The sequence below is a fragment of the Bubalus kerabau genome, chromosome 14 (genome assembly GCF_029407905.1).
Source record: "Bubalus kerabau isolate K-KA32 ecotype Philippines breed swamp buffalo chromosome 14, PCC_UOA_SB_1v2, whole genome shotgun sequence".
Lineage (NCBI taxonomy): Eukaryota > Metazoa > Chordata > Mammalia > Artiodactyla > Bovidae > Bubalus > Bubalus kerabau.
The window spans coordinates 79575173-79691164 of NC_073637.1; the positions used below are offsets into that span (position 1 = coordinate 79575173).

General features: G+C 42.8%; 3 protein-coding genes and 3 long non-coding RNA genes across 13 annotated transcripts; 3 read left to right on the plus strand and 3 right to left on the minus strand.

Annotated features, from left to right (window-relative positions):
- Positions 1-5634: 5634 nt before the first annotated feature.
- LOC129627115 (uncharacterized) lies at positions 5635-20368 on the plus strand. Its single transcript, XR_008702424.1, has 3 exons — positions 5635-5859; positions 8109-8178; positions 20110-20368. It is a non-coding gene; the product is annotated as an uncharacterized LOC129627115 (long non-coding RNA).
- On the minus strand, positions 18084-39651 carry LOC129627113 (carbonic anhydrase 13-like). The gene is made up of 5 exons (XM_055546739.1): positions 39481-39651; positions 35590-35685; positions 34237-34299; positions 33565-33720; positions 18084-20261 (listed from the first exon to the last, which is right to left on the minus strand). Exons 1-5 carry the CDS (start codon positions 39490-39492, stop codon positions 20142-20144), a joined length of 447 nt encoding a protein of 148 aa, XP_055402714.1. The 5' UTR covers positions 39493-39651; the 3' UTR covers positions 18084-20141.
- Positions 39652-45951: 6300 nt separating this feature from the next.
- On the plus strand, positions 45952-55220 carry LOC129627114 (uncharacterized). Of its 2 annotated transcripts, none has more exons than XR_008702422.1 (3): positions 45952-46450; positions 53690-53886; positions 54358-55220. It is a non-coding gene; the product is annotated as an uncharacterized LOC129627114 (long non-coding RNA). The 2 variants fall into 2 exon arrangements; XR_008702423.1 differs by lacking the exon at positions 45952-46450 and adding an exon at positions 50845-50917.
- A 19152-nt stretch (positions 55221-74372) lies between these two features.
- On the minus strand, positions 74373-76997 carry LOC129627118 (uncharacterized). Of its 2 annotated transcripts, XR_008702426.1 has the most exons (4): positions 76926-76997; positions 75994-76153; positions 75137-75306; positions 74373-74767 (listed from the first exon to the last, which is right to left on the minus strand). It is a non-coding gene; the product is annotated as an uncharacterized LOC129627118 (long non-coding RNA). The 2 variants fall into 2 exon arrangements; XR_008702425.1 differs by lacking the exon at positions 76926-76997 and having other exon boundaries at positions 75994-76601.
- RBIS (ribosomal biogenesis factor) lies at positions 76981-82699 on the plus strand. Of its 5 annotated transcripts, none has more exons than XM_055546743.1 (5): positions 76982-77118; positions 77672-77746; positions 79429-79545; positions 81664-81780; positions 82046-82699. In XM_055546743.1, the coding sequence occupies exons 3-5, from the start codon at positions 79432-79434 to the stop codon at positions 82115-82117; spliced, it is 303 nt and encodes a 100-aa protein (XP_055402718.1). In that variant the 5' UTR covers positions 76982-77118; positions 77672-77746; positions 79429-79431; the 3' UTR covers positions 82118-82699. The 5 variants fall into 5 exon arrangements, with proteins under 5 accessions (XP_055402716.1, XP_055402718.1, XP_055402719.1 ...); XM_055546744.1 differs by having other exon boundaries at positions 76982-77111; XM_055546741.1 differs by lacking the exon at positions 77672-77746 and having other exon boundaries at positions 76981-77118.
- E2F5 (E2F transcription factor 5) lies at positions 82662-110325 on the minus strand. Of its 2 annotated transcripts, none has more exons than XM_055546747.1 (8): positions 110056-110325; positions 90859-90968; positions 89843-90004; positions 88546-88589; positions 86268-86332; positions 84723-84990; positions 84163-84207; positions 82662-82929 (listed from the first exon to the last, which is right to left on the minus strand). In XM_055546747.1, the coding sequence occupies exons 1-8, from the start codon at positions 110191-110193 to the stop codon at positions 82820-82822; spliced, it is 942 nt and encodes a 313-aa protein (XP_055402722.1). In that variant the 5' UTR covers positions 110194-110325; the 3' UTR covers positions 82662-82819. The 2 variants fall into 2 exon arrangements, with proteins under 2 accessions (XP_055402722.1, XP_055402721.1); XM_055546746.1 differs by having other exon boundaries at positions 84163-84210.
- Positions 110326-115992: the final 5667 nt, after the last annotated feature.

Consider the following 115992-nt stretch of genomic DNA (forward strand, 5'->3'; position numbering starts at 1 on the left):
GCTTACGTTCTTAAGAAAGCAATCCCCGCCCCCATCCCTCTTCCTTTAGACCTTTTTTTTTTTTTTAACCTCCACTTGGAAAGTAGCAAACATCAGCAGTGACATCTAGTGTCTGAGTCTAAAAGGAATCTGGAACTCCTAGATTGCTGTTGCATCTCCTTCGCTGACAGACTGGGTTCATTCTTGAATCTCTCTGTGATGACTCCTTTAAGTGCCTCTTCTTGTCTACATTGCATAACCAACTCATTGGGTCAAATCCCTTTTTCTTCCTTTTTTGTGGGTTAACAAAATGAGACCTGAAGAAGTTGAGACACTTGCTGGTGCTCACAAGCCATTAAACTTCCCCCTCCCTTCTGATGAGAAGCCATGCCCCTGGGCAGCCACAGTCTTAACCTCAGATCTAAAAATGCACTTAAGCTCAGATTAACCCCAGGTGATACAGTGTGGGAAGGTAGGGCCAGAAACCCTGAAGGCTTTTCAAAAGCATTTATCTTTTTGGTAAAAAATTTTTTTAAAAAAATCACTTTTCTCTTATATGAGAAAGTAGTGATCTGATATCTCTAGAATTTTATGACTAGAAAAATCCTATTTATGCTCCCTTTTTATAGACATTTTTTGTGAATTTTTTTTGTTGTTGTTTTTTAATTCCCCTGATTGTAAGAATTGGTGCTTTTGAACTGTAGTGTTGGAGAAGATTCTTGAGGAAAGTTAGGACCAACCTAGACAGCATATTGAAAAGCAGAGACATTACTTTGTCAACAAAGGTCCATCTAGTCAAGGCTATGGTTTTTCCAGTGGTCATGTATGGATGTGAGAGTTGGACCATAAAGAAAGCTGAGCGCAGAAGAATTGATGCTTTTGAAGTGTGGTGTTGGAGAAGACTCTTGAGAGTCCCTTGGACTGCAAAGAGATCCAACCAGTCCATCCTAAAGGAAATCAGTCCCGAATATTCATTGGAAGGACTGATGCTGAAGCTGAAACTCTAATACTTTGGCCATCTGATGGGAAGAGCTGACTCATTTGAAAAGACCCTGATACTTCGAGGGATTGGGGGCAGGAGGAGAAGGGGACGACAGAGGATGAGATGGTTGGATGGCATCACCGACTTAATGGACATGGGTTTGGGTGAACTCCGGGAGTTGGTGATGGACAGGGAGGCCTGGTGTGCTGCGGTTCATGGAGTCGCAAAGAGTTGGACATGACTGAGCCACTGAACTGAACTGATTCATTAGAAGCACTGATTCTGAAGCTGAAAATCCAATACTTTGGCCACCTAATGCGAAGAGTTGACTCATTGGGAAAGACCCTGATGCTGGGAAAGATTGAAGGCAGGAGGAGAAGGGGATGACAGAGGAGGAGATGGTTGGATGGCATCACTGACTCAATGGACATGAGTTTGAGTAAACTCTGGGAGTTGGTGATGGACAGGGAGGCCTGGCATGCTGCAGTCCATGGGGTCGCAAAGAGTCGGACACGACTGAGTGACTGAACTGAATTGAACTGAATTATAAGAATGGCTGGGAGGAGAGGAGGTGTGTGTGCTGTGGATGGATATATGGGTATCTGCGGGAGGAAAGCCAGGCTGAGCAAGGCGGTAGACTACCTTGAAAGATCTCTGAGCCTTGAAGGCAGGGATGATGCTTTGATACAGAAGAGAATGTGGACTGAAGAAAGAATACCAGCTGGTCTCCTAACTCCTAACTCGCCTAACTCCAAGAATCTCAACAAGACTGTGAAGTGAAAGTGAAAGTCGCTCAGTGGTGTCTGACTCTTTGCGACCCCTTGGACTATACAGTCCTTGGAGTTCTCCAGGCCAGAATCCTGGAGTGGGGAGCCGTTTCCTTTTCCAGGGGATCTTCCCGACCCAGGAATACAATGGGTGTCTCCTGCATTGCAGGTGGATTCTCTACTGACTGAGCTATCTGAGGTGGTACCACAGAGAAGGACAACATGGTAAAAATGAGACAAATGCCTTCATAAGTGGGCGTCTGATAAAAACACTTTTAATAAGTAAATTTCTGATATCTGCTGATGCGTCGTGAACACTGCTTACAGATCCCTGACCTAGTCCATCCCTTTTGCACAGGAAGAGAACAGCACTCACAGTGCTGTTCTTATGCCATTCATTAAAAAAAAAAAAAAAAAAAACAGGAATAAAGGATGACATATTTACAGAAGTGAAGAGCTGCAGCTCAGCATTAAAGCAGGCCTGACTCCAGGAAAATGTCATGCACACTGAGGCCGCTTCCCTGGTTTTGGGCTCCTACAGGTAGACTGCAGAGGGCAAGGACATCCAGTGTTTACTGTTAACCGGTGCTTCCTCAGCTTTCTCTCCCTTGGCAGGGGCAGAGAGGCAGTGCAGTGGAATCTGTACGGTGCTCAGAGGATTAAGAGATACCCAGAGCAGCTGGCAGGGCTGCACCCAGAGGGTACGGTAGCCTGGAAATGTACCTGTGGGAGAAGGGAGAAGAGGAGGTAAGAACAAAAGAGAGGGAATTAAGGACACCAAGTATGAGCTGACTTAAACATGAGTACAAAAGGAGACACTCAGTCTCATACTAAAAACTAAAGGAGGGGCGCCTGTGGCAGGGACAGGAATCCTGCACCAGGAGTTGGAAGGAGGCCCAGGATGGGCGGTCTCCCTGCAGCCTCTCCACTCCCAGGGGATCCGATCGCTCTCCTTCTCCAACAGCACCATCTGGGGGCTAAAAAAGGAACAGGTCTGGTGCCTTCCTCCTTTTTCACCATTTAGGGAGATTATCCTCACACAAATTTTTCTCTAAAAGATTTTTTTTTTTTAATTCCTGATAAAATACTCTTTTTCTTTCACCAAATGTTCTCCCTTTCAGATATGGACGGTTTACTGCAAGAACATGTTTCCCTGCTCTGCATCCTCTCCCGTGTCCTTTCTTTCAGTGTGCCTCTCACTCAAGCAGTGTTATTCCGGAAGGTCATCTCTCAGTGTGTCTCTCACACTAGCCACATTGTTCTGGAAGGTCTGGTGTCCAGGGCAAAGTGACCACCTGAGTTGGAAATACATCATCCATTCAACTATAATGGAGGATCTTGGAGGGAATCAGCGACTTGACAGTAAGATTTATACACTCATACATTGCATGAAAACTTGCAAAAGCCATTCAAAGTACTAAAAGCACTATTGTAAATAGTGTGTGCACATATATGTATATGCATTACTGTATTAACTCACACCTTCAGATCAGATCAGTCGCTCAGTCATGTCCGACTCTTTGCGACCCCATGAATCACAGCACGCCAGGCCTCCCTGTCCATCACCAACTCCCGGAGTTCACTCAGACTCACGTCCATCGAGTCAGTGATGCCATCCAGCCATCTCATCCTCTGTCGTCCCCTTCTCCTCCTGCCCCCAATCCCTCCCAGCATCAGAGTCTTTTCCAATGAGTCAACACTTCACATGAGGTGGCCAAAGTACTGGAGTTTCAGCTTTAGCATCATTCCTTCCAAAGAAATCCCAGGGCTGATCTCCTTCAGAATGGACTGGTTGGATCTCCTTGCAGTCCAAGGGACTCTCAAGAGTCTTCTCCAACACCACAGTTCAAAAGCATCAATTCTTCGGCACTCAGCCTTCTTCACAGTCCAACTCTCACATCCATACATGACCACAGGAAAAAACATAGCCTTGACTAGACAGACCTTTGTTGGCAAAGTAATGTCTCTGCTTTTGAACATGCTATCTAGGTTGGTCATAACTTTCCTTCCAAGGAGTAAGCGTCTTTTAATTTCATGGCTGCAGTCACCATCTGTAGTGATTTTGGAGCCCAGAAAAATAAAGTCTGACACTGTTTCCACTGTTTCCCCATCTATTTCCCATGAAGTGATGGGACCAGATGCCATGATCTTCGTTTTCTGAATGTTGAGCTTTAAGCCAACTTTTTTACTCTCCACTTTCACTTTCATCAAGAGGCTTTTGAGTTCCTCTTCACTTTCTGCCATAAGGGTGGTGTCATCTGCATATCTAAGGTTATTGATATTTCTCCCGGCAATCTTGATTCCAGTTTGTTTCTTCCAGTCCAGCATTTCCATGATGTAAGACTGCTAAATCTTGAGAAATGTTTTTTAAGGAATACTGCACTCTGTATATGAATCCAAAGCTGACATATAGTTGTAAGTCTACACTCAGTCTTCTACAGAAGCACAAAACTGCTCCAGAAAATTAAAGATTATATTGTGAATCATGGTGTTATTTTACTTGTTTTTATTGAGATATAGTTAACATACAACACTATATAATTTTAAGATGTACAATGTGTTGATTTGATATACTCATATATTGCATTAGCTAACACCTCTCTCATGCCACGTAATTATCACTTCTTTTATATGGTGAGAGCATTTAAGGTCTAGTCTCTCAGCAACTTTGAAATGTATAATATGTAGCACAGTGCTGTGCATCAGATCGTCAGAATTTTCTTTTTCGAGTTGCAAGTTGGTACCCTTGGACTATGTTTATTTTAAATCTGGGTGAAAAAATATTCATTTTGTCATCAAATAAATATTTATTATATCTATCATGTACCAATGACTATTTCAGGGCTCAAAACACTAGTTAACAAAGTAAAACCCCTGTTCCTAAGGTTAACCTTCTTGTAGGAGAAGATGACATTAGAATTGAACAATATTTTGTTATATTAAGTGCTATGAGAAAATAGTCAGGCAGGGTAAGGCGAAAGAAACTGATGGGTGCTACCTCAGTGTGGTCAGGGATAGCCTCTCTGAGGGGGTGACCTGTGGATGAATGCCGGGAGCCGGCATATTGCATATTGAGTGCATATTGCATATTGAGTGCAGCACTTTCCACAGCATCATTTTTCAGGATCTGGAATAGCTCAACAGGAATTCTATCACTGCCGGGAGCCAGCGTGAGGAACTCCGCCCATGACAAAGGTCATGAGGAAGAAGGCTTGGCATACGCAAAGGCGGGATCGAGCCTCAGGAGTCCCCCTGGAAATTCTCGAGCATCTACCCCCAAAACCAGAGTCTGCCTACTTTCTGCTTTGTGCTTTCACCTACACCTCTGACTTTATGGGGGCTGTCCCCCACTACCTCTCTCTGAAAAAAGAGTTAGCTTACAGCTCCAGTTAATAATTCCTGGGTGTGACAGTGTTTCAACCTACAAACTCCTTTGGAAATCCTCTAGCCTGCCTGAATAGGTTTTCCGGCCACATGTGATTGTTCAGAGCCTCCCAACTGTGAGAGGCAGGAAATGTTCTAAACTGTCTAAACACAGATTCTTTTGAGTAGTTAAAAGATTGATTAGAAATTGTATTGGTGAAGGGTTTTTCACTTATTGAGCCAATGTTTGCTGCTAAGTCTCCATACTCCTTACCTACTGTGTCCTTGGCAGTGTATTGATTGATATAATGGGTGTATAGAAATGTAAAATGCAGCTTTGTCCAATGCTTTTTTGGAGGCTGGTGACTGACTTTGGAATAATCACCTTTAGAGAAAAATAAGTTTCTTAAAATGTTAACAGGCCTCCGGGCCAGAAGATGATGTCAATCACCTGAACTTTTGCATATGATAAGTTTGAAAGCCTGGCTCCGATTAGAACCAGGAAGTGCTGTCCTTGCATGACTCCACCCCTTCGCCCATTATCCTCTATGCATAACTTAAGGTATAAAAACTACTTTGGAAAATAAACTGCGGGCCTTGTTCACTGAAACTTGGTTTCCCCATTTCTCTTTCAAATTCTGGCTGAGTCTCCATCTGGAGCACGGAACCCACCATGCTTGCTAATTATGCCTGGGCTTCTAAGATCCGACCGGGGAGGCCTCAGTGTCTCCTCTCCTTCGGGAGAACGGAAGGACGCCTGCGGCCTACGTAAGTGGTGCAAACTTCTTGTCTTGAAGTTTTATTGGTCTCCCGCGTAAACCAAGCTACTCAGCCTCTTTTCTCCACTGAATTTTCCTACTGAGCTATCCTCATTCTATTACTCTTTGTATCCTTAATTAAAGTGTAATTAATCAGTTGTTTCCTGACCCTCGCCTATGCCATCTCTCCTTCGAATACCCTGGATCAGCCGGGGCTGGACCCCGGCAGATGAATGAAGGGGTGATCCGTGAGAAGATCCAGAGGAGGGCCTTAAAGGTGAAGAGACCGTGAGATGTAAGGACTTGAAAGGCCTGTTGGAGGAAGCACAGGGGCGTGTGGGCAGCGGGGACCGTAGGTAGCAGGTAGGGACAGTGGAGAGAGAGGCAGCCAGCACCCCGTGCCGCGGGGCCCCCAGCCCTGCGAGGACTCGGGCTTTTGTTCTGAGTGACAGGGAGTCCCTGAAGCATGGAGCTCGATGGAACGAAGCACTTTGACCTATTGGTTTCTGTTTTAAGGTTTCCTCTGGCTGCTTTGTGGAGAAGGGAGTCGAGGGCAACAATGGAGCAGGGAAACCAGTTAGGAGCTGTTAATTTAAGAGTCCACAGGGCTTGCTGAGAGACTGACATGGTTTGAAAGAGAGGTTGAGAGATGACTGTGAGTTTGCAGCAGCTGGTGGTGCTCCTCCCTGGGACAAAGCTCCTGGGAGAGCACAGGGTGCAGGGAAATGCAGGGGTCTGTCTGGACGTGTCAGTTGTGGGTGTCCAGCAGAAACCCCATGAAGCTGCCCTACAGGCAGTTGATATATGAATTAGAAGTGCAGAGGAAAGATTGGGGCTGGAATATACATATGTGTATCATCCAGTTCAGTTCAGTTCAGTCGCTCAGTCGTGTCTGACTCTTCGCGACCCCATGAATCGCAGCACACCAGGCCTGTGTATCATTAGTATATTTAAATGTTGCTTAAAGTCATGGAACAAGAAAACAACTCACCCACAGAGGGAGTGAAGTAGAGAGAAGACCAGATGAGAAAGATACAGCTGGAAAGGACAGAGGAAACCAGGAGGTGTGTCTCAAAAAAGTGAAGAGATGCCTACACACGTATGTGTGTGTGTGCATGTGTATAGGGGTCTGTGGCTCAGGTGGCTCAGGAAGTAAAGAATCTGCCTGCAATTCAGGACACCCAGTTCAATCCCTGGGTAGGGAAGATCCCCTGGAGCATGGAATGGCAAACTACTCCAGTATTCTTGCCTGGAGAATTCCAAGGACAGAGGAGCCCAGCAGTCAACAGTCCATGGGGTCACATGGAGTCTGACATAACTGAGCAACCAACGCTTTCACTTTCAGGACTGTGTGTGTGTGTGTGTGGGGGGGGGGGATGTATGTGTGTATATAGATGTATATGTGTGTGCCTGTGTGTATATATACATGTATGTGTGTATGTATATCCATGTCTAGTTTTTAATTAGTTATTAATTAGTAAATAATTAATTTCATAATTAGGCACATAGTGTTTCTCTGATTCTGTCCCAACACTACAGGAGATTAAAGGAAGGTTGGGAGAAGGAGCACAGACAATTTGGGGCTTTGATTTATGACTTCATTGCAGAACATTCACATCTAAGCCCACATACAGAAATTATTACACAACAATAGAAGGTGACTAAGTTTTACCAAGTCATTCGTAGCATACTGTCTGACCTGGTGATTAATTGACACATCTACACATAATCAGTTATGGGGACTAATTCAAGAATGAGCTGTTATTGAACATTAGCAGTTTGGAGATGTATATGAAATAATTCTTTTATTAAAAATATTTTTAAAAGAATATGTCTCATAATCTTGTCAATCTTCCTAATTTTTTAAAAGGAATCATCTTCATTAAATGTGACAGAGATTTTTTTGCTTGGATAGAAATGAAGTGTATCCTCATAATGAAGACAGTAAGTAGAGCTCCCTGCTTCCTCCTTTCTTTAGTATTGGTTGCAAAGCCAGATTTGGATTTTCTTTTTCTATAATGTGAAAGAATACTTGGGGCTCAAATCTCAAACTCTAGTGATAAGTGAGTATACTCAGCCAAAAAGCATGCTTCTGGGTAGCTCCAAAGCACAACAGAACCTTCCATTGTTTGAGGAAGGAGCACTTCAAGCTTGCGTTTGTCCAGGCTCCCATTTTTAAAAGAAAAACACAGAAAGTATATTGACCACACAGCAAATAAAAGGAGCTTTAGGAATTATTGTTTCTGTGCTCTATTTCAGGATGATGGCGGCTGGAAAACCCCACACCCCATAGCAGAGTTCCTATGACAACAGGAAAAGGCACGGTGAGGTAAATGTTATTCGAGAGACCCCTTGGGATCAGGGCTGCAGGAGTCTCCTGGATCCCAAAGATGTTTATTGTATCAGTTCAGTTCAGTTCATTTCAGTCGCTCAGTCACATCCAACTTTTTGCGATCCCATGAATCACAGCACGCCAGGCCTCCCTATCCATCACCAACTCCCGGAGCTTACTCAAACTCTCATCCGTCGAGTCGGTGATGCCTTCCAGTTATCACATCCTCTGTCGTCCCCTTCTCCTCTTGCCCCAATCCCTCCCAGCATAAGGGTCTTTTCCAATGAGTCAACTCTTCCCATGAGGTGGCCAAAGTATTGGAGTTTCATTCAGCTTTAGCATCAGTCCTTCCAAAGAATACTCAGGACTGATCTCCTTCAGAATGGACTGGTTGGATCTCCTTGCAGTCCAAGGGACTCTCAAGAGTCTTCTCCAACACCACAGTTCAAAAGCATCAATTCTTTGGCACTCAGCTTTCCTGATAGTCCAACTCTCACATCCATACTTGACCACTGGAAAAACCATAGCCTTGACTAGACGGATCTTTGTTGGCAAAGTAATGTCTCTGCTTTTTAATATGCTATCTAGGTTGGTCATAACTTTCCTTCCAAGGAGTAAATGTTTTTAATTTTATGGCTGCAGTCACCATCGGCAGTGATTTTGGAGCCCAAGAAAATAAAGTCTGACACTGTTTCCCCATCTATTTCCCATGAAGTGATGGGACCAGATGCGATGATCTTTGTTTTCTGAATGTTGAGCTGTAAGCCACCTGTTTCACTCTCCTCTCTCATTTTCATCAAGAGGCTTTTTAGTTCCTCTTCACTTTCTGCCATAAGGGTGGTGTCATCTGCATATCTGAGGTTATTGATATTTCTCCTGGCAATCTTAATTCCAGCCTGTACTTCTTCTAGCCCAGCATTTCTCATGATGTACTCTGCATATAAGTTAAATAAACAGGGTGACAATATATAGCCTTGAGGTACTCCTTTTTGTATTTGGAACCAGTCTGTTGTTCCATGTCCAGTTCTAACTGTTGCTTCCTGACTTGCATATAGGTTTCTCAAGAGGCAGGTTAGGTGATCTGGTATTCCCATCTCTTGAAGAATTTGCCACAGTTTATTGTGATCCACACAGTCAAAGGCTTTGGCATAGTCAATAAAGCAGAAATAGATGTTTTTCTGAAACTCTCTTCCTTTTTCCATGATCCAACGGATGTTGGCAATTTGATCTCTGGTTCCTCTGCCTTTTTAAAACCAGCTTGAACATCTGGAAGTTCACAGTTCGCGTATTGCTGAAGCCTGGCTTGGAGAATTTTGAGCATTACTTTACTAGCATGTGAGATGAGTGCAATTGTGCAGTAGTTTGAGCGTTCTTTGGCATTGGCTTTCTTTGGGATTGGAATGAAAACTGATCTTTTCCAGTCCTGTGGACACTGCTGAGTTTTCCAAATTTGCTGGCATATTGAGTGCAGCACTTTCACAGCATCATCTTTCAGGATTTGGAATAGCTCAGCTGGAATTCCATCACCTCCACTAACTTTGTTCACAGCGATGCTTTCTAAGACCCACTTGACTTCACATTCCAGGATGTCTAGGTCTAGGTGAGTGATCACACCATCGTGATTATCTCAGTCACGAAGATCTTTTTTGTACAGTTCTTCTGTGTATTCTTGCCATCTCTTCTTAATATCTTCTGCTTCTGTTAGGTCCATACCGTTTCTGTCCTTTATCGAGCCCATCTTTGCATGAAATGTTCTCTTGGTATCTCTAATTTTCTTGAAGAGGTCTCTAGTCTTTCCCATTCTGTTTTTTCCTCTATTTCTTTGCATTGATCACTGAGGAAGGCTTTCTTATCTCTTCTTGCTATTCTTTGGAAATCTGCATTCAGATGCTTATATCTTTCCTTTTCTCCTTTGCTTTTCACTTCTCTTCTTTTCACAGCTATTTGTAAGGCCTCCCCAGACAGCCATTTTGCTTTTTGCATTTCTTTTCCATGGGGATGGTCTTGATCCCTGTCTCCTGTACCATGTCACGAACCTCATTCCATAGTTCGTCAGGCACTCTTATCTATCACATCTAGGCCCTTAAATCTATTTCTCACTTCCACTGTATAATCATAAGGGATTTGATTTAGGTCATACCTGAATGGTCTAGTGGTTTTCCCTACTTTCTTCAATTTAGGTCTGAATTTGGCAATAAGAAGTTCATGATCTGAGCCACAGTCAGCTCCTGGTCTTGTTTTTGCTGACTGTATAGAGCTTCTCCATCTTTGGCTGCAAAGAATATAATCAATCTGATTTCAGTGTTGGCCATCTAGTGATGTCCATGTGTAGAGTCTTCTCTTGTGTTGTTGGAAGAGGGTGTTTTCTATGACCAGTGTGTTCTCTTTGCAAAACTCTATTAGTCTTTGCCCTGCTTCATTCCGTATTCCAAGGCCAAATTTGCCTGTTACCCCAGGTGTTTCTTGACTTTCTATACTTTATTGTATAGCATACCTGAAAATTGTCTTTAAAAGTCTTTATACATGTGAAATCTTTAGTCACAGAATTGTGAATAGTCTGATTTGTATTTACCACAGTCGATTCCTCCCATCTATATCCCTGATTTCATCCTTTGGTTTCTCATCTTGGCCGACTGAGTAAACAGTGCATGTGTCTGTATCACATATTAAGTTTGCCCAACTTAAATGTCCATCCATAGGTGAATGCCAAAAGAAGATGTGGTACATATATACACAATGAAATTCTACTCAGCCCTTAAAAATAATGGAACAATGCCACTTGCAGCAACATGGGTGGAACTAGAGATCAGCGTGCTAAGTGACTTACGTCAGAAAGACAAATACCATATGATATCGCTTTTATGTGAGATCTAAAATATGACACAAATTAATTTATCTACAAAACAGACACAGACTCCCAGACACAGAGAACAGAACTGCCTTTGCCAAGGTGGGGAGGGAGGGGTGGATTGAGAATTTGGGATTAGGAGATGAAAGCAATGGTATACAGAATGAATAACAGCAAAGCCCTGTGATAAACCATCATGAAAAAGAATATGAAAAAGAATATACACATATCATTTCAATGTACAGTAGAAATTAACACAACATTGCAAATTAACTACACTTCAATAAAATAATTTGCCAACAAAGGTCCATCTAGTTAAAGCTATGGTTTTTCCAGTAGTCATGTATGGGTGTGAGAGCTGGACCATCAAGAAAGCTGAGCACCGAAGAATTGATGCTTTTGAACTGTGTTGTTGGAGAAGACTCTTGAGAGTCCCTTGGACTGCAAGGAGATCCAACCAGTCCATTCTAAAGGAGATCAGCCCTGGGTGTTCTTTGGAAGGAATGATGCTGAGGCTGAAACTCCAATACTTTGGTCATCTGATGTGAAGAACTGACTCATTAGAAAAGACCCTGATGCTGGGAAAGATTGAAGGCAGGAGGAGAAGGGGACAACAGATGATGAGATGGCTGGACGGCATCACCGATTCAATGGACATGAGTTTGAGTAAACTCTAGGAGTTGGCGATGGACAGGGAGGCCTGGCATGCTGCAGTCCATGGGGTCACAAACAGTCAGACACAGCTGAGCGACTGAACTGAACTGAACTGAAAAAAAATGTTGTTTCCCTAGAAGAAAATCACCATAAAAATAAAACAGAATAAAATGAAGAAACAGGATATATTGACTTCTTTTTAGTATGCTATCTCACTTTTTGTTTTCTTTTTTATCTATTCAATAAATAGATTTAAACAATACCATTGTTAGTCTTGAAAGATTTACTGAGACTTTCCAAGGGAAAAGAAAAAGCCTTGAGAATAAGAAAAATAAGTTTAAAAGTGTACGTATCAGCTAAATAGCTCTACAAGTTTGGTTTTATAATCTATATATTATGAGTAAGAGCAGACATTTGAAAACTCTCCTTAAAGGGCAGAATGGCCTTCAGATTTTAAACTCTAACTTGAGTGAAAGTGACTTGTCCAGAAAAAAACGTGCCAACTGGGGAAAAGGTTGATTAGTCAGAAAAGAACAGAAAAAAGGAAAACTGCAGAGGCGCATATTAATAAAGTTTATCCAAGCATGACCCAATGCTGAGAAAATATTAGCCAACAGACCAAAGTCCTTCTGCCAAAATTATCCGTATTTTACAGGCAGTGCTGTGTAGATACAACCAACAAAATTCTACCATTATGGTCTCATTTTTAAAAGCACCGTTTAGGGACTTGGATGTTTCATGCTCTTCCAGGCCTAGTCATATGAAACACTTACTGCTTCTACTTATCCTCTTTGTTCTGAGTTCCATACTCACCAAGCAAACGTTTCATTCAGTTTTCTGTGTATGGTAGCCTTCCTAGTGGAACTCAGTAAATGTCCCTTGAATGAATGACCCAGCTAAGGACCATACTCAAGGTCCAGCTTGATTGAATATCCCAAGCTAAGGTAAGACTTGTATCACTCTTTCTAAATTAATAACTTGAGTTTTGTTTTATATAACAGCCTCACAAACTCACTTATTGTGGGTTTGCACTTGAAAAAGGCATTCATTGTTGTGAAGAACTGGGTTTCAGACCTTGCAGAGCTGAGCCCTGTGTCTAGACCTGGAGAGTTCCATCAAGGCAGATCAGCTTGTGAGACATCTTAGGAAAATATTGTGATGGCCAATGCCTGGTCACACATTGCCCTCTTGTATTGCTGCTGCTGCTGCCACTGCCGCTGTTAAGTCACTTCAGTCGTGTCCGACTCTGTGCGACCCCATAGACGGCAGCCCACCAGGCTCCTCTGTCCCTGGGATTCTCCAGGCAAGAATACTGGAGTGGGTTGCCATTTCCTTCTCCAATGCATGAAAGTGAAAAGTGAAAGTGAAGTCGCTCAGTCGTGCCGGACCTTCAGCGACCCCATGGACTGCAGCCTACCAGGCTCATCCGTCCATGGGATTTTCCAGCCAAGAGTGCTGGAGTGGGTTGCCATTGCCTTCTCCCTTGTATTGTTATGACCCAGCAAGAAAGCAGAATCATAACTAACCTGCCAAGACAGCTACTCTTTTCCAAGAGGAGAAGCAAGAACTGGAAGATAGAAGCCGTGGAGAGATAATTCCCTAAGGGTGGAAGTGAAGGAGATATGGAAAGGGGATCATTAAATGTAAAAGATGGGGTTAGGAAAGGATGTGGCAAGGAAACTTTGAAGATCATGGTCAAAAGCATTCAGAAACACCCAACTAGAAAAAGAGAAAGGGCTGGAAAGAATTTTTCTAAACTGAGTACTTAGAAGAGAAGGAAGAAAAGTTTGCTAGGAGGAAAAATCAGTGGAAAATTTGTTAGCAGAACCCAGGGAACTACTATATAACTCGAGTGACTACAATAGGTAGTGTGGGCTTGAATTCAAGGAGTTAATCAAAATTTAGGAAAAAATTATGTTGTTCCTTCAGCACCTAAACAGGAATTGATGCAAATTTCTTGACCTTGCACTTGATGTTAGGAAGAATAAATCTAGAAGTACCTGAAATTAAGTGATTAATCCTATGTCAAACAATGTGAGACTATGTGACTACCATTTACCTTTTCTATGTGAGTAATGCATATATATGTGTGTACATGGGCTTCCCAGGCGGTGCTAGTGGTAAAGAACCCACCCGCCAATGCAGGAGACAAGAGCCGTGGGTTCAATCCCCGGGTCAAGAAGATCCTCTGGAGGAGGGCATGGCACCCCACTCCAGAATTTTTGCCTAGAGAATCCCATGGACAGAGGAGCCTGGTGGGCCACACACAGTCCATCGGACATAACTGAAGCAACTTAGCACCCACGCATGCACGTGTATGACTACTAACACTATTTACATACCATTTACAGTCACAACCCTGATGCTAAGAAACCAGCAGTTTTAAATATCATTGCTTTTGCATTAGCATTGCAAGTGTCCAGAAGTGAAAAAAGCAGATAGCTTCCTGGGACAATTAGGCAGTAGTTTTCTTTTTCTTTGGGTTTTTTTGTTGTTGTTGTTGTGGTTGTTGTTCATTTGTTTGTTTGTTGTTTATTGAATTTGTTACAATATTGCTTCCTTTTTTTCTTTAATGCTTTGGTTTTTTGGCTGTGAAGCATGTGGGATCTTAGTTCCCTGCCCAGGGATCAAACCCTCTGCCTTGGAAGGTGACGTCTTAGCCACTGGTCTCCAGGGAAGTCCTTGTTTTTTTTGGTTTATTCGGCTGTGCTAGGATCTTCCATATTTTCAGTGGTACTTGGGATCTTCCGTTGTGGCATGTGGGATTTAGTTCCCTGACCAAGGACTGAAGCCAGGATCCTGGTGTGGGGAGCCTAGAGTCCTAGTCACTGGACCACCAGGGAAATCCAGGAAATAGTTTTGACTTCACTGACCCCTTGAAACTGTCTCAGAACCCTCAAGGGTATTCAGACCAGACAGTGCCGCTGGTCTGTAGCATGTGCTGTGGAAGGCAATTCTCTAGTTGTCCAGATGAGGGCGGTAGAAGGTTTTACTCGGAGGAGAGGTATGAGAACCTTGGCTTTGGCAAGAACCTGTCTGGAGACCGTCCTGGGGACCCTGGTGGCTCAGATGGTAAAGAATCCGCCTGCAGTGTGGGAGACCTGGATACAAAGAGTCGGACATGACTGAGCGACAAGGCACAGCACATCCTGGGGAGAGGGTGTCCCGTTTAGTTACAACACAACGATGCAGCCTATAGCCCCTACACATTTATCTTGGCTTAATTTCACAACTGGTAAAGTAAAATTCCTTTTACAGAACAAATTGCTTGGATTTTTAGCTTCCCTGGTGGTTCAGACAGTAAAGAATCTTCCTGCAACAGGAGAGACCCGGGTTCGATCCCTGGGTCAGGAAGATCCCCCTGGAGGAGAGCATGGCAACCCCCTCCAGTATTCTTGCTTGGAGGATTCCATGGACAGAGGAGCCTGGCGGGCTACAGTCCATGAGGTCCCAAAGGGTTGGACACGACTGAGTGACTCAAACACAGAGTACAGATAAGTAACTTATGGGCACTTGCCCATTTATTGAGGAAGGACACATTTCAGGATGTGCAAAGTTTACACAGAATCAGAGCAGTTATCCATTCGTGTGTTGACTGGTTAATTCTTCCAACAAATGCTTCTTGAGCCATCCATAAATACACAGCCCTGTGACTAGTAGGCATCACCACTCCACACTAGTTGATGGACAAATCCGAAGGAGGCTGAAAGAGGTGAGGACAAGATCTAACTGAGACATCTTGCTTCCCGGGAACCTGAGAGCTCCCCGGGAGACAGAGCACAGTGGTCAGAAGCCGGTGTCTACACATGGAAGACCCGCTGATCTGGTGGACAAGCGTCTCTGTCCTGCACAGGCCAGATTTCCCGGCTCCACTTTGAGCACCACATCTGCCGACCTCTGTTCTTCCTTCTCCCTGGGAGAAAGGACCCATTTATCACTTCATGAGAGTTGGACTATAAAGAAAGCTGACTGCAGAAGAATTGATGTTTTTGAACTGTGGTGTTGGAGAAGACTCTTGAGAGTCGTTTGGACTGCAAGGAGATCCAACCAGTCCATCCTAAAGGAAATCAGTCTTGGGTGTTCATTGGAAGGACTGATGTTGAAGCTGAAACTGCAATCCTTTGGCCACCCGATTCGAAGAGCTGACTCATTGGAAAAGACTCTGATAGTAGGAAAGATTGAAGGCAGGAGGAGAAGGGGACAACAGAGGATGAGATGGTTGGATGGTTGGATGGCATTACCAATTCAATGGACATGAGTTTGAGCAAGCTCCAGGAGTTAGCAATGGACAGGGAAGCCTGGTATGATACAGTCCATGAGGTTGCAAAGAGCCGGACACAACTGAGCAACTGAACTGAACTGAATCTCATAGCTGTTTTAGCCATAGTATGGTTCACGACCCAGATAATCACGATGGTGTGATCACTGACCTAGAGCCAGACATCCTGGAATGTGAAGTCAAGTGGGCCTTAGAAAGCATCACTACGAACAAAGCTAGTGGAGGTGATGGAATTCCAGTTGAGCTATTTCAAATCCTGAAAGATGATGCTGTGAAAGTGCTGCACTCAATATGCCAGCAAATTTGGAAAATTCAGCAGTGGCCACAGGACTGGAAAAGATCAGTTTTCATTCCACTCCCAAAGAAAGGCAATGCCAAAGAATGCTTAAACTACCGCACAATTGCACTCATCTCACACACTAATCAAGTAATGCTCAAAATTCTCCAAGCCAGTCTTCAGCAGTATGTGAACCGTGAACTTCCTGATGTTCAAGCTGGTTTTAGAAAAGGCAGAGGAACCAGAGATCAAATTGCCAACATCCACTGGATCATGGAAAAAGCAAGAGAGTTCCAGAAAAACATCTATTTCTGCTCTATTGACTATGCCAAAGCCTTTGACTGTGTGGATCACAATAAACTGTGGAAAATTCTGAAAGAGATGGGAATACCAGAACACCTGATCTGCCTCTTGAGAAACCTGTATGCAGGTCAGGAAGCAACAGTTAGAACTGGACATGGTACAACAGGCTGGTTCCAAATAGGAAAAGGAGTTCATCAAGGCTGTATATTGTCACCCTGTTTATTTAACTTATAAGCAGAGTACATCATGAGAAACGCTGAGCTGGAAGAAACACAAGCTGGAATCAAGATTGCCGGGAGAAATATCAATAACCTCAGATATGCAGATGACACCACCCTTATGGCAGAAAGTGAAGAGGAACTCAAAAGCCTCTTGATGAAAGTGAAAGTGGAGAGTGAAAAAGTTGGCTTAAAGCTCAACATTCGGAAAACGAAGATCATGGCATCCGGTCCCATCACTTCATGGGAAATAGATGGGGAAACAGTGGAAACAGTGTCAGACTTTATTTTTTTGGGCTCCAGAATCACTGCAGATGGTGACTGCAGCCATGAAATTAAAAGATGCTTACTCCTTGGAAGGAAAGTTATGATCAACCTAGGTAGCATGTTCAAAAGCAGAGATATTACTTTGCCAACAAAGGTTCGTCTAGTCAAGGCTATGGTTTTTCCAGTGGTCATGCATGGATGTGAGAGTTGGACTGTGAAGAAGTCTGAGCGCCGAAGAATTGATGCTTTTGAAGTGTGGTGTTGGAGAAGACTTTTGCGAGTCCCTTGGACTGCAAGGAGATCCAACCAGTCCATTCTGAAGGAAATCAGCCCTGGGATTTCTTTGGAAGGAATGATGCTAAAGCTGAAACTCCAGTACTTTGGCCACCTCATGTGAAGAATTGACTCATTGGAAAAGACTCTGATGCTGGGAGGGATTGGGGGCAGGAGGAGAAGGAGACGACAGAGGATGAGATGGCTGGATGGCATCACTGACTCGGTGGACGTGAGTCTGGGTGAACTCCGGGAGTTGGTGATAGACAGGGAGGCCTGGCGTGCTGCGATTCATGGGGTCAAGTTGGACACGACTGAGTGACTGAACTGAACTGATGGTTGTGTAGGGTTTCCCAGGTGGCGCAATGGTACGATTCTGCCTGCCAATACAGGAGACATAAGACACACAGGGTTTATCCCTGGGTTGGGAAGATCCCCTGGAGGAGGGCATGGCAACCCACTCCAGTATTCTTGCCTGGATAATCCCATGGACAGAGGAACCTGCCAGGCTATATTCCATAGGATTGCAAAGAGCTGGGCATGACTGAGTGACTGAGCACACACACACACACACACACACAGTTCTCTAGGATAATGTTCTAACTTGTGAAAATATACACTAAAGTTTCTGCGATGGTGCAGTAACCTGTTGGTAACTTTCCTCTCAAATTCAGAAGGAAAAACAAAGGTGTTTACAATTTTTCTGTGGATTTGAAATTGTCTTCTAAATACAGAGTGTTAAAGTGTAATTTCATTCTGTATCTTGAATAAACAAGTTCAAAGTTTATCTCATTATCTTTATTGCGATTGAATCCAATTTAAGTTAAAATACAAAATGCTTAACAAATATAAATCCAATCTAGGTGGGAAACAAAAGATTAGTATTTACAACTCTTTAATCTTTTCAAAAGATAACAATTTTGGATAACACTTAGACCTTTTGCCTCTGAGAGATAAATAAATTAGCAGACAATCTTCAAGGAAATCAGTGCTGTGCGGACTTTTTCAGTCTACTAAAGTCCAATTTGTAGCATAGAACTGGTGGAATACTGTGGCAGGAACTGTGACTTACAAAGTGGTAACGCTCATACACAGTAATTAGAATCCCTGTCTTGCATGCTAGTTACTTTCTCTGAGAAAACAGACTTCTTTGACTCACTAGGGTACTAGTGAGAGAGACAACATGTCTTTCCAAACTAAAGAAATTCATTCAACACCGGTCTTTCTAAAGCCATTAGAACTTCTGGTTACGCAGGTAGATTTAATAAGTATTCCTTTAAGAAGAAAATAATTTTCCAGAGATAAATTGCACTTTACTTGTTACACGAGCTTAACAGTCATTTGGTTGCAAGCAGCAAGATAATTACCAAAGATACAAAATAAAGTTTTCTAAATATTCAATTAATTACATATTTATTATATGTCAATCTCCTACAAGGCCTCAAGGTAGATAATGTAAAGTGAAAAAGAAAATCAAAGGAGCTTTCGTCTTAGGAACTCATCTTAATGCAGATATATATGTCTTTATTACACAATTTACTGGATACTTTCAATTATGAAAATCTACATCCAGAGGAAGACAGGTGTCTGAAACAAATCATCACAATTAAGGAAACTCAATTAACTCCTTTCAGAAGGTGGCAGAGTGGAGTATGTGTTCGTCTTAAATTTGATTATTAAGTTAATGCTGAGAGTCACTCTGTTTGTACCAGAAAGAGCAGAAGGACTTCTCTGTTTCTTCTTCACCAAAACCAGGCAAAAATATGTGAGATAACAGGTTAAAGTGAATGTCAAGAGCCAACTTACAAAACTGCTTAAGAGATGGTGGGACACGTGTGTCAGGGGAGATAGGTGTTGCTATGGAAATGGGTTGATGGGACTGTGGACTGAGCAAATATTTGAGACTCAAGTAATTTTCCCCATTAGTTGATAAAACAATGATCTTCACAGGACTGCTCTCTGCTCTGCTGCCAAAACATAGGTCAAAATTACGCAGTCTGTCCCTCGAGCCCATGGGCAGCTCTGCCTGCCTGGCACCTCATCAGTTTCAAACCACGCCATAAACACCGCTTATGCCATATACTGACAATCACTGTGTCTGATCAATTATTAGCCAGTTTATTATTAGCATCACCAAGTGAATGAGATAGGTGGTGTAAGTCATTAAAGTTTAAATAGCTATTTATATCCCGGGGAAGTCCTCTCCAAAATTGGATGGGCTCTTCTTGAGCTATGGAATAGATGCTTTAATTCACTATATCCCATCTCTCCATAGCTCTCATTCTGTTTGTTTTATTAGAAGTACTCTGCAATGAAAACCAGCAACATAATCCAAATGAAAATTCACTTGAAAAGGAAATAGTATCTACTTTTATGAATTGGAATGATATCAAGATATCCAGCAGAATCACTTGTTTAGAAAAAGGTACCACAATCCTATCATTCTGGGAATGAATTTAGGTATATCACCAACACCACTGAGAGATGTGACTGATCAGCCTCTAGGGCAAGGGACGATTCCTAACACATTCTGAGGTTTACAATGCCCGCCATGAGGTCACACAGGTGGAAACAGATGTATTCCACGGGCTTTAATACACATCAAACAATGCCTGCTGCTTATAAACCTAAGAGTGCATATCTGAGACAGGCGACTTAAGTCAGTTTGATTCAAAAGATCTGATTTTCTTTGGGCACAAGCTGATAGCAAAACGGCTATGTCACCCCATAAACGTCACCCCATAAATTACAATTCTAGGAAAGAACGGTTAGTCGGGAGTTTTGTGTTTGTTTTCTTTTCTCTCCACAGGCATGTCTGGGGTGGTCTCTTGGCGACGACTTTTAACGGAAAGAGGCTCTCACTTTTCGGCCCTTCAAAGGCTGTGGTGGACGGTGATTGCTCAACAGAAAAGCCGCCGTTTCACCCTCCCTGCTGCACAGGAGGGTGCGGAACGCGGCCAGCTGTTGAAGAAAAGAGGAGAATTATTAGCAGAGAAAGTCACACCCCTGTTAATGAACCACCCTGCCTGGAAAGTTAAGAAGCTTATAAGCTTTCTTCTACTAGGAATTAAATGTATTTCAATGAAAATTTTCTAAGTTATGGCTCATATATCATAAAGCAACTCTGCTAGAGTCTTCAGTTCAGTCGCTCAGTCATGTCTGACTCTTTGTGACCCCATGAATTGCAGCACGCCAGGCCTCCCTGTCCATCACCAACTCCAGGAGTTCACCCAAACATGTCCATCATACGAATTCCTATGGCTTCAAAAATAAGTATAGAAGCATTCTTCATTTGAAGATCAAATAAGGGAGAAAAAACAGTCAGGATGTGGTTTAAAGACAACATATGTAGAAATCAGAAAATGTGACCTCCAGTGGCAGAATGAGAGCGGGAAGAGTTTTCCAGGAGAGGTCCCACTCCTAGTTCTGCCACTAGCGCGAGCTGTGTGACCTCGGAAATTCACTTATTGTCTTTAGTCTTCAGTTTCCTCATCTATAAAGTGAAGCATTGGATTAGATTACCTCAACAGGAGCCATCAGTTCTTAGAATTTACACTCAACATTTAAAACACTCCAATATAATGGGAACCACGTGCTATTCATCCTGTAGAATGTTCATCTTTTATGGACTTCTTTCCTTAAACACTGATTTATCCCTCACCATAACTGTGCCTTATAGCAACTAGGGGGAAAGCCTAGTCCTTCAACTGCTGACAATATTTCAATACAATTTAAGTGATATAAGCATATTTCTCAACACAAAGGTTTACTTTTTCTTATCACACACGCAACAAAATGCTTACTTACCTAATAAACTTCATATAGTACACAAGTGTCAAGAAGAAAATAGAAATTACTAGTAATCATGTCACAAAATTTAACCACTGTTCACATTATGGAGTATATCCTTCCAGAAGTTTCTCTGTGTATAAACACTATGCATTGGTGTTCGCATTTGAAAGTTTTGTGCAAAATAAGCTCAATATATTTACTCGTCTGAAATCTTAGTTTTTCACTTAATATATATCCTTTGCATGTCAATAGATATTATTCTATGTCACTTTTTTTAATTGTTGTAAAGTTTATGTTATAAGCATGTTTATGAGTTATTCAGCAATTCCTTGGTGATTTAACATTACTAAGATTAAGAACAGGTTTATAGTAGTAAAATGAAAGTTGGGTAAAGTATCTGAATAATTCTGCTGTCTCAAAAACATTCACTAAAAACATATTGCCACATGAGCAAGTTTTTGCTGTTTTGCTGTTTGTGTGTGCACAGCTTTATTAAACTGTTGAAAACAGCTATTCTCTAAGCTTTGATAGTCATCTAATCAAAGAGTCACAGAAATTCAGACCAGCACAAGTCACTTAGGTTTCCATCATTACCATTTATCTAAAGCCTAAAACAGTTCTCTTACAGTACTAGCCAGGATAGGAGACAGAGGTGATAGCTGTCCTTCATAATAAATAGGCAACAGTTTATAACCATGCTCTACGGAGATAAGTTCAAGTATCATATACAAGCAGTCATGTGTTTCCACAGTGATATTTTGAGGTGTCTTTTCAAAGAGTAGAGATATGAGGAGTATAAGATAAATATTTACAACCTGTTATTACTCATGTTTCATTAGACCACATCACTATGGCAAAAGCAAGATGAGACATAAGTAATTATCTGGTAAAGTCAAGCTGGAATCAAGATTGCTGGGAGAAATATCAATAACCTCAGATATGCAGATGACACCACCCTTATGGCAGAAAGTGAAGAGGAACTAAAGAGCCTCTTAATGAAAGTGAAAGAGGAGAGTGAAAAAGTTGGCTTAAAGCTCAACACTCAGAAAACTAAGATCATGGCATCAGGTCCCATCACTTCATGGCAAATAGATGGGGAAACAGTGACAGACTTTATTTTTTGGAGGGCTCCAAAATCACTGCAGATGGTGACTGCAGCCATGAAATTAAAAGAGGCTTACTCCTTGGATGGAAAGTTATGACCAACCTAGACAGCATATTAAAAAGCAGAGGCTATGATTTTTCCAGTAGTCACATATGGATGTGAGAGTTGGACCATAAAGAAAGCTGAGCGCACAAGAATTGATGCTTTTGAACTATGGTGTTGGAGAAGACTCTTGAGAGTCCCCACTGCAAGGAGATCCAACCAGTCCATCCTAAAGGAAGTCAGTCCTGGGTGTTCATTGGAAGGACTGATGCTGAAGCTGAAACTCCAATACTTTGGCCACCTGATTCCAAATGCTGACTCATTTGAAAAGACCCTGATGCTTCAAAACATTGAAGGCGGGAGTAGAATGGGACCACAGAGGATAAGCTGGTTGGATGGCATCACCAACTCAGTGGATATGAGTTGGGTGGACTCCAGGAGTTGGTGATGGACAGGGAGGCCTGGCGTGCTACGGTTCATGGGGTTGCAAAGAGTCAGACATGACTGAGCAAATGAACTGAAGTGAACTGAAAGTCAAGTTGTTGTTGAGTTGCTTTGTTGTATCCAAATCTTTGCAACACCATGGACGGTAGCCCACCAGGCTCCTCTGCCCATGGGATTTCCCAGGCAAGAATACTGGAGTGGGTTGCCATTTCCTTTTCCAGGGGATCTTCCCGACCCCAGGATCAAACGCTCATCTCCTGTATTGCAGGAGGATTCTTTACTGCTGAGCCGCCAGGGAAGCCCAACATATACCCTTAGCCCTCTTCAATGCCTCTGCACGCTGATAGTGGCTCCCTACCTCTGCGGAGTTTTAGCCTCGTCAGTTTAGAACTGGAACTTAACTCTGGATCTTTCTCTGACCAGTTGCTCATTTTGCTGAAAGTCTCTGAGCCCGTCCTGATGTCTCATCAAGCTCCTTCCCTTTCTGGCTCTGGCTCGCCCTCCCAGTCACTTAGTCCAGCTCGGTAGACCCTGCATCTCCCAGGCCCTGCTTACATTGGTTTCTCTTGGCTGTGGGGTTCTCCACCGCCGCACTGGCTGCAAAATGCAGCCCCTTGACTGGCCACTACCGGCCCCCTGCCCTCCCCAGGCCTCTGGCTTCATTCCAGCAGAAAAGCTGTCCCTCTGTTCCTAAGGCTGACACAGCCTCTTCACAGCTCCTGCAAGAACCTCCGCAGCTCAGTTAGAAGGCTGAGGAAGGTCTGACCAGTCTTACTGTTTTCTTGGGCTCTAATACTGAAAGCTTACATTTCTTCTGTAGTAACCCCAGTAACCAGAAACAGCTTTTCTAATGCTTTGGAAACAGTTTTGATTAGTCACTCTTGGGCTCAAATGTTTTAATAGCTGTCCATTGCCTGCCAAAGTTGAGTAATAATAAAAATAAGCTCTCTTATAAAATATGATGGGCCAGGTACTATGCTAAGTGTTTCACATTACAGATTGCATTTAATCCCCTGAACAACCCTATCAATAATATACTATTATCCCTATTCTAAAGGTGAGGAACTTACAAATGAACCATCTGGTAAATAAGACATGCGCTAACCACAGCACTACTCTGCATCTCTAAGTGCTTTTCTTGTTTTTTTTGTGTTTTTTTTTTCACCATTTTATTCTGATCTCTTCTTGTTTACTTTTTATTATGGAAACTTTCGGACATACGCAAAGGTGGACAGGGCAACATAATAAACCATCAACCAGCTTTAGCAGTCATCAACACATGGCCGATTCTGTTTCATCCAGACTCTCACCCACTCTCTATCTCCATCTCTGAATCCTGCCCACATTGTATTATTTTGAAGCCAATTTCAACTATCATTTCAGGTAGAAACATTTCAAAATATATCTCTAACATATATGACATTTTGAACTTTATTCAGGCCCCAAAACAAACTTGTGGGCATGGCTGCTAAGCCTCTTGGCCACCTGGTTCCAAATCATCTCTCTAAATCGTCTCCTATTATTCCACACACAGGTCCCAGTCTAAGGCAGTCTTGTGAAGAGGGTGGGGAGGGGGACCCAGAGAATCTGAATGAAAAGACTTTGGGGTTATTCTTAAAACTTTAGATTCCCGGACCTTATCTCAGACCGCTAAATCAGTTTTCTAATAAGGCTCAAAGACCCATATCGCTTTCTCGGGTGACTCTTTACATATATAAATAACTTCATTTATGTATCTGGTTTTGGCTGCGCTGGGTCTTCGTTGCTGTGAGCCTTCAGATCATGGCATCCAGTCCTATCACTTCATGGGAAATAGATGGGGAAACAGTGGAAACAGTGTCAGACTTTCTTTTTCTGGGCTCCAAAATCACTGCAGATGGTGACTACAGCCATGAAATTAAAAGACGCTTACTCCTTGGAAGGAAAGTTATGACCAACCTAGATAGCATATTCAAAAGCAGAGACATTACTTTGCCAATAAAGGTCCGTCTAGTCAAGGCTATGGTTTTTCCTGTGGTCATGTATGGATTGTGAGAGTTGGACTGTGAAGAAGTCTGAGCGCCGAAGAATTGATGCTTTTGAACTGTGGTGTTGGAGAAGACTCTTGAGAGTCCCTTAGACTGCAAGGAGATGAACCAGTCCATTCTGAAGGAGATCAGCCCTGAGATTTCTTTGGAAGGAATGAAGCTAAAGCTGAAATGCCAATACTTTGGCCACCTCATGTGAAGAGTTCACTCACTGGAAAAGACTCTGATGCTGGGAGGGATTGGGGGCAGGAGGAGAAGGGGACGACAGAGGATGAGATGGCTGGATGGCATCACTGACTCGATGGACGGGAGTCCGAGTGAACTCCGGGAGTTGGTGACAGGGAGGACAGGGAGGCCTGGCGTGCTGCGATTCATGGGGTCGCAGAGAGTTGGACATGACTGAGCGACTGAACTGAACTGAATCCAAAGGGAACAGTAGTCATCAGAGAAAAACAACAGATCCAGATTCTCCACAACTTAATGTTCATAACATCTAGGTTGCAATACAAAGTTACTCAATATACAAAGAATCAAGAAAATGTAAACATGATCAAAGAAAGAAAAATCAGTGAAGTCAGACTCAGTTCAGTTCAGTGGCTCAGTCGTGTCCGACTCTTTGCGACCCCATGAATCGCAGCTGCCAGGCCTCCCTGTCCATCACCAACTCCCGGAGTTCACTCAGACCACGTGCATCGAGTCAGTGATGCCATCCAGCCATCTCATCCTCTGTCGTCCCCTTCTCCTCCTGCCCCCAATCCCTCCCAACATCAGAGTCTTTTGCAATGAGCCAACTCTTCGCATGAGGTGGCCAAAGTATTGGAGTTTCAGCATTAGCATCATTCCTTCCAAAGAAATCCCAGGGCTGATCTCCTTCAGAAGGGACTGGTTGGATCTCCTTGCAGTCCAAGGGACTCTCAAGAGTCTTCTCCAACACCACAGTTCAAAAGCACCAATTCTTTGGCACTCAGCCTTCTTCACAGTCCAACTCTCACATCCATACATGACCAATGGAAAAACCATAGCGTTTACTAGACGGACCTTTGTTGGCAAAGTAATGTCTCTGCTTTTAAATATGCTATCTAGGTTGGTCATAACTTTCCTTCCAAGGAGTAAGCGTCTTTTAATTTCATGGCTGCAGTCACCATCTGCAGTGAATTTGGAGCCCAGAAAAAGAAAGTCTGACACTGTTTCCACTGTTTCCCCATCTATTTCCCATGAAGTGATGGGACCGGATGCCATGATCTTCGTTTTCTGAATGTTGAGCTTTAAGCCAACTTTTTCACTCTCCACTTTCACTTTCATCAAGAGGCTTTTGAGTTCCTCTTCACTTTCTGCCATAAGGGTTGTGTCATCTGCATATCTGAGGTTATTGATATTTCTCCCGGAAATCTTGATTCCAGCTTGTGTTTCTTCCAGTCCAGCGTTTCTCATGATGTACTCTGCATAGAAATTAAATAAACAGGGTGACAATATACAGCCTTGAGGTACTCCTTTTCCTATTTGGAACCAGTCAGTTGTTCCATGTCCAGTTCTAACTCTTGCTTCCTGACCTGCATACAGGTTTCTCAAGAGGCAGATCAGGTGTTCTGGTATTCCCATCTCTTTCAGAATTTTCCACAGTTTATTGTGATCCACACAGTCAAAGGCTTTGGCATAGTCAATAAAGCAGAAATAGATGTTTTTCTGGAACTCTCTGGCTTTTTCCATGATCCAGCAGATGTTGGCAATTTGATCTCTGGTTCCTCTGCCTTTTCTAAAACCAGCTTGAACATCTGGAAATTCACAGTTCATGTACTGCTGAAGCCTGGCTTGGAGAATTTTGAGCATTACTTGACTAGCATGTGAGATGAGTGCAACTGTGCAGTAGTTTGAGCATTCTTTGGCATTGCCTTTCTTTGGGATTGGAATGAAAACTGACTTTTTCCAGTCCTGTGGCCACTGCTGAGTTTTCCAAATTTGCTGGCATACTGAGTGCAGCACTTTCACAGCATCATCTTTCAGGATTTGGAATAGCTCAACTGGCATTCCATCACCTCCACTAGCTTTGTTCGTAGTGATGCTTTCTAAGGCCCACTTGACTTCATATTCCAGGATGTCTGGCTCTAGGTGAGTGATCACACCATCATGATTATCTGGGTCATGAAGATCTTTTTTGTACAGTTCTTCTGTGTATTCTTACCACCTCTTCTTAACATCTTCTGCTTCAGACTCAAGATGAACCAAATGTGGAACTCACAAGGATTTTAGAGTGAATACTTTCACTACCTGTGAGCTATATGAAGTTAAACAAAGCACATTTCTTAGTGTGTGAGAAATCCCAGTAGAGTAACGGGAATTCTCAGAAAATAAATAGAAATAAGAAGAAAATCAAACAGAAATTTTAGAACTAGAAACTATAATTTCTAAAGCAAGAAATTCAGTGGGTAGAATTAACACGACAGAGGAAAGAACAAATGAACTTGAATATAGATCAATAGACATTATCCATAGTAAGTTCAGTTTATTCGCTCAGTCACATTTGACTCTTTGCAACTCCATGGACTGCAGCACGCCAGGCCTCCCTGTCCATCACCAACTCCCAGAGTTTACTCAAACTCATGTCCATCAAGTTGGTGATGCTATCCATCCATCTCATCCTGTGTCCTCCCCTTCTCCTCCTGCCTTCAATCTTTCCCAGCATGAGGGTCTTTTCTAGTGAGTCAGTTGTTTGCATCAGGTGTCCAAAGTTTTGGAGTTTCAGCTTCAGCATCAGTCCTTCCAATGAATATTCAGGACTGATTTCCTTTAGGATGGACTGGTTGGATCTCCTTGCAGTCCAAGGGATTCTCAAGAGTCTTCTCCAACACCACAGTTCAAAAGCATCAATTCTTCTGTACTCAGCTTTCTTGATAGTCCAGCTCTCATATCCATACATGACTACTGGAAAAACCATAGCTTTGACTAGACAGACCTTTGTTGGCAAAGTAATGTCTCTGCTTTTCAATATGCTGTCTAGGTTGGTCATAGCTTTTCTTCCAAGGAGTAAGCGTTTTTTAATTTCATGGCTGCAGTCACCATCTGCAGTGATTTTGGAGCCCAAGAAAATAAAGTCTCTCACTGTTTCCACTGTTTCCTCACCTATTTCCTATGAAGTGATGGGACCAGATGCCATGATCTTCATTTTCTGAATGTTGAGCTTTAAGCCAACTTTTTCACTCTCCTCTTTCACTTTCATCAGAGGTTCTTTAGTTCCTCTTTACTTTCTGCCATAAGGGTGGTGTCATCTGAATATCTGAGGTTATTAATATTTCTCCCGGCAATCTTGATTCCAGCTTGTGCTTCACCCAGCCCGGCATCCATTGTGAAGAGCAGAAATTTAAAAAAAAATTTGAAACTAGTAGAGCCTTGAGGGATCTGTTTTGAAAAGGTCAAATGTATGCATAATTAGAATATCACATATGGAAGCAATCTATAAGTCCATCAAGAGATGAATGGATAAAGGTGTGGGGTATATTATATATGGTACATATATACATATGGTGTGTGTGTGTGTGTGTGTGTGTGTATACACCCACATACACAATAGTATATTACTTGGTCATTAAAAATGAAAATGCCATTTACAGCAATAGGAACAGACCTGGAGAGTATCATGTTTAGAAAAATAAGTCAGAGAAAGACAAATATTTTATGTTTACACTCATATTTGTATCTACAAAATAAATGAATGAATATAAGAAAACAGAAACAAATTTACAGATACAGAGAAAAAACTAGTGGTTATGGAAGGCAGAAGGGTGGGGGAGAGGCGATACTGGTGAAGGTGATCAGATGTACAAACCATTAGGTAGCACAGAATAAAGAAGTTACAAGGATATAAGGTACAGCACAGGGAACATAGCCAACACTTCACAGCAACTTCACCCAGAACACAAACAAATATTAAATAATTACATTGTACACCTGGAACTGATACAATATTGTAAGCAAACTATACTTCAATGTAAAAAAGAATATCAGAAGGAAAGGAAAGAGAATGGAGCATAGCATACACAAAAACTGACTCATAAATAATACAAGACTTAAAGGTAAGAGCTAAAACTATTACTTAAAGTAGGAAAAATATTTTGTGGCATATAGCTAGGCAAAGATTTCTTAAACAGGACACCAAAGCACACACTATAAAAGGTATTTTGATAAAATGAACTTCATCAAGATTAAGAGGTTTTCTTTAACTTTGGCTCTTCAAAAGACATGGTGGGGGCAAAAAGGACAAGTTTTGTAAAGCATATGTTGAAAACAGGGCTTTTATCCAGATTGTATTAAAAAAAAAACCCTTGCAAGTCCATAATGAGAAGACAAACAGTCCAATTTTAAAGTGGACAAATTATCTGAACAAATATTTCACAAAAGAAGATATAAGCATAATCAATAATTATATGAAAAAGTGCTCAACATCATTAGTCATCAGATAAATGCAAATTAAAAATCACACACGCGATACATACCCACTTAGAATGGCTAAAATTTAAAATTACTTACAGAACCAAGTGTTAACAAGGATGTAGAAAAACTAGAAATCTTTTACATTGCTGGTGCAAATGGAAGACAGAAGAGTCATGTTGGAAAACAGCACGGCAGTCCCTTATAAAAGTAGCCGGGACCCAGTAACCCAGTGCTAGGTATCGCCACAGGAAGTGAAAATACGGGTCCACATGGAAGTGTATATGCCAATTATTCCTAACAGCTAAATATGGGTAGTTGCTATTTATAATGGTCCCAAACTGGAAGCAACCCAATGGCTAATCAGTTAGTGAACAGATTAAAAAAGAATGCTGTATCCATACCATAAATATTGCATGCATGTGTGCTAAGTTGCTTCAGTCCTATCTGACTCTTTGTGACCCCATGGACTGCGGTCCATCAGGCTTCTCTGTCCATGGGGTTCTCCAGGAAAGAATACTGGAGTGGGCTGCCATGCCCTCCTCCAGGGGATCTTCCCAACCCAGGGATCAAATCCACATCTCTTTATTATCTAACCTGCTTTGGCAGGCTGGTTCTTTACCATGATCGCCACCTGGAAGGCCCATAAATATTACTCAATAACAAAGAGAAAATCAATATATCTTAAAAATATTATGTGAAATGAGTGAAGTGAAGTTGCTCAGTCGTGTCCAACTCTTTGCGACCCCATGGACTGTAGCCCGCCAGGCTCCTCTGTCCATCCCCAGGCAAGAGCACTGGAGTGGGGTGCCATTTGTGAAATGAAGTCCAACACAAAAGTCCGTGTACTCTGTGTGTGTGTGCGCGCACTCAGTCTCTCAGTCACGTCTCTCTTTGTGACCCTACGGACTGCAGCCCCCCAGGCTCCTCTGTCCATGGGATGTTCCAGGCAAGAATACTGGAGTGGGTTGTCGTTTCCTTCTCCAGAGGATCTTCCTGACGTAGGGATGGAATCCGCATCTCCTGCACTGGCATGTGGATTCTTTACCTCTGTGTACTATATGATTCCATTTTAATAAAATTCTAAAAAAGACAAAATTCTTGTGACATCTCAGTGGTTGCCTGGGGCATGGGTGAGGAAGAAAGTGGAATATAAAGGAGCACGAGCACACTTTTTCGGCCAAAGGATCTATTCCATACTTTGATGGCAGTAGTAGTTGTTGCAATCATCAAAACCGCCACCTGCATAATAAAATGTATGAATCTTACTGGATGCAAATATCATAATAAACAACAAAGATCTTTTTTTTTTTTTTTTTTTCGAAAAAAGGAGCTGAGAACTAAATTCTGCACATCAAATTTCAGCAGATGAGGAAGCCCATTTAGATAAACTGGGATAAACCACAGAGACTTGGCAAGAGACGTCAGCCTTCCAAAGGATGACAGATCTGTTATCAGAAGTATCAAAAACAGTGTATCTTTTTACTGGCCTGGCAGTTAAATCAAGCATTTCAGTAAATGACTCTAGGGAGAAAAATGGACTTGAATCAAGAAAAAGGAAATGGAAACCATCTGATTTGCCCTTTAGGTCAAACAGTGACTTGGCAAGAAATAGAATCAGGAAAAAAACCTTGAAAAAATCAGCACCAACGTACTAAAAAGAGGATTTAATCTTCACAACTAGTAACATTATATGGTGGAATTGGAAATGAAATAAAAACAATATTTTCCAGATTCTTCTAAAATAAGGACCGCTAAAATTGATATTAAAAATTACCTTTAGTAAAGTAACTTTCAAGTCAGTGGTGTACACAAAAAGGACCTTCATTTTACTTTATACAAAAGAGCTAAGCAACTAAATAATCTTATCAACCCTCTCATGTGTTGGAATATTTTAAAATCTGCTTTTTGTTTTAGAACAGTTTTAGATTTACCAAATTACTGCAAAGATAGAATAATTCTTGTACATCCCACAATTCAGTTTCCCCTGGTTTTTTTTTTCTTTCACTCTTAAAGGATTCACACAGAAGTGCCCCCTGTCATTGACATTCTGCATTACTATGGTACATTTTTAACAATTAGTGAACCAGTACAAATATTATTAACTGAAATCCACCCTTTATTTCAATTTCTTCTGTTTTTACCTAATATCATTTTCTGTTCCAGGATCCTATCAGGAAATAAATTCATACTTGTTGTCTTGTCTGCTTGCGTATTTCATGATTATGACAATTTTTTGTGTTTTTCACAACCTTGTCAGTTTTGAGGATTATCGATCAGATATTTTGAGAACTGGGTACTGCCTGATGCTTTTCTCATGGTTAAAATGGGACTGAACTTTTAAAATATCTTTTATTTCATTCTTTAAATCTTAAAATCACCATAATAATTTGGATTACTAAGCTATTATGGTCATCATAATAATTGTGATTACTACTCAAATAATCATTTCAATCTGACTGAAAATGTCTGACAGTGTTCCTGCCACAGCAGATTTCAGTGAATGCCTCAGAATAAGTTATCACTCACACTAAACCTCTGAAATGCAGCTATTATTTTATAAACTCTACTGGCATAAAAACCACATTAATAATTAATATTAACAAATGGAACCTCAAAATGAATTATTGCTCACACTTAAGTTCTAACATACAGCTATTATTTTATAAACTGCATAAAAACTACATTAATAATTAATGTTAATGATTAAAGTGAGATACAATAGTGAATTCACATCTAGGCAGTCATTCCTACATTTGCAGGGTGTTATTTTTGATTAGGTAGGGACGGGGGAGCCTGGTGGGCTGCAGTCACTGGGGTCGCACAGAGTCGGACACGACTGAAGTGACTTAGCATAGCATAGCATGTATTGTATATGACTAAATAATATTTTGATATTTTCTCTTCCAAATCACAGGTGGGTTAAAAATATATATTTTCCAAATAGTTTTAATGGATAAATTAATTCTTAAAATGTGAGAAAAAACACAATTCCCTTATTATTACTACCTTGTTAACTCTTACTATTAACCTGTTCAAATTTAATAAAGAAAAGTAAAAGCAAACCACTTAGTGCATGAAGGGGAGAAAAGTGAACTTCATTAACAAAGCCGCTGAGTCCATGAGAGGTCACTTTTCTCATGGTGCAACTCACGTTATAATTTATGATGGAAAAAATCCACAGGAATTTCCATGTCAGTCAAGCTCTGGCTATCTACCCAGAGTTTTATAAAATGTTTTAATAAGTATGAGCCAGATTATTATCTGGCTTTCATCCTAAACACAAGGTCAACAGAAGTTGGATGATTCAACACCACAAGGAGAAACATTACCTGATGCGACCTTCGTAAAGGTGAACCAACTCTAGGCTTTGCTTAGGGGAAAGATGAATCAGTTAGGTGTGTGGGCCAGCCCAGAACAGGAGTACATCATTAGCTGCAAAAATTACCAGGCTGTGTTCTTGCCAAGATTTCGCAGCATGTAATTTGAAAAAGAAAACAATAACAAAACCAAAACCAAATCCATTAGGCAAACAGCATCACCCAGCAGATTGGTCAGTCCCATGGTGGGCTTCCCCGGAAGATGCAGATTTGACCCTTGGGTCGGGAAGATCCCCTGAAGGAGGGCACGGCAATCCACTCCAGTATTCTTGCCTGGAGAACCCCAGGGACAGAGGAGACCCACAGGCTACAGTCCATGGGGTCGCTAAGAGTGGTTCACGACTGAGTGACTAAACCACCACGATGGGGGATCACAGCTCTATCTGGAGTCTCTAAGCATCAAAGACACACTGAACCTGCAGACCGTTGGGCCCACCGACCCCGGGAGCCTGATCAGAGGAAATGTGTTCCCAGGAAGAGCACAGGCGGCCACCCACAGCTTCTAGGCAAATGCTTTAAAGCCCCTCAGCCAGCTTCACAATTGCTTTGTCAACAAAAGCCAAAAGATCAGATGGATTTCCTCAATCTAGCAAGGGCAGAGTGCTGGGCCCACGGCTGTTCTCACTGTTCCCTTTCTGAACGTGAAATCTGCAGGAGGAGCAGGTCCAGACACTGAGGTCAAAAAGGAGAATGTCGCCCTTTGAAGGAAGACTCACTCCTAATTTTCCCTTTTGTATCACAGACCTTTAATACCTCGGACCACACAAGAGAAGAAAGAGCAGAGCCCGTAAGGGGGCACGTCACGTCCATCCATGCCTGTCTGCACATTACATTTTTAGGAAATGGGAAAGAAATAATCTAATCATAGAAGGTCAAATAAGAAAAGAAGAGAAACCTCACTGGGTTCAACCGCTCATCTGACTAATGAAGGGAAAACACAGGCTTCATAACAGCAGAAACAAAGGGCAGGGTTTGAAACACACACACACACACACACACACACGATTCAGCCCCTCTAGAGAATCAGGGTCAGCGTGGAGGAAGTGATGTACCTGTTGAGAGCTGATGTTTATGGGCTGCTTTAAAATGATCCAAGTGACGCTCTCCAGAAGAGGTGGGACCGTAAGAGAGCCAGGATATGTCCAATAATCCCGGCATGGAGGAAGCAGACATACCGGGTCGAAATTCGTAAACCGAGTTTGTTTACCCTGAGGAAGAAAAGAGAATTCTCATAAATGACAGTGGGAAAGCTCTACACAGACCTCAAAAAAATTAATATCCATGAAATGCTATTTCACTGGAATTCTGTAATTCATGGAACGATTTAGTATCTGCTGTTAGGTCTTTAAAAAAACTATCTGCCTTACTCTAAAAATTGAAGATGAAGTAGCACCTCACTTAGATTTATTTAAGCAGCACTGGATTTCTTTTTAATGTAAGTGGCCTGACATTATTTGTTTTAGATAATTTTAGAAATTTTAGATAATTTACATAAAATTTAATGTAAATTTTAATTATTTACATTATTGTTTTAGATAATTTAAGATCCCGTCATAATTTTCAAGAGATAAGTGGCAATGTTACTTCCGCTCTATTGGTCAAAGATGTTTCAAACCTGCTTCCAAGCCAGCAGCATATGCTACGTCAAAGTCTAACAGAAGATAAGAGAATTCAGGAGAAAACAGGGAACATATTAGTCACTGGTAAACAGTAATTAACTTTACCTTTTCTTTAATGGAATCCAAAATGTCAGTAATCTTTTGCAGTTGGGGATTATGTTCACCAATCTGAAAACATGAAATTGCAAAAGAAATGGTTACTGTCTGACTCACTCCATTTCAGTCACTATTTTTTGTTTTTTTTTTAAACCCTAAGTCAGCTCAGAACAAGCAGTGATTGTTCTATAATGAGGCTCTCTTTCACCTGCCAGCCGTATCACACCAGAAAAATCTAAACAACAAGATAATATTACAGGGCTCCTTGGCTGAACTATACCTTTAATTCCAAAGCTGGAAGTAATGGCTTCATATTCTTCCAGCTTTATGAACGTTTAGGGTACAGGTTCTCTCGAGAGAAACTTTGCTTAGGAAACTCCTCCATAACACCTGCACTGTTTAACTAGATGTGACTTTCAGACCCTGATTCTTGGTGACATCAAACATTAGAGGAAAACATCTTCCACTTTCCACTTAAAATGACTTGAGGTTCTGAATCAACAGACTATGTCATCATGAGGAGAAGCCTTCAGAAAATATATATGTACTTATTTTCCTTTGTTTGGGGTGTCCTGAATTATCTGAAGGTTTTCAGTCATTCAGGGTTCAAGTATAATGCCTTTCCCCACTTGGCCTTCACAGCCACCGCCAGACCTGGGGACCAAAAGAAGGAGCTGCTGCTGTGCACGCTGGTCTCCGCTCTGTCCCCGGCTTCCCCCAGCCCCTGTGCAACGAGTTATACCACACACAGAGCTGCTGGCATCACGAGAGGGCACACCCTAAAGAATCTGGCGCAGTGGGGCTTGAGCCGCCCAGCCCTTGCACAGGTGCCAGGACACTGACTCTTGTGTAGCCGCATATGAGCACCAGACGAGGGGACACGACGAGATCTTTAAAAGCGATCAGTGCCTTTGGGATAATAAACCATAATAAACTAGTGGTCAAACTAGTGCTTCAATAATCAGGAACTCGAACTTTACCCTAAGCTGTATCACCAAATATTGAGCAATCAGGAAGAGCCTATCATAAAGATTTCCTTCTCAAGGTATCAGTGTAACACTTCTGCTATTGGGTAATACTTCTGATATTATTGTTACTGCAGCTCCATTTGCTATTCACATAAAACTGATCCGTGGACAATAAGATGAATCATAAGACAACCCTCCTAGGGTAGTTCTGGGCCCTTAGATGGACCATAAACTAACATAAAATGTGAATATTCACTTCAAAAGGAAAACAGTAAGCCTAGAACAAGTTTACTATTATTGAATAAAAAGTGGTAGACTATCTACTCCACAATGAAACTCTTTATCCAACATGACTGACTAGTTATTCAAAATGAAATCAATGGATTTTTTTCACCTGTAAAAATATTCCCAAGACAGCTAGTCCATCTGGCTCATGAGCTGCCTCAACAAAGCTGGGGTATTTGTCTGAATTCCAGTGAACAACGTGGAGCTGAAAGGGAGGAACAGGACATAATTCAAACATTATTTTTTAAACACCTTTAAAAACATAAATGCAAATAAAACATTTATATATATCTTCCTGTCCTATGCACGAGAACCTTGGACAGAATCCTCCTATTTACTTTGGTCTGAAAACTACACAAGGGAAGGACCCTGTCACTTAGCTGGTCTGTGGTGTCCTGTGCTGAGGTCTACATCATAGAAGGTTCTGGAGCATCCTGCCAAGCCTCTCTAGCCCAAAAAATCTCCAACCATTGCTTCCAAAAGACTTGGGGCTCCCCCACGTCCACAGTTCTGTCCAGTCGCTCAGTCATGTCTGACTCTTTGCGACCCCGTGAACTGCAGCACGCCAGGCCTCCCTGTCCGTCACCAACTCCTGGAGTTCACCCAAACCCATGTCCGTCGAGTCGATGAGGCCATCCAACCATCTCATCCTCTGTCATCCCCTTCTCCTCCTTTCCTCAATCTTTCCCAGCATCAGGGTCTTTTCCAAAGAGTCAGTTCTTCACATCAGGTGGCCAAAGTATTGGAGTTTCAGCTTCAGCATCAGTCCCTCCAATGAACACCCAGGGCTGATCTTTAGGATGGACTGGTTGGATCTCCTTGCAGTCCAAGGGACTCTCAAGAGTCTTCCCCAACCCCACAGTTCAAAACACCCACGTCCACAGATGGAACTGCAATTGTGCAGCCTTCCGTCAGACCCCCGCTGGCGGCTGAGTCCAGCACACAAGCTCACACTCACAGATGGGTGGGGAAGTCAACTCTGAAAAGAAGGTAATCGGGCACAATCCTGCTACTAAGGACAGTGCTCAGTTGTCCATGAAAAGTTTTAAGTCTTAAAAGTTTAAGACTATTTATGGCTTGAAAATGCAAATTCACCTTAATAATTGTTTTCAGCAATAGTTACATATATTCTACTTTCTATGAATGTTCAAATTCTTTGCTGAGAGGAAGTTTTAACAGGAAAAAGAGGCCTCAGGGGGTTCCAAACAGAGGCATCTCAGGAAGAAAATGAGAGGCAGCTGCTGCCACTGATGAGGGGAAAAGGAAAATCAGGGAGACAAGCAGGTGGAGGGCCTGGCACTCTAGAAGACAGGCTTCACCCACTTCCAGCTCCACCGCAGCAGCGGCTGACTGCAAACTCCAGAGGTGTGCTCCGTGTCCCACCGTGGGGCACAGTGCAGAATCCCCACCTCACAAACAAGTGTGAAGGGTTGTAGAGTGACAGCAAGGCGGAAAACCCTTCCTGGAGGATCTTCATTCCTGGCTAAGCGAAGGACAAACTGAGGCAGAAGCCAGAGGGCCCCGAGGCACCCACCTGACTCGGCCACGGTCACAGCTTGGCCCTGCTCAGCAGGGACCCTCCCTGAAGCATGGCTTCAGGTAAGACCTCCGTCAAAGGAGCCCTTCTGGCGCTCAGGGAGCAAACGCCTGTGAAGGGTTTCTTGCACAGATGACCCTTCTAGCTGTTACAGAGAGGATTTAGTACCCTCAAGGGAATGGTTTTATCTGTTCTTTTAACCATAACTTCCCATCTTACAGGCAACTAATACGGGAGGATTGTAAGATAAATAAGAATTCTCCTAAACTGTGAACAATAGCAACTTAAAATAGTGCACCGCCCAGAAACAATCCAGGAAGACTGGAATATCCAGACAGAAAACACAAGCGCGGATTCTTGCGGTGCCGTGCTCCACGCTGACTTGAGGTAGTCGGGGGAAGCGCAAAGCACCTCAAAGCACCGGATGATGAAGCAAAGTCCATCTGGCTCACAGGAGACCAGCGCTGTTCCACACTGAGGGAGCGGCAGGCAGGCACGCTGGAGCTGCTTGAGCCCACGCCAAGGCAGCACAGCAGTTCACTTGGTAAGAGATGAGAGCAGAGGCAGACAGATGTGAAAAGCCCTCTTGAGGTTCACAACCCCAGAGGACTAGAAAAGGAATGTGCCACTGAGGAGACGTGAATCCATCTATCATCTTTCCACTGGTTAAAAAGCAACAAGTGTTTGAAGTGCTATGGGAAACTAAAGCAAGAGAAATCTTTTGTTCTTTGAAACGAGTCCTTCTCGCTCCCACACACCTTGCTTAACTGCACGTACCACCTAAGGGGAGCTGACACAACTTTTCCTAGCATTCACAGATGAACTGAACCTCAAACAAATAGCAAACGCGCATTTCCCAACAGTGACAGCCACAGTGATTTGAACTGAATGACAAAAAGTCATTGCAGCCGATGTATAAATGGGAATAAGATTCTCCCCTAATGAAAAGCAGTTTCTAAATAACAGCATTATTCAACTTTAGTGTTTTTAAATTGCATACTGATACATAAAATGAGCTCATGATGATGAAAGTCCCCATTAATGTTGAAATCATAATTTTACTATCAACTACATAGTTAATCTGCTTATCTTATATTTAGTATAAATTATAATCAGATAAAGTTCTAAATATGCAATGGACTATTAGCCTACTTTTTTTTATTAATAGATATGCAACTCGAGATAAAGTCTTCCATGATTTAGATTATTTTAACCTCTGTAATGTCACAAATCATTAGATTAGGCTCCAAATTAAACTTTTTATATAGGTTACAGCCTTAAAGGGCTTCCCTTGTGACTCAGCTGGCAAAGAATCCACCTGGGTTCGATCCCTGAGTTGGGAAGATCCCCTGAAGAAGGGAAAGTCTACCCACTCCAGTATTCTGGCCTGGAGAATCCCATGGACTGTATAGTTCATGGGGTCGCAAAGAGTCGGACCCAACTGAGTGACTTTCACTCACAGCTTTAAACGGTTTTCCCTTTCATTTGTTTCTTCATATTTGTATTTCTTAAGAGGATACAACTTGATGATAATCCTGAAGTTAGGTACAAAAGTAGCTGGAGAAACTAAGGAAATTCTTTGGAATCACTTCTATAGCCAAGCACAAAGGGATACTTTTGAACTGAAACCAAATGCAAATGACTCCCAAATGCCTCCGTAGGCAGCTCTGCCCTCCTCTTTAGACTCAGGTTTGTATCCAGTACCCTACTTGAACGCAAGCCTAGAATATCCATGTTGTCGCTGTTTAGCTGCTAAGTCACGGCCGACTCTTTGTGACCCCATGAACTGTAGACTGCCAGGCTCCTCTATCCACGGGATTCTCCAGGCAAGAATACTGGAGTGGCTTGCTATTTCCTTCTCCAAGGGAACTTCCCCACCCAGGGATCAAACCTCAGTCTCTTACGTCTCCTGCATTGGCAGGCGGATTCTTTACCACTGAGCCACCTGGGAAGCCAAGCCTGAGGCATCTCCAAATTAACACATCCCAGCAGTTAATTCCTGTCTCAGCCTGCTCCTCCCTGAGCTTTCCCGTCTCAGCAAAAAGCACAACCATCCTCACAGCTGCTCAAGCCACAGTCTTTTGGCTTGAGTTCTCTTTTCTTTCCTTCAGTCTTGACGCCCTTCTCCTGGACAGGTCGCAGGGATTTTACCTCCCAAACATATCCCGCGCCTGTTTAACTCTCGTCACCTCCACTAGCCCATGGCACAAGTCACCACCACTGCGCATGTGAACACGTTCACAGCCTTCTAGTCTGCCTCCCTGCTTCCTCCACGTTTGCCCAACCTCTTTGCCACAGAGCAGCTAGTTATAGTTTATAAAGTATAGACCAGAATATGCCATTGCCCTACTCGAAACCCTCCACTGATTGGTCCTGCTACACAGAGATAAGCTGCAAACTGCCTGCTAAGCCCCCAAGCCCGATGCAGTGTGGTCCCTGTGGCCTCTCTGGGACATGACTTACAACTTCTCTCATTAGCTCCAATCCTGGAAGCCAAGGTCTCTCTTCTTGAACATGCCAACCTCGTCGTTTGTTCCTAGTCACTAGAAAGATCTCCCTGGATCTCCTCCAGGTGGCTTCTTCCGGCCATTCAGTCTCAAAGATGATCACATGTCATCCCAAAGAGGCCCTCCGTAAGCACCCAGTCACTCCACCAGATCATGTGGTGTTCCTGTTAAAGACCTTACCGCATAGGACTTATCTACTTGTTTACTGTCAGCCCCGAACACCCCCGACCCCGAGGTCTGACCCAGACCGCCCCTCCCTCCAGTAGCCTTCCTGCCTCTCGACAGAAACACTGAGTCCTCCCCCGCCTCCTCCTCGCCTCCGATCAATCACCAAACCCCAAGGAAGCAGCACTTCTGCCAGCCAACGCTCCAAGGGCACCCTCTTCTATTCCCTGGAACTGCCCCCAGAGCCTCCTCACTGACTCCCTTGACCCACCCCTGCTTCAACCCAATCTGTTTTCAAACTGTAGCTTAAACTGATATTTTTAAAGCACAAAGATGACCACTTCTTGATTCAAAGACAGTCGGGGGCTTCCCGCTGCACTGAAAGTGTTTGCGATCCGTACACGATTCATCTGCGAATGATCAGGCCCCTCCGGCCTCCCCGATTTCACCCCTGACAACCCTGCTTTGTTCTTCATGCTCCAACCACACCGGCCATTCTGTTCCTCAAATGTGTGATAATCGGTGATACTGTTCCCCGCCCCGAGTGCTCATGCACGATTCTCTGCAGCTCCCTCTCCGCGTTGCCTGGCTCACTCCTGCTCCTCCTTCAGGCCTGCGGTTAGAAACCTCTACCGTGAGGAAGTGCTCCCTGACCTCCCCTCCTTATTTCCAGTACTCCTTTCGTGATGAGCGCGGGTAAGTGGGCCCTGACTGGGGACACGCTAGGATCGCAAAAGAATGAATGAATGAGCGCATGCGTGAGCAGATGACCTAAACAGCCTGAAACACACACTAAGAACAGCATGAAATTCCAGTCAAAGCTTTAGCCACGTCAAGGAGGAAAACCTAACAAGATGGTCCTTGCTCTACAAGTCAGGACTCGGAGCCGCTGCCGAACTGCAGGATCTGAGGGCCCTTTTCAGGAGGCCACTTGCCAGCTCACGGTCGGCCTCTCTCAGAGTGTGCTTTCAAGTGCAGGCGGCTAGAAGGCTTAACCATAAAGCAACGCGACCAACTTGCCTGACTTAGGAAAATTACGACAGTGAGGCAAAGCCAGCTCTCAATCCCCACAAAGCTTCTGAGATTTAGAAGAAGATGTCAAATTTAGAACACAAAACTCTAGGAAGCAAACACGAAAACTATTCAGTAGGTGATATAAACTGAGACGCCATACAGATTCAGGAGTCCCACTTTCCACATTCCAGGCTTTTTGTGTGTGTGTCCATTTTAGACGTAGATCTTATTCCTCCAGCCCAGGGACAGGGCAGGTCACATACCCTAAGCACTCGGCCTCAAACAAAAGTGCTTTAGTACGCAAAAAGGACGCTTCGATTGATGGTCTCAGAGAGCAGTTGTGCACGCCAGTGGGAAAAGAAAACTGGAAAGAAGTCTGAATCTGAATCTCTGTCATTGCAGGGCTATGAAAGCATACCTCAATTCCACAACTCAGTAATTAAGAGAAAAAATGAAGAAAAATGGAACATGGCTGGTAACATTGCTCTGTCTTGCTGAGACTACTTACAAGATGCATTATCAGATCAGATCAGATCAGTTGCTCAGTGGTGGCCGACTCTTTGCGACCCCATGAATTGCAGCACGCCAGGCCTCCCTGTCCATCACCAACTCCCGGAGTTCACTCAGACTCACATCCATCAAGTCAGTGATGCCATCCAGCCATCTCATCCTCTGTCGTCCCCTTCTCTTCCTGCCCCCAATCCCTCCCAGCATCAGAGTCTTTTCCAATGAGTCAACTCTTCGCATGACGTGGCCAAAGTACTGGAGTTTCAGCTTTAGCATCATTTGCTCCAAAGAAATCCCAGGGCTGATCTCCTTCAGAATGGACTGGTTGGATCTCCTTGCAGTCCAAGGGACTCTCAAGAGTCTTCTCCAACACCACAGTTCAAAAGCATCAATTCTTCAGCGCTCAGCCTTCTTCACAGTCCAACTCTCACATCCATACATGACCACAGGAAAAACCATAGCCTTGACTAGACGAACCTTTGTTGGCAAAGTAATGTCTCTGCTTTTGAATATGCTATCTAGATTGGTCATAACTTTCCTTGACGCATTATATATTTTCACTTAAGTAGCTTTGGTTGAATCATACAATGATTCACTTTCATCTCATGGTAAAACTAGGTGTTAGCAATATTTAACTATAAACTTGAAGAATATTTAATTAAAACTTAAAGAATATTATGCTTTATCCTTTAACCAGAGGATTAGAAAAAGCAGAATATAATTAATGAATATCAGGTATAAGGAAAGGAAGTAACTCCCCAATGGGAAAAAACAAGTCAATGAACACTTCATACCAAGGACTTGAAGAATTAACAGAGACTGCATTTTAATACTTGGGGTTGTAGAGGTAAGGTAGAGTTCAGGAGAGTTTGTAACTTTACTTTTTGTCCCTAAAGGAATTTTGCCATTTACAATTAACTCTATAATATGGACTTTGCATGTGTGTACACAGCTGGGCCTGAAACAAATGTTTCTTTCCCTTCCTTCCACTTAATCTGTCTGCAGTTTATTCATTTCTAAAACGGAAACAATAACCCTAAGCTTTAAGGCTCAGAAGGGGCAAATTTGTGGCTCTCGTGTTGATAAACTCTCATACTGACACAATAAAGCAATTTTAGCCACTGAGATAAAGAATCTGGTGTAAGGAGAGCTGTCTCGTGCATCCCTTAAATCCCATCACATAGACAAGCTCCGTGAATATGTATAACTGAACCACCCGAAACTAACAGCATCCTGGAACAACTGTACTCCCGTACTCCAATCAAATTTTTAAATGATAAGGACCTACTGTACAGCACAAGGAACTCTACTCAATGCTGTGCAATAACCTACTTGGGAAAAGAATCTGGGAAAGAACAGATATATGCTCGTGCATCACTGAATCACTTTGCTGTATGCCTGAAAGTTGCATGACATTATGAATTAACTATATTCCAATAGGAAATAAAAATCAAACTAAAACAGAAGGAAACAACTCTGGGCCACGAATACAGGGCTGCTGACTCACCTCTGCAGCGTACCTCACGCCGTCCACCACGTGTTCAGAGCCGTGATCATCAGCGGACCCCCAGTGAAGGTGAAACTGCCGTAACCTGTAGCTTCCAGTGAGGGGGCCCCCACGCAGAACTACACATCAATACAGTTCAAATTGTTAGCAGGAAAGAAAAACATGTGAATATCCCGTCCACAAGCCACAGCATCGCCCTGGATCATTCAACATCTCCATGTCCTCCAAGGGATTTTTTTTTATAAATGTGTCATTCAGTTTGCTGACAAGAATACAACTTTTAGGTATGCAAGGAATAAAACCAAGTGTTTTAAAAGGTTAGAGAATCCACAATAGATTTTTACAGAATATCTGGGAAATCAGATGCCTGGGAAACAGAATATCTGGGAAACAGACATGCTGGTTAGAAAGTAGAAAAACTGGGAGTTCATCGAGGTAAAGAATTGCTCTGTGAAATAGAGCCTGTTAGCCTCTTTAAATAAGAATGTGAAGTGTAAAGAGGCCCACCTTGAACTCAGTAGACCAGCCCAGCATTCCAGTCTGAGAACAGGCCTCAGTGTTAGAAGACCTGGGCTCACACTCTATTTACTGGGTCGTCTTGCACACACCCTCTAGTTTTGAAACCTCAGCTTTTATGTCTATAACTTCAAGAAGAGTGTACCTCCTCCTAATGCTGCTATGAAAACAGAACAAAAACTGGAGGCAAAGCACTTAGCACTGCCTGGCAGAGAGGCAGCAAGCCGGACATGTTAGCTGTGGCTGCTTTTTCACTGCGGTTACGATCACTACAGAAACTGGCAAAGTAAGCACATCTTCTATACTTGAATCCCATCCTCTTGGAGAAACATGAAATACAAAACAAAATTAACTCTTTTAAATTAATCCATCACATCTTTGTCACTTTGGCAGAGTATATTTTAGTCCTTTGCCTCAACACATATGATCTCTAAAACCATGCCAGCAGAATCATATCTTAAGTATAAGCTTCTTAGTAGAAAACAGTCCTAAACGGTCTCCTCCCAATTAATCTTTATTGGGCAAATCTTCAAAGGATATGTGAGGATAAGAAAGCAGGGTAGGGTGATTACATCAAAAGCACAACTAATCTTTCATCAACACCAATAGGCTTGAGTGTGGATCGGTGAGGTGCAGCCTTAAACAGTAGCTAATTTAAATGACCCTCCTCTTCAGAAGAAACATATATACATATATATCTCAAAACTCATCAAGAATGAGCCACCTTGTATAAGCAGCAAAAGATGTTAAGCAGCATCATGAAGTTTTCTACAAACAACAATAAATAAAAGACAAAACAATTATACAGAGTGAAGTGAGTCAGAAAGAGAAAGACAAATACTGTATATTAACACATATATCGGAGAAGGCAATGGCACCCCACTCCAGTACTCTTGCCTGGAAAATCCCATGGATGGAGGAGCCTGCTGGGCTGCAGTCCATGGGGTCGCTAAGAGTCGGACATGACTGAACGACTTCACTTTCACTTCTTACTTTCATGCATTGGAGAAGGAAATGGCACCCCACTCCAGTGTTCTTGCCTGGAGAATCCCAGGGATGGGGGAGCCTGGTGGGCTGCCGTTTATGGGGTCGCACAGAGTCGGACACGACTGAAGCGACTTAGCAGCAGCAGCAGCAGCGACTAAACTGTGCCATCTTTCAAAACTCACTTAAGCGTCTATGGGCTTCAGCTCTTGTCTGTGTTTGTAATTGTTTGACTATTTTTAATTAGGAGATTGGACTGAATGTTCTTTAACTTCTACGATCCCCAAAACTGCCTAAGGAAAAACAAATCGGGGGCATATGTAATAAAATCTTTTGTAAGACTGAATGGTTGGGACTTCCTTTAGATTCATGTATGTCCAGATTTCTTTAAGATAGATAAAGATCATTGTGTTTCAAGCCCTCTGAAAAACAGAAGGGAAGAGAGAAACCACACTCTAGAGCTCACTCTTATGTTACTCTGACACAAAGAGCAAATTGTAGTTTCTCCTCCCACTGGACAGGAGGACAGAGGCTGTCTGCGGGGGTTCCTGCCGCACCCTCACCCAGCCGGGTAACCATCACGGGGGAGATGAGTGGTAAATATTTGACAAAGGAATGAATAAAATATTTTATTTGTATGTAGAGAAACAGTTTCAAGGATGATTCACAGATAAATTAGTTTAAAAGGCGCATTTCCCTAAGTGACTCCATACAGCATGGATGTAGCAGCATTTCAAACAAAAAGAAATCAACACTCCTATTGTCTCTTTTTCCCTTGCTGTTGCATAAGACCTGAGCTGAACCATGAAGTCGTTCCTTCACATATAAAAAGCGGATTAGAGAGCCTGAGGGATCAACGCAGAATTAACTTTGGAAGAAGATGCAGACAAGCTGGCTCAGGAAACGACAGTGATATAAAAATCACACACACGTTGTCAGGGAATGTCCAAGAGCGCTGGGTGACCTCCTGAAAGCTTGCTCTGAATCCAGGGTCTAAAAGCCAGATTAGCACAACTCTGCTTAGTTATGCAATGGAGACCGCCTTACTCTTTACGTATCTGGACTTTGTTTCAATTAAAATGTCCAACCTGGGACTATGGTCAGCAAATGTCTAATCACGAAGACCATTCTCGAGGAGCAGTGCTCTACCAAAGAAACACAGAGTGGGAAAAAATGAGTCCAAATACCAAGGCTCATCACAAGCGTTGAGATGGTTTATAAGAAAACAGCTAAACAATGCTGTAAAATGAATAATGGTGACAAAAATTATTTTTAATGAGGATGATTTAGTGTTTGCAAAAGTCAAATTATTCATCTTACTTTTCAACCTAGATGAATAAATATATTATTGTTGCCATCTTAAATTTGAAAATTAGCAATTATTATCTCCAGGGGATCTTCCAGACCCAGGAAGATATGTATATATGCCTCCAATAAGATTTTAAAAAACTATTTCAAGTAGAACTCATATAAGAGGTCTATACTGATTAAGAAAGCAGGGTTAATTTTAAAGTTTGGGAAATTGTAATAACTTAGTAAATAGATATCAGTCATTTGCTCTATGCTGCAAAGACCAACTAGAAACGTACGCGTTACTCAGTTGAACTTAACTTTTTTAAATTGTTAGCACACGGTGGTCAGTTGCCCAAAATGATAAGCAAGGCTGGCAAAACAAAATAAAAAAAAATTAATATAAAAATTGAAACACTTGTCTATTCACTCATTTACCGTCTATCTCGCTAGGATACAAACCCCCTGAGGGCAGCACTGACGTCATTCTCCGGGAAACCAGTGTGGATGACGTTATAAAGTAAGAAAGGGAAGCACTCCTTCACAGCCTTCAGTCCGCAAGGATGCTCCTGAAGCAGCCGGGGCACCGCTAAAGAGCATAGTCTTAGGACCCGGAGAATCTAATGAACGCCGTGGCCTGATCATGGTGGGGCCAACGGCTCTCTGAAGTAAAAGTAAATGAACAGCACGCTTATGTTTTGGTTGGAATCTAGGAAAAGAGGAAACAGAGAGCACAAATCTGCCAGGATTATAGCAAGAGAGAGAGAGAGAGAGGAGACAGGAATGGTCCCAGCTGCTGGGGCTTGAATTCTTTCTGGATCCAGGAAGTCTTCACTAGTCTGGCTTCCTCTGCTCTGAGCACATGCACGTCAACTTGCTCTCCGCTCACTCATCCGTACAGCAGCCCTTAAGAGCTTACAGTGGGCCAGCAACTGTGTTCGGGGTAAGGACACGTGAGCAGCGCCATCTCTGTATCTTGGCTGGAAAGGGGTGGGAGAGCATGACTAAGGTGTGCTCACACGCCCCATAACTGCTCCTGCTGCTTCTTCCTTTTTAATGTGTAATTTGAGATCCTGTACAGTTGGTTAACTTCGGGCAGTTACCTAGAACTAGATAACAGGATTATAACTGAGAAACTAACAATTTTTAGAGCTGAAAAATTAAGAGCTGAATCCATCAAGTGACTGGTATTTCTTTGTTGTTCAGTCACTCAGTCGTGTCCAACTCTTTGCGACCCCATGGACTGCAGCACTCCAGGCCTCCCTGTCCATCACCAACTCCCGGAGCTTGCTCAGACTCATGTCCATTGAGTCGGTGATGCCATCCAACCATCTCATCCTCTGTCATCCCCTTCTCCTCCTGCCTTCAATCTTTCCCAGCATCAGGATCTTTTCCAATGAGTCAGTTCTTCATATCAGGTGGCCAAAGTACTGGAGCTTCAGCTTCAGCATCAGTCCCTCCAATGACTATTCAGGACTGATCTCCCTTAGGATGGACTGGTTGGATCTCCTTGCAGTCCAAGGGACTCTCAAGAGTCTTCTCCAACACCACAGTTCAAAAGCATCAATACTTCGGCGCTTAGCTTTCTTTATGCTCCAACTCTCACATCCATATATGACCACTGGAAAAGCCATAGCTTTGCCTAGATGGACTTATGTCAGCAAGTAATGTCTCTGCTTATTAATACACTATCTAGGTTGGTCATAGCTTTCCTTCCAAGGAACAACTGTCTCTTAAATTCATGGTCGCAGTCACTGACTGCAGTGATTTTGGAGCCCAAGAAAATAAAATCTGTCACTGCTTCCACTTTTTCCCTTCTTTTTCCATGAGGTGATGGGACTGGATGTCATGATCTTAGTTTTTTGAGTTCCAGGTCTCCTTTTTCACTTTCCTCTTTCACCCTCATCAAGAGGCTCTTTAGTTCCTCTTCCCTTTCTGCTATTAGAGTGGTGTCATCTGCATATCTGAGGTTGTTGATATTTCTCACGTCAGTCATCAATCGTAATACCAGCTTGTGATTCATCCAGCCCAGCATTTTGCAGGATGTACTTTACATATAGGGCTTCCCAGGTAGTGCTAGTGGTAAAGAACCCCCCTGCCAACACAGGAGATGTGGGTTTGATCCCTGGTTCAGGAAGATCCCCAGGAGGAGGGCATGGCAACCCTCTGTCCATGGAGAATCCCATGGACAGAGGAGCTTCACAGGCTACAGTCCATAGTGTAGCAAAGAGTTGGACATGACTAACGCAAATTAGCACAGTACTGAGTCACTTTGCATATAAGTTAAATAAGCAGAGCAACAATATACAGCCTTGACGTATTCCTTTCCCAATTTGGAACCAGTCTGTTATTCCATGTCTGGTTCTAACTGCTGCTTCTTGACTCGTACACAGGTTTCTTAGGAGATAAGCAAGATGGTCAGGTGTTCCCATCTCTTTAAGAATTTTCCACAGTTTGTTGTGATCCACACAGTCAAAGTCTTTAGTGTAGTTAATGAAGCAAAAGTAGCTGTTTTTCTGGAACTCCCTTGCTTTCTCAATGGTCCAATGAATGCTGACAATTTGATCTCTGGTTCCTCTGCCTTTTCTAAATCCTTTTGTACATCTGGAAGTTCACAGTTCACATACTGCTGAAGCCTAACTTGAAAGATTTTGAGCATAACTTTGCTAATATGTGAAGTGAGTGCAACTGTATGGTAGTTTGAGCATTCTTTGGCATTGCCTTTCTTTGGGATTGGAATGAAAACTGACCTTTTCCAGTCCTGTGGCCACTGCTGAGTTTTCCAAATTTGCTGACATATTGAGTGCAGCACTCTAACAGCATCATCTTTAGGATTTGAAATAGCTCATTTGGAATTCCATCACCTTCACTAGCTTTGTTCATAGTGATGCTTCCTAAGGCCCACTTGACTTCACACTTCAGGATGTCCTGCTCTAGGTGAGTGACCACACCATTGTGGTTATCCGGGTCGTTAAGACCTTTTTTGTATAGTTCTTCTGTGTATTCTTGCCACCTCTTTTTAATCTTTTTTTTCTGTTAGGTTCTTACCATTTGTATTCTTTATCGTGCCCATCTTTGCATAAAATGTGCTCTTGATATTTCCAGGTTTTTTTAAGAGATCACTAATCTTTCCCATTCTATTGTTTCCTTCTATTTGTTTGCATGGTTCATTTAAGAAGGCCTTCGTATCTCTCTTTCTATTCTCAGGAGCTCTGCCTTCAGTTGGGTAGGTCTTTTCCTTTCTCCCTTGCTTTTTGTTTCTCTTCTTTCCTAAAGTGGTTTTGGTCACTGCCTCCTGTACAATGTTACAAACCTCTGTCCATAGTTCTTCAGGCGCTGTGTCTACCAGATCTAATCCCTTGAATCTATCCATCACCTCCATTGTATAATCATAAGGGATTCGATTTAGGTCATACCTGAATGACCTAGTCGTTTTCCTTACTTTCTTCAACTTAAGTCTGTATTTGGCAATAAGGAGCTCATGACCTGAGCCATGGTCAGCTCAAGGTCTCTTTTTCTTGCTGACTGTATAGAGCTTCTCCATCTTCGGCTGCAAAGAATATAATCAACCTAATTTTGGTGTTGATCATCTGGTGATGTCCATGTGTACAGTCATCTCTTGTGTTGTTGGAAAAGGGCATTTGCTATGACCAGCACGTTCTCTTGACAAAACTGTTAGCCTTTGCTCTGCTTCAAGGCCAAACTTGCCTATTATGCTGGCTATCTCTTGACTTCCTACTTTTGCATTCCAATCCCCTATGATGAAGACATCTTTTTTGGTGTTAGATCTAGAAGGTCTTGTAAGTCGTCATAAAACTGGTTAACTTCAGTTTCTTCAGCATCAGTGGCTGGGGCATAGACTTGGATACTGTGATTCTGAATGGTTTGCCTTAGAAGTTAACCGAGATCATTCTGTTGTTTTTGAGATTGCACCCAAGTACTGCTTTTCAGATTCATCTGTTGACTATGATGGCTACTCCATTTCTTCTAAGGGATTCTTGCCCACAGTAGTAGAAATAATGGCCATCTGAATTAAATTTTCCATTTCCCATTCATTTTAGTTTACTGATTCCTAACATGTCTATGTTCACTCTTGCCATCTCCTACCTAACCACTTCCAGTTTACCCTGATTCACAGATCTAACATTCCAGGTTCCAGTGCAGTACTGTTCTTTACAACATCAGACTTTACTTTCACCCCCAGACACATCCAGGACTGAGCATCATTTCCCCTTGGGCCAGCTGCCTCATTCTTTCTGGAGCTGTTAGTAATTGCCCTCCACTCTTCCCAGTAGCATACTGAACACTTCCCAACCTGGGCGGCTCATCTTCGGTGTCCTATCTTTTTGCCTTTTCAGACTGTCCATGAGGTTCTCGTGGCAAGAATGCCAGAATGAGCTGCCCTTCCCTCCTCCAATGGACCACATTTTGTCAGAACTCTTCACTACGAGCCATCTGTCTTGGGTGGCCCTGCACGGCACGGCTCATAGCTTCACTGAGTTACATGAGCCCCTTCGCCATGACAGGGCTGTTGTTTACCATATTCCAAGAGCTATTTCACTTTTTAAAATTTCAAAATTAGAACTACAGCCTCTAAAAAAATTCCATGTTTGAACAATGAATAATCCACCAATGTTTAAGCTATTTATGTATCAAATGGTAAATATTAATTGATTGCTGGTGGTTTATAGTTTTATTGAGATTTTGCCTACATAGGGCTTCTCTGGCGGCTCAGACAGTAAAGAATCCGCCTGCAATGAAGAAGACCTGGGTTCAACCCCTGGGTTGGGAAGTTCCCCTGGAGAAGAAAAGGCAACCCATTCTAGTTTTCTTGCCTGGAGAATCCCCACGGACAGCGGAGCTGGCGGGCCACAGTCCATGGGGTCACAAAGAGTCGGACACAACTGAGCAACTAAGCCCGCCACCTTCGCCTACATATAGCATAATGCCATATCACGGTATTTTCCATATCCTCCAAAAAAATCATCCCCCAAAAATATGCTTTTAACTGAAACTTTCCTGGTGGCTCAGATGGTTAAGCATCTGCCTACAATGCGGGAGACCTGGGTTCAATCCCCTGGGTTGGGAAGATCCCCTGGAGAAGGAAATGGCAACCACTCCGGTACTCTTGCCTGGAAAATCCCATGGACAGAGGAGCCTGGTAGGCTATAGTCCACGGAGTCGCAAAGAGTCGGACACAACTGAGCGACTTCACTTCACTTTAACTGAAACATACATTTATTGATTACTTTCTGTGTGTTAGGTGCCATGCTAGGGAGATGAGTAAGACACAGCTGTTGCTCATTTTAGCTGAGTGGAAAGAAACAGCTGGCAGTCACAATGCAGTGTGGGAAGTTCTGTAGGAAGGAGGTCGGGGATGCTCCAGGACCTGACTGGAGGAGCCAGCCAGGTGAGATTCCCAGAGAGATGGGATCCTGTCTGGTTTCAGAAAAACCAGAAGCTCGGGTGAGAGCACTGTTGTCTTTCCTCATCTGATTACTATTTCCCTTACTATGGCCAATAGGAGTTCTTCCTCTGAAATTTCTTCCTGGGTGAATTTCGTGTCCACCTGTCCCCCTTTTACAGGATCATTAAAATTCTGAAAGGCAGCTCCCCCAGGTTAACCTTGGCTGTGCAGCAGCCCAGCCAAAAAAGCCCCGCCAGGACTGTGCAGAAAGCTCCCTGCCTGTGGTTCTGTGACTGGTGGGATTCAGAGATAGCTTGAGGAAGAACTGCTTCTTTACAAAATGGAAACCACTTTATTCAAATTAAAGTGACCTGCTACAGAAGTATCTGTGTTTTTTATTGCTTGTATTAGCTATGGTGATCTCCACCTTTTAAATAATTTAACCCCTCAAATCACCATGAAACATCCCCTTCATATATTGTGAGAAAAAAAGAATGAGAGTCATGACCTATATTTATGCAGCTTCTGGATCAGAGGAATACAAAGGCCCTTATGGTGATTTCCAATTAACCCTGGTAATTTCATTGTGATCTAGATAGCAATGAGACCCTCGCTTATGGGTGAAGGCACACGCTACCCATCACAGACCCAGCGTCAAAGGTGGAAACAGACAAACTGATTCCACTGATTAACCCAAGGTAGAGGGAAAATGAGAGAAAGAGAGAGGGGAAGAGAGGGAGTGAGAAGACCCAGATCATCACTGCACAAATTAGAGGAAGAATTTTTCGTAACTAAGGTTTTTTATGATGAAGTACAAGCTAATCAGTTCTTAGTCTAAAAGTCAGAATGGATAGCCTCAGTTTTTTTGCTTGAGATATCATAAACAGTATCAAACTACTATAGGGGGTATAAACTTTGTACTTAGAAACCTTGGACTACTATAGTGTACCTACCACATCAATCATGTCTGTTAATACAGGTTCATAAAGTTGAGGGCTTGAAATACAATTTAATACATGTAATACTCCCCTCCCTTATGCATTTACTAAAATGTTCTGATGAATCACTTTTATGAAGTTAAGAAAGATGAGGAAGAAATGGAATGGGCGTTTCATTTTTGCTGACAACATAACATTATATAAACACAAGAAGACATTATTACTTATCTAAATCTAAGCTTAGTGAATAAATGGGGGATTCCCCGGTAGACCAGTGGTTAGGACTCCATGCTTCCACTGCAGAGGGCCTGGGTGTGATCCCTGGTTGGGGAACTAAGATTCCTCAAATCAAGTGGCAAGGCCAAAATAACGAATGCATGAAGACTTCTAAATAAGGATTTTTATAATATAACTGTATTTTTCATTAATAAATACAGCATCATCCTAACGTTAGACTAAAAATAAAAAAAAATTATCAGAAGCCTTTAAAGGTATTCCAAAATATGATTCTCTCTAATTTTCTCTTTCATCTACTTTTAAACTTGGTATCATCTATTCTTTGGGCAAGAAGTATACTTGAAGGAGGATTAAATGTTCGTTTTCAGGAAACGCTCTTTTCTACTTCATTCAGTTAACAAATATACTAGTTTTTGTTTTTTTTTTCCGGTTGGCCCATTATTTATTCACAGTGTGAAAGACCTTATCCTGTGGACTAATCAAACACAACTTTATTACAAGTTCTAGCAGAGTACTAACAAGGAACACACAAGTGTTTCAAACGTGGAAGATAAGAAGAGCCATCCACTGATTCATGCTGGTGTTTGGCAAAAACCAACACAATCCTGTAAAGCAATTATCCTTCAATTAAAAATAAAGAAATTTTTTAAAAGAGAAGAAGAAGGCGCCATCCAATCATTCAAGCTCCTCACCTCCAACCAAGAAAAAAAAAAAAAAGGTAGCGCCAACCTGATTTGTCGTCCGTGTCATCAAAGTCAACGTTGAAGGAGTGGCCACTGTTACTGATGATTTTAGCTGAGCTGGCGTCGTACTTGATACCAAGAGGTCGGAGGGAAGAATCATATCTCACTTCTTTGGTTTTAATCTCAATCGGAGATTGTTGATCCCCATCAGCAATAGGGAAAAATTCATTCCAATGAACAGGACCTTCAATACACAGGACCAAGCAAAAAGGAAACAATAAGTTATTTCATTCAACCAAAGGCTTGTTGAGTACCACGTGCTGTACTTGACTTTGACGAAAACACACAGATGAGTAAAAAACGACCTTTACCTTCAGGACTTTAACATCTAACTGTTTTGCTTCATTTTACAAGACCAAGTGATTTTACTATAAGTATGCAAACCTCTTGGTTTGCCTGAATTCATCTTCAGTTAAACTCACCCTTGTTGACAAAAGAGTATGTAAGTTTCATAAAGTACTTTGCAAATGCCTTCTACCAAACTAAAAACAACAGCACAGTTCATCACTGAAAACAGCCAGACTCAGTCTCAGCTCCAAGAACGAACTGTGACCATGCCACAGGCCAGGCTCATGAGCTAAAAGAACTAACGTCACGGAGAAAGCGGTCTAGTGAAGAAAGGGTGTCGTTCTTTCAAATGTTCTTCCCACTTCTCTTCATTCACTGTATCCCTGGATATCAACAGTGCCTCAATTTAATTTCCTGTAAATAATGTGCAACAGACAAACTAAGGAAATATATAATTTTTTCACATAGCATAATCCATATAAAATGACTACACCATATCAGGAAATATAATATGGTTGGTTTTCTGCAATAGAGTCAAGTAACAATTTATTTCTCTTTCTATATTCCAGGAGGTCCTTCCATGGTTGTTTTGCCAATACTACATTTGAGTTCCCACTCAAGGAACAACTGTCATCCCAGTCCTGCATTTATAGTCAAAATTGCATTAAGTTCCCAAATTAAGCATGTTTGGTAAATTGAGGAGAACCAAAATCAACAGCAAGACGCAACTTCAAATAAGCTCCAAGCTAGCCTCCAGACTTTACAGGTTAGAGGTTCTTCTCACCTTCTCTTCTCTGCCTGCAATTCGCACAACATCTACCAAGCCAGTAGAGAAGGCTGCTGACTAAGCTTTTCCCTGCTCACTAAGCAACTTACCTGATTTTTTTAAAACTCAAGTACTTACTAAAATGACACAGCATGACAATGAATTAAGCATTTGCTACTGACAACACAAAATATTTTTTTAAAGATAAGATTTAGAATGAAATTTCAAGAAGTGCAAATATATCAGAGTTATCAACAGCTTCAGTCTCTAAATCAAATGTTCCTTCTTATTCATCTTCCTTGCAAAGGAGATAGTATAAATTCTTTACTTCATACATGCATCAGGTAGAAAAAGTCAGAACATGAATACAGAACCACACACATAACTTAGACGTTGTTCTCTTATGAATCATACACTTTGGACTTGGAAGCAACTTGAAAACCAAAATTCTTTGGTTACATCTTATTACAGGAAGGTGCTGCTGCTGCTGCTGCTAAGTCACTTCAGTCGTGTCTGACTCTGTGCGACCCCATAGACGGCGGCCCACCAGGCTCCTCTGTCCCTGGGATTCTCCAGGCAAGAATACTGGAGTGGGTTGCCATTTCCTTCTCCAATGCATGAAAGTAAAAAGTGAAAGTGAAGTCGCTCAGTCGTGTCCGACTCTTAGCGACCCCATGGACTGCAGCCTACCAGGCTCCTCCGTCCATAGATTTTCCAGGCAAGAGTACTGGAGTGGGGTACCATCGCCTTTTCTGAGGAAAGGTACTACATTTCCTTATTTACTAAGTACTGTCATTCACCTTTCTAGCACTCTTTTTGTAAACAAGCCAGTCCTTTTCCAATGTGAAAAAAAAAAATGTTCTATTTCACTGCCCTCAAGTATGCATTAACCTATTGAGAATCAGACTTTAAATATACGTGTGTGTCATAGTATGTTGTTAACTATTTTTCTAATTAGGAAAGAGTTTCTTTCTACTCTTAATCCCCTTATGCTTCTATTTCCAGTTCTTTACAGCCAGAACTACTTTTTAAAACAGAGGCAAACCAAAATAAAACAAAAATAATATCATTTTGCATCAGTCAATATTATCTATTAAACACGATGTTATGTTCATTTCCCTGCCTCTTAAAAACGCCCCTTCCTCTTTTATAAATTCTCCATAACATGCAACTTTGAAACTTATCTAAACACAGGTGTAGAGATACATGGTAGTTCTTTCATTGATTCAGGAACTTTTGAAGACCCTTGGAGATGTGTAGTTTTCAATGACTGTCATGTTTCCTAAACCAAACTAATAAAATTGCCAAAGGTTCCTGGAAGAAGTTCTCAGTCATCTGTGAAGGTGGTGGCATCTTCCGATGCCTCCCCTTCGATGTTCCATCTATCGTTGCTACTATTCCCAGTTTGCTTCCTTTAATCTCCTCATTCACTGCTTTTGCCAGTCTAAACTGAAAACAAGCAACAGAGCTTGCCCAGTCAGGAAACAACATATGAACAGGATTTTGCCAAAGTTGATCTACTTAAAGGCGTGGTCCTCAGAAAGCTACTGAATTTAAAATCAGGGAGTGTTAGTAGTATCCAGCTCTTTGCAAATCCAGGGACTGTGGCCCAACAGGTTTGTTTGTCCGTGGGATCTCCCAGGCAAGAATCCTGGAGTTTCATTTCCTTCTCCAGAGGATATTACTGACCCAGGGATCGAACCTGGGTCTCCTGAATTGCAGGTGGATTCTTCACTGTCTTAGCCACTGGGAAGTCAAAAGCAGAGAACAGCCCTACAATTCTTAGCGGAAATATAAAATAATTCCTTGTTAATGGCTTTTCTACAAAGGATCTTTCTTTTATGCTTTCAATTTTTAATTTTTTCCTCCAGTTTTATTGAGATGCTATTGACATACAGCACTATGTAAGTTTAAGGTGTACAGCGTAACAATTTGACTTACAATACATAACCCATGATATGATTACCACGAGTTTAGTGAACATCAATCACCTCATATCGATACAGAATTAAAGAGCAGACAAAATATGTCTTCACTGTGATGAGAACTAAGGCTCACTCTCTTAACTTTTATACATAACATACAGCAATGTTAACTATATGTATCATGTTGTCCATTAAATCCTTAGTACTCAGTTATTTTATAACTGGAGTGATCACCTTCATCCAGTTCCCCCCTCCCACTCACTCTGGTAGTAACAACCATAAATCTGGCCTCTTTCTCTATATGCCTGTTTGTTTCTGAAGCATAATTTATCTACAACATGACGTTAGTACCCAGTGCACAACATAGCGATTTGATATTTTTATACACTTCAAAATGACCACCATAAGTCTAATTACCATCTCTCAGCACACAAAAACATTACATGATGTTTCACCACATTCCCCACTCTGTACATTTCATCCTCATGAGTCATTTATTTTGTAACTGGAAGTCTGTACCTCTTAATCTCCCTCACATATTTCTAAGATGGATTTTTAAAACTTCAGATGCACTTCACTGGAACCAATATTTTCTAACCTATTAAAGAGTAATCAATATTCATTGATTGAAAATACCCCTTCCCTTCCTAATCATAGTGAGGGCACTGTTAACACCTAGAAACTATTAAATAGGGAAGATCCCCTGAAGTAGGACATGGCAACCCACTCCAGTACTGTTGCCTGGAAAATCCCATGGACAGAGGAGCCTGGTGGGCTACAGTCCCTGGAGTTGCAAAGAGTTGGACAGGACTGAGCATGCAGCCACCCAACTATTAAATAACAAGAAAAATTATTCCAGCAGAGGGAAATTAAAAGAAATTTCAATTTTCCCAAACATAAATTGAAGATTAGCAAAATGTAAGACTATAATTGTAGTCTCACTCAAAGAGAAATCCACCTAAATATATTTTTCATTATTAAAACTCTCACTTGCTGCCATTTTTCAACTGGCAAGTTTATCATAGTCTCAAAAATGCTACAATTAGAAATGAAACTCTTCTGTTTCTTTGTGAAAGTAAGCTTTCTATAAAACTAAGTGTATAATACTGCTCAATAATATGCATGTTGATCCAAGGAAAGGATTATTACTATTATTATTCACAGATCTAATATTGAGAGTAAGACTTTCATGGTGTTGCTTTGCACATAATGGCTATTTGAAATAATCAGTTTAATGTAAAAATAAGAAAAAATAGTTTACTTTTGATAACTTAGAATATACAAGAAGAAAAGTATACGTATTATTACTGTTGCTCCCACCAATAAACATGTTTTGACCAACTCTTTAAAATATCAATGATCCGTTGCTAACCGCCAGTCTCTGCAAGAATGAGTGTGGAAGGAGAAAGAAAAAGCGTGGAAAAGTAGTTTAAAATATAACTTCACTTCTCAAAAAGAACCTAAAATCTTGCTAAAATCAGCAGTTCCAGACAACCACCTGCAGGCTGCTGGGGGAACAGTTAATAGTAACAGCTATTAAGAAACCTGCGGGGCATTGGTGGCCAGGAAGACAGCTTAAATCTCAGTGCTGCGATTCAAGTCATTAAAATTTCTTAAGTATATTGTCACATCTTGGCCATGATTTGCCTCCCCTAAATGAATAACGAGTTTAAAGGAGTAAAAAAGCAAGCTTGTCCTCAGCTCATAGAAGTCTGCCGTCAGATCTGTTGTGAACTGCGAGCCTTTGACGGGTCGCTGGTTACTGCTGGGGGCAGCTCTCCGCTGGTCGAACGCCAGGGAGCGGACGCGTCTGAAGGTGGGGGGCCGGGGTGTGTGGACCGGGGTCACCCGCGGCGCTGTCCGCGTCTACACGGCGTTCAGACTCCCGCAGCCCCCCGCGCGCTGTCCGCGTCTACACGGTGCTCAGCCCCCCGCGGTCCCCGGCGCTGTCCGCGTCTGCACCGCGCTCAACCCCCTGCGGCCCCGCGCTCGGCTCCGCGGAGCGCCGCTGTCTCCAAGGAGGACCCCAGAAGCCCCCCGGCGCGCGGAACCCCGTCCACCCACTCCGGGCTCACCGTCGCGCTCGCCGTAGCCCCAGCTGAACCCCGACATGGCCCCTTGCGGCGGAGCCAGCGGAGGGCGGCCCGGCTCCAGGCCCCGCGGCCCCGCCCGCCCTCCTCCGCCCGGCCCTGCTCCGCCCGCCCCGGGGCCGTGTAGGGGTTCAGCTGGGGGCGCCCTGGAGCCGCGGCCGGGCGCGGGGCGCGGGGCGCGGGGCGCGGGGCCCGTCCGGTCGGTTTGATCCAGGGGGAGAGACTGTGCTCGGCGGGGAGGCGGGGGCAGCAGACGGAGAGACGGAGAGGGAGGAGGGGAAGGCGGCCCGGCGGGCTGCTTCTGAGCAGGGGTCCTGCTGCAGGGGAAGGGCTGCCCCAGGGCCGTCGAGGACCGGGGAACCCCCCGGGCTGTTTAATGCAGTTTCATTTAATGTTTAAATGCAGTGTAGTTTATGAACAGATTTATGCAAAGAGCTTCGTAATTGGCATGAAACCCAAGGCGATGGCACCCCACTCCAGTACTCTTGCCCATGGACGGAGGAGCCTGCTAGGCTGCAGTTCATGGGGTCGCGAAGAGTGGGACACGACTGAGCGACTTCACTTTCACTTTCATGCATTGGAGAAGGAAATGGCAAGCCACTCCAGTGTTCTTGCCTGGAGAATCCCAGGGACAGGGGAGCCTGGTGGGCTGCCGTCTGTGGGGTCGCACAGAGTCAGACACGACTGAAGCGACTTAGCAGCAGCAGTAGCAGTTAAGTTTCTCAGTCGTGTCCGACTCTTTGTGACCCCATGGTCTGTAGCCCGCCAGGCTCCTCCGTCCATGGAATTCTCCAGGCCAGAATACTGGAGTGGGTAGCCTTCCTTTCTCCAGGGGATCTTCCCGACCCAGGGATCAAACCCAGTCTCCCGAACTGCAAGCTGACGCTTTACCATCTGAGCCACCAGGGAAGCCCCTGATTGGCATGACCATTGGGTAAACCCTGATAGTTCAGTTGGTAAAGAATCTGCCTGCAATGCAGGAAACATTGGTTTGATTCCTGGGTCAGGAAGATCCACTGGAGAAGGGATAAGCTACCCACTCCAGTATTCTTGGAATTCCCTTGTGGTTCAGCTGGTAAAGAATCCGCCTACAATACGGGAGATCTGGGTTCCATTCCTGAGTTGGGATGATCCCCTGGAAAAAGGAAAGGCTACCCACGCCAGTATTCTGGCCTGAAGAATTCCATGGACTGTGTAGTCCATGGGGTCACAAAGAGTCGGACAGGACTGAGCGACTTTCACTCACTCACTGCATAAAAGACTAAAAGAATGTTTGAAAATCTTTCATTTTCTCTTGCCATCCATGTGGCTGCTGCATAAAGTGGTAATTGCAAGTCCCCGGAGGTCCAGCTTTAGGAAACTGCTCATTGTTCAGGGACCACTAACTAAGGATCAGTTTGAAGCGTTCTTTGGACTTGAGGTAAATGCTCTGTAGTCAGCCAGTGGCTCCTTCTGCTTGTACAGATCTTAATGAGGCTAGAATGCAGCAGAATAGAAGAGAATGCGATGAAATACAATAAACAATGCTTCTTTTGCACCTAGGAGAAGGCCAGGCTTTCATATTCCATATTCTATGGCATAACTGGATTCATTTATGCCAATAATATAATAGGACCAAACTTTCAAAAATAAGGTCTAATCGATATTCATTTTTCACCACAGAAGACAATATTCACACATATATGGGTACATATAGGGACTTCCCCCATGGCTCAGACGGCAAAGCATCTGCCTACAATGCAGGAGACCCAGGTTTAATCCCTGGGTCAGGAAGATCTCCTGGAGAAGGAAATGGCAACCCAGTCCAGTGTTCTTGCCTGGAGAATCCCATGGACGGAGGAGTCTGGTAGGTTACAGACCATGGGGTTTCAAGAAGTGAGACACGACTGAGCAACTTCACTTTCACTTTTCACTTCCCAGGTGGTGCTAGTGGTAAAGAACCTGCCTGCCAGTGCAGGAGATGTAGGAGATGTGGATTCAGTCCCTGGGCCAGGAAGATCCCCTGGAGGAGGGGATGACAACCCACTCCAGTCTTCTTGCCTGGAGAATCTCATGGACAGAGGAGCCTGGTGGGCTACAGTCCACAGGGTCGCACAGAGTCGGACCCAACTGAAGTGACTTAGTACGCATACATGGGTGTATATAAGATATAAAAGTATTTATAACATATACATGTGTAAGATACATATAAGTATCTTAAACTTATTTAAGAATGTTGTCTTGAAAAGTTAAGTCTGGGTTACTCAGTAAGTGCCCTAAGTCTACACTAAGTCTATAGATATAGCTGGGGATATTATGAATGTTGTAAAGAAGATTGTGAATGCTCGAAACTCCACAAGCCACCTTCTCATGGCGTCCTTGTCTCAGATCAACTGTCTCCTATTCTACCAAATCAAGGAGCCTCTCTGTAAGGAGCTTGGTGTCCCCGTTTCCAGCAACCCAGATGACTTAGCACTTCAAGGTTAATGATGGTCTATCTGGTCAGTTCCTAGTGCTCAAGAATAATCCTTGGATAAATGAATAAATGAATGAATGGACCAAAATTGTTAAAGAAGTTCCAATTAGTGGGCTTAAAATCCTTCCCAAATTATTCATTTCACTGCTTAGGTTCACAGTGTCCTCTGGCTTGAATTTATTGTGTACTCTATCCAGTTTTCCAAAAGAGCAAGCTAACTATTGGAATCAGACTGCCGTTTACAGATACTGGTTAGATAATCTGTAGAGCATCGGCACAATCAGCTACTGTCAATATTTGAAAAGAATGAAGAAGATCTCCATAAACAGAGACAGGGTGAGTCCTGGGACAGATCCAATGGGGGGAAAAAAGAAGACGAAAAATAAGCAAAGGTGCAAAGGAATGTATGTAGTATGCTACATTTTCTTATCTTTAAAAAAAGAAAAGAATTTCAGACTATCTGGTTTAGGTTGGGTAGTTATACTGAAAGGAAGTGATGGGAAAGAGTATGTCACGGAGCACGTTGATCTTTCTGTCGACCATTCGGAGGTCGTGCGTGGGACTGGCTGAGTCTTGCCACACGGTCAACCTTAGATCTGTATGGGGTGGCACCGCTGTTTATGGGCCGGTCTAAAAGCCCTGTCAAGGCCAGGAAAGTACTATCAGCAGAACTTCTGGGTGAGGACACGTTACGTGTAAGTGACAGTTGACCTGCCTTTTGTCATTAAAAAATATCAGTGGTTGATTGCATCTTCAAGCCTTCTCTTTCATTCTGGATCACTATCAAGTGGAAAATAAGGGGCTTATCACACTCATAAGCTCATACCTTGGTTATCTGTAGCTTCAGTTCAGTTCAGATCAGTCACTCAGTCGTGTCTGACTCTTTGCGACCCCATGCACTGCATGCAGCATGCCAGGCCTCCCTGTTCATCACCAACTCCCAGAGCTTACTCAAACTCGTGTCCATTGAGTCGGTGATGCTATCCAACCATTTCATCTGTGGCTTAGGGAATGGTATTCTCACAACCATCTGCTGGATGATAGAGGCTGACCTTCTAAAGATTTTAGCTTTAACTACTTTACCAACTGAGCTATCAGGGCTTCCATGGGTTGGGAAGATCCCCTGGAGAAGGGATAGGCTACCCACTCCAGTATTCTTGGGCTTCCCTGCTGGCTCAGCTGGTAAAGAATCTGCCTGCAGTGCAGGAGGCCAGGATTTGATCCCTGGGTTGGGAAGATCCTCTGGAGAAGGGAAAGGCTACCCACTCCAGTATTCTGGCCTGGAGAATTCCATGGACTATATAATCCATGGGGTCGCAAAGAGTTGGACATGACTGAGTGACTTTCACTTTAACACAAACATATATAAAACTATTGTATTTTCCTTCTTTAGTAAATGATACTAAAATAATCATGGGCTTCCCAGGTGGCTCAATGTTATAGAATCCATCTGCCAGTGCAGGAGACATGAGTTCAATCCCTGGGTCAGGAAGATCCCCTGGAGAAGGAAATGGCAACTTGCTCCAGTATTCTTGCCTGGGAAATTCCAGGGACAGAGGAACCTGGTGAGCTACAGTCCATGGGGTTGCAAAGAGTCCTATAGGATGGACAGGCTGAGCATGCACCCACACATACATATTTGCAGATTTTCTAAAAAAAACAAAAAATTATAAACCACAAATTACCAAAAATGGTTCCCTATAGCGGATGGCTGAGGATGGGGTGTAGGTATAGAGATGAGAGTGAGATTTCTCAGTACATCTTTTTAACTTTCTAGTCATACATGTTTTATATTTTCAGAAAAATTAAAGATAAAAAGCAAAACCTAAAATTGAATTTTGGAAGAAAGTACTGAATTTAACTGTATATTAATGTGATAATGTAATGGCACAGAAAAAAAAGTATGTTTTGAATAGAGTACTCTGGTTGTATATCCTTAGTAGAATATATTACATACTAAGAAGAACAACAAAACAGTCTTGAACTTTACTGCCAGATTTAATTTTGATCATACTGTTAGTGTTGTGATTGAGAAATCATTTTTGTGTACACTTCTTATGTTAAAACCAATAAGTAAATATATTGTTTTCCACATTGACTTTCATTCTGGCTAATACAAATATGGAATGCAAAAGCTAAGATGAACACTGTGGTACTGGATTTGAACATTCTGTTCACTGATGCCGAAGCAATAATACCCCAAAGACAGGGAAGCTAAGAAAACAAACTTTATAGCTCATCGTTTATGGATCTCTTGTAAGGCTGAATGCCTGATTTTATATTTGCAACTTTGCATTCCTCTTTTTAAAAAAGACAGGTTCCAAAATTATTGGGTTGGCCAGAAGTTTCATTCACTTTTTTGTAAGATGGCTGTAGTAGCACCTGTTGTCTTTAACTTCACCGACGGCACTCCACACAGCGCCGTTTAGTTGTCTAACTTCACCGACGGCACTCCACACAGCGCCGTTTAGTTGTCTAACTTCACCGACATCACTCCACACAGCGCCGTTTAGTTGTCTTTGACTTCATTTGAAACAATTTTGTAAGTTGAATTGTGTCAACATACATTTTAAAAATGATCAAAATTGGTGAGTGTTTGTGTAGCCATTAATATTGAAGATGGAAGAAAAAAGTAACATTTTCAGCATATTATGCTTCATTATTTCAAGAAAGATAAAAATGCAACCAAAATTTTTAAGAAAGATTTCTGCAGTGTGGAGAAGGTGCTGTGACTGATCAAACAGGTCAAAAGTGGTTTGTGAAGTTTCATGCTGGAGATTTCTCACTGGCAGGTCAGATAGTCCTGTTGAAGTTGATAGCGATCAAAATCAGACATTAGTTGAGAACAATCAACATTGGGTTAGGGTTAGGGATAACCAACATAACTCAAAATATCCAAATCAAGTGTTGAATATCATTTGCACCAGCTTGGTTATATTTATCACTGTGATGTTTGCATTCCACATAAATTAAGTGGAAAAGAACCTTCTTAACTCCTATTTCTCTATGTAAACATAAGGAAAACATTCCATCTTTATGGATTAAAGATCTAAATGTAAGACTGGAAACTATAAAACTCCTAGAGAAAAACACAGGCAGAACACTCTCTGACATAAATCACAGCAAGGTCTTCTATGACCCACCTCCCAGAGTAATGGAAACAAAAACAAAAATAAACAAATGAGACCTAATTAAACTTAAAAGCTTTTGCACAATGAAGGAAACTATAAGCAAGGTGAAAAGGCAGCCTTCAGAATGGGAGAAAATGATAGCAAATGAAGCAACTGACAAAGAATTAATCTCCAAAATATACAAGCAGCTCAATTCCAGAAAAATAAATGACCCAATCAAAAAATGGGCCAAAGAACTAAACAGACATTTCTCCAAAGAACACATAAAAATGGCTAACAAACACATAAAAAGATGCTCAACACCACTCATTATCAGTTCAGTTCAATTCATTTCAGTCATTCAGTCGTGTCTGACTCTGTGGCCCCATGAACTGCAGCATGCCAGGCCTCCCTGTCCATTACCAACTCCCGGAGTTTACCCAAACTCATGTCCATTGAGTCAATGATGCCATCCAACCATCTCATCCTCTGTAGTCCCCTTCTCCTCCTGCCCTCAATCTTTCCTAGCATCAGGATCTTTTCAAATGAGTCAGCTCTTCACATCAGAGAAATGCAAATCAAAACCACAATGAGGTGTCATCTCACACCGGTCAGCATGGCTGTCATCAAAAAGTCTACAAACAATAAATGCTGGAGAGGGTGTGGAGAAAGGGGAACGCTCTTGCATTGTTGGCAGGAATGCAAACTAGTACAGCCACTATGGAGAACAGTGTGGAGATTCCTTAAAAAACTGGAAACAGAACTGCCATACGACCCAGCAATCCCACTGCTGGGTATACACACTGAGGAAACCAGAATTGAAAGAGACACGTGTACCCCAGTGTTCATCACATCACTGTTTACAATAGCCAGGACATGGAAGCAACCTAGATGTCCATTGGCAGATGAATGGATAAGGAAGCTGTGGTACCTATACACAATGGAGTATTACTCAGCTATAAAAAAGAGAATATTTGAGTCAGTTCTAATGAGGTGGGTGAAACTGGAGCCAATTATACAGAGGGAAGTAAGTCAGAAAGAAAAATACCAATACAGTATATTAACGCATATATATGGAATATAGAAAGATGGTAACAATGACCCTATATGTAAGACAGCAAGAGAGACACAGATGTAAAGAACAGACTTTTGGACTCTGTGGGAGAAGGCGAGGGTGGGATGATTTGAGAGAATAGCATTGAAACATGTATATTATCATATGTGAAATAGATGACCAGTCCAGGTTTGATGCATGAGACAGGGTGCTCGGGGCTGGTACACTGGGATGACCCAGAGGGATGGGATGGGGAAGGAGGTGGGAGGGGGGGTTCAGGATGGGGAACACATGTAACCCGTGGTGGATTCATGTCCATGTATGGCAAAAACCACCACAATATTGTAAAGTAATTAGACTCCAATTAAAATAAATTAATTTTAAAAATAAATAAAATAAAATTATATGATGAAAGAAAACATTCCATTTTTAAAACAAATTGTGATGGGTGATGAAAAGTGGATACTGTACAATAATGTGAAAAAGAAAAGATCTAAATGAACCACCACCAACCACACCAAAAGCCAGTTTTCATCCAAAGAAGGTGATGTTGTGTATATAGTGGGATTGGAAGGGGGTCTTCTATTATAAGCTCCTTCTGGAAAACCAAATGATTAATTCCAGCATGTACTGCTCCCAATTAGACCAACTGAAAGCTGCTCTCGACGAAAAGTGTCTGGAATTAGTTAACAGAGAAAGCATAATCCTCCATCAGGATAATAAAAGACTCCGTGTTTCTTTGACGACAAGCTTGGCTGGGAAGTTCTGATTCATCTGCCATATCCACCAGACACTGTACTTTCAGATGTCTATTTATTTCAGTATTTGCAAAATTCTTTTAATGAAAAAATGTCAGTTCCCTGGAAGACTGCAGAAGGCACCAGAACAACTATTTGCTCAAAAAGATAAGTTTTGGGAAGATGGAATTATGAGGTTGCCTGAAAAATGGCAGAAGGTCGTGGAACAAAATGATGAATGCATTGTTCAATAAAGTTCTTGGTGAAAATGAAAAATGTGTCTTTCATTTTGGCTTTAAAAAAAAAAAGGCAGGAAACTTTTGGCCAACTCAGTATATTAGCTTCAGACTCCGCAAATCTGCACCTCCCTCTTGCTGTGGAGCACCGGGTACCCAGATTGCTCTTTACAAGGACTCAGAGTCCCTTGGAGAAGTGGCTGCTTTCAGAAACAGAACAAGGAAAAATTGAGGTGAGCCTAGAACCTATTTTTATGCCAGAAACCTAGAAAGTGTTCAAAAACTGAGTCAAGAGAATGAGACAAGCCACAGAACTGGAGAAAAGGCTTTCAAAGGGCTGCTGTCCAAGACAGACACAATACTCTTAAAACTTAACGGGAAGAAAATCACTTGGTTTTTCAAATGTGCTAAAGAGCTTAACAGGCACCTCACCAAAGAAGATATACAGATGGCATACCGGCTAAGTCACGTCTCACGTCTGACTCTTTATGAGCCTATGGACTCTAGCCCTGCAGGCTCCTCTGTCCACGGGATTGTCTAAGGTTCTTCACCACTAGCGCCACCTGGGAAGCCCTATTGGATGGCAAATAGGCACATAAAAGAGGCTGCACATCAACACGTCATCAGGGAAATGCAGATTAAAACAAGATACCACCTATTAGAACACTGACAAGACCAAACGCTGGCAACGATGTAGAGCAAAATGAACTCTCATTCATTGTTGCTGGGGATGCAAAATGTACAGCCATTTCAGAAGACAGTTTGGCAGTTTCTTACAAAACTAAGCATGCTCTTACTGTACAATCCAGCTATTACACTACTTGTTTGGGATTTACCTGAATGAGTGGAAACGTGTGTCTTCACAGAAGTCTACGCATGGATGTTTATAGCAGCTTGATTTATAATTACCAAGACTTGGAAGCATCCAAGATGTCCTTTAGTAGGTGAGTAGATAATATTTAGGAGTAAGAAGAAATAAGCTGTCATCATGAAAAGACATAGAGGTACCTGAATTGCATACTGCTAAGTGAACGAGGCCAATCTGAAATGTCTACATACTGTATGATTCCAACTATATGATGTTCTGAAAATGAAAAAACTATGGAGACAGTAAAAAGGTTGCCGAAGGGGCGCCAAGATGAACAGGCAGAGCATAGACCATTTTCAGGGCGGTGAAATCACCTGGAACCGTACAGTATCCATACAGTATCACCACCAGTGAAACAGTGTGTGATACTGCTATGATGAACACATGTTATTACGAATTTGTTCAAATCCACCAAACATAACACCAAGAATGAACCCTAACATAAGCGGTGGTCCTTAGGTGATGACGATGTGGCAAGGTAGGCTCATCAAAGATACCCTCTGGTGGGAGACCGTTGAAAATGGTTGAGGTTACGCACGTGTAGGGGTAAAGGGTGTTTGGAAACTCTCTGCACCTTCCTCTCAATTTTGCTGTGAACCTAAAACTGCCACCCCAAAATAAATCATTACAAAATGGACCCATAAAAAACTAATAGGGTCATGTAAAACACATACGCCTCCCCCACCCCACCACCACCATATGGTCTAGCTTGCAGGAGGTCCCACTGCCAAATTTGGGACAATTTGGCCATCAGAAAGAAAAATGATAATTATCATTAAATGATAATTTAATACATTAAACCTCTCCTTCACATGTCCAGGGGTCCATAGTGATACAGAACGAGAGAGACAGTGAGAGAGCATGAACTTCCTTATGAGAGAATAGCAACTCCTACAGATGAAATGATAGAATTTTAAGCAACCATTTTTGCAAGGCCAATGTTATGCCTATTTCTGGCAAGGATCAGTAGCGGGTGCTAAAACTTCTGGGTGGAAGACTTTATTATTGGTGAATAAGATATTCACACTATCTAGGATTAAGAGACAAAAGGTACATATCAACAAAACACAATGTGTAAATGCTTAAAAAACCCACAATGTGTGACCTCGGTTACATTGTAGACTGGGGGGAAAGCTGTCACAGATGCTTTGGGGATGAATGGAGAAATATAAGCACAGATGCTGTGTGATATTATTGAAATGACGTTAATTTTCATAGGTGAGACGGTGGTACTGGGAGCACTTTAGGAAATGAACGTTCATAAGGCTGAACTACCTGATGCTACCTCACTTATTAACTGAGTCTCAGTCAATACCTGGGACATTCATTGAGGGATGTTTGGATGCTAATAATGCCATCCTTGCCATTTTTCTGTGGGTTTTAGCTTTCCAAAAGAATCTGTGGGGACAAAAACCTTCTACTTCCTCAAAGCAATGAACCTATTAACTTGCTAAGTAATTGTATAACTCTGTGTGGACTTTCATTAACAAGAAGCCTCTGTCTGAGATCACAATCATCAAGTAAAGTGAGGTTTGCACTAGTCAGAGAACCCAGAAATCCTGACCAAGGACATGCTCATGCCCTCTACTTCACCCTTGAATGAGTTAATCCAATACAAGTTTCCTTTGCAGAAAAGCACGCTTAACTCACCTCTCCTCATTGAATCAGATATTGTACGTATGTGAGGCACTCCTACCTAAGTTACCACCCTAGCCATGCAAATATTTGATTAAACATAGCAGCATATTAAAGAAATATCAAAGTATGAATTAAAATTCTTTTGTTAGGGGATATACACAGACTCTTTCTCTGAAATACACATTTTTCTTCAGGGATTCTTTTTACAAAGTCTAAATGTCAACTGAAGTGGCTATTTTCATCTGACTTTTGGCCGTGGTTTAGTCACTAAGTCGTGTCCGACTCTTGTGGCCCCAGGGACTGAAGCCCACCAGGCTCCTCTGTCCAGGGGATTCTCCAGGCAAGAATACTGGAGTGGGTTGCCATGCCCTCCTCCAGGGGATCTTCCCAACCCAAGGATTGAACCCAAGTCTCCTGCACTGCAGGAAGATTCTTTACCAGCTGAGCTAGGAGTTACTGATCAGGAAACCGACACGAGCAAGGTTCCCTATTCCTCGCTTACCTAGAGGGGCAAGCCCCACAGGCAGGAACACTGCCTCAGTCTGCAGAGTCCCAAGTCCAAGGTGCTCTCACTTTGCTCCCATTTCCTGTAGTCACCAAGTCCTTGATTTGTGCCACTGAGACTGATTAACTGAGAGACTGTCTTATCATTTGCTTTGTTTGATGTCTTGCATAAAGTGTTGATTTTATGGAGCTGATACGGTATGCCGGTTTCGCTGTCTTTAATTTTCAATTCCTAAGGTTATCCTGAGGTTAGAATTGTGTAAGGCAGGCTCTCCAGGAGATCACACTGAGGCCCAAAGGGGCTAAAGGTCTTGTTCAAGGGACTGAGATTTCACACCTGGTTGAGAACTCTCAGATCAGAACTGGAAAGGTGTCTATCAAGAGGCAGCTCTTAAGTCACTTCCCAGATTACAACTTTTAGAAGCTAAACAGTTTGTCCCTTGGGATCAGAGAAGAGCACATTGCTAAAACCCTGCCTTCTACATTTTTGGTCTTTTCTTTAATCTCACATTGCTTTGTAAAGCAGTAGAAATATGTATCCATACCCTATTTTATAGTATTTTGTGTCTTATTTGAACATAGTATAAAAGCAGATAAAGTGTGACAAAGGAGAGCCAAGATTACTTAAAAGAAAAGGAAGTTGCATAAACATCAGAAGTTGTAAACATTACAGTGTTGAAAAGTCCAGATAATTGATGCCAAAATAATTCAAGTGCCAAAGAATTTAGTTATTCCTTGACTTGGAATGAGTAAGTCAATGTCACTCGATTCCTGCCAACATTTTGAAACATAATGACAGAGATAAATTCAGGTGCTAACAGACATTCTGTCATCAGCTCTTCTAAAGCTTATTTATCCTGTTTTGTCCTCTAGGAAAGGGCAGTCTATTCTATCAAGAAGGGTACCCATATCTCTATCTCAGTACCAAGCAAGGCTTGATAAGCCTCACGTGGATCCCACCATTCCACTACTGAAGGTCTGATGCACTACCCTTGCACACCCAACAAAACCTCCCACTCCACATACCATTATATCCTTTATAACCGACGTTACCAACCCCATGCCATCATTGCCATCAGCATACTAAGAATGTGTTCTAGAATTTTCTCTCTTAGGGGGAAGTTTCTCCCAGCACATTCCTACAGCTCCCATTGGCTACCCACCCATTGTCTCTGGTGTTTCTTAGGTTTTTCTCTCCATGTGTATTCAGTCACTCAGTCGTGTCTGACTCCCACCAGGCTCCTCCGTCCTTGGAATTTTCCAGTCAAGAACACTGGAGTGGGTTGACATTTCCTTCTCCAGGGGATCTTCCTGATCCAGCGATCGAACCTGTGTCTCTTGCATCTCCTGTATTGGCAGGCAGATTCTTTACTGCAGCACCACCTGGGAAGCCCTTTTCTTTCTCTATTCAACTATATTAGTAAGTTTCATCCAGAGATACAGGCGCACACAGTGTGGGCGTGTCTGTGTTGTAAAGACGTTTATTATAAGGAATCGGTTCACACAATTATGGAAGCTGACAAGTCCCCAGATCTGCAGGATAAGCCAGCAAGCTGAGGACCCTGAAGAGTCAATGGTGCCGACCCAGTCTGAAGGCTGGCAGGCGGTGACCCAGGAAGAGCCAGTGTTTCAGTCCCAGTCCGAGGGAGGCGAAAAGCTTCTGTCCTGGTTCATAGGTGGTCAGGCAGGAGGAAGTTTGCCTTACTTGGGAAAGACTCAGTCTTTTTGTTTCATTCAGGCCTTCAGGTGAAGGGGAAGAGCCACACACCTTAAGCAGGACAATTTGCTTCACTCCATGCACTGATTTCAATGCCAATTTCATGCAAAAACAGCCCCACAGAAACACCCAGGGTGGTGCTTGACCAAACATCCTGGCAACCCAGTCAGGCTGACAGAAGAAACTAACCAGCACACAAACCTTTAAATTTGGGGGGACTGGGCCTCCCCCTAGGACCTCTGCTCTCTCTGGATGCTCTTCTAGGTCCCTCTATCAATTTCTAGGATATAATTTCCAGAGATCAGATATCCACTTTTGCTGGATATCCACTAATGATGGATAATGCTCTTCCAGCATTATCCACATTTTACATTCTCAACTGTTTGCATTTTTTTTAGAAAAGTGAAAATAAAAGTGATGTTTGTTTAAGTGATGTGTCTTATTTAACCCGATATATCCAAAACCTTATTGTTTCAACATGAATTAATAGAAAAAAATATTGAGTGTGCCAATTATCAGTTTATTAGATTGATTAATATTAGATTAAATGTCATATGAAATTCAGCGTTGAACTACCTGCTCTGTGATAACAGAGCTTTAAGAGTCTCTTTGCAACAAGCACAAGGATGTTTGCTCCGTGGAGGGCCCCTAAGGGGGGAGGCTGTCTTCCTGGTTCTGGCGTTTTCTTCTTGCTCCTCTTGGGCCCCTGGCGTGAGTGCTCTTGCAGGGGCGCCTTGCCGCAGCCTCACACCAAGCGTGTGCAGTCACTCGGCAAGCTCACAGCCTCTGCCCCAGCCCAGCGATTGTCTCTCTGCCCCTTCTAGGGTGGACCCCACATGGCCCAGCTGCCATGCCACCCTGTTGGCACAGAAACATCCCCACTCGCTGTGCCCAGCTGCTCACCAGCCTCAGGCGGTCTGCCCCACGGACAGCATCCACCACGGTCCTCGTGACCAGGACCCGTACCGTACACTCTAGGCTGTGTATCGCCCTGCCCAGAGCTGATTTCCCGTCCCTGAGTCCCTTTTGCAACCTGCACGCCAGATGTATTCCTTTGTACCCTGGAAGGGTGTTTCTGCTTGCCTGGCAACCACGGACCAGCTCCCATCTGGGCCACCCTTGAAACTTCTCTTCTGTCCAATGGGCTGCAACCAGGCTTCTCCATTGATCTGAGTCCTAACTTCAGAAAGGAGGCCAACCGCCAAGCTTGTCTTCCTTGGAAACTCTCCCTTAGCCAAAGGGTGTTCCTGAGTGTTCTCTGACTTTTAGAGTGTTCTTACTTCCTTTTAGAGTTAATAATTCTTTATAGTAAATGTTTCCTGTTCAAGTTATTGTGTGATTTCTGTCTCCTGGTTGGATCTTAAGTGAAACAATATATCTTCTACATTCTTTTTTCTTAGGGAGTCTTCTAAATCAGTTTTGTATTTTACTCTTACGGACTGTCTGTTCGGCCCGCCTTACTGTAAGTGACTGACGGCCGTGTGGGCTCAGTGCTACTGTACTGGGCAGCACAGTTCTAGATCCCCTGGACTGTACTCAGTGGCTGCAAGTTCAGGTGTCCACAAAGGAATGACTTCTCCCCTCCTCCGCCCCATTCTCCTTCTCACAAATTTCTCTCTGTCATTAAGTGGCACTACCACACACTCAGGTGCACAAGTCAGAACCTTGCTACTCATATTTCCAACTTGGCTCTCCCCCCTCACCTCTAAATTTTATCAATTTTTACTCCTAAACAACCTGTTGATATGACAAAAACAGAAAAGAAAGAAAACTTCACTTTAAACATATAATGAAGTTCAAAAGACGTATAATTCTATAAAGGTCTTTATGCTCTTTCTTCCTAACCAAAACTTCAGTTTCTTAAAAGGCATCAACATTCCATATTCATAAGGATGCAGTGAAATAGGCATGTTCATACACTGTTGGTAGAAACGTAAAATATATGTTTCTATTTCTGGAAACAATTTGGTAAATTAAGTATTTTAAGTATTTATAATCTTAGATCTTATTCCTCGTCATGCTCTCCAAGAAAGTTAGATTGCTCAAAGGTTTATGTAGAAGGGTGTTCATCACAACATATTCATAACAAGAAATCTAGAAACAATGGAAATCATAAGATGATTGAAATAATATCAAACATCAAGAAGATGTAACTTTAGAAAGATACTAAGTATATTTTTAAATATGCTTAGTAAGTATATATGTTTATATTTATCAATTATAAATTATCTATAGAAAAATTCCAATTTTTGAGAAACAACATAGTTTATCTGTTTAGAAAAAAAGGCTGCAAAGAAATATATTTTTAGAAAGTTAAGTGGTGGAATTTATTCATTGTTCAAAAATATCTGTTGGGCTCCCTTTACATGCCAGGCACTGTTATAGGCACAGGGGATACAGCTGCTGCACTAACCAGCTTCCAAGATAGTCTTCAATGATCCTCACCTAGTGTTCAGCTCCTTTTGTAGTCTCCTCCACCGAATAGGGCCAGCAGGTGTAATTGTAAAAATTCAGTGGAAGCAAAGGTGTATAACTTTTGAGTCTAGGGCATAAAAGATATTGCAGTTTCTCCCTTGCTTTCTTGGGTCATTCAGTCTGGGACCAGCCCGCTTCCACGGCAGAGGACACTCAAGTAGTCCAGCACAGAAGCTCAGGAGGGGATTTGGGGCAACCTGGCAATAGCCGGCATCAGCTTGCAGCCATGTGAGTTGCTTTGCAAGAAAACCCTCCAGTCTCAGCCAAGCCCTCAGATGCCTGCAGCCTCGGCCAATATCTAACTGAATCTCATGAAAGACCCTGGGCCAGAACCATCAAGCCAAGCCTCTCACAAATTCCAAGCCCACTGAAATCATGAGAAAATAAATGAAGACTCTTATTTTGAGAAACTCAATTTTGGAGTGATTCATTATGCATTAGAGAACTAATACAGCAGCACACAAAACCAGATAAAATGCTTTGCCTTTATGGAGCTCACATTCTAGCAGGAGGAGACGGGTAATAGGCAAAGTAAATAAATATATGGGATGCTATGTGGTGATAATAGATGGTGGAGAAGGAGGGCAGGGATGTGGGAGGCCTTGGGATTTTACAGAGGTAGTCGTGAAGCCCTCACTGAAAACAAGGGCGTATGAGAGAAGACAGGAAAGAGGTTCCCAGGTGGCACAAAGGCAAAGAATCCACCTGCCAATCCAGGAGACACAGGATTTGGGTGGGAGTTGGAGGGGGGTGGTATGCGTGTTTCGCTCTCTGGGTCAGGAAGATCCCTTGGAGGAGGAAATAGGAACCAACTCCAGTATTCTTGCTTGGAAAATCCCATGCACAGAGGAGCTTGGTGGGCTCCAGTCCACAGGGTCACAAGGGGTTAGACATGACTGAGCGACTGAACACACACTCAAAGAGGAGAGGGAGGAGCTTTGCAGATATTTAGTGGGCGAGCACTCCAGGCAGAGAAGTAAGAAAGCATTCAGGGTTCAGGGGTGGGGTGAGAAGGTTGGGGGAGGAAGGTTGTCAAATAGGGCTTCACAGGCCATTGTAAGGACTTTGGCCTTTATCCCGAGTGATGTGGGAAATACTGGAACTTCTGAGCTGAGGAATGACATGATCTGATTAATATCTTAGTGGGATTCCTTCTGGGGTGGGTAGAGAGTACAGCAGGGGAACCAGTTAGGAAGCTATTACAGTAATCGAAATGAGAGAAAGACTGTGGTGAGTTAAGCAGAATGCAGTAACTGCTAGCTGTTCACTTCCTTCTTTATGTTTTTCTGAATTTCCCTAATTTCTACAAGCACTCTTCATGACTTTTCTAATCCAAAAGGATAAAAAGATGCTCATGAAATCCTCATAGTCCTCAGTAATTTCTATCTTATTTAACAAAATATAGACAATTACGTAATTCTTAGTAGGATTTCAGAACAACATAGTTCTGAACAAACACCACACAAAAAGAGAGTCAGAAACTGTCAACTTTAGTCTAGATATAATCTTGGGTGGCCTGGGCCTGCAGAGCCTTGGAGCAAGGCTGGGGTTCCCAACCAGAGATGGAGGCTGGGTCACAACAGCAAAAGCACCAGATCCCAGCGACTAGACCGGCAGTTAGTGACAAGGGCCCCGGCCCTTTGGCGCTGCAGAAAAGAACTTCCACAAAGACAGGAGTGGTGAAGCAAGTAAAGTATTTATTAGGAGTAAAAGTACAGTACATATGGATAGACACATGGGCAGACTCAGAGACAGAGTCCCCGAGTTGCGCCCTGGTGGCAGTTTAAATCACTTATGTGGGGCATTTCTTCCAGATTTCCTCTGGCCGCTCATTTTGACTTGCCTGGGTTCACAGTCCATATTCTGTATATCTCAGGATCTTCCCATGTGTGCACGCATCTTAGCCAAGATGAATTCTACCGAAAAGGCATCTGGGTAGAACAGCAAAGGAGCCTTTTCTGTGCATCTGCGGCCAGGGAGGGTCTCCTGACTTTGGGACGAGAAATATGTGGTCTGTGCAGGATCCAATCTCTTCCCTTTGGTTGCTTTACCCTGGGGGGCCCATCTGCTTCCTGCCTCATATAGACACCGAACAGAACAATATCAACAGAAAAAAAATCTCAAAATCATTGCTGAGCTTTAGACAACTTGAGTGTTTACATTATCAACTAAACATGGTAATTACAAATCACAGCAGCCTTTAATTTTGCTTTAAACACTGTTGAAATTTGGAGTGCCAAATGATAATTTAATAGCTCACTGCCTCCTTTGCAGTTACCAATTTTCTGTTTTAAACATGCATTTGCTAAGTATTTCCCAATTCCTGTAAGTTTTAACCATTGTTTGCATTTTAACCTAGCATCACAAAAAATGTGAAAGGACTTCATGTACTCTTTGAATATATTTATTGTCTTTGTGATAGAGATTTCACTGTTCCTCACCTTCAGATATTTCATACGTAAGCCATCCTTTGTGACTGCAATTAGTTCAGGTTCAGGATTTCCTGGTGGGCTGCCGGTCGCACAGAGTCGGACATGACTCAAGTGACTTAGCAGAAGCAGCAGTAGCAGGATTTCTAGGCATTTGGCCAGGAGATTACTCTGAATAAAATCTGCTTAATTAAATTAAAAACATATTTGTCAAACACCTATCACTTCCAAGGAATAGTACTACAAGAAGCTAAAAAGAAGTGTTCTGGGTATTTTTCAGTCTTGCTAAAGCTGATAGAGCTTTAAAGTTATTTTTAGTGTGTTGGCTACAATCTCTTCTCTGCTTCTTATACTTAAGGAAATTTTATTTCATTTATGCCACACCTTCCATGCACTGGAAATATGGAATCTTGGATGGAAACATAAAGGTGAGTAGTGAACCTGGACCCTGAAGAGTGCATGGACTAGTTGAGAAACAAACATACATACCAGTAATATGATATTTAAGTTATAGAAAATAAATAATAACAATATAAAGTCTGTGATCCACCTCCTACAGCTTTAGAATACCCTGAGGAAGTGCCGTTTTTCCTTCACTGCAGTGTTACTGATTCTTATCCTACAGATATTTCCAGGAATCTGACCTAGACAAAAAGATGGAAGGTCCTGTCTGCTCTACTTTATTATACAGAATATGTTATAGATGTTTTAGTCTGAAAATAAATTCTTCTGTCACTGAGGGGTTAAAGGAAGAAAAGACTCTGCATTCCTATAATAAATCATGAAACTCTTCATGATAATTGGCTCCTCACAAGAAACGCATATTTCATTGAAGGGTAGCTTTCAGTACTGGAGAGGCAAATACCCACTCCAGTGTTCCGGCCTGGAGAATCCCACGGACACGACGGGGCGGCTCTCACTTCATTCTTGCTGCGCGGCTTCTTTCCTTTCCTGTGCTTCTGCCGTGCTGTCAGAAGTTCTCATCTGACTGAGGAAAGCACTTCAGCTCCGTCTCATGACAGTCCTCCCCTAGGAAGTCCCAGCGCTAGCCCTGGATCCGCTCAGACCCTAGGCGCTCTGCGCCGCCCAGCGAGCCTGGGGCGCCCCCAGCGGCGCGCGGCGCCGCGTCCCGGGAGCGCGTCCCGGCCAGCCCGCAGGACGCGGCCGAGGGGCGACCCCTGTGAGACGGCCCGCGCGGTGACCAAGACGCGCCGCCTGGCTTCTGTAAGCGAGCCCGCGCGAGGAGCTCGAGGCGCGCCGCGTCTTCGGCGTCTCCCCCGAGAAGAGCGCCTCAAGGTAGCACCGGGCCAGACGCGATACCGTGCGGGACTTCACACGGCGGGCGGGACTCTGCGCTGCGGGAGGGGATGCGCGGCGTTCTGGGGCTCGAGCTCCGCGGCGGAGACGGCCCTGTGGGCGGCCCTACGTCGAGTGGCTGGGAACCAGCGTGGGCGGAAAGGGCGGGGCTTATAGCCGTCTACTGACCGAGCTCTGGAACGGGACCGCGCTCTGTGGGCGGGGCTTACCTCTGTCCACCCACCGAGCTCTGGGATGGGACTACGCTCTGTGGGCGGGGCTTACCCGTGTCCACCCAACGAGCTCCTGGATCGGACTACGCTCTGTGGGCGGGGCTTACCCCTGTCCAGCCACCGAGCTCCTGGGCCGGACCGCGCCCTGGGGGCGGGGCTTACCTTTGTCCAGCCACCGAGCTCCTAAACGGGACCACGCTCTGTGGGCGGGGCTTACCCCTGTCTACCCACCGAGCTCTGGGGCGGGACCACGTTCTGTGGGCGGGGCTTACCTCTGTTCCCCTCCCCAAGCTCTGGGACGGGAACCACGCTCTGTGGGCGGGGCTTCGCCCGGGGGCGGAACCGCGGCCCTGAGGAGGCCCTTTGACAGGCCCTCTCATCCCGGAACTTCCGGGTCTCGCGCGTGCAGATGGCGTTACCTGGAACTTGAGAGGCTATACGAGGGTGTCGGAGGCTTGGTGAGAAGTTAGTAAGGGACACTTCCCGGGCGCTAGCGCGAAGCTTCGCGGGGCGGGGGCGGGCCTTGCGGGCCGCTGCCGTCCGGAGGTCGGCTCGGTCGCTCGCTGCCTTGGGCGGCTGTCCTCGGCCGCCGGCCCGCGGGCTCAGGCCGGAAGGCCGAGTCCTGGGCCCTCAGCCCGGGGTGGGGGACCAGTGTACAGTCTTTGTCATTCGTTTCCACGGGGTCGTCACGGGCGACCCCTGTCACCACCCTGCCCCCCGCTAGCTGTCACCTTCTGCACGAGCCTTCCCCGAGTCCCCCAGGCCCGTTGGATCTTTCCGTCTGCTCACTCCGCTTTATGCTGCCAGTCTCAGCCCCTGTCTATGTGTCTTGTGTTTGTATATGTTTCATATGATGCATATGAGTTCTGTACCGCACTTGGCACGTAGTAATTGGTTAATGAATGATCGGATTCTGGTTACTTATTGGAAGGACTTTAATTTGGGGTGACTTTCTATGTGTATTTTCTGCTTCTATAATACGTATTTTCTACTGTGTTCTTTTTTTTTTTTTTTTAAGGAGTACTGTTAGGATTCGGGAAGCTTTGCCGTTTCTGTTGTTTCCTGAAGTTTGACATTGAAGGAGAGATACAATGTGAGCAAAGGGAAGAAAGGAAGAATGTGCAGTCTTTAGAGATTAATTAGTATTCTAAGGTGGCTACAGAGATATAGCAGAAGATACCTTTGACACATTTATGCTAGAATCGGGTTTCCTGCAACATGTCAGGACAGAGAATATTGCTTTTTGTGGGTTGGAGAAGCCATTGAAGGATTTTAACATTGGGACTGTTCATTTTGTACCACTGTGCAGGATAGACTTGAATGCATATAGTTTAAGCCAGGGCTTGACAGTCTTTTCTTTAAAGGGCCAAATAGTAAGGATTTTTGGCTTTGCAAGCCACAGTTGTAGCAGGAAAGCAGCCACAGACAATACATACATAATTAAATGGACAGAGCTGCGTTCCAATGAACAGTCGTTTACAAAGGCCTGACCTGATTTGGTCTGTGGGTAAAGTTTGTCCAACCCAGAGTCTAACCAAATAGTCCTAGGGGCTAAAGCAATAACCTAGTCCTGAACTAGGCAGTACTAAATCATGGTTTTGTGTTGCATTTTTATGTATATGTGAGGCCATATCACATAATGAGAGCTCAGGATCTAGTCTTCCTGGCTTTGAATCGTGGCATCCCTTGACTACTAACAGTGTGACAATGGGTAGATTAACTTCTTTTTGCATCAGTTTTTTTATCCATAAAATGATGAAATAGTACCTCCCACAAAGTATTTTTGTAAGAAGTAACCCACAAAGTATTTTTGTAAGAAGTAAATTAGTTAAAAAGCACATAAAATGTTAGCATAGTGCTTGTACATGTAGTCAAAGCTTAATAAATCTTAACTATTAATATTTTTGAAATTGTTCCTCACATGCATTGTTAAAGACAGGTTTGAGAGATGTTTCTCAACATCAAAAGTAGAATTTATAGGCTTAGTCTGTTTAGCTGTAGAACAAAGATAACATCTAAAGTTTTTAGGCAAGAACCATTCACACAGAAGTGATATGGAAGTCATGAAAGTAAGGCTGGGATTTGGATGTGCAAGATTAAGTACTGATTTTGAGGAGCTGGGGCTTCCCTGGTAATTCAGAGGTAAATAATCTTCCTGCAGTGCAGGGGACCAGAGTTCAATTTCTGGGTTGGGAAGATCCCCTGGAGGAGGGCATGGCAACCAACTCCAGTATTCTTGCCTGGAGCATCCCATGGACAGAGGAGTCTGGAGGGCTGCAGTCCATGGGGTTGCAAAGACATGACTAGTGACTAACTTTGAGGAGGTGCACATAGGAGTGAAAATGGAGCAAGTAAAAAGGGATGAAAGAAGAAAGGAGCCAGTCTTAGAGTATGCAAGGAACCCCAGTGGAATACCAGTATGTAAACTAGCAGAGGGACGGGCGGTGATGGTTAGCATTGTCAGATGCCACAGAAAGTTGAAAAAACCCATTGTTGTGTTGGTGATATTACTTAATGTATCTAACCGGCAGAAATTAATGTGGAACCTCTTACAGTCCAGGTGCCAGAGATGCAGAAAAGAATTAGATACTCTGTGCACTCAAACAGGAAAATCTGTAGGACCAAAAGACATGGAATTTAATACAAGTAGCAGTTTTAAAAATAATCAGGAGCAAGGTGGATCTTCTTAAATTTAATCGGTACCTTCCTAAATTTTAATTGATTTACAGTTCATAAGTGTGGGCAACTTAATTGAGCTCTTTCTTTTTTTCCTAGACAATGGCCAAGAACAAACTAAGAGGGCAGAAGTCCAGGAATGTATTCCACATAGCCAGCCAAAAAAGCTTTAAGGTTAAAAATAAAGCAAAACCAGTTACCACTAATCTTAAGAAGGTGAGTATCACTTAAGCACTCTGACTTTACTGTTTACAAGCAAAGCATAATTGTAAAGCTACTGAAAAGCTGAATGTTAATATCTAAAACAGGTTCTTAGCCTTTCCTACAAAAAAGCAAGATGATTTTAAGTATTTGTTTTAAAAAGAAAAATGATGAAGAAAAATAACCTCCCTTTCTTGAATCCAAATGTGCAAAAGGAAAACATTTTAACTGCAAATGTATGAGGCTCCAAGTAACAGTTAATTCTCAGAGCCTGGAAATCATAAAAAAAAAAAAAATGTTATGGAAAAGTTCTCTGTAAATTTATATATATTCAAGAAGCTCTTAACAGAGCCAAGACACGGAATGTCAGTCAGCACCCATTCTTTTTCTCCTCAGTTAATTCTTATTTCTCTGGAGATACCTAGAGCTCAAATAAAAACCTGAAAATAGGAGATAAAATATTTTGTTTCTTAAAATACAAAATGAAAAGAGTTGCTTTATCTTCTTTTCAAAATATTTGGGGAATGAGAAATTTCAAGTAGACGCCTTAAGAACATGATTCAAGGAAATGTTTTCAAGCTTAAGTACCAGATGGAGTCAGCTCTGAAGGACTTACTAATTATCATAATGGTCCATAGAAATGTAACATTTTATCTTTCAGTCTTCATGAACTAGCTGAATTAAACTTTTTGGTGGAGCAGTTTCTTGTCTTTGGAAATGCTGAAAGGGAAATAAAGCTGAATGATATGACTGGAGTTTGGGGTGACAGCTCTAGATAGAATTGTCTTCGAGGTTGATGCTGAAGCCAAGACCTGAGTGACAGAGCTAGTGACGCCAAGAGCAGTGAAGTATTGGGAGCAGCAGCATGCTTTAGGCAGGAAGAATAGTGAGTGCAAAGGCCTCCAGTTGGGGAAGAGCTTGGTGTATTTGAGAAAGATTACTTTGTTTAGACAGGAAGTCCCAGAAGCTTCATGGACGCTACTGGAAAAGACCTGTGGGTAGGCAGCCTGGTTGGAGAAAGTATCAAATAATTTTATCAGAAAGTAGCCTAACTTATTAGGGTAAGATTGCCAGGCAGCACATAAAAAAGGTAAATTGAAGTTGGTGGAAATGAACTTACATGAAGCCAGGCAGCCAGTTGTGACTTGCTACAGATTCCGGTTCAGGCTCAGAAAAGGCTGATGGTTGAGTGTAACCAAGTTGCCACACAAGTCTGATGAAGGGAAAGGCAGACAGTTAAGAGGGTGTAAGGAGTGACTGACGAGTGGTCATGGGATCTGTGTAGGCTAAAGGAAGAAGTGGAGGTGGAGAATGTGAACAGTAGTGAACTTAGAAAAGGTTTCAGTGAGATTTAAGAATTCCTAATAAACTAAGTGAACTAGAGGGACAGGAGGTGGTGCAGCCTAAGGTACCGCATGGCAGTGATGGCAAGGTTAAGTCGTGGAAAAGATCCCTGGAGTCGAGGACCTGAAAAGATTAAGTGGCCATCGGGTAGGTTCTTGTTGAAGCCACTAAGCAGTGATGCCAGGCATGTGGGGGGTCAGTGAGCCAACGTTTGAGATCTTTCACAAAGGAGTAAGTAATCGGTTTAGGTAGGTGACAGTAGTGAGAAGGTGTCAGATGTCCTGGCGCGTAAGGTGCGGAGGAGCTGGGAGTCTGAAGGAGAAATGGTTGGGGCACAGCAGTGAACAGAATGCCCCCCCCGCCTTGTAGACTCAGGCACGGAGGGCTGCACGGGCCACTGTTCTCAGGAGACGGCCAGGTGCTGCTGTCAAGGAGGATTCGGAGAGGCGCTGTTGGGACTCTGGAAGGGTTCTATCCAGGGTCCTCGTTTCACAGATAAGAGATGGTAGCGTCATAGCCTGGAAAGATTATAGGCACATGTTTTGGCCTGCTTATACCAGGAAAAGTCAAGGTAGAAGGTATACCTACATACTTTTTTTTTTTTTTTTTAAACAGAACCTTTTTGTCTAAAGTGTCTCAATAAGACTAAAAATTTTAGTGTGAGTTATCTGCACAAATTGGTAGGATGGATAAGAGTTTATATGGGGGTTTAATAAGATTAAAGTTGCCTATATTTTATCTGTAATGGATTTAAGATCATGAATTACTGCTCTTTTCTTTTTTTAAAAGATAAACATTGTGAATGATGAAAAAGTTAACAGAGTGAATAAAGCTTTTATAGATATACAGAAGGAACTGGCAAACTTCTCAAAAGGCCTTTCCCTTGAACCTCTGCAGAAACAACTGGTGAGTAGAAATCACTTGCTTTTGTTCTGGCTAATAAATTAAATTCCAAATTTTCAAAGCCCATATTGATTGTAATTTTTAGTACTTGGCTCTGTAGTATGTATAGCACATTCAGACTTTAAAACATTGAGTCTAAATATGGGAATTTATTGTTCTACTTCCAAAAGTACAAATGGAAGAAATTATATTGGATTATATGTCAGTAGACTGTCATTTTTGTTTGCAGTTGTTATCTAAATTTTAAAATGTAATTTCTTCTCTCTAGATACCTCAGCAGTGTCATGAAAATGTATCAGTTAATGTTGATGAAGCTACAAGATTGATGGCTCAGTTGTAATATACCAATGATGCATCAAATTCCCCAAAAAGACCAATAAATTTAATCTTTTATACAATTTTATTTAAAAAATCTTGTTAATGTACAGGCATTGGCACATTTTAAAAACAAACTACATAAACAGATCTTTCCTATAACCTAGGAAAGTGGAATGTCAGAAGTCAACAAAATGTGATAAACTTAAAGTGCTAAAACAGAAGGCACTTCACAAACTCTGTTCACTGAAACAGTTAATATATCCTAGTTTACACCCTTCACTTTATAAGTGGCAGTGAATGTCTGGATTGGAGGACACAGAGGAACACGGACAGTCTTGTGGCAGTACAAGTGGAAGACAGAACAAGAGATAAGCCCTTGGCCAACTTCCTTGTTTCTCATGACCTGAAGTCTACTTTAACTTTCTTCTCATATAAGGGGAAGAAAACAGAAGGGTTCAGAATGGGAAGAAAAGTTGAAATTTCAGAAAGTAATTACTTGAGGGTGGAGGGTTGGTGGATGTGAAATCATTTTTTCTCCTGAAACAGAATCCTTTGTTTTTATGGTTGAAGTTTTGTGAAGCAAAAATAAAGTATTAGGGAAGAACATTTCAGAATCAGTGAACTAAAAAGGTGTTACATTCATTATTTTAAATACTTAGGTTATTAAGAAGTCTAAAATGTTACACAGTTAGAGGTAGATAACAGTCCCAAGTTTCCATGGAATCTAATAATTTAGTATCTGAACATCAAACAGATCACAAACGCCTTCATTATCATCTAAATTAAAGTTGTAGTCATCTGCTGGGGTCGGAGAAAGCCGTAAGAGCGGAAACACTGCAAGCAAAAAAACAAATGCAATGTTAAAGATGGTTTCCGCATACAGGTAATGATGTCTAAGATAAAACACTATCAAAAACATCAAACCAAATTATGCTTCCCATGTTATACAGGAAATTAAAAAAATACAATAAGAAATGTAATGATCAAATTAATCATTTGTATTTTGTGTGTATCTTCAAAGATTATTTAAAAACATTTTATGCACTGATTATAGGTTTAGCTTGGAAAACAGAAGTTAGAAATTTTATTGGTTGAACTCATCACTAAAATGATTCAGAAACAGTATTTTCTCTGATCTGCTAAATAAGCTACCACTTTGAAAACAGAGAAAGGAATCAGACATAAATTAATAAATATGCTGAAATTCTCTGCTTTTACAGAAATGTTTGATAAGTCTCTTAAGTGGTTACTAGAAAGCTTGTTCGGAGAAGGTGATGGCACCCCACTCCAGTACTCTTGCCTGGAAAATCCCGTGGGCAGAGGAGCCTGGCAGACTGCCGTCTATGGGGTCGCTAAGAGTCGGATACGACTGAGCGACTTCACTTTCACTTTTCACTTCATGCATTGGAGAAGGAAATGGCAACCCACTCCAGTGTTCTTTCCTGGAGAATCCCAGGGATGGGGGAGCCTGGTAGGCTGCCGTCTATGGGGTCGCACAGAGTCGGACACGACTGAAGCAACTTAGCAGCAGCAGCGGCGGCAGCAGCAGAATGCTTGCTAATTTAACAGCTGCCGTGTTGTATGCATGTGTTAGGAATCCAAGAACTTACAGGAAGCGGAGGCCCAGAGAGTAACTGTTAAAGTAACTACAATTTTAAAATTAGCTGATTTTTAGGAATTATTTCTGGTTAGATGATGTGGCTAACACAGAAATTGGCCATGATGGGCATATTTACAAAACTATGTTTTCAGGTTGACTCAGATATATTGTTTTACTCTTCTTGGCCAGATTCTTCAGGTGTGAAAAGGGCTAGTATGCCAACAGTATAGAAGTTTATTCTGTAAACGTGATTAAGTATCCCCTTATGAATTATTTTTCATAAAAATGCAGGCAGAGAAATGCTTCATGATGCCTATAACTTAACTGTAACTTCCATGAACCGTCACAGTACATTAAGCAGTTAAAAAATACAGGTTCTTCATGTCTTTTAAATCATAATGCCACTCATAAATTCTAGAAAAGCATTATTAATATGTAAGGTTAGTTATTTTTTTTTAACTACTTACCATCAGAAGACATTAACTCATCAATGATATCTCCACTAATAGATCCTGCTGGAAACAAATGTGATAAAGTTTTTTTACATTTCTTTTTATATATTTTAACAGCAAAAAGAACAAATATGGTTTAATTCCAAAATGGAATCCTAAGGAAAACTGTAAATACATATATATTTACACAGTCTATGAAACAAGTAGTAGTAATACAATTAAATGGAGAGGGAATGGGCAACCCACTCTGGTATTCTTGCCTGGAAAATCCCATGGACAGAGGAGCTTGGCGGCTACAGTCCATGGGGTAGCAAAGAGTCGGACACGACTTAGCTACTAAACAACAGAATATAATTAAAGACAGGATCTGTTTTTAAATTTTCCTCATAATGCATATTCCAGTGCTGGGCACACAGGAGACACAAAATTATGACTTGTCGATTAGGTTTACTATTTTGCCTCCTATACTAGATAAGAGAATAACATCACAACTGAGAGATTCAGAAATGCTAACTTGTCCAATGCAGTCTTCATATTTTCTCCTCTGCTTTTGAAAACAATGGCTCTGAACTCACCTGAAGACAAGTCTGTGGCGGGCGTGTGCTGGAGAGGCTGGCTTCGTTCAGAGACAGGTGGCTCAGGCAGGCTCTGGACGGCCGAGCTGGGCTTGTGTGGAGGCACTGGGGTGGGGGGCTTAGAGGGAGGCTGCGCGAGGTCGTCTGGGGGGGGCACCGGGAAAACCACGGGCTTAGATGAGCTGGACTCTTTATTTATAAGCAGCACGTGGATAGGTCCTGAATGACTCTTTAGATTGATCTGGTATTTCTTTTGTCCATTCTGACCCTTTGAAGTTATTGGGCATAAACAAATGAACAAAGGTTAACACCTCTAACTAACGTGAAACATTAAAAATGAGACAGGCAGGCAACTACGTATCCTTCTACTTCTCTGTGTATGTGTTCTATTCTTGAGAGTTTAATGTTGAAATTCCAACTAAAAATCTTTACTTAAAAAAATAACTAATGGAACATCCATACATGATGGAACTCTCTGTAACCTTGTTATGTTTGTTCCAAGTCTACTATAAATGTGTTACCATATTTTCATTTAAAAAAAGAAAGGCAAAGCTATAGGGACTAACTAAATACAACAAAAGTAAGTCATTAAGTCAAAATAGTGTAGCGACCTGGAGTAGAATGGGATATTGAGGACTACAAAGCTCTTGACTCTAGAAAGTAAGCTTTTCTCAAATACTGGTCATCAAAAACTCCCAGCTATAGAACGCTGGAAGGCATCTATTTTTGCTATAATGATACACTCTGTGCTCAGCAGTGCTCAGAGCGTTCCCCTCAGCTATGGAATGCTATCTCCTTTGGCGGCGGCAGCCATGCTTACGGTGGTCATCTCAACACGTGGTCTTAAACAGCAAGTTTCACAAGGCAAAATTTTTTTCCATTCAGCAAAGCACAAAGACAACTGATTTTTCCTACAGAGATATAAATGTAAATCCCCTCCATTTCAAAAAGGTAATTTGTATCCTGAGGCTTCAGGAACTATAAATGCCTAAATAGGAACTTCTAGGATGGCTGGGAGAAGCAAAGGAGGTAATAGGAGGTAACAGTAATTTTTTTCCACCTTTTTAAATTGTTAGTTTTCAAATCTGTTTTAGGAAATTTGAAAATGAAAATCATGAAATTTATATTAGCATAGAGTCAACAGATATCTTTGACTCAATAAGCCAGAAAATGTTTTTTTAAAAGACCTAATTTAAAGCAGTATATTATTGTTGATATTTAAAGTGAACTTTTTCCTCAGGATTGTTATATTGGCTGTAGATTGGTCAAACCAATTTTTTAAGGTTATTGACTGTATCATCACTCATTCCTTGATGTCTTCTAGCTCAAATAAGATTTTTCAAAAACTAATATGTTAAATGATCAGTCACATCCATAATTTTGCAAAAGTACTGAAGACATCTAACTTCAGATATGAATACTTACAGACAACTTAAAAGCAGTAACTTGAAAGTGTTTACAGTTAGCTCATGTTCAGCTCCAGAAAATGTTTGTCCCTCGTGAAACAGCAGATCCATTTTAACAAAAGCTATCCTACATACGTACCATTTCTGGAATAGGTACCTCCAGTTGTGTACCAGAAGGTGCTTGAATGGCCAAAAGTGTATCACCTAATAAAAAAAAATTAAGAAATAAAGATTTTTACATTTTAGGAACACTATTGATCTTGCAATACAGCGGCCAAGAGAGTGGGCTGTGGAGTCAGAATGCTGGGACTTGGTGACCTTGGGCTCTGGTTCTTATTCTGTAAAATGGAGGTGACATAACTTACCACACAGGGTTTTTGAGGATTAAATGAGGTAATATATCTGTCAGTTTTATATACAGAGATACAGATATATATAACGTCATTTAATCCTCAAGGGCTTTCCTGGTGGCTTAGATGGTCAAGAATCTGCCTGCAATGCAGGAGACCTGGTTTCACTCCTGGGTCAAGAAGACCCCTTAAAGAAGGGAATGGCAACCCACTCCAGTATTCTTGCCTGGAGAATTACATGCACAGAGGAGCCTGGTGGGCTACAGTCCATAGGGCCACAGAGAGTCAGACGCGAGTGAGCGACTAAACACACGTGTTAGTAGATCTTACAACAGGGTAAATGTATTCACTCTATTCTCATTAACAAATTCTGCTCAAGTTAATTTTGCTTTCATTCAGGCTCATGTCATGTCTGAGACTCTCAGAACTTCCTTTTAGCCTTAGTTAAATAACACTGTTTAGTTAAGTATTTATACTGCTTAAATAGGTAAGATACAGTGAAATCTTAAGCTTACATGCACTTTTGAAGCCAGCATCTACAGCAGTATCTGCTGGGCTGAACATGAAGAATATTTCCCCAAACTTTCTTTGAAAGCTTGGGAAATACGGTGACAAAATAAAGCAGTAAGGCCACATATAAAACCAGCGTAGTCTTAGAGTCAGATTCTACTTGGCAAAGCGTTTGGAAGATTTTGTTTTTTGGTATGTGCATGATACAAGACTGTCCTTTTAATAGCCCATGCATATTTTACTTGTGTTATATATATTATGGGAATTCAGCCCCCACCCCCATTTTAGTTATTCATAGTGGCCAAGATCCTGCCTCCTGACGCAAGAGTTGCAGGTTCGATGCCTGGGTCAGGAAGATCCTCTGGAATAGTAAGTGGCAACCCACTCCAGTATTCTTGCCTGAAAATTTCCATGGACAGAGGAGCCTGGCAGGCTACAGTCCACAGGCTGCAAAGAGCTGGACACGACTGAGCAACTGAGCATATCATCTTAAGGGGAAAACATGGAAGCCAGGGATGGAATAAGGTGAGGAATAATTTTCCAGATTACAAATGGATAAACCTTACTGTGTCCTCATGCTTTCTTTGAGCATTTTTTGTGCATTTTTTACCAGCACATCTGCTGCTGCTAAGTCGCTTCAGTCGTGTCCGACTCTGTGTGAGCCCATGACCCTAGTGATGGCAGCCCACCAGGCTCCCCCGTCCCTGGGACTCTCCAGGCAAGAACCCTGGAGTGGGTTGCCATTTCCTTCTCCAATGCATGAAAGTAAAAAGTGAAAGTGAAGTCGCTCAGTCGCGTCCGACTCTTCAAGACCCCATGGACTGCAGCGCACCAGGCTCCTCCATCCATGGGATTTTCCAGGCAAGAGTACTGGAGTGGGTTGCCATTGCCTTCTCCAATGCATGAAAGTGAAAAGTGAAAGTGAAGACACTCAATCGTGTCCGACTCTTCAAGACCCCATAAACGGCAGCCCACCAGGCTCCCCCATCCCTGGGATTCTCCAGGCAAGAACACTGGAGTGGGGTGCCATTTCCTTCTCCAATGCATGAAAGTAAGAAGTGAAAGTGAAGTCGTTCAGTCATGTCCGACTCTTAGCGACCCCATGGACTGCAGCCTAGCAGGCTCCTCCATCCATGGGATTTTCCAGGCAAGAGTACTGGAGTGGGGTGCCATTGCCTTCTCCGGCACATCTGCTACATATATTTTTATAAACAGTACCAATGAGAACCATGTTCTAGTTCAAGTTTAGTCATTGACTCTGTGATTCTCTGACTCTGAGACTGTTATTTTATCCTTCTCTGTCTTAGCTGCCTCTCCCACACAGAGTTTATACCTACCAAGGCAGGAAATGAAGTGAAACCTGGGAAAAGCAGTTGTCATGAGAACAGAAATGAAAGCAGCCTATCAACACATAGCACTATAGAGGGAGACCAAAAAATGTCCACAAATACAGAAAATAATGACTTGAGGTGACTGCATGGGGAATTTTAAATCACATTACACTAAATAAGTTGATCAAAGGAAGAACATAAGAAAAAATTTACTAACAGTACTTACCATTAAAACAATTACAGATGTCTTCATGAGTTACATAGGAAAATGTACTGTCAGAGAGTTAAGGAACAACATTTATATCAAGGCCTGGATATATAAATTAAGATAATAAATCTGAAGGCCAAAGTGACCAAATGCATGAAGGGACTGTCACATACGGTCAGATCAGAAAGAACACAAGTCTTTTGTCTGAAAAGGCAATCAAAGATCAGTAAGAGAAGTATCCATCCTTTGCTCTAAGAAGAAGCCACTCTGTATTTCTGTGTCATCTGAGGACTCTAGGGAGAGGGAAGGAAACACATTCCATGGAGACAGGAGCTTCTGGGGGAAGGACACTGATGGGGGAAGGATGCTGTCGGTGGGAGTGAAGAGTCAACTACAGAAGTCGCTGCATCGAGACTCTTCTTGGGTCATGGTTTGGGAAACTAGGCGTGCCCACGATCTTGGCAAGCAGTGCAGCAAAGTGCGTGATCAACTAGTTCAATGCTTTGTGGAATCTCGGGGCTCCACAAGGCACAGCTGAAGACCCCCATTATTATCAAACTGTTAAGGAGTTCTGATTCTAGAAAGGAAATAACAAATGACATCATGGACTTGTTCACAAAAGACAAGACACAGTGAAAAATTATATACACACTCAAAAGTTCATGAGAGGTAGTACAAGATAAATGTAGTTAAAATGTTCCATATGAGTATGGGTAAGTCACAAATCAACAGTCACATATCTGAAAGAACACAGTGGTCATAAGGAACACATGGAGTGTATCACTAATGCTTTTCCCCAAATATGGTAGATACACCAACCAGCCTTGGAACCCTACCCTCTACTAAAGTACTATCTTTGGGTTAATATTAGGCAGAATGTATCCTGGACTGATTGCAGGCCTGTGATATTTCATTTTCAAACCAAAATTAATTTTTTAAAAAACTGAAACACTGAATGATTTAGGTTCAGAACAATGGTTTAACAACGACTTCCACATTCGCAGACTCCCTGTAAGCACACGTTAGCTAGCGTAGTGTATCCTGTCAATGGGTAGACCACATATAGGGGAATCTGCAACAGACGCATCTGTTTGCTAATAGATGTACTATATGACTTGAAAAAGTAAATATTTTAAAATATTCATATAAATTATTAGAAGAATGTTATAAAATTAAAATGTTATAATCACTTGCAAAACTGAAGTCTCTAAAAACACTAGAATAAAGTAACTGATGTTCAGACTGAAAGAATATATAAATACATATTATATCTATGTATTTAAAGATTTAAAAGGATTTCTATTCAAAAGGATATCTATTATTAATGGAGTCGTCCATCACATTTTTGATGCTTTGCTGTAGCCACAACTTCTGCTGATCAAGTTCTCTTTCCTTCAGTTCTAGATCTTCAATTTCAGCTTTGAGATATCTTAATCTATCTATGACTTCTTTAGTATTACAGCCAGCACCTACACCTCTTAAAAACATATGAAAATTAATATCCCCAGTATTAGACCCAGGTTAACATCACTTAATTTTTATAGTAAAAACTGTAAAACTCACCAAATATATTTAAAACAAAAATCTTTACACTCTTCTAAAATCATTAACCATTAAAATCTTGAGAAAACTTAAACACCATACCATTGTCTAAACAAACACCCAAATTACAAAATTCTCAGTCTGTCCTAGCGTGCTCTTTGTCTCTAGAAGGTCAACTGGTGACTGAGGCACCAAAGAATGCCGGAGTTGAATGGTCACACTGGTAGTCTCATTACGTGGACTCGGATGCGGGTAAAACAGATTACCATCTTTTAGTCTTTTGTTGGGATTTTTGGCTAAAATAAACTGAAAAGCGAAGGATAAGGGGGGCAAATTTGTGGAAAAGAACATGTTTGTCACAGTCAAACATACAACAGTTAACAAATGACAACATGCATTTCAACTAATCATTATTTACAAAGTACATATTCTTGTATGTATGAGACTTAGTTCCTGTTTTCAAGGAGTTTATATTAGGTGAGTACATAGAACACCCAGGCAAAGAAGGATTAATGATACAGAGCAGGATGCAGTGTGTACCAAGTGAGCAGCTGGAGGGAGAAGACTTGAACTGTGAGAGTGTAAATTAAACAGCGGAGTGAGCCAGGGGCCATCCTGTGTCACATAGGAGGGACACAGAAGCCCAGAGGTGTGGCGGGGACATGCGAGGGGTTGTGTGACCAGTGTAGATGGCTGGGACAGAGGACTCAGGAGACATACATAGCAGAAAGGTCAGCGTTCACAGAGCATTGAGAAGAAAAAGGTAGACTAGAGCGATTTGTAACTTACTTCCATTGTATACTGTTTTTTGACTTTTTTTCAATTAAGTCAATTCCTTCCAAGACATTGGTGATATCATAAATTCTTCTTTTCTGCCTCACAGCCAAAGTATCTGCAGCCTGTTTAAAAAGGCGGGGAGGTGAACAAAGAAATAAATTACAATTCATATTTTAAGGCCAAAAAGGCTTTGGTTATTAAGGTCACAGCATGAGAGCCCAGTCTTAAATTTGACCCGGTCAGTTGCTTGGGAACAATAGCAGGGTATGTGCAAAGCAACCATCAAACACTGAAAATACCAAAGAAATGATTTCATTTAAAAGCCAGCAGATGTTGGAATGGAGGAAAAAAAATGAAAAGGTCATGACACAAAGCCCACAAAAATAAAAGAACACAATGAGAATACTTCATATCACGTTATGGGCTAATCCTTTAGAGGCGCTGCTAATTGTCTGCCCTTGTCACTTCTTATCTTATTTCTCTGTTCAAGAACAGTCTTGTTTAAAGACAGCCTTAGTTACTTTTTTTTTTTAATTATATCTCAAGAGATTTTTAAACAATGAAGTCAAGATACTTAGTAGAAAATTCTAAATTATACACACATTGTATAATACCTTGAAATGCACAATCTGCATTTTCTAAATTCAATGAAAATAGAGGAATGAATCACGCCATCCCAAAACAAAGCATAAAACTGACAAGAAATAAAAACCTATTGCACAAGGTTGTGGTACTAGCAAATACAAAAGCTTGGTAGTTTCACTTACATTAGGTAAGACCAACAAAAATACTTCATGCTACCTACCATGTCATGAATGAATTGAGGAATGCTGTTATAGTTCCTCTCATTGGTTCTCACTCACATTTCTGACATTTGTTCCCCAACAGTATAAACAGAACCTCAGAGAAGAGGTTACCTGAAAGCTCTTTTTTCAGACTAGATTAGTCAAGACTATTTTGAACGTGGAGTCACATTTAAGATTCATGGTAGTAACAAAAAAATACATGTATGTCCTTACTGACAATATTCAGTACATTATCTACACGATTTAGTCTCAGATTAGTTACTGGCTACCCTAGGGCGTCACTAGCTGCTTCATTCTATATATATAAAGTTCCTCCTACAAAAACCAGGGAAGCATTTTTGTTTCCTTCCACAGGGAGCAAGTGTGACCAACAACGGCTCACTCCGCAGGCATCTGGAACCTCTAAGTGAGATCTGGTGGTTGTATCACCAGAAACACCAAGTGCCTGCTGCCAACCTCTGAGGTCTTCAGCAGGGATTTCGTGCCTCAGAGAGCGGACCAGAAGGGTGACTGGATGTGGAAGAGAAAGAAGGAAGCAGGGCCTGAGGCTGTTTGAATCCCCAGCTCTGACTACTTGGCTCATCTCTTCTGGAAGACAAGAAAACGAAGAGGACTCACCACAGTTTCACCCATACCCTCTTCACTGTACTCGGCGGTTCCCTCCCTGTCTCATCTACCAGCAGAGTTTCTGTTCTGAGTGTGAGGCTGTCTTTCTCAAGAGTAATCGTCTGCCGCAAAGCTAACTATAAGAATCTTAAGTTGTGAATTCATGTCTCATTTCCCTCTTGAGAAGTAGCCAGAGCACTCTCAGTTCTGCGTCATCCATAGCTACGGACTCATACACCAAAGCAACAGCTCACCAGGTATGAACCAGGTCACAGAGCTATTCTAGATCACTAGGCAAAGAGCCATGAGATCTCAAGTTTAGTTCAAAATTTGTAAAAAGTATCTCATTTACAGTTTATTTGTTGTTGTTCAGGCACTAAGTCGTGTCCAACTCTTTGTGACCCCGTGGACTGTACTCTGCCAGGCTCCTCTGTCCATGGGATTTCCCAGGCAAGAAGACTCGAGTAGGTTGCCATTTTCTTCTCCATTATTATTTATCACTGCTTAACAATTACAACTCTGGGAGTTGGTAATGGACAAGGAAGCCTGGCGGGCTGCAGTCCATGGGGTCGCAAGGAGTCGGACACGACTGACTGAACAATTACAAAATTGAATCCCTGATTCCCAAAACGAAGTATCATTTCTTAAAAATCTATTAAAGCATATAAACATACAAATGACCAAACTTAAAGAGGATCTCCAGGAGGCTTTTATCTTAGCAGCTGCATCAGCTGAAGTCTGGTTCTGGAGCTGGACATACCAGCTCCAGATGCAACCCAGCCCTGCCACTTCCTGTCTTCAACTGGCTTCAGGCTTTTTAAACCTCATTTCCTTTTCATAAAATGGGATAACATATGCTGAATTGTGGGGGCTATGCAGGATAATCTTAGGTAATTTATACTTAAATTATACTGTCCTCTAGGTAATTTATACTTAAATGTTGGTAACAGCCTCATCATCAAATACAGGTTGAAACAAGGGATCAAGGGTAAGAGTTGGCATGGATATGGACCTATCATATTCTTTATGTAGGGTTTTAAAAAGTTGCATTAAATTCTTAATTTTATTAAGTAATCCAAGACCTTTGTATTCATAAACCACGAACCACCACCACCTTCGTTCATTTCTTCAGTTCCCACGGGGTGCAGGCTTGTTCTGGGTCTTGAGGGTACAGTGGTGACAGAACACCCCTGCCTCAAGAGGGAGGCAGTGAGCAGTGTATCAATGTGAGTGTTCTCAGGAGGAGCGCATGTAGGCCGCTACTGTATTTGACAGACTTTTCAGAGAAGGGCTCCCTGATAAAGTGAGTCTGAACTGAAGACAGTGACCCCAGGAACACCTGGAAGAGGTGCGGGGGAGGACAGGTGGCATAGTGGGGGGAGGGCAGGAGGCGGGGCAAGGAGAGAGGAGGAGGGAGGGGAGAGACAGGGAGAGGGAGACAGAGATGACAAGGAAGAAAAGGCGGCAGGGGCCATGTCACCGGGTCTTCGTGCAGCCACTGTGAAGACCGGCTTTTCCCCCCGCTGAAACAAAGCCACTGGAAAGCTCTGAGCGCACGGGAACTTGACTCAACGTTTTAATAGGTTCTCTGGTGGAAGTAAGGAAACCAGTGAGAAGGCAGCGGTGACAATCCGTTCAAGAGATGGCCGTGGAGACTGAGAAATGGTGACATCCAGGATCTGTTTTGAAGGTACGGTAAGCAGGTGATACTGAGAAAGCAATCAACAGACTCTTCCCTTTTTGACGCGGGCAGCTGGAGACAGGAAGGCTGCAGGAGGGGCAGGTTTGGGGCCCTGGAAATCAGGAACTCTGCTCTGGCCGTTTTGACACCCCAGGGGAGAAATCAAGACCACTGGATAAGAGAAGTGTCTGGGTTAACGGAGAAGTCCCAGTGGAGGTACAGTATCAGGAGTCATCAGTGAGTAAGACATTTTAGGACACAGCCTGGCACCCGCTGGATTCGCCTAGGAGGTGAGCATAGACACGGAAGACGTCTGAGGACCAACCCTTGGGTTTGGCAGTGTTAAAAGATCCAGGGAATGAGGAGCAGGCTGCCACTGAAGTAAGGAAAGCAGGGAGAGTGGGGTCTTGAAAGCCAAGAGCCAAGAAACAGCAAGTGTGTTAAGGGCTGCTGGCAGGGCGAGCCAGTTCACGGAGCCTGCATCCCTGGATTTGACTATGGAGACATCGTGGTGACCTTGCAGCCAGTTTTGACAGCAGCAAAGCCTTCTTGGAGAGATTAAGACAGAGTAAAGGAAAGTTGGAGTGGACAGCTCTTCTGAGGACATTTATTGGGAAGAGGAACAGAAGGGGGCAGCAGCTGCAGGAAACTATGGGGCCTCCCCAGGGAGTTTCCACTTTCCTTCATCTCTCTTTCCTTTTAAAGAGGGAATGATTTCCACACGTGAGGATGCTGAGAGGAATGAGCTGGTCAAGGGGGGAGAGGGATAATTCGTGATGCAGGAGAGAGAAGGGACAGCCACCAAAGAGACAGTGGAAGGTGGGCAGTGGGGGACGTGACCAGACGAGCGGGGCAATCAGCCCTAGACAGTAAGAGGGACAGTGGAAGGTGGGCAGTGGGGGACGTGACCAGACGAGCGGGGCGATCAGCCCTAGACAGTAAGAGGGCACGCTACCAACCAGAGCTCTGCAGGAGCGCGCGTGTGCATGACGGTAAACATGGTGAGAGGTTACAGGGAGGTAGACGCGGTGAGAGGTTACACGACAGTAGACACCGTGAGAGGTTACACGACAGTAAATGAGGTGAGAGATTACACGACGGTAGATACGGTGAGAGGTTACACGACAGTAGATGACGTGATTACACGACAGTAGATAGGGGGAGAGGTCACATGGCGGTAGACACGGTGAGAGGTCACACAGTACATACAGTGAGAAGTTATATGACAGTGACATGTTGAGAGGTTACACTACAGTAGATACGGTGAGCCGTTACACGACGGTAGATATGGTGAGCGGTTATACGGCAATAGATATGGTTATACGATAGTAGATACGATGAGAGGTTGTAGGACGGAAGATAAGGTGAGAGGTTAGGCACCTCCTTCTGGGTGCTTTTCCTCCAGCAGAGAGAGGAGAGAAGTGGCTGAGAGAGGAGAAAGTGTGATCCTTGTCTAGGAGAGCCCAAGGTAAGCAAGCCTTGGAGCAGCAATGCTGGGCCCCACTAAGGCCCCGTTGGGCTCAGTGGTCCTGAATTTCAAGTGAGCCACTGGCATTACTGGGCATGTCCCCGAGGCCCTGCAGAATGCCGAGATGTTGACGAGGGGCAGGCAGAGAACAAAACAGGGGCGGCTTCATCCCATGCTGCCCTGTAGCACTGAATAAACGCCCATGTGTCAAACGCATCAAATTTACTTTGAAAGTTTACATTTACTATTGTAACACCTGACCGTAAGGGGAGCGTAAGCCATAAAGGAAGCATCTACTAGATGCTTGAGTTTTCAGAACAGACAGACAGACAGAACCCTTTGACACAGATTTCCCCTCCAAATATGAGATCTTTTTCTAAAAATCTCACCACCAGTGAACAAAGTGATATCCATAGTTGGAACAAAATAAGAGCTTGTGATGCTTTTAAAAGGTGGACAAGTCAAACAACCCAGAGAGCTGACAGAGATCACGAGTAAGTGCTAACAGGGCTTCAGGGACGTTCTGGCCCCGCCCCCTCACTTTAGCAGATAACTCCAGTAAGACCCCTGCTAACTCGGGTTGGAGAGATGGCTGCTAGCTTTATTTGGGTTAGGATTAGTTGCAGCTCATTTGCTCAAGGATGTTATCCCCATGGAGCCTGATGCTGTGTTCAAAAGGGCTGACATAAACACAGTAACTACGGAAACGTCCTGTCTTTCAGGTTCTCCATCTGCAAAGCAGAAACTTCACTCCTCCAGGACCACAACTGTTGACACACATGCACTCAATGTCTTAGCTACTGTGCTTCCGAGACTAACACTACAGCGAGGAGGTCCAGATCCAAAAAGCAAAACTGTGCAACAGAAACACTACAAAACATCAATTAGCTACACACACATGCACACAAACATGCACAAGTGACGGGATCCTGAAAATAAGGTAGGAGGACCTCAAGTGATGCGTCAAGATGGCTTATAAAATATTTTAATGAGAATTCTTTAAAAACCTGAGCAAATTCATTTTCAACATTCGATAATGTTATTTTGCTTTATCTCATGATAAGATTACTCATTTCAAACACTGTTAAAGATAATTGAGATGTAAAATGTTTGATTTCAACCCACAGTTAAGAACCATTTATAAGCCAGTAATGGGGTAATTGTGTAATAGGATGTTTCACAGATATTATCTAATTTAATGCTCACAACTGCTTTGTAAAGTAGGTATCATTCTCCCTGTTTTTTTAGGAAACAGATTCAGAAGGCTAATGAACAGTCAGATGAAATTTGGCATTAATTATACATTTATGAAACAAAATCATGGCAAAATATTTTCAAATGGGCTATCATTTTAAAAGACTTTAAACACATGTGGTGGACAGTCAAAAGTTCCCAAGCTATACAGATGCACTGAATAGCAATTCAAGTACCACTGATGGTTTCATTGAGAGTATAAAAATGGTCTGAAAAAGCCAAAAGATCTTCATTTCCATGTATTTATTTATTTATTTAAAAATTATGACCAGTAAAAAAAATTGTAAACATATTCAAGACTTTGAGACCATGGCTACCACCTTCTAGAATGAGGCTGAAAAAATGCAACAGTTCTGGAAAGTGAAATGTTATAAGAGACTGAAAAAAGAGAGATTACTGAAGGTGGGGGCAAAAAGGACAGAGTTCCTGGAGGAGGCTGCTTTTCTGCTTTCAAGGCATCTGTAGCTGTTAAATCAATAAGGAAATTAAACACCACAAAATAACTTACTTACTTTAAGGATACAAACCGCTCCCTCCAGAACCAGCACCAAGCATGCAAGTGTTTTCAATCAGTGACCTTTTCCTGAAGGAATCTCTACTTAAAACTCTGTGGTGCATTCACTACCCCAAACTAACTGCTACTGCATATGATATTTTCAAGTGCACAAGCTTTAACTTTGTCCTAATTCTTAAAATGTTTGAACAGACTCTGCATAAGCTTTTCAAAAGAAGCTTAATTGTACTGTTTTACGCAAGTCACCAAAGAGTTCTCAAAAGGAAAAAGAAGACAGTTGATAAAGTATCTATTTAAGTAGGAAAAGCCTGCTAAGACTCATTTCTAGAGACTGCTCGCCCGAGTCCCCAGCTGCATGCTTTGAAATTCTCATGTATGTTATGTTGTTAAACCAGGAACCAAACTAGGCAGCATCTGCTATTCTACCACCCGGCTCTCCATCTCCACATTTTTTATAACCCTGATGGTTAGTCATGTATGGATGTGACAGCTGGACTATAAAGAAAGCTGAGCGCCAAAGAATTGATGCTTTTGAACTGTGGTGTTGGAGAAGACTCTTGAGAGCCCCTTGGACTGCAAGGAGATCCAACCAGTCCATCCTAAAGAGATCAGTCCTGAATATTCATTGGAAGAACTGATGCCCAAGCTGAAACTCCAATACCTTGGCCACCTGACACGAAGAGCTGACTCATCTGAAAAGACCCTGATGCTGGGAAAGATTGAAGGCAGGAGGAGAGGGGAGGACAGAGGATGAGATGGTTGGATGGCATCACCAACTTGATGGACATGAGTTTGAGTAAGCTCCGGGAGTCGGTGATGGACAGGGAGGTCTGGCGTGCTGCAGTCCATGGGGTTGCAGAGTCGGACATGACTGAGTGACTGAACTAACGGTTAGAAGTTAGGAACCACAGAAGTGGCAAAGAAGTCAGGGCCATGGGCTAGGCTGTGAGATAGCAGTTAAGATGTTGAGATTAAATGAGTATATCCAAAACACTGAGCAGAGTGCCTTGCACAAGTATTACATCGTGTTAGTCATTATGACTATTATTGATTCAGTTTCTCACTTATAGTAAGAAAACACTCACCTTTGAAAAATGTATCATGGAATGTAAAGACCATCTTTATTTACCTGCAACTTTAACACTTCAGAACACAGTCAAGCACAATGAAGTAGAAGAAAGGGCTTCTGTAGAAGCAAAAATAGATGCAAAAAACTATATTTTACTACTCAAAAAGAGTTTGCTCATTTGGATCCTATTTATTCCTTTTCTATGATTCCTAATGGTGGGGCTATTTAATGTCAATGTGCACAAGAAAACTGGAAGTACCATCTAGGACACTGGTGAGGAACCACAACAACCATCAAAGGATGTGGCAGAGATTATAGGAAGGATAAAAACTCACAAAGCAGACGACGCTGAGGCCACTGGACACAGCAATAAGCCACCACACTTAGAAAAGCTTTGGGGTTATCACCTCAAAACCTAAGGTGATAATCCTTAGGTTATCACCTAAAGGATACAAAGAATAATATTCATCATGACTAATCTGAGTTACACTAAAACCAAGTGCAGTCTTTTCAGCTTTAAACTGCAGACAAGTAATGGATTTTGGAAATTTTTCAAACCAAAATGGTTAAATGTTCTTCTGTAAGAAATGTTATTAATAGACATAAACCCTTAGCTAATCAGAAAACTCCTGCTATGGACAAAAATCTTATTATCTAAAGGATAAACAATGGTTTCAGAATACCTGGACTTATCACATTCAAGGATACACTAGTCGGATTTTAAAATGAACCTAAAAATCTCAAAGGGATTACAGTGCATGTGCCCGATGGCTGAGTTACACTCCATTTCCATGTCAGTTTCCTTCGTAACTGTGACCGGCAGCCTATTCCGCAGACTGATTAACCCCCACCCCCAAATAACTGGGGATCTGTCTCTCACACACACACACACACACACACACACACACACACACATATGCATCAAAATATCAAAAATTTCCTTCACCAAAAACTTCTAAATGTCAAATCTACAGAAGAAATTAAAATGAAAAGATAAAGATTTGAGTATTTCAATAATTAAAACTCACATATAAGAAAGCATTAAAACCACAAATTAAAACAGACAAAAGACATATTTCACACCCCAAAATTAACAGCCTTAAAAAAGTTTTCAAACTTTTAAAGAGTCAACAAAAGAATAAAGAAATGCAAATTGAAACAATGAAAATACAGCTCTACACAAAGACTTGTACCTGAATAAAAGCCCAAATTTGGGAGCAGCAGGTGAATGGGTAAGCAAAGTGAAGTATAGCCACAAAACGAAATACCAATCAGGGACAGAAAGAAATGAACTACTAATATAGGTAACAAAAGGCGTGAGTCTCCAAAACGTCCTGCTGAGGGAAAGCAGCTCAAGCTGGAGCGCATTCTGTATGGGCACACTCCCATGAAGCTCTGAGTTTTAATCCATGGAAAAGAAAACGGAGCGATGGTCCTCAGTGGGATGTGGAGGACGGGGGGTGGCTGGGAGAAGGCAAAAGGGAGCTGTTTGGGGTGATGGCCATGCTCTACACCTGGCTGTGGTGGTGGTTACAGGAACAAGCCTGTGTCAGACTCACTGTATCGTACACTTAGAATGGGAGCAAAGAGTCAGACAGGACGGAGTGACTGAACTGAACAAATCACACCTTTATAGAGCTGACTAAAAAAAAAGAGATATTATTATTCATCACTTTTCAAATCTCCAGAATATGACAACATCAGAATACCCAGTTATCTACTTGGAAACAGCACTTATATGCGCCGGGTACTTTCAGTGTTTTAAACGTAGAACTCCCTTTAGCCGTTCGTATAACCACCACCATTGTCACCAACTTTGTAAACGCAGAAAGTTAACTCAGTAACTTGCCCAAGGCCACTGAACATGGTAAATAAAGTCAGGGTGTAGGCTTCCCTGGTGGCTCAGACGGTAAAGAATGTGCCTGCAGTGCAGGAGACCTGTGTTTGATCCCTGGGTCGGGAAGGTCCCCTGGAGGAGGGCATGGCAACCCACTCCAGTATTCTTGCCTGGAGAATCCCCAGGGACAGAGGAGCCTGGTGGGCTGACCTTTTAGCCAGTAGGCTGTTCCTGATGTGGTGAGGGTTCCTGGTCATGATTTTATGCTTCTAGTAGACTAAGTATCATTTTTTTTGTAAAGCAGTTTGGCAACAGCCATCAAAGTTTTTTGCATTTTTAATATCCTTTGATCTAGTCATTGTTTAGATTATCAGCAGCAGAAATCATTCAAAATGTCTAAATGCCAAAAATGTTTCCTGGACATCTGTTGCTAAATCCAACGGATACTACAAAGTCTTGTATCCTTCGAAGCACTTGACTCTGGTTCCCTCTTTCCTCAAACACTGTTCCCTGGCCTTGCTGCCACCAGTTCACAGGTTTATTTCCTACTCGGTCTCGGGCTGTTTCCAAGTCTCCTTTTTCTCTGCTGCTCCTGGGCTGTTTCACAGAATTCCACTTAGTCCTCTGTCCACTCTAAACCTCATGAACCAATCATTTCCAAATCAAACTGGTAACCCTGGTCTCTTCTTGGGCTCCAGATTCATAAATACCACAGGCTGCTAAATATCCACTCAAGGATGGCCTGCAGGCATCTCACACATATCTAGAACTGAACCTCCCTTTCCTTCAAATTCCTTTTCTCTTTTTGTAACGTCTAAGTGAAAATGCCCACCATCCACTCAGATGACCACGCCATTACTTGGCAATCCTTTGCCTAGACTCAGTATCCAAGTTCTGTCCCTCCTACAACTAAATATTTCTTCACTTCTTTATATTTCCACTGCCTCTAGAGCTGACTCATTTGAAAAGACCCTGATGTTGGGAAAGACTGAAGGCATGGGGAGAAGGGGATAACAGAGGATGAGATGGTTGGATGGCATCACCGACTCAATGGACATGAGTTTGGACAAATTCCAGGAGTTGGTGATGGACAGGGAGGCCTGGCGTGCTGAGGTTCAGGGGGTCGCAAAGAGTCGGACACGACTGAGCAACTGAATTTAACTGAACTACCTTAGTTCAGGCCTATAATCATACCTAAATGACAAGCACATTCTCTAAATTCAATAGTCATTTGATTTATAGCTTCTTAAATGTACCATCTCTTTCTCTAGCCTCTGGCACTTGCTACCCTGCTGGGAATGCCTTTTCATCTAAGTCAAATTTGATCACATCCATTCTATTTGTTGGAAGCTGATGACAATGCCAAAGAATGCTCAAACTACCGCACAACTGCACTCATCTCACACGCTAGTCAAGTAATGCTCAAAATTCTCCAAGCCAGGCTTCAGCAATACGTGAACCGTGAACTTCCTGATGTTCAAGCTGGTTTTAGAAAAGGCAGAGGAACCAGAGATCAAATTGCCAATATCCGCTGGATCATGGAAAAAGCAAGAGTTTCAGAAAAACATCTATTTCTGCTTTATTGACTATGCCAAAGCCTTTGACTGTGTGGATCACAATAAACTGTGGAAAATTCTGAAAGAGATGGGAATACCAGACCACCTGATCTGCCTCTTGAGAAATCTGTATGCAGGTCAGGAAGCAACAGTTAGAACTGGACATGGAACAACTGACTGGTTCCAAATAGGAAAAGGAGTTCATCAAGGCTGTATACTGTCACCCTGTTTATTTAACTTCTATGCAGAGTACATCATGAGAAACGCTGACTGGAAGAAACACAAGCTGGAATCAAGACTGCCGGGAGAAATATCAATAACCTCAGATATGCAGATGACACCACCCTTATGGCAGAAAGTGAAGAGGAACTCAAAAGCCTCTTGATGAAAGTGAAAGTGGAGAGTGAAAAAGTTGGCTTACAGCTCAACATTCAGAAAAAGAAGATCATGGCATCCGGTCCCATCACTTCATGGGAAATAGATGGGGAAACAGTGGAAACAGTGCCAGACTTTATTTTTTTGGGCTCCAAAATCACTGCAGATGGTGACTGCAGCCATGAAATTAAAAGACACTTACTCCTTGGAAGGAAACTTATGACCAACCTAGATAGCATATTCAAAAGTAGAGACATTACTTTGCCAACAAAGGTTCATCTAGTCAAGGCTATGGTTTTTCCTGTGGTCATGTATGGATGTTAGAGTTGGACTGGGAAGAAAGCTGAGTGCCAAAGAATTGATGCTTTTGAAATGTGGTGTTGGAGAAGACTCTTGAGAGTCCCTTGGACTGCACGGAGGTCCAACCAGTCCATCCTAAAGGACTTCAGTCCTGGGTGTTCATTGGAAGGACTGATCCTAAAGCTGAAACTCCAGTACTTTGGCCACCTCATGCTAAGAGTTGACTCACTGGAAAAGACTCTGATGCTGGGAGGGATTGGGGGCAGGAGGAGAAGGGGATGACAGAGGATGAAATGGCTGGATGGCATCACCAACTTGACGGACATGAATTTGAGTAAACTCCAGGAGTTGGTGATGGACAGGGAGGCCTGGCCTGCTGCAATTCATGGGGTCACAGAGTCGGATACGACTGAGCAAATGAACTGAACTGAACTGAAAATTAGCATCTTAACCCTTTTTCAAGTGTACAGTTTAGTAGTTTTAAGTACCTTCACACTGCTGTGCAACCAGTTCTCCAGAGTTCTTCTCACATTGCACAACTGAAACTCTACACCCACAGTACTAGTTTGCTAGGGCTGCATAATAAAAATACCACAGAATTTTGTCACAGTCCCGGAGGCTTGAAGTCCAAGATCAAGGCGTGGGCAGGCTTGATTTCTTCTGACGTCTCTCTCCTTGGCTTGCAGATATTGTACCTCGCCGCGTCCTCACCCGAGCTTCCCTGTGTCTGGGCATCCCTGGTGCCCGCGGGTCCAGACTGCTTCTCACAGGGACACCAGTCAGATTGGCTTCACTCACTCTAATGGCCTCATTTTAACAGAATCATCTCTTTGAAGGCCCTGTCTCCAAATACAATCACATTCTAATGTACCTGGGGTGAAGACTTATATAGAGATTTTGAGGGAGCACAACTGAGCCCTAAAACACCCACGAAGCAACAACTTCCCATTCTCCCCTCCCCTAGCAACAACAACTCTGGTTTCTGTCTCTATGAACTTGACTACTCCGATCACTTCATGTAAGTGGAATCATACAGCATTTGTCTTTTTGTGACTATCTAAGGTATTAAAAGAAAGTTATGACCAACCTAGATAGCATATTTTTTAAAAAGCAGAGACATTACTTTGCCAACAAAGGTCCGTCTGGTCAAGGCTATGGTTTTTCCAGTGGTCATGTATGGATGTGAGAGTTGAACTGTGAAGAAAGCTGAGTGCTGATGAATTGATGCTTTTGAACTGTGGTGTTGGAGAATACTCTTGCTAGGCCACTGGACTACAAGGAGATCCAACCAGTCCATCCTAAAGGAGATCAGTCCTGGGTGTTCTTTGGAAGGACTGATGCTGAAGCTGAAACTTCAGTATTTTGGCCACCTCATGCGAAGAGTTGACTCACTGGAAAAGACTCTGATGCTGGGAGGTACTGGGGGCTGGAGGAGAAGAGGGTGACAAAGGATGAAATGGCTGGATGGCATCACTGCCTCAATGGACATGAGTTTGCGTGAACTCTGGAAGTTGGTGATGGACAGGGAGGCCTGGCGTGCTGTGATTCATGGGGTCACAAAGAGTCAGACACGACTGAGCGACTGAACTGAACTGAAGGTATTAAAGGTTCATCTCTGCATGTGTCAGAAATTCCTTCCTTTTTAAGGTCGCATAACCTTCCATTATACATATATAATATCACATTTTGCTTATCTAATTCATTTGTGGATGGGTTGTGTCCACTTTTTCGCTATTGTGAATTATGCTGTATGAACATAGTATACAGGTATATGTTCAAGACACTGTTTTCAATTATTTCAGGTATACACTCACAAGTGAAATTGTCCTGTGAAGATTTAAGCACATACTAAAGTTCTGGCTGTTCCACCTAAATCTCTCTCCCTAGGATAATCCTTGCTTTATTCTGTAACATCACGTCTTTGCTCAATGTCACAAACTAAGGCCTTAGATTAAATTATGTATTTCTTGCAGGATGTGTATTAATCAGCTAATCATAAATGGGTGTGAGTCAAGGACCTGTGAGATAAGAAATATCATAAATATTTTATCATATGAATCCAGGTATCATTCACGCAATTGATAACTTAACAATTACAATAAAAAAGATAAGCAATCGAGCATACTTTAAAAAGTTGAATATAGCATCAAAATAGCAAATATGAAAACCTAGTTATAATAGGAATTTTTACAACAACATATAACTAACCACAACAGTCATAACTATTCTAACTTACTTAAATTCTTAGTTAGAAAAATAGGACTCGTTTAGGGAGAATGGCATTGAAACATATAAAATATCATGTATGAAATGAGTTGCCAGTCCAGGTTCGATGCATGATACTGGATGCTAGGGGCTGGTGCACTGGGACGACCCAGAGGGATGGAATGGGGAGGGAGGAGGGAGGAGGGTTCAGGATGGGGAACACATGTATACCTGTGGCGGATTCATTTTGATATTTGGCAAAACTAATACAGTTATGTAAAGTTTAAAAATAAAATAAAATTTAAAAAAAAAAACAAAAAAACAAAAAAATAATAATTAAAAAAAAAGAAAAATAGGACTAGTTTAATTTATGAAGTATTATGGAATTTGCCACCAATATCCTCATTTTCAATGCAGGAGATTAATACTTTCTCTTCTATCATGAGTTGAAGTATAGTAAAGTAATGCTCAAAATTCTCCAAGCCAGGCTTCAGCAATATGTGAACCGTGAACTCCTGATGTTCAAGCTGGTTTTAGAAAAGGCAGAGGAACCAGAGATCAAATTGCCAACATCTGCTGGATCATGGAAAAAGCCAGAGAGTTCCAGAAAAACATCTATTTCTGCTTTATTGACTATGCCAAAGCCTTTGACTGTGTGGATCACAATAAACTGTGGAAAATTCTGAAAGAGATGGGAATACCAGACCACCTGATCTATCTCTTGAGAAATCTGTATGCAGGTCAGGAAGCAACAGTTAGAACTGGACATGGAACAACAGACTGGTTCCAAATAGGAAAAGGAGTTCATCAAAGCTGTACACTGTCACCCTGTTTATTTAACTTCTATGCAGAGTACATCATGAGAAACGCTGGACTGGAAGAAACACAAGCTGGAATCAAGATTGCCGGGAGAAATATCAATAACCTCAGATATGCAGATGACACCACCCTTATGACAGAAAGTGAAGAGGAACTCAAAAGTCTCTTGATGAAAGTGAAAGTGGAGAGTGAAAAAGTTGGCTTACAGCTCAACATTCAGAAAAAGAAGATCATGGCATCTGGTCCCATCACTTCATGGGAAATAGATGGGGAAACAGTGGAAACAGTGCCAGACTTTATTTTTTTGGGCTCCAAAATCACTGCAGATGGTGACTGCAGCCATGAAATTAAAAGACGCTTACTCCTTGGAAGGAAAGTTATGACCAACCTAGATAGCATATTCAAAAGCAGAGACATTACTTTGCCAACAAAGGTTCATCTAGTCAAGGCTATGGTTTTTCCTATGGTCATGTATGGATGTGAGAGTTGGACTGTGAAGAAGGCTGAGCACCGAAGAATTGATGCTTTTGAAATGTGGTGTTGGAGAAGACTCTTGAGAGTCCCTTGGACTGCAAGGAGATCCAACCAGTCCATTCTGAAGGAGATCAGCCCTGGGATTTCTTTGGAAGGAATGATGCTAAAGCTGAAACTCCAGTACTTTGGCCACCTCATGCGAAGAGCTGACTCATTGGAAAAGATTCTGATGCTGGGAGGGATTGGGGGCAGGAGGAGAAGGGGACGACAGAGGATGAGACAGCTGGATGGCGATGGACGTGAGTCTGAGTAAACTCCAGGAGTTGGTGATGTACAGGGAGGCCTGGCGTGCTGTGATTCATGGAGTCACAAAGAGTTGGTCACAACTGAGCGACTGATCTGATCTGATTTTTCTTTCAAGAAAGATTCCATGCCCTTACAGAGATGAAAAACTTAAATAAGAAATTAACTTTTTTAAGAGTACTGAAAGGCAGTATAGCCCAGAAAATAAGAAAAAATTGTCTAGTTTCAAGTCACAGCTGTCACTTTCTACTGTGTGACATTAGGCAAGTTACTTAACCTACCAGCTTTCTCATCTGTGAATTGGGGATGATTAGCCCAAAGTTCTCGGAGAAGGCAATGGCAACCCACTCCAGTACTCTTGCCTAGAAAATCCCATGGACGGAGGAGCCTGGTAGGCTGCAGTCCATGGGGTCGCTAGGAGTCGGACACGACTGAGCGACTTCACTTTCACACACTGGAGAAGGAAATGGCAACGCACTCCAGTGTTCTTGCCTGGAGAATCCCAGGGACGGCGGAGCCTGGTAGGCTGCCATCTATGGAGCTGCACAGAGTCGGACACGACTGAAACAACTTTGCAGCAGCAGCAGCCAAATTTCTAAAGTTAGGAGCATAACATTAGTTAGCATATGTAAAATGCCTGGCATGTACTAAGCTTGCAATAAATGCCAACTACTAACAGCATAAATTGACAAACCACATAAATGGAGAGGACCATGACATAACTTGTCATCTCACTGGAATAAACAGTAACTACCCCACTCCCACTGTTGTAAATGAGGCTATATGGTGGGGGTGTAGGAGGAACATATTGAATAAAAACATCTTAAACTACTTCAAAAGTGTTTCCATTCCTTCCTTATGGTTAAATTATACTAGAATAGCTTTATTAGAATGTGTGTGCTTTGTTAAGCTATGTCCTCAATTAGTTCAATTAGTTAAATTACTAAGAAGAAAGTTATCACTAAGATACAGCATTATGTTATTCTTCAGTAGTATATGTCCTAAGTTAGGGAAAAAATAGCATCTACGTGGTGTGGATATTTTATGGATATCTAAGGCTATGGGTTTTCCTGTGGTCATGTATGGATGTGAGAGTTGGACTGTGAAGAAAGCTGAGTGCTGAAGAATTGATGCCTTTGAACTGTGGTGTTGGAGAAGACTCTTGAGAGTCCCTTGGACTGCAAGGAGATCCAACCAGTCCATTATAAAGGAGATCAGCCCTAGGATTTCTTTGGAAGGAATGATGCTAAAGCTGAAACTCCAGTACTTTGGCCACCTTATGCGAAGAGTTGACTCATTGGAAAAGACTCTGATGCTGGGAGGGATTGGGGGCAGGAGGAGAAGGGGACGGCAGAGGATGAGATGGCTGGATGGCATCACTGACTCGATGCACGTGAGTCTGAGTGAACTCCAGGAGTTGGTGATGGACAGGGAGGCCTGGCGGGCTGGGATTCATGGGGTCACAAAGAGTCGGACACGATTGAGTGACTGAACTGAACTGAACTCAAGACACTTGGATGTGATGGTTAAATACACATCCAAGTAAAAAATAATATTTTTTATATTCATGATACTCACAGAAATCTTTCATTAATTGCTCTTAAAAAATATCAAGTGTATAAGGTTGAAATAAACCACCCCCAAGTAAGAATGTAAGAAATACACTACTCCCAAGTAAGAATATAAGAGAAAATGATTTTATAATTAATTTCAAATTAGAGAAACTTATCAGAGTTAATTCATCTTCAACATGTATCATCAAAAGTCATTATGATCTTTTACAATGGTGCACAGTAAGAAACATCATTGGAAAGATTTCAGTATAAGATTTTTATAATATAAGATTTTACACATATATAAGCAAATGCAAATAAATGAAATTTACAAACATATTCATATATATGTAAAAAAGAATACTGTTTTTTCAAACTGCTCTCTACAAGTAAAAAGTCATTAATATAATGAGACCTACTGTTACTGCAGAAACCTTTGAACTTTTAGGAAAGTTTCAGGATGAATGAAACAAAGTTGTTATGAAATATTAAAACTCCACTTCCCGCTCACTGCCTTTTTCATTTCTGGACAGCAAAATCTGACCACAGATGAAACAGGAAGAACACAAAAGAATTGAGGGAAAAGTAAGGGCAAACTTCCATCCTATTCCAAGGCAAGTTGTAGAAGCCCTCAGAGTCAGCCCTTAGAGCTCAGTTTCATCTGGAAAACCCCAAATTTTCCTGATTCTGTACTGAAGTCACAGGATACAAGTGAATTTCTAGATTCTGAATAGCAGTTTGCAAGCTGTGTTGTGTAACATCCCTGGCTTTCACTGATGACTTCATAACTTACTGTGACATTCTTTAAGCAGAATCCAATTTAGTTCATAACTATTATATATGCTGTAAACCACTTTTAGGGAGGAAGAGAGGTATGGAGGAAAGAGCTGGGGGCAGGGGACAGGGAAAAAAAGGACTAGAATTTACAAAAGGTGTAGGAAAATTCTAGGAATAACATTTCCAGAAAAAAAGACTAGAAATCACTTTCAAAAATGCAAAATTTGTGCATCACGCCTTGTTTGTATAAAAGTAGAACAATTCAAATAACTCAACAATCACTTACTGAACACCTATTATACCCAAGAGATGGAGAGGACATTCCAAGACACACCTCACCTCCTGGGGTAACCTGAGAGGAGGGCTCCTAGCAGGGGCCATCAAGTTGGCCTCTTTTTTTGAGTTTCAGGTAAGGGAAAACTAGAAGACCCTCTCTGCTCAGACGCTGCAGCCTACTTTCAGCACAGCCTTGATAACTGCAGCCTTCAAGGGAGGTAGGGTTGTCCCAGCACTCCCTTAGGGGCTAGGACCAATCCCCCGTGTCAGACCAGATTCAGGGGTAATGCCTAGGAAAGGCCTGCGATGCTTACTGACTCGTTAAATTTTCATTTGTTCTTAAAGCTTTAGTTCTTAAACTGGGTGTGCTGGCTGAATTTTAATACAAATGATCACATTCTCTTGCTCCTCAGCGCTGTGGAATCCTTCCAAATCCGGCCTGGAACGGTTAAGTCACTTTGTTTAACAGAACAGCTTTTGATGCATGTTGTTGTTTGAAAATTCTGAAACTGTAGTAACAGACCAAGCACAAGGTCTCAGGAAACCCAGAGAGTTTACGCGGCACTTCCACCTCTTTTGGTGAAAGTTATAAAACGTGTGATGGCAAGTCTCACTTTTATACATGTGTATCAGATACCAAATTAAGTCGCAAATCAAACATGCCTTAGTAATCAGGGTTATGAAAAGAAGTGTAAGAGCAAGAGGTGTTTTTATTTACTATTATTAAGAGGAGGACTGAAGAGTTCAAACTTCGTTTTTGTTTCATCCAGAAGAGGTGGCAAACTTGGGTTTTGTTTGCTTGCTTAGTCATCAGGATTGTGAAAAGTGTAAAAGAGGAGTTTTTATTTGCTATTATTATTTTAAGAGGAGTACTGAAGAGTTGACTTTTTTGTTTCATCCAGAAGAGGTGGCAAACACCGGTTTTGCTTGCTTGCTTCAGATACCAAATTAACTCACAAATCAAACATCCCTCTTGGTCACCAGGATTGTGACAAGAAGTGTAAGAGGGAGAGGTGCTTTTATTTACTATTCTTATTTTAAGAGGAGGACTGAAGAGTTCACGTTTTGTTTGTTTCATCCAGAAGAGGTGGCAAACTCGGGTTTTGCCTGCTTGCGTTTTCAACAACCTACGGACGCCCTCACAGGAATCGCCTACAATAGCCGCCAGTCCGCACCAGCGGAGAACCCCAGGGCGCCCGGCCCAGGCCCCGCGCGCTGAGGTGAACGCCACGCGGGCGCCGCGGCTCTTTGTCGGCGGCGCGGCCCCTGCTCACGCCCCGCGCCCCTCACCCCGCGGCCCGCCCTTCCTCCTCCTGAGACCGCGGCCCGCGCTCACCGCCTTGAGGTCCAGCACGCCGTCCTTGGCCTCCTGCAGCAGAGACACGAACTTGGCGGTGAGCAGCCCCAGGCTCTTTTCGTGCCGGCTACTGCCGGCCCCGGGCGGCGCGCAGCTCGCGGGCTCGGCCGCCGCCATCGCGTCCCCGCGCTCCGCCACCTGCCGGGCCGGACCCGGGGCGGCCGCGGCCGTCGCCGCCCGCCAAGGGCGGGACGAGGGGTCGCCGGCTCCCGGCAGCTACAGGTGCGCGGCGCCCACCCACCTGAGGCCTCCGCCCCTCCCCTCCCCTCCCCAAGCCCGGGGCCGTGATGAGGGGGCCGCGACCGGGGGCGGGGTGCAAGCGCGAGCCGGCGCGCCGGGGGCGGGGCCCGCCTTTAAATGGCCGGAAGTGACGCACGGCCCGCTGCGCTTCGCTGAAGGCGGGGCGAGACGATAGGGGGCGGGGCGATAGGGGACAAGGCGGGAGGCTGGGCGGGGCGAGAAGGGTGGGCGGGGCAAGAAGGGGCGGGGCGGGAGGTTGATTCCGCCTGGGCAAAGGGGCTTCAGTTCAGTTCAGTTCAGTTCAGTGGCTCAGTCGTGTCCGACTCTTTGCGACCCCATGGACTGCAGCACGCCAGGCCTCCCTGTCCATCACAAACTCCCGCAGTTTACTCAAACTCATGTCCATTGAGTCGGTGATGCCATCCAACCATCGCATCCTCTGTCGTCCCCTTCTCCCGCCCTCAATCTTTCCCAGCATCAGGGTCTTATTTGCATCAAGTGGCCAAAGTATTGGAGTTTCAGCTTCAGCATCAGTCCTTCCAATGAACACCCAGGACTGATCTCATTTAGGATGGACTGGTTGGATCTCCTTGCAGTCCACAGGACTCTCAAGAGTCTTCTCCAGCACCACAGTTCAAAAGCATCAATTCTTCCACGCTCAGCTTTCTTTATAGTCCAACTTTCTGTTTAGCATCAGTGATTTCCAATACCCTGTCTTCCAGGTTGCTGATCCATTCCTCTGTATTATTTAGTCTACTGTTGATTTCTTCTAGTGTATTTTTCATTTCAGTTATTATATTCATCTTTGGTTGTTATCTGTATTTTCTAACTCTGCTGTTAAATACTTATAGTTCTGCACTAAAGAATTCCATTCTTTACCAAGTTCTTTGATCATCTTTAAAACTTATTCATCCTGAATTCTTTCCAGGTAGATTGCCTATCTCCACTTCTTTTTCTGGAGTTTTATCTTGTTCCTTCATTTGGAACATGTTCCTCTGTCACTTTATTTTGCCTGACTAGATGTTTTATTTCTGTGTATTTGGTAGGTTGCTTATATTTCCCAGCAGTAGCTTCTTGTAGGAGACACAGCTATGAGTCCCAGCAGTCTTCTCCCCTCTTGTCACAAGAGGTAAATGCTCTAGGGGTAACTCGATGTGGGCTGCTAGGGTCCTTCTGTTATGGCAGGCTGACTACTGTGAGCAGTCTGGTAGGCTTGGTCAGTCCCTGGTCCAGCTGGTGGCCGGGCCCTGCTTTGTGTGGAGGCTGCTGACGATTGGTTGTTGAGACCAGGTCATGAGGTGGCTGGGTGCAGAAGCTCAGAGGACTAATACTCACTCACCAGTGCAGTGGGCTGGGTCAGGTTCCAAGAAATCCCAGGGTTGGTTCTTGCCCACTGGTGGGTGAACTTGGGGCTAGTGCTAACCTTTTCATAGACATAAGCACATCCTGAGGCCCACTTGCAGGGCCCGTGGAGTCCCAGAGCTGATATTGGATAGCACTGGTTCCTGACACCCCTCTCATGTTCTGTAGCTTGGGTGGGCCTGCCGGTGGGCGAGGCCGAGGCCCACCCATCCCAGGGCTCGTGCTGGACCGTTTGTAGGTGGGCTGGGTTCATAGACCATGGGGGTTCAGTTGTCCTGGGGTTAGGATTAGCCCTCTGGCCTCTGAGGCTGGTTTCAAGGCTAGAGCAGGCTCACTGGTGGGCAGGGCTGGGTGCCTGCCCACTAGTATTGGTGACGGTAGGCTGGTGGGTAGGGGCAGGGCTGGGTCCTGAGTCTTATGAACTGAGGGAAGATTCCCCATGGGCATGTGCCAGCATCAGTGTCCATGAGGTAGAAATGAACCCCCTAGAATGGCTTCTGCCAGCGTCTAAGTCCCTAGGGTGAGCTCCAGTTGCCTCCTTCCTCTCCAGGAAACTCTCCCAAGATCTCCATGTAGGTCTGACCCAGGCTCCTTTCAAACCACTGCTTCTGCACTGGGTCCCGAGTATATGAGAGTCTGTGCACACCCTCTAACAGTGGAGTCATTTTTATGTTTCTCTACCTTGGAGAAGTGACTGTCCCTCCTGGCCCTCCTGTGTGGCCCCAGTGTCCTCGCCTCCCGTCACCCAAAGGCTAGGGGCCAGCTGGTCCCAGGAAAGTGTCTGGCCTGCATGTGCGGACTCAGCCTGCAGGCTTTGGGACTTTAGTTTTCTTACTTCTGGTATCTGTCTCCTGGTAGTTAAGGCTGGTCTAGAGGCTTGTGCTTATTTAACTTGTATGCAGAGTACATCATGAGAAATGCTGGGCTGGAGGAAGCACAAGCTGGAATCAAGATTGCTGGGAGAAATATCAGTAACCTCAGATATGTAGATGACATCACACTTATGGCAGAAAGTGAAGAAGAACTAAAGAGCCTCTTGATGAAAGTGAGAGAGAGTGAAAAAGTTGGCTTAAAGCTCAACATTCATAAAACTAAGATCATGGCACCTGGTCCCATCACTTCATGGGAAACAGTAGAAACAGTGACAGACTTGATTATTTTGGGCTCCAAAATCACTGCCAATGGTGACTGCAGCCATGAAATTAAAAGACGCTTGCTCCTTGGAAGAAAAGTTATGACCAACCTAGACAGCATATTAAAAAGCAGAGACATACTTTACCAACGAAGTTCTGTGTAATCAATGCTATGGTTTCTCTGGTAGTTATGTATGGATGTGAGTGTTGGACTATAAAGAAAGCTGGGTGCTGAAGAACTGATGCTTTTGAACTGTGGTGTTGGAGAAGAATCTCAAGAGTCCCTTGGACTGCAAGGAGATCCAACCAGTCCATCCTAAAGGAGATCAGTCCTGAGTATTCATTGGAAGGACTGATGCTGAAGCTGAAACTCCAGTACTTTGGCCACTTGATACAGAGAACTGATTCATTGGAAAAGACTCTGATGCTGTGAAAGATTGAGGGCAGAAGGGGACGACAGAAGATGAGATAGTTGGATGGCATCACCGACTCAATGGACATGAGTTTGAGTAAACTGCGGGAGTTGGTGATGGACAGGGAGGCCTGGCATGCCGTGGTTCATGGGGTCGCAAAGATTCGGACACAACTGAGTGATTGAACCGAGAGGCTTGTGCAGGCTTCTAGGCAAGAGGGGCAATGGTACCTACCCCTCAGGGGTAGAGCTGGGTCTTGGTTCCATGGTGGGCAGGACCATGACTAGGGGCATGTCTAGAGGTGGCTGTGGGCTCAGGAAGTCTTGAGGAGCCTGTCTGCTGACCAGAGGGGCTGTGTTGTTTGGCCTGAGGCATTCTATCACTAGAGCCTACAGGCTGTTGGGTGGGGCCAAGTCTAATGATCCAAGCAAGATGTCTGCCTCCAGTGAATTCACATAGATGAACACTCCCCTGTATTTCTGCCGTCACTGTTTATGTCCCCAGGGCGGGGCAGAGCTGCCCCTGCCTCCCTAAGAAACCCGCCAAGACCAGCAGGTAGGCCTAGCCTTGGCACTTATCAAATTACTGCTTTCTCTGTTGGTCCTGGTACACGTGAGATTTTGTGCATGCCCTTTAAGAATGAAGTCTCTATTTCCCCCTAACCCTGTGAAGCTTCTGCAGTCAAGCCTCACTGGTCTTCAAAGCTGAATGCTCTGGGGGTTTGTCTTCCCAGCGCTGGACTCCCAGTCTGGGGGCCCTGATGAGGGGCTCAGAGCTCTCTTCCTGTGGGAGAACCTCTGTAATACAATTATTCTCTAGTTTGTGGGTGGCCCACCTTGTGGGTATGAGATTTGATTATATCATGGGTCTGCCTCTCTTGCCAGTCTCATGTGGTTCCTTACTTATGTCTTTAGCTGTAGACGATATTTTCTGGTAGGTTTCGGTCTTTTTAAATGATGGTTCTTCTGAAGATTGTTGTGATTCTGGGGTGCTCCTGAGAGGAGGTGAGCTTAGGTTCCCTCAACTCTACCATCTTGATTGCTTTTTTCCTGTAGTTTTCTAGTTAAATTTTTAAATAAGTGTGAGTTTTCCACCTTTTCCTTTTTGAAGATGGTTTTGGCCTATATTCCTTGAATTTCTATATGAATTTTAGAGACACGTTGTCAACTTATGCAAATAAGCTAGCTAGCTGAGATTTTGGTGGGGATTGCATTTAATCTGTAGATGAATTTGGGGAATTACCATTTTGTCAATATTAAGTCTTCTATTCCATGAATATTTGTCTTTCAATAATGTTTTGTAGTTTTCAGAGTACGAGATCTGAACTTTTGTTAAATATAAACCCAAGAATTTTGTTTAAAATTTATTGTCAATGGAATTAAAAAAAAATTTAAACCACTTTATTAAGGTATGATTGACATGTAAAAGCTGAACATATTTAATCTACACAATTTGATGAGTGGGAATAAGTATACACATATGAAATTATGACCATAAGGAAGTAAACATATTCATCAGCTTCCAAAGTTTCCTCTCACTCTTACTGTTATTTCCTTATATTCATTCTTGATTCTAGTGATTAAAGCCTTTTTTTTCTTAATTCATCTACCTCAAGATTTGTCAATTTTTCAGTCAAAAATTTAGGTGCATTTTTTCTATTCTTTCATTAATTTTTGCTCTAATTTTTCTTTCATTTTGTCTGCTTTGGCTTTAGTTTCCTCCTTTTCAGTATCTTATAGGTGGAGGGGCTTCCCTGGTGGTTCAGATGGTAAAGAATCTGCCTGCAATGCAGGAGACACAGGTTCCATCCCAGGGTTGGGAAGATCCTCTGGAGAAGGAAAAGGCTACCCACTCCAGAATTCTTGCCTGAAGAATTCTATGGATAGAGGAGCCTGCTGGGCTATCGTACATGGGATCGCAGAGTTGGTCACGACTGAGTGACTAACACTATAGGTGGAGGGTTAGGATGTTGATTTCAAATATTTCTTCTTTTTTTAATATAGTTGCTTGCAGATAAAAAATTTCCTTCTAATTACTTTAGCTACATCTCCTATTTTCTATTTCCATTCGCCTCAAAGAATTTTTCTAATTTCGTGATTTATTCTTTGATCCAGTAGTGTTCATTTCCACACTGTAGATTCCCCAAATTTGTTATTCTTTTCTAATTTCAGTTCACTGTGTTCAGAGAGCATCAGTTCAGTTCAGTCGCTCAGTCATGTCCAACTCTTTGTAACCCCATGGGCTGCAGGATGCCAGGCCTCCCTGTCCATCACCAACTCCCAGAGTTCACCCAAACCCATGTCCATTGAGTCGGTGATGCCATCCGACCAGCTTATCCTCTGTCGTCCCCTTCTCCTCCTGCCCTCAATCTTTCCCAGCATCAGGGTCTTTTCAAATGAGTCAGCTCTTCGCATCAGGTGGCCAAAGTATTACTTTGTGTGATTTCAATAATCCCAAATCCACTGAGGCTTGCTTTTTGATCTTGCGTCTCATCTATACTGCAGAAGGTTCCAGGTGCACTTCGGAAGGATGTGAAGATTCTGTCCTTAAAGTGTTCTACAGTTGTCTGTTAGGCCTAGTAGGTTTAGTGTTGTTGACGTCTTCCACTTTCTTGCTGATCTTCTGCTTCACTGTTCTGTCCGTTGTTCAAAGTGGTGTTTTCTTACTGTTTCTTTGACTGTACCGGGTCTTTGTTGCTGAGCATGGAGTTTAAGTTGCGGGGACCAGGGTCTACTTTCGTCACAGTGCATGGGCTTCTCACTGTGGTG

What these genes read in the sequence shown, in the direction of transcription:
- LOC129627113 (XM_055546739.1), bottom strand. An exon ending in TCTTGGGAATATTTTTACAG is followed by an intron (nt 34,300 to 35,589) that starts GTGAAAAAAATC and finishes TCATGTTTTCAG; the next exon opens with ATTGGTGAACATAATCCCCA. An exon ending in TGGATTCCATTAAAGAAAAG is followed by an intron (nt 33,721 to 34,236) that starts GTAAAGTTAATT and finishes TTTCTTCCTCAG; the next exon opens with GGTAAACAAACTCGGTTTAC.
- RBIS (XM_055546741.1), top strand. Translation starts at nt 79,432, where the DNA reads ATGGCCAAGAACAAACTAAGAGGGCAGAAGTCCAGGAATGTATTCCAC. An exon ending in TTACCACTAATCTTAAGAAG is followed by an intron (nt 79,546 to 81,663) that starts GTGAGTATCACT and finishes TTTTTTTAAAAG; the next exon opens with ATAAACATTGTGAATGATGA. An exon ending in AACCTCTGCAGAAACAACTG is followed by an intron (nt 81,781 to 82,045) that starts GTGAGTAGAAAT and finishes TCTTCTCTCTAG; the next exon opens with ATACCTCAGCAGTGTCATGA.
- E2F5 (XM_055546746.1), bottom strand. Translation starts at nt 110,193, where the DNA reads ATGGCGGCGGCCGAGCCCGCGAGCTGCGCGCCGCCCGGGGCCGGCAGT. An exon ending in CATCTGTAATTGTTTTAATG is followed by an intron (nt 86,333 to 88,545) that starts GTAAGTACTGTT and finishes TTTTTTTATTAG; the next exon opens with GTGATACACTTTTGGCCATT. An exon ending in AGGTACCTATTCCAGAAATG is followed by an intron (nt 84,991 to 86,267) that starts GTACGTATGTAG and finishes ATAACTTCAAAG; the next exon opens with GGTCAGAATGGACAAAAGAA.